Raw genomic sequence first — 119,093 nt, 5'->3', positions numbered from 1 at the left:
TGTTTGTGACCAGAAGGGTACTAACCTGATTTGATAAAGTTGCAAAACGTTGCGCAAAAAATGCGGAAGATAGTGGCCGATTCCAGACGGCCCTCCCCACCCCGAAACGTCGCGTGTCGTCGCGCGGAAAACGCGAAATATCGCGTTTTCTCGCGCGAGTTTTGCGCGACGTCGCGCAAAACTCACATGAGAAAACGCGATATTTCGCGTTTTCCGCGCGACGACACGTGACGTTTCGGGATGGGGAGGGCCGTCTGGAATCGGCCAGTGTCTTCTTGCAAGAGTTTTGCACGATGTTGCACAAAACTCTTGCAAGAAGACGCTATCTTCCGCGTTTTTTGCACAATGTTTCGCAATGTTACGGAAGCAGGTTAGCAGTGTGAAAACGGCCACAGTTCCGTCCCCAAAAGCCTTCCACCACAATTAGCACCCTGTGCGAAAAAATTATTATTTTACTATGCTATGCCTATTTGCACTTGATCATAGGAGATTATAGATTCCAGATTGGATGGTTCACACTGTTTAAGCAAAATGGCGAGAAATCATTTCAGTCTCTGCTCAAACTCGGCAGAAAGCAGCCACTTCATTCTGTTGATCTTGGTTCAGTGAAGCATTGGCAGTGAGTGCGTGTATTGCCCATTCTCAGCCTGTTTTACATCCAGACAGCTGCTTAGAGAAAAACTCACATTACCTAGGGACACAGCCTTTTCAGTATCCCAGCAAAATCAGGTCATATGACACTTTATCTAATAAATAAAATCGTTTCCAAAAAGCCTTTGCATTTCACAAGGATACTTTGGGTGCACAACTTTTGACCTCACTATACACTCTAGCCAAGAAAATGGAGGATTGTTTCTGTTACCATATCTTCCTGGTCTTGGATCACGGCCAGCTGAGCCCCTTCCTCTAAGCAGTCCTCATCGCTCTCATCCCAGGATTTTAAATCCTTTGATGACCAGTAGCAGTTGTCCTGGTGGAGGTCCCAGTGTTGAGGGCAGATCTGGCAAATGAAATTCACTGGGGAATAAATGATAGATTTGTTGTGAATGTTTCTGACTAAGCTCCCACTTCTAATGAAGGAAACTCACAGTCTTCTAGGGTTGCCATGCATCCCACTATGGTGGGAGATCTCCTGTCAATCACTGTTGTTGACTGGAGGAGCAGTGGGAGAGAAATAAAAATAAAAATGCAGCCAGTTTTACCATAGAGTTTCCAGTGATTCCTGGTTGCACCCAGAATTAACATTGTGATGTCACTGATGTTGCGTGTCCCCCTCCACCTGATGTCCCCACCCTCCCAACCTTGCCTCTGGTTGCCAGTTCAAAAGTTACAGTGAATGTATATAAAATCTGTGTACAGTGTTGTAATGATTTTACTAGCAACAAAGCCTGTTGTGGGGGGAAATACTAGCAACAAAGCCCCTTGTGGGGGGAAATACTAGCAACAAAGCCTGTTGTGGGGGGAAATGCAATGGGCTCTAGAAAGGGGAGGGCAGGCAGGCATTCCCTCCTCCTCCATCACTGATCCCAGCTGGATGAAGGTGGGGGGGGCATTGCCACCTGCTCTGTGCTTGATCCCAGCTGAGTGAATGGGGGGCAGTTATTGCAGCCTGCTCTACACCTGATTCCAGGTGGGTGAAGGGGGATGGGCATTGCCACCTGCTCTGCTCCTGATCCTGGCTGAGTGAAGAAGGGAGGGGCATTGCCTTGTACTCTGTGCCTGATTCCAGCTGAGTGAAGTGGAGGGGGGGCATTGCCACCTGCTCCTCACCTGATTCTGGCAGGTTGAACGGGGGGCAGGCATTGTCTCCTACTTGGTACTTGATCCTAGCTGGGTGAAGGTGGGGCGGGTATTGCCTCCTGCTCAGCACCTGATCCAGACTGGGTAAAGGGGGGAAGGCATTGCCTCATGCTCCACTCATGATCCCGGCCGGGGGAAGGGGGTGGGTATTGTCTCCTTCTCCACCCCTGATTTTTGCCAGGTGAAGGTGGGGGACAGGCATTACCACCTGCTCTGCTCCTGATCCCAGCTGGGTGAAGATGGAGAGGGCATTGCCACCTGCTCCCCTCCTGATCCCAGCTGGGTGAAGGCAGTGGATGAGCATTGCCGCCTCTCTGCTCTTGATCCCAGCTGGGTGAAGGTGGAGGGCGGGCATTGCCACCTGTTCTGCTCCCTATCCCAGCTGGGTGAAGACGGGGAGCAGGCATTGCCACCTGCTTCACTCCTGATCCCAGCTGGGTGAAGGCGAGGGCTGGCATTGCCACCTGCTCCATGCCTGATCCCGGCCTGGGCTTTCTGCCGTGGCATGGCCTCTGGAGGTCTGGCTGCCTCATCTCAGCTTCTCTCCACAGCAGTGCCCTCTGGTGGTACACCAAGGTAGGAAGTGAGTTGTCTTGAATATGCTTAGCCTTTTATATAGTAGGATGTAGTTAGGCTTATTCTGGAGTGGAAATTGTCACCTACCCTGAGGAAGGGGGCAGGGGCATGGAAAGCCTGCTAACAGGCCTGAAGAAAATGTCTTGTCCCTTTAACAGATGGTTAATTTATCAAGTGATGTTATTGCCCTCCGTGCCCTGAAAGGCTTCAGCTGCGCATGTAAATGGATAAAACTTATATTCAAGGGAGTGTGTCGACCCTAGCCCTCACTCTAAGGAAATACTTATGAATATGACTATATTGTACGTTCCTCTCCTCATGTGTTTTAAACACAGAAAAACTGCCTAGCTAGGCAGGAAATGGCTGCCGGCTCCCAGCCGGGAGATGGAAAATTACTGGAATATGAGTCACAAGGTGAGACTAGCTTTCAGCCCCGTACCACCAGAGGTGTGCAGAATTGTATGACAACAGGGCCTTCCAGAGGTTCCTGAGTTAATCTCAGCACCCCTTTCCAATTTTCCCTCAACTCTTCTTTCTAGTCAAGGTTTATCAGAGCACTGATAGCCTCACCCACCCTGCCATCACAGGTGATCAATCATCATTGATAACTTTGCCCAGGAAAGCTCAATCAAAGCTTCCCCAGTTCTTTGTCTTGCCCTAGAGACAGCCATCAAGTTACTGTTTTGGAAACAGAAGATGTAATACAGCCCCAGGGTATGTTTCACAGTATAACTAAACTACCCCTCTGCCCCTTGTGTGTCTGTGTGTATGCCCTTTGGACCCATGTGTGTATACCCTCAGACACATGTCTGAGCCCCTCCCCTCTCTTCTTGCCAAGAAATGCTGGACACTAAAGCTACTCCTCTTCTGGACAGGTAACTATAATCCAAAATCTTGAAATCCTCTTTGCTTTTCCAGTCTCCTCTTTGCTTTTCCTAGGAAACTCTGTATGTCTGTGGTGTATGTTCTCATATGATTGCCTTTAATAAAAATACCTTTTTGTTGAACACCCGCTTGGTCATTTCAAGAGTCCTCTGAGGGAAGGAACCTGGCAAAAATTGGTGGAAGGTCCAGAGTCTTACCCCCTCTCACTGCCTCTCCTTGCACACAAATTCCCTCAATTCACAATGAGACTAATTTGGGGAACAGATTAAATGGTGGAAGCCTTGGCCCACACCCAAGCTTCTGAACAAAGAGTTGCCACGTAAGAGCAGCAGCTCATTCAAACCCAACATGCAGCCCAATTCTTTGCTGCCCAAGCTAAAACCCAGTGTGCCACGGTCAGCCACGAGGCATGCTACAAAGAGATAGACTCTTTAAAACAACAGCTAGTTCTCCAGAGAGTCCTAATAGCTTCCATCCACCGCCCCCCCCCCCGAGTCTCTTTCAGACCACCCTGGCTTAATTCCTTACAATCGCCATTTGCACTGGGCCTGGGCTTGTTTTGCCCTACTCAGGGGAGGGGATATGGAGACAACTTGGGCCAAGATGTTCCAGTTCTCTTTGTTTTAGACACAGCAACTCCAATCATCGTCCTGAAGCCAGTGGCCAATTTTGAGGTGTCTAGCTTTAGATTCTTACCATTTAGGCCTGCCATAGACAACAATAGGTTCCAATACAAAAAGTGTGTGTGGAGGGGTAACTGGAGATTGTTCTGACTCCTTTCATGTTTGGCACTTCAACACCCACCATCATTCTGAAGCTGGTGGCCAGTTTTGGGGCATCCTGGATTTCTTTTCTGAGCAGTTACGTGCGTACACAGGCGGACAGACAGACAGCTGGACAAGTGGATGGATTTATTATAGATATGCCAACCACACATGGATGGCTTTTGTTATTATAGACATATTGCTTGTTTCCCTGATTGTTTGAGAACATAAAGACAAATTGGAGCCTTCTAGAGGATTGGCTTGGAACAAACGTAACATTAATAGTGACATCTAAGAGAAAGTGGCAAAAAATAAAGCGCCTTTCTTCTGAAGTTACCGCTGGAATAAACCACGGCTGCTTTGTAGCACTGGTGTAAACACACTCTCTAGGGCTGCCAGTCCCACGATGCGGGCAGGGAATCTCCCACTTCCAGACTCTGCCCCTTGCTGCCACTCTGGGCAAAGGCCCAGAGAGTGGGCCTAGGAGGCAAAAAAACGCCCAGGCCAGAGCACGTACATGAGACGATCACCCAGGTAAGTGCCAGGTTCCCCCCCCCCCCACGCCCAACCCAAGTAACACTAAAACCCTCCCTGCGGAAATCAACTTTGTTCACGAGGAATCGAGCAATAATGCAGCACACAAGAGAAGGCAAAGTCTTATATGCCAAGAATCTGCTATATTTCCCTTGTCAGTGCCTGATTCTAAAGGCCAGCAGGATAAAAATGCAATTTTTGAACTTTACCTGAGGATCTGCGCCGGTTTTGATTGCAGACTCTGCTTTGTAGAAGAGACTGGAAATTGTCTGACGAGGAATTACATTTCACGGGGCATATGCCAGCAGCATTGGTTTTCCCCCTCTCAGCTTTCAGCTGCAAAACTTCCACAAAACAACCACTTTTATCAACAGGAATAAAAAGCTTATTACTTTTCATAGACGTAAAGCATAATGCTGCCGACCTCCAAGTGGAGCTTGGAGACTTTCAAGAATTACAATTTATCTCCAGATTAAGACCATTTGTTCCCTTGGAGAAAGCAGCAGCTTCCGGGGAGCAGGGGGTGGATTCTATGGCATTACATCATGTTGAGGTCCCTTCTCCATAAAACCTGGCATCCCTATGCTTTACCCCCAAATCTCCAGGAATTTCCTAACCTGGAATTGGCAACTCTAGAAAAACTACTTACATTTTCTCACCAGTTATGAGAAGGTCCTTTTTTAAAAAAAAAAAAAAGGGGGGGGGGAGACAAGCTCAGTAGAGTATTTGACAGTTTCCTTGAGAAATATGGCTATCAAGGCTTAATACCCCACAGGAGACTATGTCATATGGTTTGGATGGCCCTGAGACAGGATACTTTAAGCCTTAACCATCAATGTAGGACTCAAGGCAAAACGGCTGTCAGTCTCTGGATGATGAGATACAGTGGACAGATCCCTGGTTCATTGTAGCCAGATACAGGTTCTTGGTTAAATGACTTTTATTCAGAAAAAACTTCTTTCCATATTCAGAGCCAAAGGTCTACTCAGAAGCAAGGTAAGCAACTAAGCAGTTCTAGCAAAAAGTTGACCAGAATGGCTACACAGGAAAAATACATCACTTTTCTATTCCTGTTCTTTCCCCCTCCCAATTCCCAAACAACCTAGTGTTGTTCTTTCTGTGTGAGAACATTATGCATATTTGTGCTAACAGGCTACAAGGAGAGAAGACATATCACAGTCAGGGAGAAAGCTTCAAACTGGTAAACACCCGGCCACCTGGGGACGTGTGAGAACTCACTGGAATGTTAGCAACAAGAACCGGAATTATATCTGGCAATACAAGATGGAGTCACATTTGACAGAACAAAGCATATACTTGACAGCAGAAATACTGGCATGAACAAATGGGTACAGTCAGACATGACAATGGCTTCTTCTTGTACTGAAAAGTAAAAGACTCCTCCTTCAGCTGCAGAAGCCAACCCCTTTCTGGTTCTGTATGACTGGTTCACTTAGGTTACTTTTTAACTGCCTGCAATTATAAACATCAGGGTTAGAAATGTACACTCCTCTGATACTCACCCAAGTCTATCACAGTTACCACCAGGATGATAATCCCAATGAGTGCAACCCACAGAGTGACTAGTTGCCAATGGGGACCCTGGGAAAGATCTGCAGAGGTGACAACCAAATACATTCAGATTATGTTTAAGAAGAAGTTTGTGTCTGCCTCCATACAAATGACTGCAAGTTAAAGACCATTGCAATAAGATGTTTTGGGAAGTCAACTGTTTTCCTTCACAATACTGCCCCCACGTGGTTATTAGTAAAGGTGTATGTAGTTATCAATACAGCAAAAAGTCATCAAAATCCAAAATTGTTCCCTCTGTAAATTAATGACAGACTTTGGCAGTGCAATTCATAAAGCTGTGCACCCCCTGCCTTCATATGGCCGGGATCAGGAACGGAGGAGGTGGCAACGCCCATCCCCTGCCTTCACCCAGCTCGGATCAGGTGCAGAGCAAGAGGCAACGTCCCAAACCCTCCGCCTTCACTTGGCCGGGATCAGGCACGGAGGAAGTGGTAATGCCCCCCCACCTTCACCAAGCCAAGGTGAGGTGAGGAGCAGAGCAGGTGGCCATTCCCATCCCCTTCACCTGACTGGGATGAGGCATGGAGCAGGTGGCAATGCCCGCTTCTGGCTTCACCTGGTCGGGATCAGGAGGGAAGCAGGTGGCAATGCCCGTCTCTCCACCTTCATTCAACTGGGATAAGAAGTGGAGCAGGTGGCAATGTGTGCCCCCCGCCTTCACCCGACTGGGATCACGCGCGGTTCAGGTGGCAATGCCTGCCTCTGCCTTCACCCTGCTGGGATCAGGAGTGGCACAAATGTCAAAGCATGCCCCCCACCTTCACCTGCTTGGGATCAGGTGTGGAGCAGGTGGCAATGCCCGCTTCCCACCTTCAGCTGGACATGATCAGGTGTGGAGCAGGAGGCAGTGCCCACCCTCCACCCCCACCTTAGCCCAGCTGGGATCAGGAGCGGAGCAGGTGGCAATGTCCACCCTTTGCCTTCACCTGGCCGAGATCAGGTGCGGAGGAGGAGGCAATGCCCTCCTGCCCACCTTTCTACAGCCTGTTGTATTTTCCCCCGCAACGGGCTTTGTTGCTAGTTCAATATATATTTCCCTAATGCTATTACTAACAAGGTGGTGTAGCGGTTCCAGTGCTGCACTAAGCTTAGGATGTCCAGGTTCAAATCTTTTTTTCCATGAACCTCACTTGATGGATCCAGCATCAGTTATTGTCTTTCATTCTAATGTAGCTTAGGTTACTGCCCTGAGCTCCTCAAAGGAAGGGATAAAAATGGATTGAGCAAATAAAACTTATACAAATATGGTCACTTATTTTTGCTGTTATTTTTAATTCAGTGATTTTAATTATTATAAATTATCATCTCTATAAAACTGCTTCCTTGCCTTCAGATGGTAGAGAAAAATGACACCCATGGTTACGTTTAATTTTTAAAAAGGAAACCTAATTCCTTAGCACTTTGTTACCATTGTGTCTAATCATACCATATTATACAATGATTGACACTGCAACCCAAAGCACAGTAACACTCTTCTAAGCACACTGGAGTCAACAAGCCTAGAAGGGTGGAAACTCTGCTTATGATCGCTGTATTGGTTTAATTATTCTGCATACTGTTAAAACAAGTCTGTCACCAATAAAGGATACTCTGCTTTACAATTAAGGAACATTCTGTGATTAAGGACATATTAAGTGCATCTGATTCAAGTATCATGATCCTAAATTAGTGTTATTAAGTTCCATAATGAGATGTACTTCCTACTATAGATGCTTAGAATGCATACATCGAAAAGGCATAAGCCAATGTCTGGAGACAATAATCAATACCTCTCATAAAATGTCATCCAATCAATATCCTTTCTGAGAATCATTATCTTTCACATTGATGGGTGAGGTACAAAAACTCAAACTACTATTATCAGAATTTAATTCAATATTTGATCACAAAACATGTATACTTTCCCCAAAATATTTGAGGTCCCTTTTACATTAGTTTACCAAAGTGCCTATTTCAATTCTTGAATTATTTGTGATCTTTAAAAGAAAAATGCAGAAAAAGGCACATTCACATTATTTTACTTTGTTTCCACATATAATCACAGACAATGTTTTAAGTCACCTTTATCCCCCAATGTTCATGTTTTGGAGAGGATGGATTTTGCTCCTGTGTTTTAAAAGTGAGATACTATTTCCTATTCTGCATTTCTCCTCCATCCTCTCCAAAATATGGTGTGCAAGACAGACAGACAGACAGACAGACAGACAGACAGACAGACAGACAGACAGACAGACAGACAGACAGACAGACAGAGATATTAAAAAACACAATCAGTTGGATGTATACCAACATAAAAAATATATCTCAAGCTGCATTCTCCAACTCTTTAGAGTAGTTTTTGGAGTGGTAAGAGATGTATTTCATGTGGAACTCATGGTTCTTTGGGTGTGACTTAAGAAAAGTCTTAACTGTGGTACCTTGTTTCTTAGCCGGAGACGCAGCTTTTGAAGTATTCCTTCTAGCCTGGAACGTCAGAGTAGTGTAGCCTTCTTCATCCTCCATTGCGGTCTCTTGAAAAGAAAAAGGTACAGAAAGCAGTTCGGAGTATCAGCCGGCCAGCCATGAACCACTGGAAGCCAAGGATGAGTAAATGGCCAGGGCTGATGGTCAAATGTCAAATGTTTTTTGTCTTTATAGATGCCAACCACAAGAAGCTAAATGCAGCTAAGGAAATGACAACAATATGAAACAGTTTTAACTCTTGGACAAAGATGGGTAAAAGAAATGAATTTGTGATAGCAGATTTGGATTTTTCAAAATTAGGTTGGATTTGAGGTTCTAGGATATATGTATGTCTGTTTAAATGATGGTACATATTAAGGTTTATCAGTCTCAAAGGGAGGACTGGAATTCCCCGAGAACTGCAAGTGATATCCGGATTATAGAGATCAGTTGCCCTGGAAGAAATGGTAGCTTTGGAGGGTGGACTTCATGGCCCTGCTAGTCCAAAGAAAGATCTAAAAACAAGAACCAAAGCCATGGAACATCTTTTATCAGGACCAACCAAAATGACATAAACCAGTTTGCAAGTGTTCAAGTTCAGTTTGATGTAGACCAATTTGATGTACACCCATTTAGTGTAGTGGTTAAGAGCACGGGACTCTAATCTGGAGAGCCAGGTTTGATTCCCCGCTCCTCCACTTGAAGCCAGCTGGGTGACCTTGGGCTAGTCACAGTTCTCTCAGAGCTCTCTCAGCCCCACCCACCTCACAGGGTGTTTTCTTGTGGGGATAATAAAGGCATACTTTGTAAACCGCTCTGAGTGGGCATTAAATTGTCCTGAAGGGCAGTATATAAATCGAATGTTGTTGCTGCTGCTGCTGCTGCTGCTGCTGCTGTTGTTAACGGGAAGAAGAGGGGAGCAGATGACTCGGGTAATTAACTTAAGACTTGGTCTTGCCAGCATCCTGTGCAAAATACTGTGGAGGTATGTAGATTGAAAAATGGTGCTGGTGTACCCCTGGCAACTCCTCTTCCTCTTGGCTCACTACAAGTTGAGATCCCTTTTCTGAGCAGTCTCTGACCTGCATGTATGATTATCTTCCCACAGGACAGGCATTATTGGTGCGTGCTTGATGCATTAAGCTCTTGGCTCTCAGGGAACACATTTGTTCCCTTGAGGCTAAGGTTGTCGACCTGGAGAAGCTGAGGGAGAGAAAGAGAGGCCTGTGGATGAGACTTTCAGGGGTCTACAAGAACAGTCTCCCCCCTTCTCCTGTGCTCATAGCTGTTCAGTTGTTGAGGACATTGAGAGTTTCGAGGCTGGAGGGTGTCAGGCTGAGGAGCTGGGACATGATCCCTTAGATGATGGACCAATATCCATTTGTACTGAGGATATCCCTCTGGGGTTGGGGGGAGGTGGGCTTTTGGTAGTGGGTGATTCCATTATTAGAAATATAGACAGCGGGGTATGTGACAGGTGTTTTGATCACATGGTGGCTTGCCTACCTGGTGCGAAGGGTTGCGGACTTCATGCACTGATGTTTTCTACGTGGGACACTTAAACCGGCACTTCTGAGTATCTGCACCAATTGGTGCTGAATCAACTTGGGCTTCCTGCATTCTGCACCGTATGAAGCCGAACCAGTTTGGCGTCTGATTGAACTCCATCGGAAGTGGGGAGCACAACGTCCTTCAAGATCTCTGCCTTCCCAGACAACGTGGGTGTCTCAGAAACATGGTTGAACAGAGACAATCAATGGGATACTGCATAAGGAGACTTCCTTCAATTTATGTGGCGCTCCTCCTACTCCCACTGCAGTGCCCCTTATGTGTTGCTCCAGTGGGACTGGTGATCACCTGGACCTCATGAGGAGGGAGTTGCAGTGTAGGCTTGACAGCAAAAATCTCCAACCAGCAAGGTACTCAAAAGGTGGAGTCACACACAGGTGACATCATTATTAAATATAGATGACATTTTTAATCGTCTGGACACATGCGAAAGCAGCACTGGAGAAATTTCTCCAGATCTTCATCAACTTCCACTCACTCCATAACTGTGAAGCAATCCACTTTATCTAGACTTTATCTAGACACCAGTATACACACCACACAATCCATCTTCTACAGTGAAGCTCTAGATTACAGCTGCATCTGTTCCAACCCTTCCGACAGATTCTCACTTGCAGGATCTACAACAGACATTGTTGGAATTACAATACCCATCTGGTAAGGGAACAGATGGACAAAGAAGGGTACCAAAGAATGACCTGCTACAAGATAAGCCCAAACAAAACAACAACAGAACACCACTGGTGGTCACATACAGCTCACAGCTCAAACCCATTCAACCCATCATTAATGATGGCAACCTATGCTGGACATAGGCAGAGTTTGGGGATGGCAGAGTTTGGGGGGAAGGTGAGAGCTCTGCAGAGATATGATGCCATCAAGTCCACTTGCTGAAACGGCCATTTCCTTCAGGGAAATTGATTTCTCTAGTCAGGAGATCAGTTGTAGTTCTAGGAAAACTTCAGGTCCCACCTGGAGGTTGGCAAGCCTGGTAGATGGTTTCATGGATTCTGTGCTAAGCTGCAGCCATATTTAGGGGTGTCATTTGTTCACTTCAGTTGGCAAGCCCTTGCCGAAGCACTCCCTTTCCCCGTCAGTGCTCAAATAAGCAGTGAGAGAAAATGTGGAAGGATGTAGTCAAAGTGCTGACATCTCTTTCAGCTAAAACCATAGACATTGGCAAAATCCTAGAGCATCAGGGATATCGCTTTGGGGTTTTAGTTGGAAGTCATGTTAATGCATCAACAACATCCTTTTATCCCACGCCCTGCCGTCAAAGTCTCCTTGGGGTCCCAGGCATGCACCTGGCACCCCTAGCCGCATTCATTTTGTTTTTCACCACAATGCTATGCTCACGATCAGCCTATGTTTACCAGTTTGGCTGAAGTAATTTTTCGTAACAACGTTTCACAGACAACTATCAGGACAGCTGGGCTACTGAGAGTGAGGAGATTAGAGAAAGAAGATGCCAGACGCCCACAGAGCCATGCAGTTTAATGTTTGGGTTGAGTCTGGGTAGTATGAAGGGGGGGGGGTGCTGGATCTTCTCAGCCCTGCTTTTGGGGTCCTTGGAGGCACCTGGTGGGCCGCTGTGGTGAATAGAATGCTAGAATGCTAAAGCAGATGGGACTTTCATTGATCCAGCAGGACTCTAATTGTCTAGCAGATAACTAAACTGAAAGTAGCAAAAAGTTGTGTGGTAAAACACTTTGACCATGACATTCGCAAGCTTGACCTTGGTTTGCAGTGGAACAAATGAGTCAAATACCTCTGGCAGGCAGTAGGCAAAAAGGCCACAAGTTACTTTTGGCAAGTATTGACAGACTAGCTCCACAGCAGTCTTTTTTTTTGGGTTGGGGTACATCATGTGTGACAGGAGGCTGATTATAGCTTTGTTACAGCACTGTGGCCAGGATCCAGAAGACAGACAGTGTGAAATTCCAGTCAGGTCTCTATTCTCTCATTTTTCTCCTCTTCACCTGAAAAGGAAAATGCATTCATTTCTTCCTGAGGCATGCAGCCATCCCTAAATTCAGGGCAGAACCTAAGAGGAAGCCTGTTGAGATTGGACCAAAGTTCCATCTAGTCCAGCTTTGTGAAACAGAAGCAGCCAGATGCTTCCAGCAACTGGACAGAGTTTGATTTAAATATATATTGTCTTTTTTCCCTCCCTGTAGACTCAAGCTTGTGTTGTCTTCTGTGTGTGTTTAAAAAAATGATTCTTCTCACTACCTCCCCTTGTGGAGAGATGGTGCCAGGGAATAAGTCAGTATCAGTATCTAATTCTCAACATGGCCCATCTGTGGGTACAGATTGCTCAGACTGGAGCCATGAACAGTGCCAGGCTCCACCATCTTGGGAAGCTCTCCCTTCCTCCCGAGTGTCCTCTTGCTCCAGGCAGGCTACTGGGTAGACCTCTGAAGAAGGAAACAGGGAGATTACAACAACCTCTCCCCCCAGAGAGTAGCTTGGCGCCTCTCTATCAAACATGTTTCCAGCGCTGTCTCGTGCTTCCTTCCTCTGGAAGTGTGCATCCCTAAGCCTCAGGAATGCTAGTTGGTAATGATGAAGCAGGAGCCCTGGGTGGGATCCAGCATTACAGAGGGGCTGTTCTCCTCATGGCCTCACAAGGCCATAGCCAGAATGAGGTCAAGTGGGTGCATTGCTCCATCTAGTACAACTGGTTTGCTCACTTCGAGATGTGGCAACCCCACCTACCGAGAAAGGCAAGATTATATGTATTTTTTATTTCATTTATAGCCTGTCTTTCTCTACATGCAGCTTCCATCATTCTCCTCTCATTTTTCCCCTCACAACAACCCTGTAAGGTAGGTTAGGCTGAGAGTGTGTGTGAGACGCGTCCGAAATTACCCAGCAAGCCTGTAGCTTTGAAAGCCACTTGATGGTCGGAATTCAGCCCTTGAAGAAGAGACAATTTGGGTTCTGCTGGGGTTTATTTTTAACTTTGTTTCTAGAGAAGGTGATAAAAAGAGAATAAAATGTTCTTGCGAGGTGTGTCATAGGAAGGGCAGAGGAAGCAGTAGATGTGATGATAAAGTCTTTGTGGTGCAGACCAATAATCTGACAATCCCAGCAACCAGTTTGAACAAGCTTAAAGTTCAATTTCAGATGTATGCAAGCAAATATGAATTAGGACAAGATAAGTGAGATCTCTCCCACTGTTCAGTTTCACCCATAGCAAAGAATTATACAACTGATTGGGTTTTTACACATTTTATTATATCATTAAGATAAATATATTATAGACATAAATTATACAACAAAGACAAAAACAACAGATTCTTGTGAAAGATTCAAAAAAGACAGAGACAGTGTAAAGACTGATGAATACAGGGGTCTCAAGCCAAAGCCTGTCTCACGTGGGGCATATTTTCCACAGGACCTTAATGTGAGAGCCTACAAAGTTGTGAGAAAAATGGGACAACATAGACAGAAAAAGGCAACCTCCGCTTGACAGGACACTTCAACTTTCAGGAAACCTTGTTCATCTTCTTAGACTACTCGAGAATAGTCTTCAGTGCACTATACGCAGTTCCATCACTGACATAAGGCAGGCCTGAGCTTGGACAATACCAGGCCGGGAGACAACCCATGTACCCTTGGAGGCAGATTTCTAGGGTGACTTCAAAGGGTCTGTTCTAAGGGAACCCACAAAGAATGCATGAGATTCCCAAGAATCAGCCTCTGGAAAGCTCGTGCGGAAAATTCTGTCTTTTGCACTTCACGTCATAGACAAAGCCCGGTCTTCTCTATTGTGCCTAGTTGTCCTCATCTAAACACTATATAAAAATCTTCAAATAAATACTATATAAATAATTGAGACTTCAGGTGTACTATTCAGTTACAATTTTGCCATTTGCTCTGACGTGCTCAAGTCTCCATCTACAACATACAGAACAGCTTTCGGCATCCTAACAACATTCTATGCCTCACCAACACGTATCAACACAACACATCTTATCTGTTGTTTTTTTTTAACGAGGTCATTGCCTTACCACACTGTTGAAATACACAGTAACATATGCAGCTTAGTTAAATAAATATAACACTTGCAAGTTTTTTCTTTGAAATAAGATTGCTACAAGACTTCTAGAGGATTTGGTAAACGTCGCTTGGAGCCGGGATTCTCTAGTACGCAAAATAGAAACAGCATCAGATTAAAACAATTCAGGCAGCATCTGCTAACTTCCTGTTGTAAATAGTATTAGAAGCTATTTTACTTAGGTTTGGTAAGTCATATACCTTTAAGCTTCTGCATCCTTGAGAGCCATATGGGAGAGAAAATTCATGCTCTTACAGTTTCTTCCATCTTGATAGCACTGTGATAGCAAAAATTGTGTTGGGCAAAATTCTCCTTTCCTATAACTCCTGGTCACCCTAGTGCTTCCTGGTGGTTGTTTGATAGAAGCTGAGGCACCTGAGTAAAATTAAGGCAAACATCCAGGTTATCAGGATAGGAACCAGGACTCTCTTAGCTACAAGCTGGGACTTCTGGCAGGTGATTTACATGGAATGTACATGCTTAGGTGCTGGAAATAGAAGTAGAGGAATAGCAGCATGCTAAAGTGGCCCCTGTGATTGGCAGGGAATGGGTTGGGTCCATCTAAGTTGCAAGGTATTTCCCTTTGCTCTTCTCCCCCATTCTCTACAGCAGCTGATTTCTCCCACATGGACTAATAACCATGGGAGTCAGGGGACTTCAGTGTAGAGGGGAAAGAGGATGAAATTGCTCTTCCTGCTGCTACCATCAGCAAAGCACTGAGAGAAGCAGAAGTGATTTTGTCCCCTTTGCCTTCCTCTACATAGCCTGCCCAACCCCACATGGTTATTAGTTCACTTGTGTCCTGCCACCTAGAAAAGACAGCTGAAAGAAGAGAAACAAGGGAAAGATCTGTGATCTTTGAAACCACGGATGGACCCAAACTTCATGCAGCTAGGCTGAATACATACTAAACTACACAGCATTCTTCTTTTGGTGGCTAACAAATAAATATCTTCTCACTGTTGCCCTTCAAACCCAGAGAATAACTGGAGTGAGCCAGAGCCGTGGAACACATGCTCAAAGCCTAAATTTAGATATAGCCTAGCCTGGTCTTCAATTGACAAGCAAAGTTTGTGGGTTTAACTATAGGCTGGAAAAATCTTCAGCCTGGGCCAGAAAAAGTTTAAGCCTACTAAATCCTCCATTAACGTTGCTGGGTCCAGATTCAGAGAGGAAAAAAATTTAGGAGTTGCTTTATCTATTATAGCAACTACGAAGAAAGTCACACAACATTCAATGTGAGTTGTCTCAAGATCTGTCACCTGACAGGCATCATCAATGCTGCATTCATTATTGCAAGTAAAGAATGTAAGAGCCCCACTGGATCAGACCAGCGGTCAATCTAAGCCAGCATCCAGTTTCATATGACGACCAACCAGTTGCCATGCAGGGCCAATCAACAGGGTACTGAGGCCAATTTGTTTCCGGTCAGAGGCGTATGAATGTAATTATATCATGTTATGCAGAAATGCAGTGGGTGTAGCTTTTCTTGGCAAGCCACTATTTATTTCTGACATTTGTGCAGGTGTTACAGGCAGAGTCCTTGTCAGGAAATATGCCTTTGCACCTACCTTGGGTCACACTTTTCATTACGCTTCCGTTCTCCAAATTGCCCATCATAATCCATGATTCTTGGTCCGGAGTTATAAATAATGTTCTTTGGTCTCTTTGGAATCTTTGGGAAGAGTCCTTGTCAGGGAAATATGCCTTCGCACCCACCTTGGGTCACACTTTTCATTACGCTTCCGTTCTCCAAATTGCCCATCATAATCCATGATTCTTGGTCCGGAGTTATAAATAATGTTCTTTGGTCTCTTTGGAATCTTTGGGAAGAGTCCTTGTCAGGGAAATATGTTTTTGCACCTACTTTGGGTCACACTTTTCATTACGCTTCCGTTCTCCAAATTGCCCATCATAATCCATGATTCTTGGTCCGGAGTTATAAATAATGTTCTTTGGTCTCTTTGGAATCTTTGGGAAGAGTCCTTGTCAGGGAAATATGCCTTCGCACCCACCTTGGGTCACACTTTTCATTACGCTTCCGTTCTCCAAATTGCCCATCATAATCCATGATTCTTGGTCCGGAGTTATAAATAATGTTCTTTGGTCTCTTTGGAATCTTTGGGAAGAGTCCTTGTCAGGGAAATATGCCTTCGCACCCACCTTGGGTCACACTTTTCATTACGCTTCCGTTCTCCAAATTGCCCATCATAATCCATGATTCTTGGTCCGGAGTTATAAATAATGTTCTTTGGTCTCTTTGGAATCCATTGGTCAGTGCTAGGAGAGAACATCAGGGGGAGGCTTTGTCCTCCATGCACAGTCTGTTGGCCCTGCAGGGAGCTGGTTGGCTACTGTGTGAAACAGGATGCTGGAATTAGATGGGACCATAGGTCTGATCCAGCACGGCGGTTCTTATGTTAGGTAGGGCCACGTCCAATTGACCCTCTGATCTCCTGCACACACTCTGACAACCGCCCCCTTTAGTGTACCCAGCAACACCAGACAAAAGTAGAATCTAAGTTGCATGGATGTTGTGAGCCGCCCTGAGCCCACTTGTGGGGAGGGTGGGGTAGAAATCAAAGAAAATAAATAAACGAATAAATTACTAACCTAAAACCTAAATTTAACAACATCAAACAGGCATAAAACCTAAATTTAACAACATCAAACAGGCATAGGATGCCTGCTGTATTCTGTTTCCCTGTGGTCCTCATCTCCAGCTTTGGGTTAAACTAGATGCGATAGGAGGGTCCCCGTGTGTCTTCCTGTTCACACTGGAAGTCAGTCTGTGTGGTGGGGGAAGGGTTATACATGAGCAAGAACGTGAGAGAGAACACAGTGCAGGGCGAAGGGAACTAGATCCTGCCCTCTCCCTTGCCCTCCTCTGCAGTTTTTTTACTGCATTCAGTACTTTCTTTCAACCCAGTTCTCTTCCAGTATTGGAGAAAACTGCTTACAACAACGGAATGCCACTGCAATCACTCCTACTTTCTACAGTAACTGGAGGGCACGTATATTCATGGGATCTCCAGTCAAGTGCTTCTACTTCCTCCTACTCCTTGGAGGAACCTAAAGATGACAGCTCAAAACATCGGTCTGTGAAATAGCAGAATTTGAGACAACCAGGGCTTATCTCCCAACCTTGCTTGGATATCTGCTACTCTTCCCACAAGTAGGTCTACATGTGAAGGGGGTCCCAACAAGACCTGGAGGAGGAGCAGGAACAAGCAGCTTGTCTCATTTTCTGGTGCAACGAAGGGACATCTCTTTGGGTGGCAACCTTGCCACCTTTTTCCTTTCCACCTCTTATATAGAGGTTCTCAACATGTGGAGGCACTGACACAGTAAGCACTTCAAACTGGGATGCAAACATACCTAACTCTTGTTGGTTTGCACTCTGTAATGCATGCATAGTAATCTCTAGAGCAGGGACAAACAGGGTTCAAAGGGCTTCTTGTGCATTATTTTGCAATCCTGTATGGGGGTGGGGGCTGAGGTTGCTAAAGCAACCAAGTAGGTTCACAGCAGAGGGAAGATTCAATTCCAAGGACTTCCTGATTCACAGCTCAGTTTTGTAGACATTATACTCCCTCAGCAATGTTCTCATAGTCAGAGATCAGAGGAAACGGGGCAAGAAAGGGTTAACACTGGACCCAGGCACCGTACTATCTGGAGCAGGCTGCTGTGACGAGTGGTTGGTCTTTTCCCTGACTCCTGCCTCACTCAGGAGCTGGCTTTGGTCCTCTTCCATGCCAGGTAGGTCATGCATCCTTTTTGCTGGGGTTTGGTTTTCTCTTCCTGGAACAGGCATCTGGCTGACTGCAAAGGAAGTTTTTCTCTAGGGTGCACCTGGTGCTGCTGACCCCAAGAACATCTGTATATGCACACTGGTCGTCTCCTCGCACATGAAACCTGAAATCAGCATTTATTTTATTATTAAATATTCCATTTTTAATTCTATCTTTCCTCAGAGGAGCCAGGGCAGCACATACGGTTCTTTCTCCCCACTTTATCCTCAGAATAACTCTGTAAAGGATGTGTGGAAATACACGTTGTGAACTACCTGGGGATGCTCCAGGGCAGGATTTTATGTTCTCAGTTCATGTGCAGGCTGTTCTTGCTTGGCGCACATGAATGCTGTTTTCACGGGAGCTCTTTTGTGTGATTGCATCTGCAAGTGAGTCCTTTGCTGTGAGAACAAGTATTATTGGCTCCTTTTGACTTGCCAATTTCCATTTTCTTTAAGGTGGGAAAAAGTGTCAAGATCTGCATTTCAATGAATGAATGTGGGGGAAACTGGGATACTTTTAGCAGTTGAGGAGGAACTGATATTGAAAAAGGGAATGTATTCAGATGAAGCAAACTGAAGTGTGACTGTGCGGGAGAGTGCATGGAAAGTTGGAAGGGGGACATATGAAATGAGGTTCACCTGAGCATCCCTAGGTACTTCGTAATGTGTATTTCCACCCAATGTTAGGCTACACAAGACAGAATGACAAGGCCCATGACTGTTCAGGGAACCCCGCGGCTGAGCAGTGATTTGAACATGCGTCCTCCGAGCCTTCACATCCTATACTAGTGTCTATTCTTGACAGATATTATCATCTGTACTACAGTGCCATCTGCAGGGGTGGAGTAAACATTGCAACAAGAATTCATCTGAGCATCTACATGTCGGGGGGGGGGGGATAATGCTCCCCAGGAACTCGGTAGTTTAGAGCAGCAGATTTTTCTGTTTGAACTCAGAACACTTCAGAACTCAGATGCAGTCTAAATGCTATCAAGTTACTGCTTTTTTTATACACAATTAATGGCATGAATAGTTGCTACATGTGTGAGCTGCAGATAATACTGCATGAGAGAATTTTGTAACCTGTACTCTCTTAATGCTATAGAGTCACTCCACTTCTCCTCCCCCCCCCAGGATTCTGGAAAGCCTTATCCTATTAATATCCAGTAGCATCCAATGCCCTCATCTAACACAACAGTTGTCTTATTAAATAGAAACCATTTGGTTTAAGTAGAAAGTCTGTTCACTCTCTGGAGCACAAAGTATCTTTCCCGGAGTGAGAGAAATCTTTGCACTTGTGCTTTCAAACACAGCCCTAGAAAACACAAAAACCTGAGCATCGCCATTTTCTTCAGTGTTTATAATAACATGCCAGACAAAACCACGGCCCATGTGAACATCATGTAAATATTCTTCACATTACCATGGGAGAAATTTGGTATTCAAATTATTACAGCATTTATGGAGATGGATCCCTAGGGCAAAAAGCTGGAGAATCAACAATAGCAAAAAAATATGCAAACTCAATTGTCACATGACAGCATATGGTAAGTGTAATGACACAAAGGCACGGTGGACATATTTCAGTGGCAGGAAAGGTAATATTCCTCGAGCTTATCTAAGTAGAATTACTGTTCATTATATTCTGGGAGTCTATCCTGTCCTACCCATATCCTGTGACCTTCTGGGCTTGATTCATCATACATCATATGACCCACTTCCAGATATCTGAATTATGGAAGCAGGTTGACTAATATATATTGAAACAAATTAGCTTCCAGAAATGGTAATTAGAATTCTCTACAAAATTTGCTGTTGAATTTTCTCCAGATACTGTCTTGGTTTTAGAATATCCATGGCATAAATAAAAATGTAGATGAAAATCTTGTTAAAAGTTATCCTGTTTTCCAACCATTCTGCCGGGATATGAAGACGTGTAAATTAATTGCTACTTGCCATTCAGATATGGTAGATTAACAATCACTCCCCTATAGCTGCAGCTGACCATTTCATGCACCCCTAAGACTGGCCCAGCTTGGGTAACAGCCCTAAAAGTGGAGTCTTTTGACTTTCAGGTCTCTTCAGATAAAAAGCCACCTGGAGACGTGTGGGTAATGTACATTAGCTTCAAAACCTTTTGTTATAAATTACCTTTACAGTAGGCAAAAAAAAATATTGTGCCATTAAGTTACAAGAGTCACTAAGGCAAGTGACATTCAGAGGTAGCTTGGCATTGCCTGTCTCTGTGTAATGACCCTGAACTTTCTTGCTGGTCTCCTATCCAACTACTAACCAGGGCCGACCCTGCTTAGCTTCTGCAATCTGATGAGAATGGGTTAGCCTGGGCCACTCAGGATAGGACACAGTGTGGTTGTTGTGGATTTTCCAGGCTGTATCGCCGTGATCTTGGCATTGTAGTTCCTGACATTTCGCCAGCAGCTGTGGCTGACAACTTCAGAGGTGTAGCACCAAAAGACAGAGATCTCTCAGTGTCACAGTGTCACAGCAGCCACAGCTGCTGGCGAAACATCAGGAACTACAATGCCAAGACCACGGCTATACAGCCCGGAAAATCCACAACAACCATCGTTCTCCGGCCATGAAAGCCTTCGACAATATATTGAACACCTCTACGGGGAGGAAACATTTCAAATGACCCGGAGATTGGAAACACTTCGGAAAAAGAAAGCACATCTACTCTGCTCTTTAACCTTTCTCCTACGCTGCAGGGACATGAAAATAAATGACCTGCCAACATCTTTTCCACACTGTGACACTGAGAGATCTCTGTCTTTTGGTGCTACACCTCTGAAGATGCCAGCCACAGCTGCTGGAGAAACGTCAGGAACTACAATGCCAAGACCACGGCTATACAGCCCAGAAAATCCACAACAACCATTGTTCTCCGGCCATGAAAGCCTTCGACAATATATAGGACACAGTGTGTCAGAGTGTCAAGAAAATTTACTCACTGGTTTTTAAACTCTGTGCCATCCTGCCATTTCCATGCCTGGCCTGTTTGTCTCGAGAGGCCAATCCAATGATGAACGGGGCGGGTCAAGTTCACTAAAAAACTCTAGAAGAAAAAAAAACAAGGAATGATTAATACATCTCTGTCAATCTCTAGAAATGTCTCTACATCAAGGTCTCGAATCTTGTTCAGCCTGTGGGTGTTTTTGGAATTTTGAAAATGAGGAATGAGTGCCATCACCAAATGACCACCAATGGGGCAGTCACAAATTGTTACCACAGGGTGCTGGGACCAATCACAAAACATTGTGCAAGCAAAGCACCTCCTATAATGCAGGCAGCTGTTTCTGGATGGGTGCTCCCTGCAGACACAAAGGCCTTCCGGTTTCTTTAAAGTGCCTCCTGCTCCACTGAGATGGAGGAAAAGCAGGACTGACTCTTTGCTTTAAAGGACTGCTTTGTTGAAGAAGTGCCAAGAAATGCATTGGTAAGAGCCATTTTGGGGGTCGCTGTTGTGTATTCTACCCTTGTGTCCTGTGCACTGACGTCACTCACTGCAAGGCCATACATATTGCTTCCTAAGTCTTGTACACTTATGAAGGTGGAAGGGAGTGAACTAGGAGAAAATTAACTTGATGGCACGTGAACTCATTTACAAAAAACCCTGAATTTATGATCCAATTAACTTTTTTGCGACAATCACATTTTACATGTTTTAGAAACAGAGGGCATCTAATATCTGGCAACCTTGTATTTGAAACTGTAATGTACCCACTCCTGAATGGCTTTTTTTTGCTTTCAAAGACAGGCAGGAAAAGCTGTCCCTGCTGTGCAAGCAGGACTGAGGCATACAAAGACTGCATTCACATGCCCCATTCCTGTGCCCCCCACAGCTGAAACCGCCCCTTCCCCACCTTCTTCTTCATCACATTGGTGCAGGTGCCAACCTGACAACAATCCTGCCAGACCCCCGCAACCCAGTAAACCCCCCCTTCTCACTAACAGCTGAGCCTTGGCTTTTCAAAATCCGTTAGAGGACTAAAGGCGGGAGACTCTCAAGTTGAGTGTCGCCATTTTGAAGATGAAACTAAGCTCTGCCCCCTAAGCTCCGTCAAAGTCTTTCTTTGCTTCAGCTTAAAAAGGAAAGCCCTGGGAACCCCACAAGCTAGAAAGTATTTGTAGGCTCTCAAATAAAGTGGAGGCATACTGTGAGCCAGGGCTTTTTTTCTGGCAAAAGAAGTGGTGGAACTCAGTGGGTTGCCCGCGGAGAAAATGGTCACATGGCTGGTGGCCCCGTCCCGATCTCCAGACAGAGGGGTGTTTAGATTGCCCTCCGTGCCACATGGCGCGGAGCCTTGGAGGGAGAAACAAGGAGCAAAAGACAGGAGCCCATCTTCACTTTTCTAGGGCGAATTGCACCAAAGGGAGGGTAGTTTCAATAGGGAAAAAAGAGTGGAATGTTTATACCCCCTCTCCCCTCCCTGCTCGACTCCTTTCTGAATTGAGTACATCTCCCTAATCACTGAGAAATGATTGATTTCAAGAAACGTTTAAGTAAGGCCTGAGAAGGCGTGGCAGTGGCAGCTCCTGCTCTAGACATTATCCATCTCCCCTTGCCGCCTCCTCCTTCCTGCCCCCACCCACTGTTGCAATTTATAACGCGCATTCTTTGAGCAAGGACTTGTGTAAAGTCCTACGTGGATGACGTAACAGTCATAATAATTAGGGTCCAACTGAAATGCTTTATGACTCATGAAAAAAATGCACTGCCCTGTTTCAGTAATTACTGTGTGGGGTCTGGGAAACAGTACAGAGTGCGGGCAAGAAACCTTGCGCTTATCCTGGGTTGCAACTACTAAAGACTGATGGAATACAATCAACGAACTATACACAATAATAGATATTACTCCATTTCTATTGAAGTGCAAAGTGCGCATACGGTGAATTATATATGCAATATGTTCCAGGTATATCATCTCCCAACAACAATCAATAAATATGTTCAGAATAAATATGGAATAAGAATCTCAAATTGAACAGCACACAATGCTCAACAAATACATAGCAATATCCCTCTATAAATAGTCCTTCCAAACAGTTAATAAATATATATAGAATAAATACAGGATAAGAATCTCAAGAATGTTCAGAATAAATACAATATAAGACTCTTGAATAGAACAGTACTATGCGCTCCAGAAATATTAAATGGTAAGACAAGTTTTGCTTAAAGGCTTGTTCTAGTTGACCTGATGGTAAATCTTGCTGTCTACAGTTATAGTATCATACCCACGGTATGTACAACTATATGCATGTCTAGCTTCTCACATACACACTGGGACAACCATGCAGAAGGGTCACAAGCTGCCTCCTTGTTGTCTACAACCAAGTAAGTGAGATAGTAGGTACAAACTGCATCAGGTATGTTAACATCTTTTGTCCTTGTTTTCCAGGTGCACCGTGACGCAGAAGACTCAAACTGCTATAATACCCTTCCGGACAATCCACACCCCCACAACCGGCTGGGGAGGAAAAGATCAGGATGACGTCTGACAGGTTGCAAGCTTAGATCCTGTTTCGTTCTTCGTCAAGGAAATTGTACCTTCATGTCAACTTAATTCATCATTGTAATCGGTCAGTACTCTCCAACTAGAATGAAACAGGGTCTAAGCTAGCAGCCTGTTGGATGGTTATCCCGATCTCTGTGTAATATTATTGCGTATAGTTTGTTGATTGTATTCCACGGGGGACCATCGGTCTTTAGTCCTAGGCTTATACCTGCGGCAGCCTCGTTTGGTGTTTAGTCACTTATCCTGGGTTGGCCTCATGATGTCAGATTTGATTGGCCATGTGGCACCATGATGTCATCCTGATGAGTAAATGATCCTTGATTGACTTCATGATAGCATGGGGGGAAAACCCTCCTTTTTTTTTGCAATATATGATGCCAAGTCAACAGACCAGGAGTTAGATGGGGTGGAAACTAGATTTGGGGTAGGCTTTTCAAGAACATTTTAGATCCCCTGAAAACCCCTTTTTTCTAGACCAAAAATGTTTCCCCATGACACTTCAGGATGGAGGAGGAACAGCGGCAACAAAATTGTGGTTGTACACACACTTGCTTCAGGTGATCAACCTGTTAGTCATAGATACATACATGTTCCTTACCAGATCCGACTGCGAATCAATCAACGCCAAGGTAGCACCAAATGAGGAACACTTGGTTGCACTGATATTCCAATCCCCTTCTTCTTCAGATTTATAGTAGCATTTTCCATGGTACCCAATCCAGTGGTCTGGGCAGGCAGCATCAGCAGGAGGAGGACACGGTGAACAAGGCTGTGGTTTTCGAGCTGGAGATAAAAAACAGAGCTCAGTTTTAAGACAGCACATGAAGTTCTTCATATAGAGTCTGCCCACTGCTCCATCAAGTTCAATAGTCTGTCCTGTGGCTGTCCGGTGTCTTAGGCACTGAAGCTGCTGAACTGCAACTGATCACAAAGCTCTAGACAATGCATCCACCTGGATTGAATCAAGACATTATCTTCCTGTCTCATTAACAAGGCTGATTTCTCCACACTCACTACCCCGCTGCATACCCCACCGTATTCAATCACGCCTGCCTTTGTCATTCACCGGCTATTATCATTTAGCTTCTCTAATCACTCCACTCTCCAAGATATAAGGACAGATGGATGCACATTCTAGCTGGATCTGAAGGTGAGCTGTGACTCACGAAAGCTTATACTCTGTCACAAATTTTGTTAAGTCTTATAGGTGCTACTGGGCTCTTGCTCTTTTCTACTGCTACAGACTGACTGACACGGCTACCCATCTTGATCTACTAGGCACTGAAAGTCTCTCTCAGCACCTGTGATTGGTTGGTGATGCCTGGGATTACAACTGGGACCTTAACCATGCAAAGTGTGTGCTCTGTCACTAGTTTACTTCCTAGTAACACAAACTCAGAGTCCTCCTCAGTATCTAGGATTCATGACCAATCCTAGTTAAGAATTCCAATTATAGAAAAATAAGTTAACATGAATTCATTCGGGCATCTGCATTCAGACATCAAACTAAATCGTGTTACATTTATGACCATCTTTTGTCTTCAGCTGATACACCATGACAGACAAGGTTGTACAATGGTTATAGTGTTGGACCAGGATCTGGGAGAGCATGGTTCAAATCCCAACTTAGCCTTACTGCGTGACCATAGGTCAATCACTCCCTCTTGGCCTAACCTACCTCACAAGGTTGTTGTGAAAAAAAGGGAATGGAGAACCATGCAGGCTACCCCGGGGAGGAAGGGCAAAATAACAGTTTGATAAACAGAAAGGAGTTTACAAAAGAAAGTGTGTGCAAACTAACACAACACTTCTTGTACTTTTTTTTTTTTGCAGTTTCTCCTCTAAAGCCTCACCTTGCCATAAACCTACTTCTTCCAACGGATTCTTTGCAGGTTTCAACATGGACTTCAAACAGGATATGGATGGGGCGTGTGTGTGGATAATATACGTGCAGTGGCAACAGCTTCAACACAATCTACCCAAAGTAAGCTATTTTCAGTCTAACTTGATTTCCCTGAAAAAGACTTCAGCGTGCTCTCAAATCTTCTGCTACTTCCTTCAGGACATTTCCGTGGAACAAATTTTTATCTGCTGAAGTGTGCAGCATCCTTAATTTGATTTAAAAGAATACTCTAAAAGGCGAAAGGAGAAGGTTCTTCCACACTCACCAGCCAACGCAATGATAATGATGAGCAGAATCGTGACAACGAGAGTGACGGCCAGGGGGTATTTTTTTTCTGTAATGCACTTTGGGATGACAGCTGAAAAACAAGAAGCGTTTGAGAAGACAGCAGTCACGGGAAGGGAAAGTATCAGACCCTGCTTGTAAGACCAAAGTCGGCTCCTCAAGAGGCAAGATGGGCCTCATTTACTCTGGTATTTTAGGGAGTGTTCTGCATCAGCTGTTGTGTTTTTTGTGAGAGGCATTCCACAACACTCCTCATTGCTGTCATAACTTTCACACAATCGTGGTTGTGACTTTGCTTGTGGATTAACCAAATTTTATTGTAGCATAAGCTTTCAAGAGCCACAGCTCTCTTCGTCAGATGCATCTGACAAAGAGAGCTGTGGCTCTCAAAAGCGTATGCTACAATAAAGTTGGTTAGTCTTAAAAGGTGCTAGTGGACTCTTTACCATTTTGCTACTACAGACTAACATGGCTAACTTTCCTGGATCTATGCTTACAGGACCGATTCCAGACAGCCCTCCCCATCCCGAAACGTCGCGCAGAAAACGTGAAATATCGCATTTTCTCGCGAGAGTTTTGCGCGAGAAAACACGACGTTTTGGGATGGGGAGGGCCGTCTGGAATTGGCCCAGATTGTGCCTTATGTTCTTTCCGTAACAAGTGACAATGTGGTAAAGGGAAAGCACCCACAGAGCATTAAGGCACACACAATGCCATCATTAGTATATATCTGGATATAATTTTCCTCAGAAAATTGTTTCTGAGGAAAGAAAGCAGGATTGCATATAATGACAGTCTCTCCTTTCCTTTGTTAATCTCATTCTGAAGAGACCTGAATAACAGAATGAGAGATCTAACAGTTATTTGAATGCAGGCTTTCCCCGGACTCTAGGAGATTAAACCTGAGGCCCTTTGTAATCTCAAAGTCTATCTTTCTGCAGCTTCACAATTCCTAGTCACTGCTTCCTCTAGCTGCTTCTTTAGAAATAGTTTTGTAAACATGTGAACACATGAAATTTCCTTTCAGAGGAACTCAATACTTCTCCTGTAACTGGCAGACATTTTCTGTGACTGAGAATTTTCTAAACAGAGATGCCAGGCACTGAATCTGGGTCTTGATGTGTACAAATCCTCTGTTCTACTATAAGCCTTTCCCTGAAACAAGTTTAGAAATTCAGGAACAAAATTCAATTTGACATGATTTGGAAGAATTCATTTTTCAAGAGAAAAAGCTACACACGTGTGAAACTGCTTCACAAAAAGTCAGACAGCTGGTACATCTAGCATAGTATTATTGCCTCTGAGTCGAGGTGGACCTTCAGGATCTCAGAAAGAGAAAGGTCTTTCCTGTTAACTGAGATTCCTTTGCTACAATTTGCAGGAACTGGACTAGGGACTTTTTGCTTGCAAAGCTCTATAAGCCATGTTTCCGCTTGTTTCTATGCAATGAAATCCAGGATTGCCTAGCTGGTTTCTGGAAGGTCTTCATACAGGTATAAAATTCAGCAGGTACATCCTTTTCTTGCAAGTAGATGAAGTGCTGAGAAACACTTTGTTTTGTGAATTTCTGGATGTCATGCAGCTTTCCAAAGCATGGGACCCTTCCCAGAAAAAAAAAAAGCTGGCATTCCATCTAGAATCTGTAAAATCTTATCAACAGGCCCCCAATGTTACCAGAACTGCTCTTTATTATAATGGGGAATTAGCTGTAGCAGTCTGTAACTATTAATATTAAGCGAGGATCATAACCTATGTTTACGGAGGTCCCGATCCCAGACACTCTAGTGAAAAAGAGGCAGACAAGGAGTAAGGTTCAAACACGTGTATTGAGTGTAGCGTAAGCCTAGCTTGCACAATCATACAGAGAACACACAAGACCTAAGAAATACAGGGTATGAAATACAGAGACGTTCGCATTAGCTGGTTCCCAACGATGATAGGGGAAATACTCACTTATCCTGGAGCGAAGCAGAGACACAGCAGCGAGGGTGGCCCAATGCCAGCACTGGAACCACAGACGGACAGCAAGGAGGTCTGGATAGGGAATGGCCGAGGCCACGGGCAGCAAGGGGGGGGTCTGGATAGGAATGGCCTAAGCACCGAGTGGTCTGAGAGACCAGCTTAAATACCCCAAAACGTACCCTGGGGCTGGTGCTGTACTTGGTGGTTCTCACAGATTAAAACAAAGGGTCTAATGGGCTACTGAATGGCTTGGATGGGCCACTTTGGTAATCAGATTGTGATAAGTGACACCTCAGGAAGAGGGGACAAAAGAGGGAGGGGGAAATCCAAGTGGGCTGAAAGGATGTTCCAGCGGACAGGGCTTGTCCTGATGTCATCAGCTTTGGAATGCGGAGGTTTCTTTGAGATGCATTCTTTAAGTGCTTGGGATGGTCGGCACTTAGTTCCTTCTCCGGGGCGGCTCCTAAGATATGCAGAGCGGGGCGAGGGGCTCTCGCTGCGGACGTGGTGTGCCCGCTTCGCCGAAATGGCTTCCCAAAGCAGTCTCTTCCCAGGGTCTTCTGGCTGCCTGAGAACATGGATGCCGGCTGGGCATAGCTGGGGCTGGATAGCAGGCTGCCCGGTAGCGAGGGCAAGCTCGGCGACCGGCCCGCGGGAGGCTCCAGGCGGGAACTGACCAGGGAGCGCCTAGCCAGGCTCGCTGGAGGTTTCCCCGGCTGGCGCCCGGCTGCTAGCAGCGGCTTGGGCCCATATGAGGCAGGCTTCCATGGAGGCAGGGGGAACAACACTTTAAAACACAGTCCAAGGCAGGGGACAGGCACGGTCCGTGGCAGATGGCAGTGCAGGCACGGGGCACACTTGTAACACAGTCCAAACACGCACTGGGAAATCCAGATATAGGTCAGGGCAGGGCTGCCCAGAAAAAGAGTCGTTTTGTGCAGTTAACCAAACATGGAGTCAGTAAACTACACAGTCTATAGTGGCAGCAAGGTAATTGACACGCAGGCAGGAAACTGACACGTGTACCAGAACACACACGTGCAAAGCAATCTTTGGTGTAGCAGTAAAACAGCAACGCAGGAAACTTTAACACAGTTCATGGCGGGCTTTAAAGCAGGGGAGGGGGCCTACTTGGCAACAATTCCCCCCCTCGGAGACCCCGGGACGTCAGGCGCGCGGGTCTCCGAACTTGACTTCAAAGGCGAGGTGGTCGGCAATGTCCGGTGGTCGAGTTTCGAGCGAAGAAGGAGTGGGAAGGGAAGGAGGGGGAGGCGTCACTCAAAAATTTAGTTTGGAGAACCACCTAACCGAATAAGTGCAATTTAGATCAGCCAATGGGCTGCAGGTCTCTGGGTTCACACCAGGGGGTGTGCTAAGTGCAATTGTCAGAATAAATAGTAATAATTCATAGCAATAGTAATTCATAGTAATAGGCAGCAATGATCAATTCATGCATATAAATAGCAATAATTCATAATTGTGTACATTGATTAATTCATGATTGAAGGTAATTCATACGGAATTCATGATGGGTTAAAAGCACTAAAAACCAGGAGCAATTAATATACATGGATCAATTCATGGATAGTTAAAATCATAAATAGATACATAGGATTAAAAGCAGGGACAATTAAAAGCAATTCATACAGGGTAAAGTGAAATGTACAAGCATGGCATAATTCATCAAGGGTAGAGTAATTCATAAATGGCTAAAATCATAAATACATATATGTGATTAAAAGCAATAGTTCATGAAGTCAAAAGCAGCAAGAATAAAAGCAAGTGCGTGGAAACAATTCATGAGGGGTAAGCGGCGGAAGGGCTCATAGGGGACAGAAAAATAAACTCTGCAATTAAAAGACCAACTCATATAGTCAGATTAAAACCAAATTCATCGAGCTTAAAATCAGAAATAAACTAACCTTTAAAAGGGACCGTTCAGAAGGGGTCCCGGTTAAAACCAAATTCATAAAATAATAAATATGCTAGAATTACCTCGGCGGAGGGAGTCAGGTTAAAAAGGCAATTCAAGGTTAAAATCAAATTCATAGGGATAAAGTTCATGGGCGCACTTGCAATAGATAGAGAGGGGGACTAGTTCGGGGCTAAATTCATGGGAGTTAAAATTCATAAAAGCAATGGGGAGAAATTCATAAGACCATAGAGTAACAAAGATCACAGGCGGCTCAGTCCGCAGTACAGCTGCTGGACTGGGTTGCATATATACAAGAACAAGCAAACTTAGTTCATGTGCTCCAAAGCACACTTCCACCCCCCCTTGCTGTCTGCGACAATCCGCAGAGCAGGGTCGGCAGGCGGCGAGAAGGGCTTCAGGCACACAGTTCTAGTCCTCATGGAGGTGGCGTTGCTGGTGGTCGTCTGGAGACGGGCCGTGGGCTGGGAGGCAGAGAAATATGTCCCCCCCTAGTCCACAAGAGGGCCTCGGAGCGGTGTCCAGCAGCAAAGCGTCCATGTGGGCCGGTGCAGGATTCATACACATAATAAGCATAATCATAGTTCATACCGGCACAAGCAATAGAACAAACACGGGTTAAAGGAGGGCGCCAAGAATAACCATTAGGGCAAGAGGAGGTCTGGATTGTAATGGTCCAGACGGTAGGACAGTTGGAGTTGCTGGAGCTGTCGGCGGCTCCAACAGCCCAAATAAAGTAATGAGGCACATAGTAAAACTTGAAAGGCCAAAATCACAACGATCGGGTGCAGAGCCAAATTGTAAATTCCAGTGGCAGTGGGGCTCCAACCAAAGAGGGTCTCCCACCACGAGTGCTCGCCGGTGGTCTTAATCCGCTGGACAAGATCCAAAATCTCTTTCCCGTTGTGGGACACAACCAAAGCAGTGGTGTCCCCGTCCCTCTGGATGCTCTGGAGGGTGCGGTGGAGCTGCGGGTGGGCCAGGAGCTCGTGGATTAGCTCCAGACCGATGCCAAGGGCGACAGGCTTCACATAACGATAGATGGAGGGTGCCACCAGGATCTCTTCTTGGGTCCAGACCGGTACCGTGTAGGTGAAGTCGCAGGCTGCCACCGAAGACAGGTTGCAAAAGCAGCGGTTGACTCCCGGGATCACGGGCTTCAGCTGGAACGAGTTCAGGACCACAAAATCGCACGCCGTTCGCACGCAGGCACATCCTTTCCCAATGTAGACCACAGCGGAGCTGTTCTCCCGGACGACCTCGAAAGAGCATTCATTGAGGGCGTCGACTTGCGGGGCTACACAGGGGTGATGAGGTGCAAAGGCTTGGTCTTGGCAAATGAAGCCGGTCTGGTCTCGATGCTGGCACCCTTGGAGGCTGACGAGCTGCCATCCGGTCGGGGTGAAGCGGGCCCAATGGTCGGGGTGGCGGGCGTAGAGGACCTCGGTATCGCTGACTTGGAGTCCCAGAGGCACGACTGGGTACACATGGAATGACTCGTGTGCACTGGCCGTTAATAAAAATAATTTAAGCTCCTGGGTGGTCGGTGAGAATGAGGAATTTACGAGAGACCACCAGGATTCAAGCTCCAGTTCAATGGGTGACAATTTGGGCATAATCAATCTTTTAATTTCCAGGGGCAAATGCCCATCCGTGGCTTGCCGAATTAGCCCCATGGCCACAGCCTGGTTTAATTGTTGGGCTTGCATACATGCCATGGCTATTGACATGTTGCGTTCCAAAGACTGTGTCCCTTTGAGCAGCAGAGAAAAATCTCTTTCAATTTGACTCTCCCAGTTAACTAAAATGGAGCTGATCTCGTGTTGCCCATTTGAAATGGAATTTAGGGACTGCACCACCGGTTTACCTAAGTCGGAGATGCTAGTCGTGACATGGGCAAACTTATTAGCGAGAGTCTCAATGTTGACCGAATCCATGATTGCTAAGCCTCCGGCTGCAGGAGCAGTCCAGTCGGCAATGCTTCGTCTGGCACGCGAGAGAGAGGGAGAGGGATCGATCCACAGTTGTAGCCATGCATTCCAACCCTTGCTACCGGCCTCCAGATAGGGAGCGCACTGCGGCAGCCTCTGGGTTACATTTAGCTCAGCTAAGTCTATGCGGATCTCTTTTAAAGACATTTGCGGGCGGACCAGAACTCTCTCTCGAATGTCCGTTTTCAAAACATGGGAGCCCACTATATGCGTGCCGCCTTGGCTTAATTGTTCACTGCTAGCAATCAAAGGGTCAATTTGGATGGCGTGGGTCTCCTGGGTCTGGATCAGCAGGGAATAATTGCCTGGTTCGTGAGTCAAATTTACAAAGAGCAGCCCAAGCCGGTGAAATTTCTCTACTAGGGGCTTGGTTTGGCATTCGGGCGTCTGTTGAACCAGTATCCAATCGGGTGGGCCATGTTTGGCTAGGTCTTCCTCCTTCACAATCCAGGTCAGGTTCTCCCAGCGCTCTATAGCAAAGGAGAGAACTGCACCTGAAGGGGGCGTGATAGTGACTGATGCAGACTCAGTGGTAGTAGTGCCTAGTAGGATGGTCATTCTAAAGGGGTCTCCTGCCTTCCATACTGCGGCCGACACTAAAATAACTTCACAGTATGGTCCGAAAGCCTCAGTAACAAATGGCGAGGTTTCGAAGTTGGCAGGGGTGGTATATTTGTCTACCACCGGGACTGCGGTGGGGGCTGGCCTGATACGGGGAAGGAACATACATGGAATTGGAGCAAGTGGTGAAACTGTATCAGTAGGCGAGTAGCATACCAGTTCTTGGGACATGGTTTTGACTCCCACACATAAAATAACAAGCTCTGGGGGTCGGATCCACTGCTCTTCGCAACTGCGGAAGTTAGTGCGATCCGTAGGGGTGGTCATATTAATCTGCTGCACAACCTTGCAGACCATCATTTCGTTCCCTGCCAGGGTATTGATGCATCTCCAGTGTGGGTAGGGCATTAATTTGTACGGGCGCCCCTCTATTAGGGTGCCTGCCAGTACGAGCAAACACAGAGTAGCCAGGTGCGTCATCTCCTGGCCTTCGTTTCCTTTCTGTAGTGAAAATATCCTGGGGAGACCTGCGGATATAAGTACAGGCTCCCTGAGTTTATTGCAGCAAAAATACATGAGTGAGGTGAAGTAGGGAAAAAGAAAAGGGAGGGCGTTTTTTTCTGCCAGCACTGTCTATTAGGTGGGGCTCGAACGAGAAGTCCCGGAGCACTAAGCGAGCCTTCCAGCTTGTTGCTCTGGGGAACTCCTGTGCGAAGGTTTCTTTCTCAAGCATGTATATTTCAGAGGGTAACGTCTTTACGTCGGGCAAGGGTCGGCTGTGCATTAGGCGGGATTATGCAAACTCGCCCCAGGGGTCCCTGGGTGTCTGGACTATGTGGCCTTCAGGTGCCCCTTGCTCGGTGGCGGGCTGCTTTTATTTTGCGGGCTGAGAGCTATCGGCCCGGCTCGGCCTGGCCTTGCCGTTTTAAAAAGAAAAAAACTAAAGAGCGGTTTCCATTAACTATAAGGGTTGCTGCAGACGGGGGCCCTCGTTTTAATTTTTCAAAAATAGGCCTTCGTCATATGTTTGCAGGACAACCAATTTTTGGGGGGGACTCCCTCGGGAGGCCCCATCTTCTGGTTTAAAAAAAAGGTACACTGGGCAAAAAGAAAAATACACTGAGCAAAAGAAAAATGCACTGAGCCAAAAGAAAAATACACGGAGCAAGAGGCATACGGGTGTGGGGTACTTTTGGGTTGCCCTCACTTGGAAGGCCTGGCAGGGCTTAATAAAACTTCAATATGCCTCCCCCCCTTCTTTTCCCTTGTGCGGTACGGGCAAGGGAAAAGATTACGTGGGGCGGGCGGCTGCTGGCGGAAAGGGCCGAAGTGGAGCCGAGGGCGCTCGGCAGCGTTTATCGAAAAGCGGCGGAGGTGGCCGAGATCTGCCGGCGCCACTGGGTCTGGGTTATTCGGGGGTCATCTTGGCGCGGGGGATCCTGGCTATGTAAATGAGGCATGCTGCCCTTTGTGCGTGGCGAACGCACCTCAATAACACATTCCAGGGGTAACATATTTACAAAATACTGGCGGGTCTTTTACTTTTGCACTAAAGCGTACTAAGTGGTGGCGCCGTATAGCAACTCACCATGACGAATATGGACATTAGTAAAAGAGGGATGTTGGGCTATTTGGGGATCCTCTTCCAGGGGAGGCACGGCCCTCAAAGCCAAAGCCGACCATCATGCGAAAGCGTGGGTCTGGCAGGTGAGACCCCGAATCTACGTAGATGCGGGATCTTCACCAGCACGGCGGGTGAAATGTTTTCAAATACAGAGATCACCTTTATTGGTGTGTCTCCAATATTGGAAATGCATTCACTCTTGGGCTAAAGCCTCTCCAACCACTTTCACACAGCAACTCTCTTTTGCCTGTGCAATTTTTTCCCGAACATGCGGCTTACAATCCAATTAAGAATCACTCTCGGTGGTGGTCCTATTTGGCTTTGGTTGCCGTGTCTTTCCCTAAGGGTCCCAACTGTGGGGCCCGCCTAATGAGGTCAAAGAATAGAATTGGAAAAACTTTTAACATTTACACCGATATCTACATATTCTACTATTTCTTTTATTCTAAAGCTACAAAGGTCTGGTCTAAGGGGACACACGGTATCTCTGGCCCAGGGTGGAGGGATATCTGGCGAATCACTGGGCAGAGGGGGGCTGGACTGGTGGAGGTTCCCCCAGGGTCGTACACAGGAGGGGCGGTTTGCAGCGGCTTCCCTTTCCATTCTTTTAACTGGGAGGCATGAAAGTATTTTAGCCACGTTCCTCCTGTCCTTCTCTGGATGGCTACCTGATAGACAGCTGGGGAGACTCTTTTTGTGATAGGGACTGGGCCTTGCCACTTGGCTGCTAGTGAGTGCGCCTTTTGCGAAAACTTCCTGTACAGAACGAGCTGTCCTTCTTCCCACTGCCTGGGGTTCCTGACCCATCCCAATTTGCGGTCCATATCCTTCTGAGCTGTGCCCAACTTCTGGGCCACTTGCATGTGGACGGCGTGTATGGATGAGAGCAGGTCCTGGACCCAAGCATCATTAATCACTACAGGCTGCATGTCGGAAGGGAGCTGCGTATCTAGCCAGAAGGCTTCCGGAAGTTGCATTCTTCGCCCTGTCATTACCATATGGGGTGTGAGCCCGTGAACTGCGGTAGTGCCTCTAATGGCCATTAGGATTATGGGGAGTTTTTCATCCCAGTCTCTCCCGGAGGAGCGAACCATCTTGCGGAGAGCCTCCTTGAGGGTCCGGTTGGTTCTTTCTATGGCGCCTGAAGCTTGAGGGTGGCCGGCTATGTGGAACCGTTGCTGGATGCCTAGTGCTTTACAAAGCTCCTGTGTAACTTCTCCGATAAAGTGTGAGCCTAAATCGGAGTCCATGACTCGCACAATGCCCCATCTTGAAAAGACATTGTTGAACAGTAGTTTGGCTGTGGTGGCTGCATTGTTGCGCTTGCACGGAAACGCTTCGACCCATTTGCTAAAGGGGTCTATGACAGTGAGGCAGTAGCGATTGCCACGAGCAGTGGGGGGAAGGGGGCCGATAAAGTCAATCTGTATGCGAGCCCAGGGTCCATCAATTCTCTGATGCTGGAGGGGAGCTCTAGGTCCGGTGGGGTCTGCATTAACCATAGCGCAGGACAGACAGTTGTCTACCCATTGCGCTACTTCGGTGCGCATGCCAGGCCACCAACCAACCTCTTTTACCCTTTCCAGAGTCAGATCCTTGCCTCGGTGTCCCTGCTCGTGGACAAACTGAATTAAGTCAGCCCTAACTTCCAATGGTACTACCCAATGGCGTTCGCCGGCTGCATCTACTGCCCAAACTATGCCTTCCTCTTCTCTGATCATGAGTCTTCCTGTCTGATCCCTTCCTGCGGTTAGGAGGTCAGTTATTTCTGGGTCAGATCGCTGCAGTTGTGCTAGGTCTAGTGTTTCTGCGGTTCCCTGAGCTTGGCTGCGGGCTTGTGCCCGAGTGGTGACAGGGCGGAGGGGACAATCGGTGGCTAGTTCCGGTGGGGGAGCACTTTCAGTGGCGGCTGCCTTGGCTGCAAGGTCTGCCTGGTCATTCCAATAAGCGGTCTCTGAGTTCGTCTTCTGGTGTCCCTTGACATGGGTCACCTGCGTTGGGCCTGAGCGAGACTGGAGGAGTGCTGCTACTTGCTGCCATAGCTGTAGGTGGGCTACGGGTTTCCCATCGCTAGCTCTCCACCCCTGATTCTGCCACACCGGGAGCCAGACCGTGGCGGCTTTGGCCGTCCAATCCGAGTCTGTGTAAATGGCAAGTGGGCTTTCTGGGGGCTCAAACTCAAGCACTGCCAGAAGCGCTTGCACCTCAGCCGCTTGGCTGGAATGGGGGCGGGCTGGACCTTTGAGAGTATGGGCGTCGCTCACTCGCACGGCGCCGTAGCCTGTCCGAGGGGAGCCTCCAACGTGAAAGGAGGAGCCGTCACAGAACCAGCATATGAAGCCGTTCTGTCGGGCTTCCTCTAGCGGGACTCCCCAAGTGACTGGCCAGACAACCTGTGGTGGCGGGTCCAGGGGGCACTCGTGCTCGGTCCCGGTCACCAATAGGCCATAGGGGGCTGGTGGCTCAGTGGTTTCCTTTTTGAATTCTACTCCGCGGTTGACCAGGGCCAGGGTCCACTGGGCTATGCGGGCGTTTGAGACTTGTCCGTCTTGTATTTTTCCCGACAGGATATATTTGAGAGGCGTGTGAGTGGTTTGAACTATTGTACGTGAACCTCCTATGATAAATTCCCAATGGGTCAGACTCCAAACTAGAGCAAGGCAAGTCTTTTCGCATGGGCTGAACTTGGTCTCTACTGCGGTTAGGTTGCGAGAGGCATAGGCTACTACTCTAGCGGTTCCTGCTTGCTGCTGGGTGAGCGTGGCTCCTATGCTCTTGTCTGATACTGCTAACTGGATAAAGAAGGGCTGGGTAACATCTGGATGGGCTAGGGCCGGGGCTGCGGCCAGACTGCGCTTTAGCTCGGCTAAGGCTGTCTGTTGCTCCGGTCCCCACTCCCAGGGAGTGTTCTTCTTGAGGAGGGCGTAAAGGGGGCGAGCTTTGTCTGCAAAGGACTCGATGAAGTCTCGGGAAAAGTTAAAGGTTCCTAGAAGGGCTCTGAGGGAGGGGTCCTCCATTCGCTGGGCATCCGGGGTGCGACCCTCGGGTCCCAGGGTCAGACCCAGGTACTTGACGCTGGTCTGAACCAATTGGGCCTTTTCCCTGCTTGCCTTGAACCCAGTCTCGCGGAGGAGTTCCAGGACTTCCCTGGTGATTTGGCGGGCTAATTCTTCCGTGGGGGCGTGGACCAAAATGTCATCCACGTAGCTCAGTACGTGGGGCCTCGAGGAGGGTTGGAGGCGTTCCCACATCTGAACTACATGAGCATGACAAATGCTGGGGCTGGAGTGGAATCCCTGGGGGGTCCGCTTGAATGCGTATTGCTGGCCGCGGAAAGTGAACGCGAACTTGTACCAGCAAGACTCATGCAACCGGATGGAGTGGAAAGCATTGGCCAGGTCTATGACCGAGTAGAACCGGGACCCAGCGGCAATGGCCGTTAGGATCTCATTATACTTGGCCACAACCGGGGCAACTGGAGGGGTGGTGGCATTCAGGGCACGGAAGTCGACCGTCATTCTCCAGGTCACTCCATCTGCTTTTAGAACTGGCCACAATGGGGCGTTGCAGATGGACTGCATCGGGAGTATGACGTCCCACTCAAGGAGTCCTTCTATAGTCTTGGCTATCCCTGCCTCAGCTTCTGCTGGGTACTTGTACTGTCTTTGGGGAGGGGGGTCCTTTCCTTCAATCAGGACGCAGGCGCCCTTCACTATCCCACACTCGGCCTTGTCTGTCACCCACACTTCGGGAAAGTCCTGAGCCCAGGGGTCTCCTGTGATGGGGGCGAGAGGAAGGGGGGCCTTGAGGGCTGCGCATCGATGGACCGCATTAACAAAGTCTGGGCCTCCCGGGATGCGCCACAGGAGCCCGTTCGCTAAGTCAATGGTCAGTCCCTCGGCACGGAAGAATGGCATGCCCAAAAGTCCATCGTCCTCTCCCCGGTTTGCGCACGCCGAAATCCGGGTGGCCAGGTTCCCAACGGAGAGGGGGATATCCTGCCAGACCGGGGATTCCTGCGTGCCGCCCCCAAAACCGGCGAGCTGCATGGTAGTGGGGGTCTGGGTGCCCTTTGTGACTAAGGTGGGCCGGAGTATATTAAGTGAAGCTCCGGTATCTATGAGGAGGGTGGCAGGCTTCTTCTTTTCCCCGGGAGTCCCGATCCCTGCCTTCACTGTCGGTCTCCCCCATGTGTCCGGCTTTAGTTTGGCAACTATGCCCACGGAGGGAGACTGGGACTCGGGGCAACCCTATTCTGATCCTGCACACTGGTCGGTGGAAGCGGCGCTTCCTCTAAAGGGGTTGTTGGGGCTCGGTCGTTCCCGGACCGCAGCTATCGGGGGACTCGAGAAGGGAGGGTCTGGCGGTAACGGGGGCGCCGACGGAGGTACTGGGGGCTGCTGCTGGTCTTCCCACTCCATGATCGCCTTCATTAGAACGGACGTGGGCTTTCCGTCGAAGAGCTCCATGTTCGCTCCAATGTTTTTGAGGCGCATCCACAGTTCCCAACGGAGGGAGTCCCTGGACTGGGGCGTGCTGCCGCGGTCCCGGTAGCCCTCGTGGTCGCCCTGCGATGCTCCCCAAGCGTTAGACTGATCTGGAGGCGGGTAGACCTGATGATTGTACGGGTGTGATGCTCGCGAGTGAGAAGGGGCTAGGGGCGCCTCCTGTAATCGGGGCTCGTGGGGTCCCTGCTGGGAGGAGGAACTGTAACTCGGGGTGGGCGCAAAGGAAACTCCCGGGCGGTAGTCCCTTGGTCCTCTTCCCCGGTTAAAGCTACTGCTCCTTCCCCTCAGGATCCCTCCCCTTGCCTCCGGGTACGGGCTGCGTCCCTGCGGTCGGTATTGAGAGTGGGGGCCATGATTGGCATAGGTGACTGCACTTATCGGCTCGCTCTCCTTTCTACGAGAGGCCGGGGGCTTCACATGGCGGATGGCGCCGGTCTCTCGCAACAGGCCAGCAATGCTCCTGATGCGGGATTCCAGCTCTCCCCATGTAATGCTCCCGGGCTCGACTCCTGCTAGGGCTAGGCGAGTGGTGCTGTTGAGTCCATCTATGACTGCCCTCCTGAATTCTAAGTCGTCGAAGTCCGGCATGTCGCTCAAATCTAAATCTACCTCGTCTGCTAGTTCGGCTAGGAGCTGTTTCCTGGCTAAATATGCCTCTGGATCCTCTCCGGGTTTTTGAGACTCTGCAATATACAGGGCTTTTAAACTCTTGGTGGGCCACAGGAAGGCGCACAACTCTTTCATGGCACCATACTGACTGCGAGTGGCTAGTCTCCTGTTAGAAATGTATGCATTAAGAGAGGTGACTATTTCGGGGCTGGCACAATGGCGAGCCAGCTGAGCTACATCGGAGCCACTGGCGGAGGGTTGGGACATGGTCACGTGAGCAAACCATTGTATAGCTGAGTCTCGGTTCAGGGGTCCCATTCGATCCGCTATGGCTTGGAGCTCATCGGGCCTCCAATTGCGGGTCTCCTTAACTATTCGGTCTGTCTTCCTGCCATCCTCGTCTGTGGAGACAATTTCTTTGGTAGCTATCGGATGGAGGGGCTGTGGAGCTTCCTCGGGCTGGGGCGAAGGAGGTGACCAGTGGTCGGTACTACCTTCGGGGAGGGCCAAGAGGGCTGCGGGATGCACGGCGGAAATTACGGCCTGCTGCATTCCCAGGTGCTGTTTTAGGGCCTCTAGCTCCCTCTTACAAGCGGAGTGGTCTGCTGCAGCTATCTTAGCGACTTTCTGCTCTGCCATGAACTGGGCAGCATGGGTTAATTTTGCAATTTTCTCTTGTCCTTCAATTACTGCGTGCTCAGCCATATCGGCACGAGCGGTGGCTACTTCAGCCTTGTGCTGGGCGTCCTGGAGGGCAGCGGCTAGTCCCTGCTTCTCCAGCATGAAGTTAACGCGTTCTGAACGCCACTCGGCTGCTTTTTCCTCATGTTCCTTCTTTTCTCTCCTTAGCTTTTCGATCTCCTGTTCCTGTTCTTCCTGAGCTATCTGTAGCTTATTAATTAGGGACACGCTGTCCTGTAGGGCGGTGAAAAGTGCCCAAGCTCCATACCTATCCTTCTTACTTGACCTGGGTTTCTCCTTCTCGCAAAAATCCTGGAAGGCGCTTCTAACTATTTGGAGCGGGTCAGGTCCCTTGAAGGAACCGGCTTCCCAGGGGCAATCTCCCTTCTTAACTAGCCACTTCTCCAGGCGGGGCACGGTGGGGGCTGCCCGGTACATTTTACTTCGTTTTTAGTTTAAGGCTGATCTCGGGGGAGGTTAAAGAGTGGATCAGCGACAACAGGGGTGGGGCGATTAAAGCTGCTCAAGGGTTTTAACAACTTCTTCCTCTCTATGTCCCTTTTGGGAGGTTTATCCTTCCCTCAGGTCCTCAAGGGTTTTTACCAGGGGGTTTTAAGGTTCTACTTTTAGGTTCACAAGGGGATTTTTAAGGGTCCTACACTCGGTTCTTCTCCACCGGGGAGAAGGAAAATTCCTATTCCCGTTTCAAGCTTGCTTACAAGCCACGGGACCAGGAAAAGTTTACTGGCTCAGAAGGTGCTCTCAAGCTCTCTAAGCCCAAGAACCAAAAACGCTCAGTGCTTCCAAGCCTCTGCCTAGAAGCCAAAGCTCAGGGGTCTCCCAAGCCTATACTCGGAAAACCAAAGCTCAGGGGTCTCCCAAGCCTATACTCGGAAAACCAAAGCTCAGGGGTCTCCCAAGCCTATACTCGGAAAACCAAAGCTCAGGGGTCTCCCAAGCCTATGCGCTCAGAAAACCAAAAAGTGTTCCCAAGCCTCTGCTCGGAAACTGCAACTAAGGGGTCTCCTAAGCCTCTGCTCAGAAGCCAAAATGCTCTCAAGCTCTCTGCCCAAGAACTAAACTCAAAGTGTCCCCAGGCCTCACGCTCAGAGACAAACGATTAAACTGTCTCCAAGCCTCGACCAAAAGACTGAAAGCGCTCAAGGACTGCCTCTGCACGTCCCCAAGCAGAATTGCTCAGGAGTAACACTTACTGTACTCCCAAGCGGAAAAAGCGCTCAAGAGTTCTACCAACTCTCAAGCGAAAGTGTGCCCAAGAGTCCCACTGACTCCCAAGCGGAAAAGCGCCCACGAGTCTGACCTAAAACTCGCAAGCGGAAAAGCGCCCAAGAGTCTACCTTAAAACTCTTAAGCACGGTGCGGCCGGCTGCCGCGGGGCTTCAGGAACCTGGCTTTAGATTCCCAAAGCTATACTGACTGAACGAACGGACTATCGATCCCTTCACGTTTCCTCCGGAGCGGGGATTGAAGCCTAAGTGCTGGCAGGAACGGGGGTTTGGACGGACTTAGGAGAGACGGGGGAGGGCGGAAAAGAGTTTTATATGTGCTGCTTCAGGATGCGTATATATATAAATCTATAGAGCCTACTTCTGGGATCCCACCCACATAGACGCGTTTAGGCGGCCCGGAAGGTGGCCAGGAACTTCACCAGTTCAGAGGTCCTCACCCACAGTACACCGGTTATAACGGCTGGAGGGCCTCGCGGTGCACCACAAAAGGCAAGTAGTCCAAAGCTGGCTGAAGGAGGAAATGGGGGAAAAGCCAACCCACAAGATAGAAATGCTCACTAGAGCCACACACAATCACACTTTTAAATTTCCTGAGCTAAATTGCGCTCTTTACACTGAGGTCTGGAAAATTTTCCTCTAAGTCAGTTTGCCGAAGACACGCGTGTCGACTCACGTGTATTCACACGAACTGGGTTATGCCCGCATTCTCCACCAGTAAACTGTTACCAGAACTGCTCTTTATTATAATGGGGAATTAGCTGTAGCAGTCTGTAACTATTAATATTAAGCGAGGATCATAACCTATGTTTACGGAGGTCCCGATCCCAGACACTCTAGTGAAAAAGAGGCAGACAAGGAGTAAGGTTCAAACACGTGTATTGAGTGTAGCGTAAGCCTAGCTTGCACAATCATACAGAGAACACACAAGACCTAAGAAATACAGGGTATGAAATACAGAGACGTTCGCATTAGCTGGTTCCCAACGATGATAGGGGAAATACTCACTTATCCTGGAGCGAAGCAGAGACACAGCAGCGAGGGTGGCCCAATGCCAGCACTGGAACCACAGACGGACAGCAAGGAGGTCTGGATAGGGAATGGCCGAGGCCACGGGCAGCAAGGGGGGGGTCTGGATAGGAATGGCCTAAGCACCGAGTGGTCTGAGAGACCAGCTTAAATACCCCAAAACGTACCCTGGGGCTGGTGCTGTACTTGGTGGTTCTCACAGATTAAAACAAAGGGTCTAATGGGCTACTGAATGGCTTGGATGGGCCACTTTGGTAATCAGATTGTGATAAGTGACACCTCAGGAAGAGGGGACAAAAGAGGGAGGGGGAAATCCAAGTGGGCTGAAAGGATGTTCCAGCGGACAGGGCTTGTCCTGATGTCATCAGCTTTGGAATGCGGAGGTTTCTTTGAGATGCATTCTTTAAGTGCTTGGGATGGTCGGCACTTAGTTCCTTCTCCGGGGCGGCTCCTAAGATATGCAGAGCGGGGCGAGGGGCTCTCGCTGCGGACGTGGTGTGCCCGCTTCGCCAAAATGGCTTCCCAAAGCAGTCTCTTCCCAGGGTCTTCTGGCTGCCTGAGAACATGGATGCCGGCTGGGCATAGCTGGGGCTGGATAGCAGGCTGCCCGGTAGCGAGGGCAAGCTCGGCGACCGGCCCGCGGGAGGCTCCAGGCGGGAACTGACCAGGGAGCGCCTAGCCAGGCTCGCTGGAGGTTTCCCCGGCTGGCGCCCGGCTGCTAGCAGCGGCTTGGGCCCATATGAGGCAGGCTTCCATGGAGGCAGGGGGAACAACACTTTAAAACACAGTCCAAGGCAGGGGACAGGCACGGTCCGTGGCAGATGGCAGTGCAGGCACGGGGCACACTTGTAACACAGTCCAAACACGCACTGGGAAGTCCAGATATAGGTCAGGGCAGGGCTGCCCAGAAAAAGAGTCGTTTTGTGCAGTTAACCAAACATGGAGTCAGTAAACTACACAGTCTATAGTGGCAGCAAGGTAATTGACACGCAGGCAGGAAACTGACACGTGTACCAGAACACACACGTGCAAAGCAATCTTTGGTGTAGCAGTAAAACAGCAACGCAGGAAACTTTAACACAGTTCATGGCGGGCTTTAAAGCAGGGGAGGGGGCCTACTTGGCAACACCAATGGCTCTAAGCACGGCTCCGATAGCCCATGATGTAATTCTATTCCTTAAATTAAGTGGGTGTGGCATTTTTGGAGGAAGGTAAAGGCAACAAAAAATCATTATTTTTACCCCCATGTTCTGATTGCCCGGCTCCAGTTGTCTCTGCATGCTGGACCATCAGTTCTGAGTCTACATTTTCTCTTGATTTCTCTGTCCAAAAGTAAAAATGGCTGAGAATTATTATGCCTAGCCCAGATCCTGAAGTTTATTTTAATTTTTTTATTTATTTAAATTTTTCAAATAAGCAATAAATAGAAAAGTATAAAGAAACAAGAAGAGAAAAAGAAGAAATTTGGGGTGGGGGGAGAAGAAAGATAAATGTATCCATAATAGTCTGCTTACAATACTCAGTATATCATTAAACATTCTTAGTAACTAAATTATACTATTAATAGTGAGACATTTAAGTCCTTTTACATTCTTGGCAAGTTCAAATCTTTATGCTTATTTTTAATCCAATTGTAAAACGGTATCCAGGGTCCAGCAACCAGATCTTAAAGTGTAAAGTGTGCACCGCCATGCAATATGACCTACAGACATTTCTTCAGGATGGAGGGTGCTGTTGCCATCAACTCTCCATCTGGGTCAGACTTTCTCTTTCCCCTTTCATCTTAGCTCTGTGACCAGCTCATCTCTGCCATTTGTATGGGGCCTATGACACACCGTTAGCCCATTTTCAGTACAAAAAGAGAGAACTATGAGAACGGAGGGAATATCAGGCAAGCCCCATGGGAAACACAACTCTTTTTCAGGAGGATACTGTTAGAGGCAGAATTTTCCTTTGGAGCCTCTCAAGCACGGAGGCTGTGATTCTGCGTCACTTGAAGATCTGTGACCAACCAATGGGGAAGTTAGCTTTGAAGCTGGCCCTGGAAGCCCTGGGCCTTAGTTACCACAGCAGATGGGGCAGCAAAGGATACTATCACAAGCAGGAGATGATTTTTTTCTTTTTATTACTGATGTTTACCTGGGCACTTAGCAGAATTGCTAAGTAGGGCAGAATGTATATTGTGTTTTGGAGAGGTGTCAATGGATATGAGATGTCCAGGGAACACGTTAGCTCCTTTCTGATGATCAAGTTACAGTGTCTCTACGTGAGACATCTGACATGTGAAGAACACGTATTAGGAGATGCAATGTTAGCTGGGAAGGGTAGTTTCAAAAGACAGAGCTGGTGGCGGGGCAAAGGTTTTGCTATAGACTGGAGCTGTGTGAAGGGGCTGTGACATGCCAGAAGGGAAACTTCAGCCCATTAAAGCCTCTCCAGGTCCAAGCCAGACTCTGGAAGGCAGTTCCAGCCCAATTCCATTCCTCACTGCCCTCTGGTTGCTCTCCCATACAGTTTTGGACTGGAAAGTGAAATTGACAGTGCCTTTAGGGAGGCGAAGATTAAATTAACAAACCCTCTGAGGAATGATCTATGCCTGCTCTGTTTTTAAAACTACGCTTCCAGGCTAACACTGCATCTCCCTACACTTAACGAACACACACCGAGGCATCTTGTGCCGAGAGACTCTGAATCTGTCCTGATCTCATACCGAACGGAGTTTGATTTATACGGAACTAAGTCATCAAATGTATTTAATTTTGCTGTCCACTAAAACTTTCTGGAATAGGAACAGTTGATTCCAGGAATATACAGAGCCAATGAGTAGTTACCCTTCAGGATCCCCCCCACAACACACAAATATGCTTCTCTCCACTGACCTGGGCCGTCTTCTGCCATTCTCTGACCAGAGAGCAACAGGCCTCAACCTGTATAGAAACAAAGAAAGTCCATATTACTTATCACATGCAAAAAATCCCTGTGAATTCTTATTGTAGAGAAGAGGCTGTTCTCTTAGACCATAGTAAGATCATAATTCACTTTATTGGAGCATGATAGTGCCTTCTGCTGACTCAGACCATCTATTTATCACCAGAGCTCTTTCACATCACCCAATACCTGATTCCTTTAACTGGAAAGGCCAGGGACTGAACCTGGACGCTTCTGCATGCCAAGGAGTTGCTCCGCTCCCGAGTCGTGGTCCCCTCCCTCCTTGTGTACATTTCAAAAGCAGTCCCACAGAAAAGAGAAAAAAAGGAAAGCCATGGTATGTATGCCAAAGTGCTTGCATGCCTACGGGTTCTTTAAATCATAGCCTTTGTGCATTAATGCCAACTAAGTGAATACTTTTTCATGTGCCTTTACAGAGCACATTCTCACACTGCCTCCATCACTGAGGGTATGGCAGAGGAGTCATTATCTCTCGAACCATGCTTCTCTTGTTCGACAAACAGTCTTCTTTTGTGTGCCTGCAGAAAATTTAGGCTTGGTCTACATAATCTGAATGATCTTCCAAGCGGCTTTTGTGGTAGAAGCAGCTGTTGAACTGAAGTTAGAAAACGATTTCACTTTCAAATGAGTAGGTGGAAAATGCAAAACTCCCAAATGAAGAATGTTTATGTCTTTTCCTATTAAGTTGCTTTCTGTCTGGCCACATCCATGCCCTGTGGGACCTATTACAGTTCCACAGGGCGTGTAAGATGGAGATGTTCCACAAGGCTTATGGCTGAGGTCAGCAACTGTTGCCACCACATCAAGCATAAGGCAGCTTCTGTCCCCTTATGGAGGACAGAAATATTTATTTCCTACTATTTTAATGGGTTTCACCCTGACTGATTGACTTGTTATAATTGTTAGTGCATTAAATTATGTATATTTCCTCCATTCCTAAAAGAGGTGATCAATGGAGTTTTAAAGGACCAGCGGATTCCAGATACCTGGAATGAAGCGAATATATCATTGATCCCCAAAGAGGGCCAAGACTTGACTAATGTGAAAAACTACAGACCTATATCGCTACTTAACAATGACTATAAAATCTTTGCGAAGATACTGGCGGAGAGACTGAAGGGGTGGCTTACGGAAGTTATTGAGGAGGAACAAGCAGGCTTCTTGCCAGACAGACAAATCAGAGACAATTTAAGGACAGTGATCAATGCTATTGAATATTATGACAAGCGTTGTGACAAAGAGGTTGGTTTCTTCTTTGTTGATGCTGAAAAGGCGTTTGATAATTTAAACTGGGACTTTATGTTTGCCACTATGGAAAAGCTACAATTGGGAGAAAGATTCATTAGAGCAATTAAGGAAATTTACAGAGACCAGACTGCAGCAATTGTGGTGAATGATGAAGCGACTAAGAAATTGATTATAAGTAAAGGAACAAGACAAGGTTGCCCGTTGTCTCCACTGCTGTTCATTTTGGTATTGGAGATCCTGATGATACAAATACGACAAGATGAAAAAATTCGAGGAATTAAAATAAAGGACTATTCATATAAGGTCAGAGCATTTGCGGATGATATAATGTTAATTGTAGAAGACCCATTGGAGAACATGCCAAAAGTGATAGATAAGATTAAGGAGTTCGGAGACTTGGCAGGTTTTTATATTAATAAAAAGAAGTCAAAGATACTATGCAAAAATATGACTAAGCAGAAACAACAATTGTTAACGGAAATAACGGATTGTGAAGTAACAAGTAAGGTGAAATATTTGGGAATCGAACTGACTGCTAAGAATATAGACTTATTTAAAAACAACTATGAAAAACTATGGACTCAGATAGAGAGAGATTTGATTAAATGGAACAGACTAAATTTGTCATGGTTGGGAAGGATTGCAGCAGTTAAGATGAATGTGTTACCAAGAGTAATGTTTTTGCTACAGACAATACCAATCATCAGTGACTCTAAGCAATTTGAGAAATGGCAGAGGAAAATTTCAGACTTTGTATGGGCAGGCAAGAAGCCTCGAGTGAAAATGAAAGTTTTACAAGATGCAAAGGAAAGAGGCGGAATGCAACTGCCCGATCTAAGACTTTACCATGACGCAATTTGCTTGGTGTGGTTGAAGGAGTGGATGACGCTAAAGAATAAGAAATTACTAGCCCTAGAGGGATATAAAAAAATATTTGGATGGCACGCATACTTATGGCATGACAAAGTAAAGGCGAACTCGATGTTCCTGCATCACTATATACGGAGAAGTTTATATATAATCTGGAAGAAGTATAGAATCTATCTGGAAGAAGGAACCCCTTTGTGGGTAGTTCCATATGAGGTGATAGATCCGAGAGCTGTTGATAATGAGCAACAATGTCTAACTTATAAAGAAATAACTAGAACTGAAGAATCTAAACTCAGAATAAAGACTCAGGAGGAACTATCACCTTATTATGATTGGTTCCAGTATAGACAGATTAGAGATTTATACAACTTGGACTCTGTAAAGGGAGGTATACGAACAGAAAACTCGGAACTAGAGCAGACCCTTCTTAAAGAGGATAAGAAAAGAATATCTAAGGTATACCAAGCACTGCTGAAATGGTATACTGAGGATGAAATAGTTAAAGGACAAATGGTGAAATGGGCCATAAACTTCAACAAAGAAATAACAATGGAGGCATGGGAATACTTGTGGAAGACTACAATGAAGACAACGACATGCACTAGTATTAAAGAGAACATTTACAAAATGATTTACCGTTGGTACATGACACCAAAGAAGATTGCGCTAGGGAATTCGAACACTTCTAATAAATGCTGGAAATGCAGGAAGCATGAGGGCTCCCTCTACCACATGTGGTGGACGTGTGAGGTAGCTAGGCAGTACTGGGGGGAAATAATAAGAGAAATGAGTGAGATTTTACAATTTCAAATCAATAAGAACCCAGAACTCCTGCTACTAAACTTGGGAATGGAGGGAATTCCAGCCCATCATAGGACGTTGATATTTTACATGACGGCAGCAGCTAGACTTTTGTATGCGCAAAAATGGAAAATACAAGAAGTGCCAACCATTGAAGATTGGATCCACAAATTGCTGTATATGGCAGAAATGGACAAAATGACAAGAAAATTGAGAAACCTGGACTCAGGACAGTTTAACACAGACTGGGAGAAGCTGAAACAATATTTGGAGAAGAAATGGGAGGTGGGAGGAGAACTGTGGCAGTTTGAGAACTACTGAAGTACAATAAAATGTAGAGGGGGGTGACTTTACCGGGGAGGAGAAGAGGTAAAAGAGAATCTCTAAGCAGTTATGATATTAGATTGATATATATAGAATAATAAATAGAATATTGATAGAAAATAATTAATCATAAGGGTTAATTATAAGGATTGATTAACTAATAATATTTTCTTTTTGATTCCGTACAGTGTACCAAACTGAATATGTTTATTTGAAGTTGTATATGAGTCAAATTGATTGATATCATATATAGATTTATGACTGAAGGGGAATAGAAATACTAATGTAAACAAATATAACTAAAATAGAAAGAAGAAGATAGAATGAATAACATATAGAGTACAAGTTAAACTGGCTGATTTATATGAATGTATGGTTTACATAGTTTATGATATATAGAAATATTTGAAAGTGAAATAATGAAAAATGGGATAAATTGTTTATCCATTATGGAAAAAGGGACTCATAGTCAGGGTACAGAGTATTAAAAATAGTTAAAGGAGTATTGCTTAGAATAAAGGGAGAATATATATTTGTTAGATAGAGGAATATATAAAGAGTAAGGGAAAAGGGATAAAGGGTTGGAAAACTGTTGGAAGTCAACAAAATGGGGGGGGGAAAGGGAGGGGGTTAGAAATTGGGGAATGGGAATATTGACTGTAATGTGTAAACATTTGATCCTAACCCAATAAAAAAAATTTTCAAAAAAAAAAAATTATGTATATTTCCTTAAAATTGTATTAGAAATGTTGTACAGCTCCCTGAGGCCAATTAAGGGAGAGGGTGGTTTAGAAATCTAATTAAATAAATAAATAGTTTATGAGCAGGATTTGGCAAGAAACGCAGTTGCATCAGTACTGGATATCATATATAGAAGTTCTATAGTTCTTTTTCTCCTGTTGAGGCAATTTATTTTTACAATATATAGCTTCCAGAATCAGGCTTTTAAGTTTGAATGCAGACCAGAAATGGTCCTTTGTTTATTATGCTTTCTTTGCTTTATCTTTGAATATTGTTGTGCAGTCTATGATGACCGAGGAAGACAATTGTCCAAACATGTTTGTCTTTTCCCCTATCTTTTGGGAATAAAGGGGTATTGTGTACTTATCTGTAGATGTATACTATTTTTACTATTCCTGTTTTTGAACTAGATATGTCCAGGGGCGGCGCAAGGGTTTGCCACGGTCGCGGCCGGCCGGCCCGTGATGACGCGTGACGTCATCATGGGAGCACATGCGCTGCCGCCGGCCCGATTGCTGCAGCGGGTGGCCTCCAAGCTCTCCCGCTTGGTTGCCTGCGCCGCCGCAGATGCCTGCCCGCGGTGGCTGCGCCTGGCCGGGGGCTTGTGCTGGCGGCGGCAGTGGTGCGGGGTGGGAGGGATAGGAGGCTGGTGCTTTGTGGCGCGCACTCCCGCCCGCCGCGCCTCCTCCGGCGCTCCCTCCAGCACCCCGCGCCTGCAGCCACCGCCTACCTGGCCTCAATAGGCACACCGGCCCTGGATATGTCTCCTACAGAAGAAAATTCTGTTAGTTCAGGAATAGATTTTAAGTGTTTTACATTTACAGTTTTGCAGTTTTTTAGTCATATAGGTATTATTTCAATACAATTCTTTATCTTTTGGTCTTGATTTTGGTTGTGGTTGCTTCCCTTTTTTACTTGCTTGTTCACAGCAATTGCCCCTTCCCCTCCCTCTGTAGGAATTTTTCCTTCTAAGATGACCCAGGCACACTTTGTAGTTGAGACATTATTGTGTGGAAGACAGGCACTAATCGAAGAGGTGCCGATATGGGCAACTGGCCATGTCCTACAATTTTTCAATTCCATTACCTTTACTCAGGGCTTTTTTTCAGCGGGAACGTGGTGGAACGGAGTTCCGGAACCTCTTGAAAATAGTCACATGGCTGGTGGCCCCGCCCCCTGATCTCCAGACAGAGGGGAGTTGAGATTGCCCTCCGTGCTGCTAAGCGGCGCGGAGGGCAATCTAAACTCCCCTTTGTCTGGAGATCAGGGGGCGGGGCCACCAGCCACGTGACCATTTTCTCCGAGGGCAACCCACTGAGTTCCACCACCTCTTTTCCCAGAAAAAAAGCCCTGCCTTTACTAATTAGAGTTAGCAAGGATACCACAAAAATAAAATGCTGACATTTCAAATTTTCCACACTAGGCTTAACTCTGAGTAAGGATGCCATCTCCCCCAGGGGGTGGGAGATCCAGCCCCAGAGGGTGCCGCCTAACAGCACCCTAGCAGCTGGCAGAATTCTTTTAAGCCATTGTTGACGCACTCCCTTGCCCCCAGTCTCCCACTGGTTGCCAGGCCAGGCCTGGCAACTCTAACTCTGAAGAATTGAATCCGAAAAATGTGTAGGTGGGGAGAAATAAACAAAAGAATCATACAGCGCTGAGCAAGATTCTTCTTTCCCTTTCTTTTAAAGTTCAGTATTATCCTATGCAAAGCTATTATCCTATGCAAAGCTAAACTAATTAGTTCCAACCTGTTGCTTCCAGCTCGCTCAGCAATTTTAAAATTTTAAAAACAGCTGTTTAAACTCAGCAGTTTGGAGCAAGATCATTCAATTTTCTACTGTAGATGAAAAGGCTGCTTTAGTGCTAACTGGAAAATATGGTGAAGTGCGATAAAGATGTAGGCAGGAAGACAGTTAAGTGTGGTAACATTTATCACTGGGAACCTTTTAATGTTGGTAAAACACTGATAATCAGAAAATGGTAGATTATCCCTCCATCTATTAGCCTATTTTTAAATACTTTACCACTTATAAAAGTGTTAATATACTCAGGGGACAAAATGCACCTAAGCATACCTGTTCTCATTACGCATGAAAAGCAAAGCGGTATGTTTACATATCATATCAGCTATCACGTAAACTGCTAGATTCTGGACCAGTGCCTTGAAGCTCAGGTCAAGTGACTAGGCAGAACAAGCTGAAGCGGATTCCTGACAAGGCGGAGCCCATGTTGGTCAGGAAGGCTGATTTTCATGATTTTGTGAATTTCTTACCATGAAGGGAACAGCCGCCTCCCTTCCTCCTAATTGACTGGGACATTCAATTAACCATACAACAGGGTAAGGATAACAGAAATTTGAAGAGAAGGAGAAATCTGATACAGGGCTGTAAAACAAATGGGGAAACAAAGTATAAGCAGATTGATATGACATATCTCTCAGAAATATTTACTAACAGCACAACCCTATTACCTGTGTAAGACAGCGCTCCTGAATAATTTGGCTTTAAAGAGTTTGCCAAAAGCCAGGATAGTGGGAGCTTTCCTGAAGTTAGAACTCATACAGCTCCACAATATTTTTACTATGGCTTGTAACTCCTGATTTACAGGCACAAAAAGCCTTTTTTCAACCCTGAAGAGATTGGTTAACTCATATTCCCTCTTCTAAATATTACTCATGGATTAGTGAGTCAGCATGTGATTATTTCTCAAAAGCCCTGACCTCTCTTGCTGACTCATTGGCTGTACACAAGGATGGGTGATTATTATAAACTATTAAGCCACAGCTTATTAGGAGGTCTCTCAGATGGAACACAGAGCTACCACTATCTTTTTGCTAGACAGTCAGAGGCATGCCCCTTTCTTTCTTTCTCTTTCTCTCTCTCTCTCTGGCCCTTCCATGCTCTAGAACACTGGCTCTACCTCTTCTAATCATGTGACTTCTTACCACATGGGTAGTTCGGTGGGGTCCAGGCGTGTTGTTGTCTAAAGTCCTGAGCCTGTCAAGACTAAGGACCATTGCTATAGACTTACTAGGAAGTCAGTTCTACTAAATGAATGGGATTTACTTCTGAGTAAATGGCATTCGATTGGTGAGTATATGGGCCTGTGTTACAGGCTGTGTATCATGTACATATTGCAGCAGCAAAAACTCCCTCTGTGTGGAAAGAGTGGGGGGGGGGTGACAGTTGTGTACTGGAGAAAAATGTAACAACTTAATGGAGCATTATTTGCGTAGATGCTATGAAAAGCTTTAGCAGCCCATTGCTACACATTAAAACACTTAAGTCACCGTAGTTACTGTTTGACCTCTGTGTTGATAACATTACTAATGTTAGTAACTGTTGTTATAAAATATACAACTGAAAATAAGCACAATAAATGTTCGTTTACCGCTTTTTTTTTGGCAATTCAATCTTGAATGTACCCAAGAACAGTCGTTAACCTTTACTTTGAATCCCATCCTCCCCCATCCCTGCCAATAACAATCTGAACTGGTTCCCTGGAGTCTGTTTCCCAACTAGCAATAATTGTCTTACAACCAGCCTGCTTGTGTAAGGCGCTATAAGCTTCCAAAGCTTCTGAAAGCAACAGGGCTTGAGAGATTAAAATGTACAAAATGACTGTTGGGACTTAGGAATGGCAACTGGACCATCTTTCCCTGAGGTCTGAAATAAAGAGTGTTTGAACTGAACAACATTGTCTGAGGAGCTCAGTGGATTGAGACATGGCTGGTGTGAGAGAAATATTTTATATGTGATGTTTATAAGTGATGTCACTAGAAGGATCATATCATCCCAAATTTGTCCATCTCTTTCTGATAGAAAAACAAGTATGTCTAGAGTTAGTTAACTGTCAATTATGCAACCAATCTAGACTTAAGCAGGGAATAATGGCTATTATGAGTAGAGCAGAGCTAACATGATAAAAAGTTCTCATTTCCCCCTCCTATAGCGCCCCCCAAAATACTGCCTTTGGGGTTCAAGGGAACCCCAGACACAGTACTGGACTCAATGAGAGCTGTACCAGGCGAGGGAATTAGATAAACCCCCCTTCAAGATATTGTACGTTTCCTTCCTCTGTGGAGACTGCATCTTGGTTTATATGACTTGGGGCGCAAATTAGTGGCTGCATCAGAACGTCCTGAGGTTTTTCTTTGTGTTGCACCTTGTAATGTGCTTTCCGTTTCTTTTAGCCTTAAGATAATCACTGTTATCCTTGTAGTTTACAGTTACACCTAATAAACTGTCAGAGAGTGTGAGGAAAACCTGTAAGGGAAAGGATGGATTGACTAGTGCCGTTGTGGAAGACTGAGTCATCACGGAATCAAAAGCATGGCTACAATAATAACATTCGATTTATATACTGCCCTTCAGGACAAACTTAATGCCCACTCAGAGCAGTTTACAACGTTATAAAGTATGTTATTATTATCCCCACAATAAATCACCCTGTGAAGTAGGTGGGGCTGGGAGAGCTCCTAGAAGCTGTGACTGACCCAAGGTCAGCCAGCTGGCCTCAAGTGGAGGACTGGGGAATCAAACATGGTTCTCCAGATTAGAGTCCTGCACTCTTAAGTTAACCACTATACCAAACTGGCTCTCCAGAAGGTGATACAAGAGAAATCTTTGCTCCACCCAGCTTTTCCCAAGGCCCCTGTGAAAGAAACCACCTGCAATCTGGACAAGAAAGAAAGCCCAACAATAATTTTTGTTTCACTTTCATCCTCTCAAACAGAAAGAAGAGGGAATTCCATATATGTGTAATAATTACCGAATGTATCTGTTTTTCTTTTCATCACAGGCTTTACTCATCAGAAAATAAAGCTAGGTATTTCAAAAACTGGCCACCAACTTCAGAATGGTACTGGGACTTGCAGTGTCAAAAATGAAGGGAATTGGAATGTCCTGTCCCAACTTATTTCCAGAAAACTTTCTGCTATTTCGACTGGAAGAGATGGTTTACTCACAAGAATCTAGGAAGGTGGAGGCAACATAGACAGGAAAGGTGAAGAATATCCCCTCCTTTACAAAACAAACTTCTCTGAGCTACACTTCAAAAACACCCATCCTTTCTCTGTAACCATGCACCTCCTTAATCCACATTTGTCCCCGCAAGCACAACCTCAGCTACACGGAGGAAGAAGAAATAACATTACTAATTCTGTAGCAGCTGGCAATTAGGAGAAAACACTTGATAGCTGCCTAGCAACTGCTGATGTGTTCTGCCATTGCTTCCACATTAGGGCAGAATGGCATATTCCCAGAAACAGGGCCCCCTCATGATAGCCCCTTCTCAAATTCCCCTCCTCCTCCTGTGTAATGCAATAAAGATTGTCCTCTCATATCTATTTCTTTTTCTCGTGCCTTGTGTGTGTTCCCATGTCACGTAACATAAAGAATTCAGGAAATGGGGTTTTACTCCAGGTGTCATAGGACTGCCAATTCTAAGAGCAACACCTTAATGCTCTTAATCTATAGCTCTTTGAGCTTCTGGGTTGCATCTCTCCTGTCCATGGTAATTTAGTGAAGTGCAGTTAGCCCTAAGGTGATCCTTCCCAATGAATTATTAAAGCCACCAGTATGTGGAAAAGAAGAGGGCTAACATTTGAGATGCCCCCCGCCCCAACATCTCTATAGACCCTGTGATCTGCAAGCTCCTAAAAGGTGTTGCTGTATTTGGTGGAGCTTTGTTTATAGTGTGTGTGAGTATTATGTGCCATCAAATAACTTCTGACTTATGGCAACTCTATGACTGAAAGACCTCCAGTATGTCCTATTATTAACATCCTTGCTCAGGTCTTGCAAACTGAAGGCTGTGACTTCTTTTACTGAGTCAAGCCATTGCATTTTGGGACTTCCTCTTTTTCTACTGCCTTCCATTTTTCCAAGCATTATTGTTTTTCCCAGTGAGTCATCTTTTCATGATGTCACCAGTGTGTGATAACTTCACTTTCATCATTTTAGCTTCCAGGGAGAATTCAGGCTTGATTTGATCTAGAACCCACTTATTTATCTTTCCAGCCACCCATGGTAACTGTAAAACTCTCCTCCAGCATCAATGGATTCCTGTATCTCAGCAAGTGTGTGTCAATTAGAAAGTGAGATCAATTTTCATGGTAAACCGCTTCGAAGGCCAAACTGACTTAAAAGTGCTGTATATATGCATCATATAAATAGTACCAATCAATGCGGCAGTGATACACTAGTGTTCTTACAGGGGAACATAAAAAGCTGCCTTGTATTAGGTTAGACCAGTTGCTTCAACTAGCTCAGTACTGCCTGCTTGGACCAGTTCTGCAGGCAGGAATTATTCCCAGCACCTACTGCCCAAGCTCCTTTTAGGTCACCATTTATAGAACATGGGACATTCTGCATGTAAAACCTCTTAATTATGGCTCCTCCCCTAAAGCCCTTTAACACCTTAAGTACAATAACCTTTTAGTATATCCTGAACATGTGATTTTGTAGCTTTAAACATTCTGCTCAGAGCATCTGCCAAGGCTCTTCTCTGTGTCCTCCCATGTCCAGAAGTGAAGTTCTTGGTTGTTGGAGAAGGGGTCTTTTTTGAAGTGGCCCTTCATCTATGGTTTACTCACATTCTAGTGATGCCTGAACTTATTTTCAGAAATTGAGATAATTATTTTTACTTACCAGTTGGGTTATTATTTATTTAGTTAGGTTTTATCGTATTTGTAATCCTCCTTGAGCTTCATTATAGTCTACCTTTCTCACTGAAGCTGGATTATAAATATGATAAGAAGGAACTATTCAGTCAATCAAGAAAAGAATGACCAAAAAATGATTTACAAAATTTGAATTTAACCACAAGGATTCCAAGTAAAACAGAATGTATTGGGGCTGTGCATATTACAGGCTATTCAGTTAATCAGCTAGTGGAATATTTTATTAAGTTGTTTGGCTGATATTGTGAAGGCTTTTCTCTCCTCCCTGCCCTCCATAAAAATAAAATATTTTGCTTTATTGGTTTTAGCAGTTGGAGGATTTTCCTGCTACTAGGGAGCTGAGAGATTTTACCTCCTTTCATCCCCTGGGAAGGTCAAAGAAGCATTTCCTGAAGCCTACAGAAAGAATCCTCTCTCTCCTTTTAGACTTCCAAATCTCTATTCCTCCATCACCACCTGGCATAAAGTCTTAAGGGGCCAGTCAGTCCTTTGTCTGCAGCCAGGGCCAGTATCTGCATCACAAAAGGTCTTGCAGGTGTAGCTGGAGAGCAATAGACTTGCCCTCCCCATTCTTGCCTGTTCTCAGCTAAGAGAAACTTTTAAAATTAGCAGCAAGGATTTTGAAACAGTCCAAATCTCCAAAGTAAAAAGCAATTCTCCACACCCAGCAACAATTCAAATAAGGCAGGCCAAAAAAAAATCCATGAAGGCAAGTAAGAAGGTCATTACACAGCTGATTGTTTACAGGTGCAACTCTGTTTTGATAACTGTATCCAGGTGACTGCTCTCTCCCCTGCCTTGTAATGTAATTATATACTGTTTCAGATGTAGTTCCTTTTAAACTTTGCCATGGCTGTGATGGAACATATAGAAGGGTGCATATATATATATGCCACAGATCCAGTCCCAGCTTGGGTATCAAGAAGTTCTTCTTCCAGGAAACAACCTGCCCACATACTTATCATTGCTCAGCCCTGCCTCAAGCCTGCACGTGACAAGATGAAAGCCTTGGTGGGCTAGATAACAACTGGCACCAGCTACATCGTCTGCAAAACATTTTGCTATAGGCAGTAAAGTGAAACGCCTCTACAAAGAAGCCTTTAGGCCTCTAACTATGCATAGAATTTATCAGCTGTTGAAAACACCCATTCAGGCAGGGAAAAACTTCCCCCACATCTTGTGATTTTAATACCCGATAGATTTCTGAGCTGCATTCCCTGGCTATCGCTTCCATTCAACTCAGGGAAATTGTTCTTATAATCAGGGGACCCTCAGGGCTACAAGACATAATATACACAAGACAAACTATATCCTTCTGATGTTACCTTGCATAGAATTTTTAGAATACTACATTCTATTTTTCTGAAGAAACCCTCTACCCTTCATAAGGGTATTATGGTCCATCATCCTTAAAACCCTTTACAGGATACCTGAGTAAAGGGGGAGGGTAATAGGTTTACTACTACCCTATGTGCCTATGCGAAGGAAACTCACCATACAAACAAAGCATCAAGGGAAAGTGATTCTTAAATGTTATGGGGCTGAGTCCTCACAATTGCAAAGCTGCAGCAAGATTTAATTGTAATTATTAATTACATTATTTTTAGTCCACCTTTCTCACTGAGACTCAAGGCAGGTTACACAGTGTAAGTCAATATGATCAACAGCTGGGGCAGTCCATATACAATACAACAGGGGATGGGGTTGCAGATGCTTGAAAACAAGCAGAAATCTGAATACAGAGCTGAAATAAACATAAGCAATTTAACATATATTAAATGATGAGAAAACTTTACCAAAGCATTTCCCTGAATCATTTCTTACAGCACAGCTGTGTTATCTGTGTAAAAAAGCCCTCCTGAATAATTAAGTTTTGCATAGTTTGCAGAAAGGGAGAAGAGTGGGAGCTTTCCTCTTCTCTTCTGGCAGGCCATTCAGTACAGCGGGGGCCACCACAGAGAATGTAGTGTATGGGCAGTTTACCCAATTGCAGAGTGGTACCTGCAGAAGGCGCTGTTCAGATGAGTAAAGCTGCTGTGGTAGGGCACAGAGAAAGAGGCGGTCCAATAGAAATTTTTGTATTTATGATATTTATAGTCCGCCTTTCTCATTGAGACTCAAGGTGGATTACACGGTATGAGATTAGTACAATCAGTAACAAGTACATTTCAATACACCATCAAGGACAGTTCCATAAACAATGCCATAGGGTAAACAGATACAAGTTTAAAAGACATAGTATTAGCAAGAATCCAAAACAAGATAGAAAAAATACTGAAGCAGAACATAACGAATTCTAGGACTAACATTAGACAACATGGAGCACAGATGGTACATAAAGGACTACATATTTAAAGCAGCAGATAATATGTAAGGCAATATAGGGATGAAGTCTATGATCCCTAACTCATTAGCTGAGCACCTGAGACCTCATCCCTACAATACAGCCCTCCCATTCGAGTAAAAAGCCTTTTTGAATAGTTCGGTTTTGCATCGTTTAGGAAAAGCCGGGAGAGTGGGGACTCTTCTGACTTCCTCAGGCAGGTCATTCCACAGGATAGGCGCCACCACAGAGAAAGCCCGTGTACAGGCTGCTGCTGACTTCACCCGTGTGACTTCACCAAGGCCATGAAGGGCTTTGTATGTGACAGCCAAAACACTGAGCTGAGCCTGGTAACTAAGAGGTAGCCACTGGAGCGGCTGCACAAAGGGAGCCATAGCTCCTGAAAATAAAGCGGCATGCTGTACTGACTGGGGTCTCCAAGCTGGCTTTGCGGGAAGACCTACATATACATTGTCTCAAATACATTTGTGATCACTTTGGCGATATGTTTTACCGATTCTGCTAGAACCTCAATTTGTTTTACATTTTCTGCAGCTTTGCTTTAACCCGCTCACCCACCCACTCTCTTGCAAACCCCTTTGCCTTATACCGTGTCATCTTAAGAACAGTTAGCTTCAATGGCCTTAATGAAAATACACCATTCGCTTCAATGGCCTTAACTCGGTTTACAAGCTGCTACTACTGCTGCAAAGATCCAAGGAACGAGCCCGGCTTCCTCTCCGGCAGATCACCTAACAACCCCGAGGCGTAAAGGCACAGCCTCCCCATCTTCGCCGTTCTCTTCCAATCTCGTTGTTTCCACATTCCCGCTAAATGAGAAACCTACAAGCAAGGAAGGCTCCGCAAAGTACGCATTTTAAAATGATAACTCTGTCACCCGCACTACAGTCTCTACGATTTTGCTGCGAAAGCGAGCCGACCTCGGAGCCACGCTGGGACGGACACACGCACACCCGCCACGATCCATTTGGAGGAAAAAATGTTCTGCGCCAAGGCCAGAAATGCTCCCCCAAGCCCCTGACCCCCCCCCTTACCATGCCTCAGTCACGCCGACGCCCAAGACCCTTCCTTCGCAGCACTCAGCGGGCAAACAGGCGAGCCGCTCCAAACACACCTCGTCAACCCCATCGGCCCTCCGTCCTCACTCGTTCTGGTTCTAATTCGCTTTTCTTTCGATTCTGCTGAATAGTTTGCTTGGTGATTAGTAGCTCCGGTTTAGGAAATGCCTGGAAGTTTGGGGAGGGACTTCAGCAGGGTACAATGCCGTAGACTTAGACTCCACCCTCCAATGCAGCCATCTTATCCAGGAGAATTGATCTTTGTTGCCTGGAAATCAAACGTAATTCCAGGAGATCTCCAGCCCCCACCTGGAGGCTGCAACTAAACACAAAGCCCCCCCCCCCCAGTATACAGTCACCAAATGCTAATTATTTTTAGCCACTCCATCTTCTGATTGTTTCTCTTTTGATCCCATTTTGCCTTTTGAGGGTACGTTTTAAAATGTTGCGCACGTACACGGTGTTTATTTCTTTACTAACATGTTTCTCCTGCCTTTCTCGCTGGTCAAGGGCTACCCTGGCTGCTTCCAGCTTGACCGCACCTCGGAGTCGCAGCTAATTTTCTTCAGCCCCCTCCCGCAGGCCTCTAGAAGTTGGGGGGGGGGGCAGCGTGACCGGCTGTTATGAAAATACAAGTCAAATGGATGAACTATGCGATACGCAGCCTGTGATGTAGGGAGGGAGGGTCGGTTGGAATTGCTGAATAACAGGTGGTGGGACAGATTTCTTTCAAGGAAACCTGGTTTCTAGAATTAAAAAAAATCTATCTTAGCTTGACACTGTTAGTTTTAAAATCATGTGATTTTGCAGTTTTTCTTAAATAAATTCAGCCAGATGCACTGGAGTTAAGTATTCTCCAGGGTGGGCCCAACCCAGATAGTACAGCACATCAGGTAATAGAGAGAAAGAAGTAACTTTGCCCTTTCGTTCTTCAGATTATTACTTTTTTAATTGGCTACAGCCCCAAGTAAAATGAAAAGGAACTAATTTTTTCCACATTATGGCTGTTTCAAACAGAGGTTTCAAAACGTATTGTTATGTTACTGTTTCTTGTACATCCTGACTGTACAACATATGTTAGTATTTAGAAGAGAAAGACTTCTCTGTAAATGGACTTCTGTAACCCAAAAATTGGGGTAGTTAACCTCCAGGCAGTGACTAGAAATCTGGAATTACAACAGATCTCCACGCAATAGAGATCAGTTCCCCTGAAGAAAATAGCTACTTTGGAATGTGAATTCTGTGGCACCTGCCCTGCTGAGGTGAGGTCCCTTCCTTCCCAACCACTGCTCTCCTCAGACTCTGTCCCCAAAATCGGCACTGATTTCTGAGTTTGGAGCTGGCAAACCTAACAGCAGCCATGCTGGATTGGACACGTTGCCCACCTAGGCATCTTAATGGCTTTGTTTTTTATGGTTATGTTTTAATGTCTCGTCTTAGTTGTAAGCCACCTCGAGCAGGTCTCTGGAGAGGTGGCATATAAACTTTCTAAATAAAGAGATAGCTCAAGAGCCTGTTTCTTACAGTGAGTAATCAGGTGTTCCTGGAAAACCAAGCCTGGTGGATCTAGAGTAGGGCTGCCAACTAGCCTGGAGAAAAACGTTTTATCCCTTTAACCAAGTGCCAATGAAGGTGAAACTTTTCATGGCATGGAGATAAATAACATCACCTGATAAACTGCATCCCATTATGAAAGAGAGAGGACATTTTTTTCTAAAGACAGTTGGCAACCCTAGAATAGAGTTTGGAGGCCAAAAATTCCCTCTTTTGTGAAATCCTAGGAACCAGTATTCAAAGATTTACGGCCTCCAAACATGGAAAGTCCATTTAGTCACCATAATGAGTAGCCATTGACGAACCTCTCCTTTGTGAATTTGTCTAATCCCTCTTTTAAAGCCAACAAAACTATTGTCCACTGCCACATCTCATGGCAGCGAATTCCACACATTGATTTCCTCTTTACCTGATTTTTTTTTGTCTGTCCTGATTTTACCACCCAGCCAATTCATTTGGTGTCCACAAGGTCTAGTATTATGTGAAAGGGAGAAAATCTTTTACCCATCCAGTCTATAATTTTATGTCCCTTTGCCAATCGTCTTATCTCTAATTTTTAAAAAATGCCTTAGTGCCTATCTTCAAATGAATGTGCTCCCACCATCATTTTGCTTACTCTTTACTGCCCCTTTTCCAGGGCTGCAGTACCCTTTCAGATGCTACAGTAATACCACCTGTCTTGTTTTCAATTCCTTCCCTTATAATCCCCAATACAGAATTTGGTTTCACTGCTGCCATACACCAAGATAGCAATTTCACCAGTCTGTTCACTATGACTTCATTCCTGGACAGTCGTAGCCACCTTTGACCCCATCAATACATGTTGTGTGTGCGTGCGTGCTCGCGCACATGCACGCACACGTGTTTTTGCCCTTGCGGCCGGAGAGCGCGAGGGGGCAGTGCTTCAGGCTCCTCCGCCCAGCAGCCACCCCAATCGGGTCGGGGGCCCACAGTTTGAGGCTGCTCCACCTGGCAGCCACCCTGATCGGGGCGCTGCACTCAGGGAGTGTGAGTGGGCGGCGCTCCAGGCTCCACCGCCTGGCAGCCACCCCGTTTGGGTCACTGCGGGCAGGAGGCACACAGGGGCCGGCGGTTTGAGGCTCCTCCGCCTGGCAGCGACCCCAATCGGGGCACTGGGGGCGGGAGGTGCATGGGGGGGGCAACAGTTCGAGGCTCCTCCATCCAGCAGTCACCCCGATCAAGCTGCTGCAGCACAGAGCGACTCCCCTCCATATCCCCGCTAGGGGCGCACTTCCGCACCTGCTTAGTGGAATCAATGTGAGTCGTTGGAAACCCGCTAACACAATTATGTTATAGGATACTGATGCACTGAAAGGAGTGCAAGAAAAATCACACTGCTCTGTGGGACTCAGCTGATAGGTATGTGTGTAGGAGGCTATGATTTGTGGGAAGGTAACCACCATTGGGGGGCAGGAGCTGCAGTGGGAGAAACCATGGCTACCCAATGCCCAGGGTCCAATAAAAACCCACAGCCAGCCCTGTGGGATGTGATGGCAGTGTAGCTTAAGATAAGTGTTGATATTTGTTTTTATTTATTTATATCATATTTGTATTTTGTCCTTCCCGCGAGCAGCTGCTTAGCCTAATTGTGTTTGGTGGTGGAGAGTGCCTTCAAGTTATAGCTGACTTATGGCAACTCCTTGTGGAGTTTTCATGGGAAGAGACTAACAGGTGGTTTGCCATTGCCTGCCTCTGCAACCCTGGTCTTCATTGGAGGTTTGCCATCTGATTACTATCTAAGGCTGATCCTACTTAGTTTCTGAGATATGATGTGATCAGGCTCACCTGGGCTATCAGTTTAGGGAATATATAAAATATACTAGAGGGTAGTCTTGTACTTTAACTAGTGATGGTATTCCTCTCCCATCACTCCTTCTGAAAGCAAACTTGAGCAGTTCCGCATCTGGCATGACCTTGTTCACTGAGCCCCTTAGCTGTCAACATTCTGCCCTCCCCGCTAAGCAGTTGCTCAGCCTCCCCACGAGCAGTTGCTTAGCCTGTTTCCTAGTTGTTTATTCACCTTCCCTGCAAATCCTTTACAGGCTTTCAGCTTGTCCCTAAGTTTAACATTCAGCAGGAGCAGTTATTGACATCACTTTGGAGCCAGTGTGGTGTAAGAGGTCAGGAAAGCTCCCATTCTCCTGGCTTTCCAGAAACTATGTAAAACCAAATGATTCAAGAGGGTTTTCTCAGGTAGGGGGGGCTGTGCTGTGAGGATTTCAGAGAGATGCATTAGATAGAGACCATAGGATTTACTACTATGTACTATCTGTTGCTGTAAGTATGAGCCTATTGAGTAGTTTCTGCATTGTTTAATAGGTTTAAAATTGCTCATGCTCTGTTTCTGCTCTCTCAGATTTCTGCTTGTTTTCAAATCTTTGAAAATTTGAATGTGTATACCCTATTGCATTGTTTATTGAATGTACCCGCTGTTGATTGTACTGACTTACACTGCGTAATCCACCATGAGTATCAGTGAGAAAGGCAGACATGAATGAATGAATGAATGAATGAATGAATGAATGAATGAATGAATGAATGAATGAATGAGAATCCCCCTCAGCCAATCTCGAGCCATCATTCTCGGTATAACTTACCTGATAGGTTTGTAGTGAGGATCAAATGGAGAAAGAGTAGGCTAAAAAGACAGATCTCTGATGAAATTCTCACAACATGGAGACTCGAAAGCCACCAGTCTGCTGTGTGTCATCCAAAAACTAAACAATATTTTGATTATTTTATAGCATATGGAAATACGTTAAGACACTCAAATGAGTACAGATTTTTTCTGACAAATCCAGTGAAGATCTTGGCTGCATTTTTCATGATTGATCTTATTCCCTTTCAAAGTACCACAGTCGTCCTTCTCAGAGGGCCAGTCTGGATACCTGGAATAAAGGATAAACCATTGTTAATATATGATCAGTTCTGACTGAGAATTCAGCACTGTGGGATTTTGCACAATTAAAGTTCACATGCTAGCAACCTGGAGAAAAAAGTCCTGACCCTTTAACAGAGCCTTCATGAGATGCTATTTACCTCAGAGACATGAAAGCTTCAACTGCCCATTCCACACATCAAACTTCTGTTAAAGGGGCAAAGGAAAGCTAAGGGAGAATGGTTTAGCCCTCTCTCCTCAAACTAAGGATCATAGAATCATAGGGTTGGAAGGGACCTCTAGGGCCATCTAGTCCAACTCCCTGCACAATGCAGGAACTTCAGAACTACCCCCCCCCCCGACTGCCCCCGTGACCCTGTTACTGGAACTGCTCTGTTAATAGGATGGGGAGTTAGCTTAGCAGTCCAGAACTAAAACAGCGCGGATCTAGCCAGCTATACCAAGGTCCATTTTCAGAAATCCCCGTGACAAAGAGGCAGACTACAGATGTTCAATCAATAACGTGTATTTTCTAATTGTGTGACATATGCCTGAAATTACACACACATCCAAGATTACATACAAGATCTAAGAAATACAGAGTATGAAAATTAGAGACCTGAGCAGGAACCCCACGATGACAAGGGCATACTCACAAGCAGTAGGCATGTCAGAGGTGACATGATCCAGCGCCCGCACTGGAATCACGGAGAGACAGCAAGGAAGTGGGATGGGGCTGGCACGCGCGCACCCTCAGGTTTGAGGGGCTAGCTTATATACTTTCAAAGCACCCAGGGGCTGGCGCCCCTGTCAGTGGTTCTCACGACTTAAATCAAAGGGTTTGAGCCCATCGGGACAGCCTTGATTGGACCATGTTTGAAGTCTGATTAATTTATAAATGACACTTTTGGGGAGAGGGGAGGGGAGGAGGAAGGGGAACCGGGCCGTTTGCTCGTTCCCAGGCTCATCCCAGTGCCTTCAAGTCCGGAGTGCAAAGGTTGCTTTGATGTGCGCTTGTTGATTGCCCTGGCTGACTGATGATCAATCTCCATTCTGGATAGGTGTTAAGAAATGCGGAGGAGAGTGGGATTCTCTTGCAGCGTACGTGATCTGCTCGTTCCTTCGCAATGGCTTCCCAAAGCAGGCTGTTCCCCTCGGCTTCTTGGCTGTTGGCTAGGGCTTACCAGCAGATTGTCTGGCAGTGAGGGCAGTCAGCCCACGGGAGGCTCCCGGCAGGAGCTGGCCAGGGAGCGCCTGGCCACCCTCGCAGAAGGTTTCCCCTGGCTGGCATCTGGCTGCTGGCAGCGTAGCTGGAGCCCAGAGTGAGGCAAGCTCTCATGGCAGGCAAGGGAGCAGCGTTTAAGACACAGTCCATGGTTGGCAACAGGGCAGCATCACACAGGAGAGTCCAGATATAAGCTTGAGCAGGGCAGTGCCACGTAAGAGTTTTGAGAGCAATTGTCCAGGAACTGTCAGTCTGTTGCAGCATCAGATATGAAACTGACACGTGTATTAGAGGAACACAGGCACTGCAGTCTTTTAGTGTAGAACTCAGACCCAGTTCGTGGCTGGCCTCTGGAGGGAGGGGGGCTGCTCGGTAACAATTCCCCCCCTCGGGGACCACCCGACTCAGGAGGGTCGGTCCCCGAACATGTCTTCACTGTTGGGCAAGAGTGGCACCTCTGGTGGTTGAGCATCCAGGGGGTGGGGGAGGGAAGGGGGGAGGAAGGGGAGGTGTCATTCGCAAATTTGGTATGGAGAACCACGCAGCCAGATTACAAAATTTAGATCAGCCAATGGGCTGCACATCTCTGTGTCCAGCTCAGGAAAACTACCTATATATGTATGTATAAATACGCGTATATATATAGATACATATACACACATATATCCAAGATGCAACCGTTAGCACAAGCAGGAATACACAATTTCATAATATGCAAGATAACTCATATGCACATACTTAAGGGCAGAGATACTTCACAGAATGATCAGTGGTTATAAAAACACAAGGCAATTCATTCAGGTAAAAGCGGGAAGCAGATCATACATGGTTTGAAACAATTCATATCTCATTTCCGGGTGAGGGGTACATAGCAACTCATAAGCCCAGACACAGGTGTAAAGCAATTCATGAATGCATAGTAATTCATGGGTACAGAGCAATTCATAAAAGAGCAATTCGTAAACACAAAACAACTATCATGGTTCATAACAACAATGGTAATAAAACACGCAAGGGATGGACGGAGAGCACCAAGACCTGGAAGACCAACATAACAACAATTGGGTGCATGGTCAGATTGGATATTCCCATAGCGGTGGGGCTCCAGCTGAGGAGGGCTGAACCTTAATATTCAGTATTACATTAATAATTAAAGGTAGTAACCAATAAGCAGTAATCAATTATAGCGGGTTAATAAGCAATGAGCGACCAGTAGGAATCAGCAGGCATAGTATACACCATCAGTAGGCCATAGTCAACATGCAATCAATAATAACGGGTAGATGCAAGCATACAGTATTCACAGAGGCACAGTTTACAGTATAGCTGTCAAACTGGGTTACGCATATATATACAGAAACAAGCTCATTCAGCCTATGAATACATGAAACAAGAACACACTTCCACTCCGCTGTCACTTCGCAGTGCAGGATCAAGGAGGAGCTCTAGGCACACAGCTTCTGGTCAATTGGCTGGGTCTTCACTTGGTGGAGCTTGGAGGTGGATGGAGTCATTTCCATTCCCTGTAGTCTGAGCATGCAGTAGCTAGGCTGGTAGGGGTGAGGCGCCCTAATAAAAGAGACCTCCCCCCCTAGTGCCCAAGGGGGCTATACATCAGAGCGGCTTAAGGTAGGAGCTGCTGGGTGGGCAGACAACCTCATTGAGCATCATCACAGGCATCTTACATTCATATAAATCATGCATGCTTTTATACACATAGTACTAGTAAGCCATAACAATATGTATACACATACAGGGTGAAATGCAGTGAGGTAACACAGGCATTAAGGCAGCATAATCAATGCGAGAGTCCAATGGAAATCCAATAGTGTCAGTGAAAAGCAAACAATCAGAATGAATGGCAGTGCTCCACAAAAACATACAAGCATAGAATAAATGAGGGCATTATGTCAAAATAGCACATATAAAAAGCAACTGATAAAAATAAAGCATATCAAAATTAATTCAACCAGTATAGTGGCTTCCCCTGCGTGAGAGTTGACAGGTGAGAGGCATAGCAATGAAGGTGACAGAGAAATACACAAAGATTTCTAGGCAACCCTTAAAGCAATGTAACAGCAAAGCATTGACCATGAACATGGATGCAAATAGTTAAAGCAAAGAAAATGCAACAATATGATGCACAAAGACCAAAAGCACTAAGTGAATGGGATACTATGAATTAACCCTAGGCATTAAAGGCATAGGAATATGGTTGGTGAAGGGCAAGGAATCCAATCAAATGGCAGTGCCCTATGTAAACATACAAGCATCATCATAACTAGTGAGTCAGAATAGAACAAATGAAAAGGTAAATAACACCAATTCAATAATATAAGGGGAAAACCAAATATAAAATTAGCTTAACACTTCATGAACTTACTGCAAAAAGCAGGTCAAAATTAAGAAGGCAAATAACAATTCAATAATGTAAGGAAAAACCAAAGATAAAAATTAGCTTAACACCCAATGAACTTAATGCAAAAAGCAGATCAAAATTAATTTGAACAGTAAGCATAGATCAATGAGCTCAGTTCAGGAATACATTCAATCAAATAAGTAACCGAATGAGGGGCAAAAGAAATGCAACTAGGTACACAAGGTAGGAAGGAAAGTGTTTACCACCCCCCCTTGTATCAGAAAGGGCATTGGACAGAATAAGCGGCAATGTCCCCAAAAAGCATTAAGAAGGCCGTCAAAAACAAAAATGGAATGACACACATGTCCTTTAGCAAAAAAAAAGAGAAAAAAAAAATGAGGGGTCCCCTTGGAAGAGAGTGCTGCCCTTCCATGGAGCTGGTGCTGGCCTTTGAATCAAATCAGCCAGAAAAACGGAGGCAGCCTCTGGCCAGCGAAGGAGTCTCAAATTCTGCTCCTTTGGCTGCTCCGTAGGTAGGTTTCCAAAAGGGGTTGCTGAAGGGTCTCCTGTCTGCTTCCTCAAAAATCACAAGAACACTAACAGCATTTGGAAAAGGAAAACATAGCAAAAAAAGGGAAAAGGGGGAGGGGGAGGGGAAGAACTTCTTGCTGCTGAGCAGGTCAGCATCAAGATAAATTGTACAGTAGTAAAGAGGACACTGGCTGCCGGGTGTTTCAAAGCGTTAATTCTCTATATCTTTATTCCAAACAGTTCTCAGAAATATCTCTAAACCTCTTTGCACATACCAAATGATCCTACCTCTACATATTACTTCCTATTAGACCAACTGAAATATACAGCTTGCCTTCATCTTTCCTTCTGCCTTAATAATTATTCTTTACACACACCATCTAGCTCCTACTTAACATCCAATATTAACATTTCACCCAACAATCCAGTCCATTTATTAGACATATAACAAAAGGGGATACATATATATATATATATATGCCAGTACTGAGTTGGCTTAAGCAAACAAAAGAATGGGGTGGGTGCAGCTGTCAGCTATTCAAAGGCACCACCCTTCCTGCAAGGTAGGCTATTGGTTAATTCAACCGGGCATATGGCAGTTTATTAAAGAAAGATCCGTCCTACGGGAAAAATTTTGTCTTGCAGCATGTAATCAACAATAATGCAATGATGATGTAATAATTTTGGGTTTATGCCTTTAACCAAGATTGTCTGGGCTTCTGAAAACAATGGATTGGGTTGTGGGAGAGGCTATTTCTCCCCCCCTTGTTTTCAGAAGGCCAGTGACTTCCATAAAGTGGGGTACAACAAAGTGCCTCTGAAAGCAGAGGTTCATAAACATATTTAGGGAGAGAGAGAGAGAGAGAGAGAGAGAGCCTTACAATTAAAAAAAGGATGGGGTTGTGGGGACCCGAATTTACATTCCATCCTGGAGACTTTCTACTACTCTTGGGTCCTTTCTATTCCAAGTTCTAAGAGGAAACCAATGAACACTTTTATTTAGGCTGATCTCAGCCTGGGGGCATTACTACATTCATGACTGCTCCTGGCACTGGAGGTTCCACCTTTTCACTAAACTTTGGGCTTAAGTATTTTAAAATGGGGAAACCGATGCACAAATGTCTCTGAATCAGTACAAATACTATTAAACCACAGATGCACCACACAATCTTTTCTTCAGAGTTGCTGGTTCGGGAAAGCTGGGACCAAGCTAGCTGACCTCAGTGATTTTTAACGCCGTTTTGGGTCTCCTAAGGGGGCTGCATTTGCGCTCCCATTTGACTGGTTTGCAGGGCCCAGTCACGGTGGGTTCTGCATAGCTTGGCTGGGTGCGTTCTATGGGAGCCAAGGCAATTGCTTGGGGAATGGTTTTTTTTTTTTTTAAGCTCTGCACATGCTCAGAGGCTGGGCCAAATTTCTAGTTCCATGGTAGGGAAGCACAGTCTCTTCTACTGCTCTCAGCATTAGACTGGAGGGGCTTCAAAAGTCCTATCCTATCCTCTGGAGTATTATTACACATAGTACTATACACCAGGAGTTTTATTACACATCATGCCAGTGAGTGTTTTTTTTTCTTCAAACTGGCCATTTACAAAGCTTTCTATTTCTTGAGGGAGTTTCTAAGTTTTCTGTCAGTTCCTTCTTCCCTTATTAAGAATTTCTATCTCTTCTCCTTTCAGGTTTGGGTAAATTTAGCTTCCCGGACCATGGAGACCCAGGTCGGGTGGTTGAGACAAATAGGCGCAGAGAGGGTTAACACAGGCTTCCCGCTTTAAGGTGGGATGGCAGATTTTGACTCTCTTAAGGAGGTCTGCGGATGACAGATTATGCCTCTCTTAAGGAGGTCTTGAGGAGGACAGAAGTGAGCCACGTCTCCTAAGTTCTGCCCATAAAAATCTCTTAGGGTCCTGGTCAAAAGACTCTGTTCTACTTCTGCTGAGTTTCTGGCTCTCTTTTGGCAGTATTTGGCCAAGGCATCAAGAGGCAAGCAGGTCAGGAGGGAGCGTCTCGGCAAGTCACTGGAATGAGTAGAGGCGATCAACTCTCTAAGCAAACCAAGTTGACTCCCCAGAGCTCTCATCCTAACACAATCTGAGCAGCCAGAAATTCAGCTACCTGTCTTCCCTTAATTGTCATTTTTGGGAAGATACTATATCATGGATGGCCTTTGTGGTAGCACGGGCCATTTCTCGTTTGGAGGCTAGATTTCCTTTCTCCAAAACTAAATCACTTTTCTCTAACTTAAACTATCATCCTTTTTACTCAATATCCACAACACATTTATCCTATCTCAGGTGTCATTTTAACATTCCAAGTCAGAGTTTTACCAGAAAAATCAGTCCTAGACAACACAACAAATAAGCCTTTTGCCTGCATCCACTAGGTCTGAGTTCCCTTGCTGGGGGACCTAGCGAAAGAGGGGGCCAGGATGAATTCTTAGCAGAAGGACTGTTTCACCTATCCGCAATCAAATTCAACCTACAAATGCACACACTATCACACCGAGCAACTTCCCCGGCCCCTGAACTGGTCAGAAGTCGAGAGTGGAGGGAGTAAATTGGACCATAACTCAAGTATGGTGTATGTCTCGCACACAGAACCCAGCCACATCTGCTCCTGCTGTCTCCCGGTACCAAGGGTTAACACCAGGTTACAGACTGTCCTGCGCTGTCTGCCAGACCACCACCCAGCCTGGAAATGCCCACAAAATACAATCCTCCTGAAGATGCTCAGAGTCCCTTGAGAAGCAAGGGGCCCTTCTTACACACAATTTGCACACCCACACATAAACAGGGGGAACAGATTGCAGCTGCTATCCCTGCCGGATGGCAAGAAGTCACTTCCTACCATTCCTCATGCACACAAATACAAGCTTCCTTACACAAAATTCTTTCTTTCTTTTACCTTTTGCACTAGATATTATAAAATCTAGGGTGTCTGAGTTTCTTCAAGGAATTCTACAATCCATTAGATGTTCAGCTCTAGAGGGGAAACTGTTTTCTTTCCAAGCTCAGCAGCGGAGGGGGGGGGGTGTCTGCTGGCTGGCAAGGGATGCTTACTTTGAGGGCTGATCTGGGGAGGTTAGCATTTCTCCCGGCTTGGAAGAGCCTGTCTTCCTCATCATCCGAATTGGGTTTCTCCTTTCCACAAAAATCCTGGAAAGCATCTCTAGCTATTTGGACAGGATTCCCAAGGGTGTTTTCCTTTCTTTACCACCCACTTCTCCAAGTGGGGTACTCTGGTGTTAGTACGGTACATTTTTATTATTATTATTTTATTTTTATTTTTATTTTGCACACTGATGCAATGCCCATGGGGGGGGGGGTCCTTTAAGCCAGTCCTCTCCAGGGGCTTTTACAAGTCCTCAAGGATTCTTAAAGGGGCATACACAGGATTACACCGTCCTCTCCAGGGACTTATTTTTTTTCGGAGCTCCTCTCCTCTTAGTCCTCAAGGACTTTTAAAAGGGTTTCCAAAGGGGGTGAGGGTTTCCTTGCTTTCAACTCCTATTCTCGTGTGGGCTCAGTTACAAGCCACGAGACCAGGAAAAAGGCGCTCCCAGGTTCTCTAAACCCAAGAACTCAAAAGATCCCCAGGCCTCCTGCCCAGAGACAGACTGTTAAAGCTGTCTCCAAGCCAAGACCAAAAGACCAAAGCGCGCACGGGGCGGCTGCTTGCCGCAAACAAAAGGGCTCAAGGACTGTTTCTGTGAGTCCCCAAGCAAAAAAAACGCTCAGGAGTAAACTTTCTTTACTCCCAAGCAAGAAGTGCCCGAGAGTCTTACTTAAAACTCAAGCACAGTGCTTCAGGAACCTAGCTGTAGATTCCCAAAGCAAGTTAAACAAACGAACTATCAACCTCTTCACGTTTCCTCCGGAGAGGAGGTTGAAGTCTAAGTGCTGGGGGGGAGCGGGGATTTGGACGGGCTGAGGAGGGAAGGGGGACGGGAGAGAGTTTTATATGTGTTGCTTATGAAAACTGGAGCCTACTTCTGTAATCCCACCCACATAGACGCGTTTAGGTGGCCCGGGAAGTGGCCAGGGAACTTCACCAGCACAGAGTTTCTTGCCCACAGTTAAAATAAGGCAATCTGTCCGTAACTGGCTGAAGGAGGAAAAGGGGACAAGCCAACCCACGCATATAGATGCTCGCTAGAGCCAAACGCATTCACACATTTAATTCCCTAAGCTAGGTTGCTCTCTTTGCACGGAGTTCCGAAAAGTTTTCCTCTACGTCAGTTTGCCGAAAACAAATGTGTCGACTCATCTGGATTCAGACAAACCGGGCTGCCCACGCATTCTCCACCATTAATCTGTTACTGGAACTGCTCTGTTAATAGGATGGGGAGTTAGCTTAGCAGTCCAGAACTAAAACAGCGCGGATCTAGCCAGCTATACCAAGGTCCATTTTCAGAAATCCCCGTGACAAAGAGGCAGACTACAGATGTTCAATCAATAACGTGTATTTTCTAATTGTGTGACATATGCCTGAAATTACACACACATCCAAGATTACATACAAGATCTAAGAAATACAGAGTATGAAAATTAGAGACCTGAGCAGGAACCCCACGATGACAAGGGCATACTCACAAGCAGTAGGCATGTCAGAGGTGACATGATCCAGCGCCCGCACTGGAATCACGGAGAGACAGCAAGGAAGTGGGATGGGGCTGGCACGCGCGCACCCTCAGGTTTGAGGGGCTAGCTTATATACTTTCAAAGCACCCAGGGGCTGGCGCCCCTGTCAGTGGTTCTCACGACTTAAATCAAAGAAATTGAGCCCATCGGGACTGCCTTGATTGGACCATGTTTGAAGTCTGATTAATTTATAAATGACACTTTTGGGGAGAGGGGAGGGGAGGAGGAAGGGGAACCGGGCCGTTTGCTCGTTCCCAGGCTCATCCCAGTGCCTTCAAGTCCGGAGTGCAAAGGTTGCTTTGATGTGCGCTTGTTGATTGCCCTGGCTGACTGATGATCAATCTCCATTCTGGATAGGTGTTAAGAAATGCGGAGGAGAGTGGGATTCTCTTGCAGCGTACGTGATCTGCTCGTTCCTTCGCAATGGCTTCCCAAAGCAGGCTGTTCCCCTCGGCTTCTTGGCTGTTGGCTAGGGCTTACCAGCAGATTGTCTGGCAGTGAGGGCAGTCAGCCCAAGGGAGGATCCCGGCAGGAGCTGGCCAGGGAGCGCCTGGCCACCCTCGCGGAAGGTTTCCCCTGGCTGGCGTCTGGCTGCTGGCAGCGTAGCTAGAGCCCAGAGTGAGGCAAGCTCTCATGGCAGGCAAGGGAGCAGCGTTTAAGACACAGTCCATGGTTGGCAACAGGGCAGCATCACACAGGAGAGTCCAGATATAAGCTTGAGCAGGGCAGTGTCACGTAAGAGTTCTGAGAGCAATTGTCCAGGAACTGTCAGTCTGTTTCAGCATCAGACATGAAACTGACACGTGTATTAGAGGCACACATGCACGGCAATCTTTTGGTGTAGAGCTCAGACCCAGTTCATGGCTGGCCTCTGGAGGGAGGGGGGGCTGCTCGGTAACAACCCCTGCTCCATGCCCAAAAGATGGCAAAACACCACAGGAAAATTGCTTCCTGACCCCAAGGTGGTGATTGGCATTACCCTGGGCATGCAAGAAGGGCCACGAGAAACAATCACTGATGCAACCCCTTCTGCCCTTCCCCTCACAATCTGCCCAGGTTCACAGAATCAACATTGCTGTCAGATGGCCATCTAGCCTCTGCTTAAAAACACCTCCAAAGAAGGAGAGCCCACCACCTCCCGAGGAAGCCTGTTCCACTGAGGTACCACTCTAATTGTCAGGAAGTGCTTTCTAATGTTTAGCCAAAAGCTCTTTTGATTTAATTTCAATCCTCTGGTTCTGGTCTGAGCTTCTGGGGCAGTGGAAAACAACTCTGCACCATCCTCTACATGGCAGCCCTTTAAATACTTGAAGATAGTTATCATATCCCCTCCCAGTCGTCTCCTCTCCAGTCTAAACATACTGAGCTCCTTTAATGTTTCCTCAAAGGACTTGGTCTCCAGACCCCTCACCATTTTCATTGCCCTCCTCTGGACATGTTCCAGCTTGCCTATATCCTTCTTAAATTGTTGTGCCACAAACTGAACACAGCTGAGTGGAGCGATACCAGCACTTGTTGTGATCTGGACACTATGCTTCTGTTGATACAGCCCACAACCGCATCTGCCTTTTTAGCTACCATATCACACTGCTGACTCATGTTCAGTGTATGATCTACTAAGACACCTAGATCCTTTTTGCATATACTACTGCCAAGTCAAATCTCCCCCATCTTATAATTATACTTTTGATTTTTCCTTCCTAAATGCAGAACTTTGCATTTATCTCTGTTGAAATTCATTTTGTTTTAGCCCAGATTTCCAGCCTGTCAAGATCACCCTGTATCCTCGCTCTGGCTTCGTCTGTATTCCCTACCCCTCCCAATTTAGTATCATCTGCAAATTTAATAAGCATTCCCTCCATTCCTTCATCCAAATCATTTATAAAAAATTTGAACAGAATTGGTTCCAGGACTGATCCTTGAGGAACTCCACTTGTCACTCTTCTCCAAGAGAATGAAGAACCATTAACTAGCACTCATTGGGTGTGATCTGTCAACCAGTTGGAGATCGACCTAATAGAAATAGGATCCAAACCACATTTTACCAACTTGTCAACAAGGATATTATGTGGAACCTTATGTGGATCAGTGAAGGGGGGCGGACTACCAAGGAAGACGGCAGAGGAAGGTAATGGCAAGCTACCTCTGCTTCTCAATTGCCTTGAAAGCCCTTTGCTGGGGTCACCACAAGTCCCTTGTGATTTGATTGCACATATGTACATAAAGGAGTAAGAAATTTATTCTCCAGGTTGTTGGCAACCACACAAGAAACGGGGAAGTATACATGTGGCCATTCAAGTATGTACCTCCAGCTCTGGGTCTTTGGGGACCTGAATCTTGAACCAGTGTGTTATAGCAGTTAGAGCATTGGACTAGGCTCTGGGAGAACCTAGTTCCAATCCTCACTTTGCCCTGGAAGCTCACTGGTTGGTGACTTTCAGGCCAATCATACGCTATCAGCCTAACCTACTTCACAGGGTCGTTGAGAGGATAATATAAGCTCTGAAGCCCAAATCGGTGATTTTTAATGAACTGGGCTTCAGTGCAACCTGCGGCTCCTCCATGATACCAGAAAATGACATTGTTTTCCAATGTGACAGGGGAGTGTAAGAGTGTGTGCTTCTCGTCCCCCCACACTGGCCAGGTGTGTGGGGGCGGCAGGGCTGGCAAGCTTAATCCTACTCACAGTCTGATCCTATGCATATTATTGATTTATTTCTTTACAATATTTTTAGTCCGCCTTTCTCACTGAGACTCAAGGGAGATTACACCGTGTAAAACAATGCAATCAATATGATGAGAGATCCAATAAGCATTACAATAAGAGTAGGATTAGATAGGAAGAGCCCCGTTACACAGTGGTAAGCTGCAGCACTGCAGCCCAAGCTCTGCTCACGACGGGAGTTCGATCCTGGCGGAAGCCAGGTTCAAATAGCTGACTCAAGGTTGATCCTTCCGAGGTCGGTAAAATGAGTACCCAGTTTCCTGGGGGTAAAGTGTAGATGACTGGGGAAGGCAATGGCAAACCACCCTGTAACAAAAGTCTGCCAAGAAAATATTGTGATGCGACGCTCCCCCCCCCCCCAGGTCAGTAATGAGTCGGTGGTTGCACAGGGGACTAACTTTACCTAGGATTAGACAAATTTGAAACAGCAAAAAACGATTTGATGTGATATGTCAAACAGTGCAGAAAATGCTATTACAAAGGTCGAAAGCAATGTAGTAAGAGCAGGATAAAATGCAGAGAAAATACCTAACATGTGGCAATATAGTTCACAGTCCTGTTCCCTTTATAATAGCACCTTCCTGAACCATTCTGTTACAGAATAGCCCAATTACTTTTATAAAACTGCCCCGTTGCACCATTCTGTTTCATATATGTTGCAGAATGACAGAAGTGGGGGAGCCTTCCTGACTGCCTTACGCATTCCACAAGGGTGTCCACAAGAGAATTTGCATGTGTGGGGGCAGTTGTTGACCTTACCTGTCTGCACAATGGCACCTTTAGTGGGCTTGAGGGGGTGATTTGGCCCTGTGTTAAACTTGTGAATTGTTTTTTTTTTAATAAATATTTTTTTTTTAACAAACACTGAGTATTCTTTATATGGCTAGATCCTGAAGCAATCTTAGCTAGTCACGATGTTTGTGAGTCAAAGGGTACCAAAAAACTTCACTTTGCATTTTATCCAATTTTAGGTGGCATTTTATTTTCTTAACAGACTCTTGAGCCTGCTTCTTCCCATGGCCTTTTGACAGCTATGCTCTGGGTCTGAAAGCAATGTGGTCATCATGCTGTCTCACCATTCCAATCTGCAATGAAAGCTGGTATAGTGTAGTGGTCAGTCTAGGATATGATGGTTCCAGGTTTGAATCCCCACTCTGCCATGGAAGTTTGCTGGGTGACCTTGGGCCTGTCACACACACTTAATGCAGCCTACCCCACAGGGTCATTGTGAGGATAAAATGGAGGAGATGTAAGCTGCTTTGGGTCTCTGCTGGGGAGAAAGGCAGAGTATAAGGAGGAGGTGTCAGACTCCTTAGGCTGGAGGGAATTCCTACAGCCTAATGTAAGATACATGCTACTGAGGGAAATGAACTCAAAAGATGAGAAATAAAATAGATTACCCAGCACAATTTAGGTCTAAACCTGAACACTTATTTATTCATTCAGAAAGATTACTTCAAGGGATTCACTTATGTTCAGCACATATGATCAACTTTGATAACTCAGATGGGTTGGGTGTTAATGTTAAGGAAAAATGTCTATCAAGGTACTCTGCGTTCGGATTACATTTCCCAACTGCCACCACCTACAAGTAACTAAGAGCGGAACTACAAGTGACAAAAGGCAGGGGTTGGACACTTGTCTGCTTCCCTCAAGTTTTGATGGGAAATGTAGGCAGCTTGGCGGAATGTTGGACAAGTGACAGTTGAAAAGTCCATTGGACAGCAGTCAGAGAGTCAAGCTGCAAGACCAGGACGCCTACATTTCCCATCAAAACTTGAGGGAAGCTGACAAGTGTCCAACCTGTGTCAGGCGTCACTTGTAGTTCTGCTCTAAGACACCAAAATAGTGATCCATAAAGAATAATGAGCTTTATTAGCAATAAAACCCAGATGCAATGCCATGTTCTGACATATGCAAAAAGATCAGTCACAGCAGAGAATCTTATATACCTTTCAAAGTTAATTGTTTACAAAGGTTAACACAGGGTTTATACAAATAATTCTTTGGAAATGCTGCCTTCGGAAATTATGGCACCTGATGGGTCTGGATGACAAGGCAGTAAATTCTTCCCGATATAAACATGTCAAAAACTACGGCGCCTTACTTCTTACACTGCGCAAGAACCTCCCTGAGAGACAGTTTTCCAAGGCTATTTCTTGATTAAAGGTAAAGGTAGTCCCCTGTGCACGCACCGAGTCATTACTGACCCATGGGGGGATGTCGCATCATGACGTTTTCTCAGCAGACTTTTTACGGGGTGGTTTGCCATTGCCTTCCCCAGTCATCTACACTTTATCTCCAGGAAACTGGGTACTCATTTTACCAACCTCGGAAGGATGGAAGGCTGAGTCAACCTTGAGCTGGCTCCTGAACCCAGCTTCCACCAGGATCGAACTCAGGTCATGAGCAGAGCTTGGGCTGCAGTACTGCAGCTTACCACTCTGCGCCATGGAGCCGAAAAGGAAAACGAATGTTGACGTTCCTGTGATTACTATAAGGTTGCTATGACTTTTAATCTTATGACTTCTAATTTAAAGAAAGAATGTTCCCTGTATGAAGGATTCTAGCTTCTGTATAAAAAGGCCTACTTCAATAGAGCTCATATTTGTGTAAAAGGTTACAAAAATTCCCTAACAGTTAACAAGTCCTAGAGCAACAAGGATGAGATTTGGGTTGCTTCTGTATGGAGGTTTCGCTCCAGTTTGACATCCAAACTGGAGCAGGTTTTTGGTAATGCCCCTAAAATGTCATCCTTCCCATTGTCCACTTTCTGGACTTTGGAAAGATAACGGGGGGTGGGGAGGAGATAACAGTGAAGGTGCATGATTTTGAATCTCTGTTGTGCTGCTTGGAAATGATTAAGTGAGCAGTAGTAAGATTGTTCTCAGGAATTTAGATTGAACTGTGTCCAGCTTCTTTAAATTTGAGGTGACATTTATTGGGGCTCCATGGGTAAGCTGAGAGAGGGATTTAGCCTTGAATAGTCTGAGGGCCGCAGTCAGGCATTTACCTCCTTTATACCAATAAAATTTTTGAATTGCCCCTGAGCTTCTTTTGGCATCGAAGATGACAGAATTTATATTAGCCGTTCTTTGGCTATTAGCCTGGAAAAAGACACCCAAGTACTTGAAATATGAAACTTGTTCGATAGGAATGGAATTTAAAGACCAGTGATAAATTTTTGGGGTCTTGTTTTTTGGAAAGGCCATAACTTTTGTTTTGGAATAGTTGACCTCTAAGTTGTTTTGTTGGCAGTACTGGGCAAAAGAGCCCATAGCTCTCCTAAGACCAACTGGAGTCCTTGAGAGCAGAACAGCATCGTCAGCATAAAGAAGCACCCCTATGTGTTTGTCGCCTAACCTAGGGGGGTGGAACTCAGGTCTATTTATGTGTGTAACCAAGTCATTGATGTAAAAATTGAAAAGGAGGGGAGCAAGAAGGCATCCTTGTTTGACCCCCCTGTTGGTTCTGATGGAGTCTGTAAGGTGACTTTGGGAGGTGCACTTGACCCTTATGGATGTATGATTGTACAGAGCCTGAATGAGAAATAGTAAACGTTTGACAATGCTTGTGGACCTTAGTTTATCCCATAATATAGCTCTTGAAACTGAATCAAAAGCTGATTTCAGGTCCAGAAAGGCAGCAAAGAGTGACACACTTGAGTTGGAAGAGTATTTTGCAATCAGATGGTCTAGCAACATACACTGATCTAAGGTGGAGTGACCCTCCCTGAAACCAGCCTGTTCTTCTGCTAAATAAGGTTCGTCTTCCAGCCAATCTCTAAATTTCCATAAAAGATGTCTTGCATAGAGTTTGCTAACTATACTAAGCAAACTGATTGGCCTATAGTTATTCGGGTCATCTTTGTTACCTTTTTTGTACAAAGGGATTATGACAGCAACCCCCCAGTCCTTCGGGATTTTCCCAGATTGATCCATTTGAGTGAATAGTGAGGCCAAGACAGGAGCCCACCATACTGCATTCTGTTTTATCAGCTCTGGGGGGATTAGATCTATGCCAGGGGCCTTCCCGGACTTCAAAGTACGGATAAGCTGTAACACCTCCTTGGGCTTCACTGGAGGCCAAGATGGTAGGCTATTCAAATCATCAGAAATAGATTTTTTGGTAATTGTGTCCCCATATAGGCTTTTATAGTAGTTCTCCCAAGTGCCAGGTAAGATGGAGTTATTTATTACAGTTGGAGGACTGCCTGGGAGATCTGAAACCAGTCTCCAAAATAAGGCTGAGTTCTTCTCCTTTACTGCCTTTCTGAGTTCTTCCCAGGCTGAATGGATCGCTTCCTGTTTCTTCCTCCTAATAAGGGACTTGTACTGGGCTTTTTGCCATTTCAGGGCCAGCAGGGATACTGCCTCTGAATTGGCCCTATATCTGGCGTAATTCATATTGAGGGATTTCTTTGCATTTATGCACTCTTTATCAAACCAAGATCTATGGTTGTCTGGTCCAGGTCTTGGGGGCCCAGCTCTGGAAGATTGCAAAACCCTTTGGAGCTCCTCCAGGATCAGTTCGTATTCTCCAAGGCAGGGATCTATATTATCTGCTGCCACTAGTCTGTAAGAAATGGCTTTTGCATGTCTATTTTCAGCACAAGGGGAAGATGATCGCTGTCACAGAATGGAGCCACCTCAAAAGACTCTATGTATTGGACCATATCTTCAGACGCCATAATATAGTCGATAGTGCTCATCCTAACGCCTGACCAGTATGTGAACTCAGCGGGGTCGTCATTTGGGAGGGCCCCATTCAGTACAAAGAGATTTGTTCTGCTTATTATTTGATTTAACAGTTGACCTGCAAAATTAACCTTTGAGTCCTTTGAGAGCTTTTTTAAAAGTAGAGCTGTGCCATTAACTTTGGGTGGGCCGTGGCTGCTCTCATTATGTGAGCTATGATGCTCAGAACCAACCCGAGCATTGAAATCACCTCCCACAATAACGTGAGCTGCAGGATAAGTCGATATTAAATGCTGTAATTAAGATTCAAACCCAAGCGGAATTGCCTGGGTTTGCGCTTTGTTCTAGCAGGGGGCAAGTAGACATTAACAATTAGCAAGTACATATCCTGAAACTGAAGTAGCAGAGCCATCGCGAACTGCTCATAATGTGGGAGCTCCACTATCGTTGTTTTCAATGAGGTGGAGATTAAAATGCAGAGCCCACCTTTGGCTCTCCCATGTGGGAGAGCCTCAGCTGGTAAAACAAATGGTTTATAGCCATTCAGTGAGAGCTCCTCCGTACACCAAGTTTCCTGCCCAAAGAATATATCAGATTTGCGAATAAAATCAATTGCACTGCCCCCCCTCATTCTACAGATTAAGTGAGCAAAATTTTACATTGCTTGAAGTGGCAAACTACTGTGACAGACTACCTGGGGGTAGAGATGGCTATCCCCTACTAGGGGCGGGGGATCCCCAGCCCTCAGCTGGTGCCCTCCACCATTGTTCACCTGGCTGGGGTGGGAAAGATGTGGGAGGCTGGCTGGAGCATGCACCAAATGGTGTGTGCACACTCTGCAGGCTCCCAGTGATGTCAGTTACAGTTTAAACCAGAAGTGCTGAGATCTCAGAGAAAACACTTATGTTTGGGGCTGATTCCTAAAGAAGACCTTGTTGCTTCCAGTTTAAACCAGAAGTGACATCATCAGGAGCATTTTGAGTATGCACGTGAAAGAAAAAACCACTGACCAAGGAGAGAGTCACGGTAAAGAACCCAAGTAAGAAGCAATAGCCGTGACCAACTAACTAAGGATGAATGAAAATCCACTTCAAAGCAATTATGCAAAAGTTACTTTTATAATAAAGTTAATAGAATATGAAATAAACTCTTCAGTGGTAAAGAGCTGGCCCAATTTGCTAACAAGTACCATGTGGGAGCAAGTCACAGCCAACACTTGGAAATTCAGTGCTCGTACACCCCACAAAGTCACCTTAAGTAACCACAGAGTATAGGCACAAAAATGACATAAAACAGTAGCTATGCAAGCTTACATATCAAAATGCATATACAGCATTTTACATGGCATAAACCAAGTGACTGACCAATGAATATAAATATTTGAAAATTCATTCAGGTGTAACTGCAACGGGTTAGCTAGCGAGGACTCCCGTTTCAGGCATCCCCTTCTTCCTGGCAGTTACAGAACATCAAGGAAAGTCACAGCCACAATTCATGCACACTGGCAGCTCGCTCAATGGCGAAGGCATAATTGCTTTGAAGTGGATTTTCATTCATCCTTAGTTAGTTGGTCACGGCTACTGCATGAAAGAAAAGAAGCAGGGCACCCCCTGCTCCCCCTGGGTTCAGGATAGGGGGACTGGGCAACCCTGCCTTGGGGTCACACTGCATGGAGTACTCACTGTGTCAGGTTCAGTGGAGAGCCATTTACCCAGACCCACTCATGCCTTGGCAGCAGAAAATGAAGTCCAATCCATACAGCAGCATTTGTATTTTTCTGGATGAATTCCTGTGAAATGCAAATTAGCATAGAACTGTGATTTCTTTATTCTTCAATATTCTTATGAGGGGGGAAAACCCAGACTGGAGGCCACAGCTTAACTGCCCATTGATTTGGCTGAGAAAGGGACAGCCATAGCAGACATTTAAAATGAGAACAGGAAAGAAAGGGATACACTGAGAAATAATCAGTCCCAAATCCATCATGCACATTTTGATCAGATTTTGTCACTTGAGTTATAGACGTTTATCCCCATGGCCCCTTTATCTCCATGCTACATCTATTGTCACAGTGGTATATTGCTTTAATGATATTCTTATGCAGAATGGTGGCCAAGGCGTGGGGTGGTGGCGGCCACTTCTGGAGGATTGAGGCAGAGGAAATGTGGAGGCCCCGTTGTTGCTGCACTTTATCTGTAGCTGCACTAGCAATTGTGAGGAAGACTGTGGAGTCTGAACTTGCTGAGACTGAGAGAGAAAGAGACCTTGGGGTCATAGTTAGCACTTGTAGGCCTCCCACTATGGCTCTGCTCTGGGATAGCTAGCTGTAGGAATCCTTTGTCTAAAACAGTGAAACTGAGAGCAGAACCACAAGTGACAAAAGGCACAGATTGGACACTTGTCTGCTTCCTTCAAGTTTTGAGGGGAAATGTAGGCAGCTTGGCGGAATGTTGGACAAGTGACAGTTGAAAAGTCCATTGGACAGCAGTCGGAGAGCCAAGCTGCAAGACCAGGACGCCTACATTTCCCATCAAAACTTGAGGGAAGCTGACAAGTGTCCAATCTGTGCCTTTTGTCACTTGTAGTTCCGCACTCACTTAGTAGTTTGGCACTTAGTAGAGCCCTATATGGCTCTTTGATATGCATAAGAATATCACTAAAGCAATATACCACTGTATACCACTGGCTCTTTGATAGGCCACCTCTGGCTCTTCTGAGCACCATTACCTAATACAGCATCCACCTAGTGTTGCCAGGTCCCCCTTCTCAGTTGGGAGGAGGTGTGGGGATAGTGAAAACTTGTTGCCACACAGCATCACTTCCTGCACGACCTAGAAGTGACAGTGTCATGCTGTAAGTGGTGTCATCAGCAAGGGACAATGGTGCACACATAACTACTACGCCAGCCTGCCTCTTCCCGCCGATTACTAGGTGATTGGCAGGCAGAGGCCTAAAGTGCTGGGAGATTGTCTGCCATAAGTGGGCACTGGGCGTGCCTACACCCACCCTTTGTTTCAGAAAAGTGGGCAAAGGAGCAGAAAAGCTGCAAGTCTCGCTGAAGTGCAGGCCGCATGCTAGAGATGGAAGAAGATGTGGCTTTTGGTTGATGGTAATTGTGAAGGTGGCTCTCTGTGACCCATGGAGGGAATAGTACCACTTTTCTAAAACCATTTCTTTTTACCTTCTCTGCTTCCAGTTCAGATCCGTCTAGTAGCTGAGACCGCTTTGCTTCACAGTCTTTATTGCTTTTCTCCCAGGACTGAGTTGTGCTAGAAATCCAGTAGCACTTATCCTTGTTCAGCTTCCACATCAAGGGACACAGTCTGCAACGTCCATTCTCTAAGAGAGAAAATGACTTATTTTATTTGCATTTATATCCCTCAGTGTCTAGAAAATTCAAAATCCTTTCCCAGAGTCGTATTAGAGATATATGAAATCCCTTAAATATCAAGTCTGATGAAGATCTGTTGAGGGCACTGTGAAGGAAAGTGCCCCCCCATAAATAATTAAATGTGAATGCCTCCTTTCCCCCCTTTTATTCACTGTAACTTGCATCTAGAAATGTTCCTTATCTATGGGATTGTAATTCTCATGTGCACTAGCGCAAAATGGTGCAAAATGTCACATACACGCCCAGACCCAGAGGAAGTAGCAGTGAATGTGGTGGAAGCAGGTGGGGACAGCATCCTCGTGCCCCATTTGTGCACCTCTTGCTCCTGTCAACACTCTGTGACTCTCCCCTTTCCCCTTCATTGCATTGGCACACACATGCCAACACAAAGACAATTACAGTGAGACCCCACATTTCAGCAGCTGCTCTTTTCCCTTCCCAGCTGAGGATGTAAAGCTGCATCCTGGCTTAGCTAGAAAATGATAAAAATGCCTGTTGAAAGGAGGGGATGAGAAATGTGAATCATAGCTCTGCTATTTTGAATGTGGAGCTTAATTCTACCCCTCCCCCCCATTTTGGCTCTGGACAGAGCTTCCGTGTGGATGCTCCATCCGCAGCAGCCACCCCACATTTCTCTGTTTAAATTGAATCAAAGCAGGTTTATGTTTGATCCAATTTAAAAAGACAAGTTAGGGAGCTGCTCAAGTCATGCTTGGATTTTGTGGTAGGTGACAGGAAGAGCCCAACCTGTGCCAAACAAGCTGTAGTCTGCCTGAAGCCCTTTAGGACACAACACATGGCGATAGGCTTGCTAGTCCCCTGGTCAGGAATGGCAATCTCCTGCCCCTCAGATCCTCCAAGAAGCAGTGGGGGAAGGAATTGGAGGACTGGGGATGTGCCACAAGATTGGAGAAGAGCGAATGTTATCCCAATCTTTAAGAAAGGGAGGAAGGATGACCTGGGAAACTACAGGCCGGTCAGTCTGACTTCTGTTGCTGGGAAGATATTAGAACAGATTTTAAAGGGATCAGTCTGTAAGCATCTGAAGGACCACTTAGTGATCCGGGGAAGTCAGCATGGTTTTGTTCCTAACAGATCTTGCCAGACCAACCTGGTTTCCTTCTTTGATCGAGTGACCAGCTTTACTGGATCGGGGGAACTCTGTTGACTGGATTTCAGTAAAGCTTTTGATAAGGTCCCCCATGACATTCTGATGGGCAAACTGGAAGACTGTGGAGTAGACTATAGGACAGTTCGGTGGATAGGGAACTGGTTGGAGGACCGCACTCAAAGAGTGGTGGTCAACGGCATTTCATCAGATTGGAGGGAGGTGTCCAGTGGGGTGCCGCAGGGCTCGGTTTTGGGCCCAGTACTTTTCAATATTTTTATCAATGATCTGGATGAAGGAGTGGAAGGGCTGCTCATTAAATTTGCTGATGATACCAAATTGGGAGTGGTAGCAAACACCCAAGAAGATAGAATTAAAATTCAACAAGACATGAATACTCTGGAGAAGTGGGCAGCTGTGAATAGGATGCAATTCAACAAAGACAAGTGCACAGTATTACATCTGGGCCACAAAAATGGGAAGCACAAATACTGGATGGGGGATACACTTCTGGGCAGTAGTATGTGTGAAAGAGATCTTGGGGTAAGAATGGACTGTAAACTTAATATGAGCAGTCAGTGTGATGCGGTGGCAAAAAAGGCTAATTCAATCCTGGGTTGTATCAAAGGGGCCATAGCGTCGAAATTGCAGGAGGTCATAGCCCCTCTCTATACTGCCTTGGTCAGGCCACACCTGGAGTATTGTGTGCAGTTCTGGAGGCCTCACTTCAAAAAGGATGTGGACAAAATCGAGAAGGTGCAGAGGAGAGCGACAAGAATGATCAGGGGTCTGGAGACTGAGCCCTACGAGGAAAGGCTGAGGGCCTTGGGAATGTTTAGTTTGGAGAAGAGGAGGTTGAGGGGGGACATGATTGCTCTCTTTAAATATTTGAAAGGCTGTCATTTGGAGGAGGGCAAAGAGCTGTTCCAATTGGCAGCAGAGGGTAGGACGCGAAGCAATGGGCTAAAACTACAAGTGGAACTACAAGTGACAAAAGGCACAGATTGGACACTTGTCAGCTTCCCTCAAGTTTTGATGGGAAATGTAGGCAGCTTGGCGGAATGTTGGACAAGTGACAGTTGAAAAGTCCATTGGACAGCAGTCGGAGAGCCAAGCTGCAAGACTAGGATGCCTACATTTCCCATCAAAACTTGAGGGAAGCTGACAAGTGTCCAATCTGTGCCTTTTGTCACTTGTAGTTCCGCTCTACATGCACAAAGGTACCGGCTGGATATTAGGAAAAACTTTTTCACGGTCAGAGTAGTTCAAAAGTGGAATCAGCTGCCTAGGGAGGTGTTGAGCTCCCCTTCATTGGCAGTTTTCAAGAAGAGGCTGGATGAATACTTGTCAGAGATGCTTTAGGCTGATCCTGCACTGGGCAGGGGGTTGGACTAGATGGTCTGTATGGCCCCTTCCAACTCTATGATTCTATGATTCTATGAATTAGAAAAGCCTCAGTGGCATCATGTGAGCTGTTACATCATTTCTGGTGAAAACCTGGAGGTGAAGGAAGGTAGCTCTAGGAATTGCTGGAATTCTGTTCTAAAACCATAGAGATTTTAGCAATTCCTACAGCTACCCTCTATCACTGTTGGGTTTCATGATAGTGCATGCACTATCACAGCGTCCATGTCTCTGCTGCCAAACCTCCTAGTTGCCAGGAAGGACGGTGATGATAACAACAACAGTGTGCTTATATACTGCCCTTCTGGATAGATTAGTGCCACACTCAGAGTGGTGAACAATTCAGTGTTATTATTATGCCTACAATACAGCAGGGGAGCTGGGGCTGAGGAGTGGCTTACCCAAGGCCACCTGCAGAGCTCGTGGCAATAACAGAAGTTGAACTAACAAGAGTGGTGATTTGGAGCCCAGCCATTTAACTACTACGCTATATCAGCATGCAGTGTTACATAGGTCCCTATGAGATAAGCCTAATAAGGCCTCTGATAGCCAGAAACTATACCCCCCCCCCTTTGATTTTCACACAGAGATAATTTATCTAGCAGGAGAGCTAGAAATTCCCAGAAATCTGGTCACATATTTAGGGGAGAAGAAGAGATTTATTCACAATAGCACTTCTCCTGATTCCACTCATCCCGTAAGTGTAGGTATGTGTATCCTACTACATAATTCCCTAAACGGGTTTCCAACGACGCACAGGTATCCAGAGTGCAGGCGGCGTGAGTGCATCCCCAGCAGGGATTACAGAGAGTCACTCCCGGCTGCGCTCTATTTCCAGCCCGGCCCTGCGACAATGAGGCCGGAGCAGCCACTTCCGGAACAGGCGCACGAGGCTTCCTTGTGCTACCCCCTCCCACTCTGGTCAGCGGCTGCACCCAGAGCCAAAGCTGGGCACCCCCTCAGAGGCTCCCGGCAGAGGCAGTGCAGCTCTCTCCCACGCAGAGGCCAGCTCAGGGGCTCGAAGGCACGCGGAGAAGCGGCCCGAGGTAGCCCCTGACCTCGGAGGAGGTGGGCACGAGAGAAGCTGCCAGTGCCGTGTCCCAGCGGCCGGCCAGTCAGGCAGGCGCCTGACTTGGGCTGCTGCCTCCAGGCCACTCAAAGCAAGCAGACGCCGCATGGCCCTTTCTCTCTCTCTGAGCGGAACTACAAGTGACAAAAGGCACAGGTTGGACACTTGTCAGCTTCCCTCACGTTTTGATGGGAAATGTAGGCAGCTTGGCGGAATGTTGGACAAGTGACAGTTGAAAAGTCCATTGGACTGCAGTCAGAGAGCCAAGCTGCAAGACTAGGATGCCTACATTTCCCATCAAAACTTGAGGGAAGCTGACAAGTGTCCAACCTGTGCCTTTTGTCACTCGCAGTTCCGTTCTCTATCTCTCTCTCTGTATTTTGCGTGCGCGCGCACCCTCGCCAGTCCCACTGTTGTCCTGGCAGCGACTCCCCCAGCAGAGTCTGGCAGAGCGCAGAGAGAGCCTGGCCTGCCAAAGGACAGCGCGGCCCGGTGGGCAGGCAGGCAGGCTGGGGGCTCCTCCTGCGCTAGGGGCAGCCAGCCAAGTGAGCTGTGGTGAGGGAGAGCCCAGCTGGGGTCCCGTGAGGCTGTGCTCCCCCCCCCACTTGGCTGGGCTTCCAGAGGCAGCAAGCTTCTGGGTTGCCAGTTCCAGGTGGGGACATTTTGGGGGATGGGGGTGGTGGTGCCTGGAGGGGGTGGTCATGGAGTCCAATCTCCAAAGCAGCCTTCTACTCCAGGGGAAGGGATCTCTGTCAGCTGGAGACCAGTTGTAACTCCAGGAGATCGCCAGCCGTCACCTTTAGGTTGGAAAGTAGGGTTGTCAGCTTCAGGGGCTGAAATGGGTGGCTGCTGAGCGCACAAGCTCACATGGGTGCCTGGCACCGCCCCCCAGTACTTTCCCTGTGGTTGCCCAATCCAGCCCCATCAGGCGCTGGGGAAGGGGCAATACATGCCCAGCTGCCATGCCCTCCCCCTGCCCTGATCGGGGTGCTGGTGAGGTGGCAATACCCAGCCCAGCCATCCTGCCTCCCCCCTCCATTGAGCACTGGGGAGGGGGCACTGCCACGCCTGGCCACCCTGCCCTCCCCAACCAGATCGAGGCACAGCAAAGGCAGCAATGCCTGCTCTGCCCTTTCTAGAGCCTGTTGTATTTCCCCCACACAACGGGCTTTGCTACTAGTTTTATATATAGCTAAATGTAGGATTTGGTGGGAAGGCTACATGGTATAGACTGATCTTGTCAGATTTTGGAAGCTAAGCAAGTCAGGACTTGGATGAAAGACTACCAAGGAAGTCTTTCAAACAAGAATAAAAGAACATGAAAGACACTGCAGACTTGGACAACCTGAAAAATCAGCAGTGGCTGAACATAGCCTAACTCAAACAGGACACAGCATCTTATTCCAGGACACTAAAATACTGGACAACACGTCCAACTACTTTGTCAGATTGCACAGGGAAGCCATTGAAATTCACAAGCATAAGCAAAACTTCAACAGGAAAGAAGAGACTTTAAGAATGAATAGAGCATGGTTTCCAGTTCTGAAAAACACCAGGCTAACAAAAGACTCTACAACCCACAATAGCCCTGCAGAGAAGATTAGCATATCAAGCACTAATCCATATGCAAAAGAACCTCCTCAGAATACAGTGAAGCATTAGCACTCCATTAGCATTCCACACCCTGGGAAACCCTTACAGGATGACACAACCCAACCCACCTTTCTGAGTACATATAAATCACCTGCAAACATCTCCTCCACACTGTGACACTTTCGGTGCTACACCTCTGAAGATGCCAGCCACAGCTGCTGGCAAAACGTCAGGAACTCCAATGCCAAGACCACGGCAATACAGCCCGGAAAATCCACAACAACCAAGTTTCAGTAAGTTTGTCTTAAATACCAGGTTTTTTCCTTCCCTTTCTGTAATACACACTTGTCAGCTTTCTCAGCAGGGGAGATGTTACTTCCACTTTTTTCTGCACTGTTTCTGCTAGTACAAACAATAGACAAGGTCTTTAAAGACTTCTAATAAACTATAAAAATTGCTTTGTGACCAGCCAATTCTAGATATGAACACTAGATGTCACAAGAGGCTGAGGAACAGAAGTTTTGGTCTGTTATTGGGAAATTATATCAGAAGTAGAATAAGGACACCAGGAAGTAGAACAAGGGCAGCAATTTAGGATGCAGGAAACTGAAAAAGATAAGTTCACCTGTTGATGTTGAATTGACACACAAATCCTCTTTTAGTCTAGATTTGAAATCCGCTAATATTCTGTCTCCTTCACCTCCAATGTGACCATATTGATAGCTGCTGATGCGCTCTGAGGGAGATATGGATTCCCAGACTGGTTCTTTGTTCTTATTCCTACCTATAAGTTGGGGAAATAGTTTTTAGGAAAATAGTTTTTATTTATAATAATACCATTCTACAAGAAAAACTATAAAATACAGAATTACACAGTTTTACAAAATCTTCCAAATTTTCAAAAACTTCAAGGTACTTTTAAGAACTTGAAATACTTTATATTACATTAGATTACATTAGATTACATTAGATTTCTTTCAACAAATTTCAATAACAATTACTAGTACAATAAGTATAACTACAACATACTTATACCTATACTAAAGCTATTAATACATATACAATTACTATTACTATTACTATTTCACTATTACACTTACACTTAGTATTATTTATTATTATTTAGTATTATTATTTAGTAGTATTATTTATGCCATCAACATTCAGGCATAAATAAACTATATACCTATAAGTTGGGAGGAAAAAACAGATTTAGGCTATATAGAAATGACTCATAACTTTTATGTTGCAAATAGAATTTCACACACACACACACACACACACACACACACACACACAAATCATAGTCCCTATAAGGGGCAGAACTGGAGAGACTTCTACAGGGACTCTCCTGGGGTTTCATACAGTGCCTAGAAGCCCTTGCTGCATCTGTCCCTGTTCACTGATGAAGAGTTGCAAGGAATAGGGTCTTTTCTGTGTTGGCACCAGTTATGGAGCTTTTTCCTGCCACTGTCCACTTAGTGCCTTTGTAGGATGCACTCAAATCTGCCCCAAAGAGTAGTAAGCAGAAGTTCTCAGAACACCTGAGTGACAGATATGAAACACTAGATATAGCATAGCCATAGGATAGAAGGAACATAACTGTAGAAGAATTTAGCTTTAATACACCTGTGTATTGGCCTAACTCTCTGTAACAGACACAAGAAAGAGGCCCTTTGTCTTCATCTCTCTAGCCTTACATTTCGGCCTGGGTTGGCTGTAAAGCCGAAAGCGCATTCTAGAGATACAAAACAACTTGCCCATCCTGCCTGGTCTCTGCCAAGTCACAAGAGATACGTTCAAACCTTGATAACAGAGTACTAGCTCTAGCTAAACTCTCTTCATTGTGTGCTTGGGAAAGATGAATAGCCAAGGATATGCTACATACTGGGGTACTTGTTTATGCTGATGGTAACAGATCGAAGACTAACAATGGATTCTTGTAGTGAGCTCCTCTTCACTGGCAGTTTTCAAGAAGAGGCTGGATGAATATTTATCAGGGATGCTTTAGGCTCATCCTGCATTGGGCAGAGGGTTGGACTAGAAGGTCTGTACGGTCCCTTCCAACTCTCTGATTCTGTGTGAAATGAAACTGAAATATTAAGGCTGTCTAGAAGACACCAAAGACTTTTGCTATTCTGCCGTAATAAATTCTTTGATGGAGACAAAATGAGGTCCCCCCCTCCCCAGTGTAAACTGCAAAACCAAGAGTGGAAAGACCACAACCAGAGGACTAGAGGGAACCATGACTCAATTTACAAAACCCAACTTCAGGATTTATACATACTATCAATCAAGAATATAAAGTGTTTAAGTGCATCAATAAGTATCATAAAGTACATACAATCCAAGAACATTCCATAAGTTCAGTACAGAAGAAAAACAGTCAATAAATACAATAAATATGTGCAGAATAGTCAGATAAATATCATACCAAGAATAATCGCCGCAACTGTAGCTCAGCGCAAAAGCGGGCAATGTAAAGGTAAAGCATAAACTTTGGCCACAGAGGCCTTCACATATAGTTTGTTGGCAAACAACCCACTGAAAAAAAATTAAAGTCTACTGTTAACCTTCAGCTCTGGGACTGGGAGCCCCACCTAAATTCTGTAAAATTAAAAGTGAAATGACAGATAAAGGTTACTTGCAAATTTTGGAGTACTATGGAAGACCACCAAGGAAGGCCAAAGTTGCTACACAGAGGCAGGCAGTGGCAAACCCCCTCTGAACACCTTGAAAAACCCTATGGGACTGCCATAAATTGGCTGTGACTTGATAGCACCGCACATGGCTTCCACACGCGGAAGTTTGCAAATGGTGCCAAGTCAGAGATGGTTAAATTTAAAATTAATCCTGAAATTACTCTTCTGGTCTTAGGTCTGGAGTTTGGTTCCTCGTCACATAAACTATTAAAATCAATTCTTAGGTTGCTATCAAACGCAACAGCAGCATTCGTCAGAAGAAAAACAGGAGCTGCACCCCTCAAAGTGAAAAAAAACCCCAGCCTGTTTAACTGATAGACTCTGAGTCAAAGTGCAAAACAAAACAAAAAAAGCCTCTCTCTTGTAGCAATTAAAGATGGTTTCTTTACTTCAAATGCTGAGCCACAAAAATTAATATATGTTATATGATCTGTAGCTATGTTTTTTTCATTCACATGATTTTCTAATAATAATCCAAATGTGACTTTAATCCCCATTTTATTGTACTGTTGGTCTGTATGTATTGTAGTGATCTATTGCATTATTTAGAACTGTGTAATCCACTTTGATTCTTAGCGAGAATGGCGGACTATAAGAATGTGTGCATGTGTGTGTTATGTGCCACCAAATTGCCTCCGACCTATAGCGACCCTATAGAATGAAAGATCTCCAAAATGTGCTATCACTAACAGACTATAAATGAAGTAAGTAAATAAAAGGGAATAGTGTTCATGACCTACTTATGCAGAGTGAACAAATTTTTGTTTCTAACTTGCTACAATATGTTATGCTAAGTTTAAAATATCAACATGAGCTTAAATTGTGTCTAGAGGATCTAATTTAGGTGATAAGAAGAGATTCTAGAGGCAAATTGCTGTCAGGGCCAATGGAATATTTCCATCAATATTGCAAATTTTAATCTCTGATTAAGCAGCCAAAAAGGTCAGGCCAAACCACAGGTATACACAGTTGTGTGTAACCACCTGGAACTGGTTTCTAAAAGGAAAGCGGTCATGGTGTTTGTGTGTTATGTGCCGTCAAGTTGCCTCTGACCTATGGCAATCCTATGAATGACAGACCTCCAAAATGTCCTATCATTAACAGACTTGCTCAGATCCTGCAAACTGGAGGATGTGGCTTCCTTTATTGAGTCAAGCCATCTCATTTTGGGTCTTCCTCTTTTCCTACTGCCTTCCACTTTTCCTAGCATTATTGACTTTTCCAGAGAAGTCTTCTCATGATGTGACCAAAGTACAATAGCCTCAGTTTTGTCATTTTAGCTTCTAGAGAAAATACAGGCTAGATTTGATCTAGTACCCACTTATTTGTCTTTTGGCTTTCCATGGTATCCACAAAGCTCTCCTCCAGCACCACATTTCAAATGAATCAATTTTCAGCGTTCGCATCCATACATAGTAATGGGGAATACCATAGTTTGGATTATCTTGATCTGGGTTCCTTTTTATGTGTAGGACAGTTAGAGAACAGGCTACTTTACACCTTCCCCCTTGAGATGTTTTCCCACTAAAAAGACTTCAAGTGTTTTCCTTCCACAGGGAAAAAGATTCACATTCCTTTAGCATTTCCCTCCTGGAGAGAAAAAAAATCCGGAAGCTGTCTTTGAATAGAAAAACACTCAAGGCAAAGGGTAAAGCAGCCACTCCTCCCTCCAGCAATCCTATAATAAATAAATAAATAAATAAATAAATAAATAAATAAATAAATAAAGAAAGAAAGAAAGAAAGAAAGAAAGAAAGAAAGAAAGAAAGAAAGAAAGAAAGAAAGAAAGAAAGAAAGAAAAAGAAAGAAAAGGAAAAAGAAAAAAAAGAAAAAAAAAACGAACGAACGAACGAACTTCCTAAATGGCCTGATCAGGACTGAATATGTTCCAGACAGAACAGAATGTAGAGAACAATTGAGAATCAGCAAAAGGGAAAGAAAGGGAAGAGAAAGCCCCTGATGGTTTACAGATCCCGTCAGGAAAGGTTGGGAGACTTCCAAATTGTTCCTCCCTCCTGCAATCCCCATTCCCCAAGCTTGTTAATTTACTCACCCCAAACTCCCATCGCTATCACTGCTGCCACCAGTATGATGTTTCCAGCCAATCCAGACCACATCACAATCCGTTGCCAGCGTGGGCAAGGTCGGGGATCTGCAAGAATCCAATGGAAAAGCTGAGTCTGCTATTCAAAGCTACAGAGCAATTACCTAAGAGCCATTTGAGCCCTTCTGTGCCAGCGATCGTCAACAGGTATCCTGCCACATCCACTTGAAGCATTGAACATTGTGCTTGTATGATATAATGGACTAGGAGACCAAAGTTCAAATCCTGTTTATCAGGATCAGATGGTTCTGGAGAGAGGTTTGGACCAGGCTGCTAGCCTATCATCTGACAGGGTCTCTTTATGTCATTTCAGAAATAAAATGGGCATTAGCCTTGATGAAGGAATGAAACCTCCATGTTTGAGTGCAGTGTATCCCTCAATATTCGTTGCAGAAACAGTGGGAGGCTTTGGACACTGTATTGCTGCTGGTGGCCCTCCTGGGCATTTGGTTGGCTATATGGGAGGGAGGATGCTGGATTAGATAGATAGATGCTTTGCCATGGAAGCTTATTGGGTGACCTTGGGCCCACCATTACCTTTCAGCCTGTCCTACCTCACAGGATTGTTGTGAAGGTAGAATGAAGAACTGTGTATGCTGCTCTGAGCTTCTGCGATGACAGGCAAGATTAAAATGTACTAAGTAAATACATGTGGACTTGTACCTATCGCTTCCTCGGTATGTCTAAAGCATGGCTGGAATTGACGAAACTCGCAGGAAAAATGACTTTCTCCTTCATTCACTGGCCCCCCATAGATTTTTGAAAAAATCTCTAAAATGAACGTGACTTACCTGAATCTTGAGCTGAAACCAAGTTTCTTGAGGATGATGCCTGCACGGGTAAGCTGACATCTGCATAGACTATTTCTTCCTCCATGGCAAATGCTACTATGGATAGAGGGACTCCATGCAAGTGAGAATCTCTCTCTCTCTACCCGAAGTCAACTCACGGAAGTGCTGCTGATCACAAAGTCCTGGTAATGTATCACCTCAAATTCATGTGTTGAGCTAAAGGCCATCCCTCCTGCCCTGAGCACAGCTGTGGTTGCCTTTATCTCTCCACAAAGGAAGAGAAAACAACAAAAAACAGCCTTTGTGGGTGTGCAGTGTACTGCAGCTTGTCAGGACAGAGAGCTGCATCTGAAGCCGAAAGAGAAGCAAAAGGCATGGCCAAATATCTATTATTTTTTTATCCCACCTTTCTTCCACAGAACTTGGGATGGTGTACATGGCTATCTCCTATCCTATTTTATTATGACAATCACACCTCGTAAATTTGTATGGGGGTGACCTGCCCAAGGTGACCTTCATGGCAGAATAGGATTTTACATCAGGGTCTCCCCAGTCTTGAGTGGCTGTCCTTCATATTCTTCTGGATCATGACCAGTAAGGTTGACAGACTTAGGTAATATTTGGAAGGGGGCAGGGGATGTTCAGAAGGTTTTCAAAGAGTACATCATTTTCGAGGTTCACAACCAAAATTATGATTCCAATCCAGTTAAACTTTAAAAAACCAACAATTTTCAGGGTATAAGCTTTTCAGACATCAAAGGAAGCTTTGACTCTTGAAAGTTTATACTATGAAAATTTTGTTGGTCTTTAAGGTTCCGCTAGATTCAAATGTTGCTGTTCTACAGCAGACTAACATAGCTACCCACTTGAAACCAACATTAAATATCCTTCTCAACACAACATCTCACAACCCAGCTTCTATTAAGTGGCTTCTGAAGCTGAGGGTTAAAAAAAAACACAACCTTTGTAATCTCTTTATTGATCACATTATGTTATAAATTTTCTGAACCAACCTACACAAAGCAGTAGCCCTGCATTCCATTTGCCGAGCCACTTCCAAAGCTCAGCAAAGTTTTAAAAAGTTTCCATTTTCAACACAGCAAAGATAGTTGATGTGGTGGATAGGAGGGGGGTGTAAAGGTCAAGTATTCATGTAGAATTTAATATGATTTTTTTTAGCAGGACTTCAATATTCTTGTTGATTAGTTTGTATGCCTGACATTCTTTGTGAGAAGTTTGGTCATAATTATTCCTTTTTTGTGTTTGCTTATTTTTGTTTTACATGGAAAACTTCTAATCAAATTATTAGTTAGAGAAGAAAAAAAGAATGATGCATGTGTGGGAGAAGCTGCCATAGGGTTACTTGCCGCCTCACGTGAACTAAGGATCTCTTCATTCTGCAGAATTTTTTTTAAAAAAAAAAACATCATTCTCCCACATCAAGTTTCCTAGAATTACTGGCTGGCTCTTTCAAAGCTCCTTTTTGGAAACATCATGAGTCTATGTTTTCAGAGGCCTAGAGTGCAGGCCATCCTGTCAGATGGCACATAGGGAAATAGGTGATTCTTTAGAAGGTTGATTTAGAAAGCTGGCATGATTTCGGAATAGGGAAGTCAGGAGAAGGAAGAGGCCCACTCCGTTCTTTTGATGATAACTGGAAAAGCAGAAGTGGACATACAACTCACCAGGTTTTTTGCTACGGTATCTTCCATACTACGTGCCGTAAGGAAACTGCTAGAGTGGCTATGAGAAAGAAACCCATTAAATTATTCAAGGCTCCAGTGACCCTACTTACAGAGGAGGTTGCCTGCTGTATCTCTGTACGGTCTGCTGTTCTGAACATACCGCTTTCCAAAGACTCCGCTTGGCAGAGATTATTATGCCCTGTTTTTCTGCATCAGCAGAGACAGAGAGCATTTATAATGCAATCCTAAGCAGAGTTACATGCTTCTCCATTGAAGAAGGATGTTTGAAATAGTTTTCTGCTCTTAAATGAAGGCTTTGCATCTCACGGCCAAAAATGGGGGAAAGTATTTATTTATTTGTGTATGTATTCATGCATTTATTCATTTAAACATTTTTCACCTATCCTTACTAGTAATTCAATCAATCAAATCCTCATCATTACAACACTTAACAGACTTTGAAACAAAACTGCTTTGGGAGATTTTCTGAAGCTCAGAAAGAAATGTGTTCTGCTCACTTTCTTGGGTGTAACGCTGGCAAAACGGCTGAAACGGCCCATCAGCAGGTGGCAACAAGACCAAACAGTTCTGTGCGAGGGCATCAAATCATGAAGGAAACACCAGCATCTTCAATTGAGCCCCAAAACAAATAGGCCTGCCAGAAGCCTCCAACCCTACCTACACTTACCCACCTCAGGTTGGCGCATGGAAGTATGGCTGCTGGATCCCGTTCCATGGTGGGGGATCCTCTGCCTCCTAGTCTCCCATCTTCCGCCACTAATCACATGGCTGGCAGGGGGGAGAAACATGAGCAGAGACAGGCTGGCGCACACTGCACACAAGTTCTGCAGGCCCAATGATGTCACTTCCAGTTTAAACCAGAAGCTATGATGTCTCAGGTGGTCCAAATCCAGAATCAGCCCAAAAACATAGTGAAAATACTATGTTATGGGCCTGCTGAGACAATGTACCTTCTCGTTTAAACTGGAAGTGATGTCATGGGACCCACTGAGCCTGAGTGCAGTGTGCTCCAGCCTGCCTCCGCTTACTTGGAGGGGAAGATGAGCATCCTCCCTTCGCTTTTCAGGTAAGGGGGACTGGCAACCATACACAGAATTAATATAAATCCAGACTAAAGACACAGTTTCCCCTGAAGGAAATGACAGCTTCTCAGGGCAGACTCTATGGTATATCACAGAATCTAGGAGAAACAGAAATCCTAGAGTGATATCACATCCCCATTAAGCTCCCACCCTTGCCAAACTCTGCCTTCCCTAGATACTACTCCCAAATCTTCAGGAATTTCTCAAACAAGAGTTGTTAACCATACCCTACTCCACCCCATTGTTGCAATTCTTCACAGTCAGTAAAGACAGGAGCTTCGTGAGCTGTACTTTCCAATATGCCAACTATAGTCTTCAGGCTGTCACCTGCTGGCTGTTCCCCAACTTAGGGTGGTGCACTTGGAATCAACCAGAGTCTGGCATTTTCTCTCATGGCTCCCGCACTGTGGAATGGGCTTCCTGAAGAGGGGAAAGGAGGTGAGCCCCTCCATTGGAAATCTTCAGACAGCGCTGCAAGTTTTGTTTATTTATCAGGGCTTTTGATGAGGTGTAAAGAACAGCAGGCATCTTTGGGGCAGGAGCAAAGTATGTGGGTTTTTAAAATGTTAAAATTTGGTTTCAATTTGCAATTTATTATTTGTAAGCCTCTTTATGTCCAGAGGAAAAACGGTATAAATATTTAAATAAAGAAAATACATTCTGCATGATGGATCACTTTGCAAGCCTGTATCATGAGGAATAAACAAAGCCTTGGGGAAGAAAACAATAATGTAATACTTTTATTTTTTACGTGTGTGCCTGTTAAGTGGCAGGTGATTTATGGGCCACCCGTCAATGGGTCGGGGCAAGCAAAGAGCAGAGATGGTTTGCTATTGCTCTTCTCTGACTTTTATATTAGGACCAATTAAAGGTAGAATTGAAAGCTTGCTCGTTAGGTAACAATGTTTTAGGCAGCCCTAAAGTGTCTATCGGTTTTGAATTTTTGCCCTATGGCTGTCTATCATTTCATCCCTAACAAGTCAGTGATCAACTGAAGCTTTTTGTGGCAGAGGTAAATAACATTAAGTAACACCCCACTTACCCTCTGTCAAAAAGGCAGGTCAGGTTTTCCTCCTGCTCAGGGGCCACACTCTTTCCCGGTAAGGCAGTCTCCTCCCAGTATATTCAGTTCCATGGGGGTTATAGGATACTTGAGAGCGTGGGGTGCCAGCTGCAGGTTGGGAAATTCCTGGAGTTTTGGGGGGAGAGTGCAGCCTGAAGAGAATGGGGCTTGGAGAGAGGAGGGACCCCAGTGGGTATAATGACATAAAGTTCACTCTCCAACGCAGCCATTTTCTCCATGGGAACTGATCTCTGTTACCTGGAGTTCAGTTATAATTCTGAGAGATCTCCAACCACCACCTGGCAGTTGACTTCGGGATGTTTTGTGAGATCAAAGCTCCAGGATTCTTCCGCTTGGCAGTGGAGTTATTGCAAGGAAGAATGGAGCATACTGCCTTATGAAAACATAAACACACAGGTGTTTATTTTCATAAAGTACTATGAGAGCAGCAGCAACTGGTTACTGTCTGTGATACTGAAATAAATTTTTCTTGCCATGTCTGGGTCAGACTGCTAGTTTTTGTGTCTAAAGGACACGTAAGCTTCATGCTTGGAGTCCTGTTGCCATAAACTGGGGAGAAGGGCCGTTTCCGGATGGCTTACCTTCTGCGGCTCCATGCCGCAACGTCGCGGCTCATCCTGGGGCAAATGCGAAATATCGCGCAAGTTTTGTGTGACGTTGCGCAAAACTTGTGCGAGAAAACGCGATATTTCGCGTTTTCCCCAGCACAAGCCGTGACGTTGCAGCATGGAGTAGCTTCAGGTAAGCCATGTGGAAACGGCCAAGGTTGACATGAAGAGTGAAGAAAATTAATATGCTGCAGTGACTTCAGAGAGCTGTGGGCCCATAGGCTCCTCTGAGAGTATGGAGGAAAAAGAACTATATGAGACTGAAAACATTGTGTTGTGTGTGCATTTTAGCAATTCAGATTGTCTGCTGGGTTTTGGCTGCCCCAGCTGTGAAGTGAAACGATTCTTCAGAGTAAAAAAGAAACAATGTGCTTACTGCAGGATCAGTTCCCTTATTTGCTAGGAGCTATACTGAGGCTGGACTTTGGAAATAATCCAGCAAAGTTAAGTAGATTTAAGGAGCATTGCCAAATACTTAATTTAATTTATTCGAATTATATTCCGCCCTCCCCACACAAGCAGGCTCAGGGCAGATTACAATTTACTTGGAGAGAAACATCTTCTGCATAGAGGTAATGGGATTTTTTTTTAACCAAAGGGAGTTATTTACCTCTGTAGAGCCTCTATTAAAGGGGTAGGGCAGTTTTTCTCCAGGCCTGTTCTCCGAGGGCAACCCACTGAGTTTCACCACCTCTTTCCCCAGAAAAAAAGCCCTGATCCTCTCTATACACAAAGCTGAGGTGCCAGACAGTAAAAAGAGTCCTTGAAGTCATCCAGTGTGGCAGGGCAAGAGTTTAGTCAAAGAGGTTGCAAACTCACTAGTTCGTGGAATAGTGTCACCAGCAGATACACGAGGCATCATCGTGGAAACATTTTGAAATAACCACACTTCTTGCAACAGACACAGGAATCAGGATCTGGGACTGTTGTGGCCTTTGTATCAGACAACATGACTTTGCAATTTCGAAACAGCATAATGTGCCAAGTTGTGTGAGTTCCAAGTTGTACAAGGTTTCTTGGGCTTACATGGGTCCTCTGGCCCCTCCTCCTCTTTCACTAGATTTCAGATTTGCTGCCCTGGAAATTTCAGTTCCTTTTGCTGGGAACTATGCAAACCCCAAGTCCTCCCTAATATAGAATAGCACAGGAAGCATCTGCCAAAGCAAAGGGTCCTTCCCCAACCCTTAATACGCTTGGGACAAATGGAAGTAATTCATCAATAAGATTTCCTTGTTGATATTTACAAGAGAATTCGCCCTTAAATACTATCGTTTGGATCCACTGGAGATTTCTGTCTGGAGCATGATTTCTCCACCTCCACCTTCTGTCTGCAGCCCAAAATAACCACCAAGATGCTACTGGAGAAAAAAAGGACCCCTTAGGAATAGTATGGGAGAGGAGTCCGAGGTCTGCAGTGGGAGGGAGCAGTCAGCAAAAATCCCCTTTCCATGCACAAAAATTCCCTGTAGAATCCAACCCTAGCTATGGAATTAGTATGTGTGAATTCTGCCTTTCTTCCAAGGAGTTTAGGGCTGCATACATGATTGTCCCTTTCTCATTTTATAGCCACAACAATCCTGTGACACAGGTTAGGCTGTGAGAGAGTGACTAGCTCAAGGTCTGCCAGCGAGTTTTATGGCAGAGTAGGGATTTGAACCCGGGTCTCGCAGATATTAGCAGGATGCTCTAACCTCTATAATAACAGCAAGAATAAGAGAAGGTTTAGAGGATATTCTTTAAGAATACACAGGGCTTTTTTTCTGGGAAAAGAGGTGGTGGAACTCCATGGGTTGCCCTCAGAGAAAATGGTCACATGGCTGGTGGCCCCGCCCCCTGGTCTCCAGACAGAGGGGAGTTTAGATTGCCCTCCGCGCCGCATGGTGTGGAGGGAAATCTCAACTTCCCTCTGTCTGGAGATCAGGGGGCGGGGCCACCAGCCATGTGACCATTTTCAAGAGGTTCCGGAACTCCATTCCACCATGTTCCTTCTGAAAAAAGCCCTGAGAATACACATTATGCATATTGTGAAATATGGGGTTGATTATTTATTGTAAGCACTTGGCACTTTAAAATTTCTGCACAGATTTTGAAGTTATATTTAAACAAATTAATATTCAGTATACCTTTTTTATGGTATTCTTGAAGATCTGTATATGATCTATACCTCCAGTTGTGGGGAACTTCCTCATTTATTCAGCCCCACCTGGAGTTTGGCAACCTTCATTCCAGGAAGGGCAGAAAACCAATTTTTACTGGTCCAAAAGAGTGGCTAAGGTGTTTTAGGGGAGATGCAGATGTTGGAATTTGCAGCTGCCAGTGCTGTAGAACGACAACACAAAACCTTTTCAACTGCGTTTTTGTGAGAGTCTATAGATTATTACATACATTATAAGTAAACAGCCCTTGTTTTCCCAGGAGAAAGAAGGAGATATATGAGGAGGAAGACTTATTGTGCTGGAGAAAGATTCTAGATCAGTTGAGCAGTAGGACAGAACCCATTATATATCTTATTAAATTAGGCATTAATTTATGTTTAATCAGGTTCTCCAAGTTTCCTTGAAGTTTCTATTTTTATTTGGGGTCTTTTATTTTCTTTTTAGTGAGAACAAAAACAACTGACAGATTTAGAACAACATTGACAACTGAACAATAAATCACAGTGCCTTTGGCAATGAATATATTTATCCAAACTTTTGTCAATTCCAAAACATAAGAAACATTACATTTTGTCTATTGATTTTCTCATCCACTTCCAATCGATGATGTAAATCATGTCCCAAAATCTTGCGTGCCATCATTTCTACACTATCATTCCAGACAACCTGCTCAAGGTGGCTCAGGTCACAAAGTAAAAGCAGTACAATAAAGTTATAAAAACAGCATCAACATCATGAATATTAAAACAAGTCAGTAAAGCTATCCAATAAAAGCAGCACAAAACTACAGTCCAAAATGATATCCGTAAAATAGTCCTCAAGCCAGAAGAAGACAATAAAAACAGCTTTAAAAGGTGGACACACTCATTTTAAAAGCCTAGATACAAAGAACTGTCTTGGCCTGGTGCCTAAAGGACAGTAAAATAGACATGGGCCAGCTTGAAAAAAGCTGGTTGTTGTGGGTTTTCCGGGCTGTATTGCCGTGGTCTTGACATTGTAGTTCCTGACGTTTCGCCAGCAGCTGTGGCTGGCATCTTCAGAGGTGTAGCACCAAAAGACAGAGATCTCTCAGTGTCACAGCTGCTGGCGAAACGTCACAGTCAGGAAACGTCCTGACTGTGACACTGAGAGATCCCTGTCTTTTGGTGCTACACCTCTGAAGATGCCAGCCACAGCTGCTGGCGAAACGTCAGGAACTACAATGTCAAGACCACGGCAATACAGCCCGGAAAACCCACAACAACCAACGTTCTCCGGCCGTGAAAGCCTTCGACAATACATTGAAAAAAGCTGCTGTAGCACAGTGGTTAAGCGGTTCGGCTGCAAATCAGCACTCTACTGGTTCAAATCCCACTACTGCCATGAGCTCAGTAGGTGGCCTTGGGTAAGCCACTCCTCTCAGCCCCAGCTCCCCAGCTGAATTGTGGGGATAATAATTGTTGGAATATATGTGTGTTGCAAGGTCTGAGATTCAGTCATTATGGGGTTAATGTGTTTACCTACCATGCTATTGTTTAGATTGACCTGGAAAGGGAAACTGGCACAAAGCCAATAATCTGCAAGCCCGGGAAACTTGAGAGTGTTTGTAAACTGTTATTGGTCAACAGGTCAGGTGACTGTCCTTTCAGGGTCAAGAAGAAGGAGGAAGAAGAAGATTCTCCACTTCCATTATCCCAGCTCTTTGTTGTAAACAGTAGTGAGAAAATGTAGCTCCAGGTGTTTGTTGTTTTGTAGGCAACCTGTGACCCTTTTCCCTTTAGACGTAAATGTTTTTTAAAAAGCTAAACTCGTGTGCTGACTCTCTATTGATTCAAGATCCATTGCACCTATGATTTAAAGCTATTTTTAACCTTTTTTTCCCAACAATAATAACACTAACTTGTTCACCACTCTGGGTGAGCAGGGCCGGCACCACCATTGAGGTGGTGAGGCATACACCGTAGGCACTGGAGTGCCAGAGGGGGCATGGGAGGGGGTGCTGAGGGTGGAGACGTGCACCACAGAGCTGGCGTGCCTGGCCCACAGCTGCTGCAGCTGGCCAGCCCCGCACTGCCACCGCCGCCTCACGTCCCTGGCCGGGCACAGCAGCCACAGGCCAGGCACTGCAGGCGACCGGGGTGGCATGTGGAGTGTGGGTAGCCTCCGTGCGCCACCCCAGCCACCCTCCAGCCAATGGGCCCAGCTTTGCTGCATCATGACGTCATCACGTGGTGACGTCATCACGCAGTCCAGATGCGCGTGCACCTAGGGGTGGCCGCGGGCGCCAGAAACGCTGGCGCCGGCGGTGTGGGTGAGACACTAATCTGTCTAGAAGAGCAATATATAAGTGCAGTTATTATTATTATTATTGAACTCATCTGAAAGATCAAAATCCACATCACCAGACACATCACCTTATCTCTTTCATCACTGAATTGCTAAGGAGCTCATTGGTCAAAGGAATGAGTGCTGTATGTGTTACATGCCGTCAAGTTGCCTCTGACCTATGGCAGAATTCTAGAAAGAGCTTTAACTTTGATTCTACTGAATATATAACTGGCTGTGACCATTCAGATTCTGCATACAGTTCTCTCACTGCCCAGTCTTAACTTCTATCACTCTCAGCTCCACAAAGCTACATGCCTCTTTCACATTATTGGATCTGACTGTCACTTGGTACCTCCCAGCATCTTTTGCTTCTACATTCCAGATGATCAGCGAAGCATCCATCATGGCTGACGTCCTCCACAGGTGGGCTGGCATTACTTCTAAAAAGAGATGACATTCCTGCTTCCACCACAGCTGTGATCTGCTGTTTGGGCTACATGTCCTCCTGTCATATTTCAGAATGAAGTCATCTGGCGTTCCTTGGGTGTGGTGCCAGAGGATCTCGATGAACTCCCAGTCAGGTTTTGGGACTTGAATGCTGATGGGAATGATGGCTGTTTGGTTTACCACAGCATTTAGGGGGCTCTTCGGAATCTCTATGCAGATTTCAGAGGGAACAGCTTGTTAGAGAAGGAAGCAGGACAATAAAGCAGAAATTAAATTGTGCTTGGATTCAGAATATGGAAAATTCTCAATGTTTAAATTTGAAATAATTATAATTATTGTTTTAAATATTTATATTCTGCCTTATCTTCTTAGACTCAAGGTGATCCTATGAATGAAAGACCTCCAAAACATCCTATCATTAACAGACTTGTTCAGATCTTGCACTGGAGGACCATGGCTTCTTTTATTGAGTCAAGCCATCTTGTTTATATTCTGTCTTATCTTTTTAGACTCAAGGTGACTAATAAAGCAACAGCAGGTTGCAAACATAAAAAAAGATATAGCAGCCTGTCAAGGTTAAACAACATACAGGATTAAAAACCACTACCAAATCTGCCCAAACCAGTTTACCCTCTACTAAACGCCCTTTGCAATTTCAAATTTTTAAAAATTGGACTTTGAAAGAAAATTTTTAATAACCATTGAGACTAGCTAAAATGTGAAGGGAAAATAGTAAATGTCAACATATATTAAACAGTATTATTGTACAATCTGAGTGGCAAGACGTTTCAGGAGTCCTGCGCTAGCTGGGTTTGATTTCCTTTGGATGGAGAACACCAGAGATTTATAGGCTCTCCCCTTCCATGGCAGACCTCTGATTCCCCCTTCATGCTGCTTCTGGATGTCTCCTGTCATCCAGGAACATTTTGGAAGGCTGCTGTGCATGGGACAGGTGAGAAAATCATGCTCTGCTTATGGAAATCCATCAACTGATATTTTCAGCAGGATCCAAGCCAAAGCATTTCTCTAGCAGCTTGTGAGAATTTCATCTGGTACAACTTGTGAGAATGTCCATATAATCTAGGTTTGATCCACTCCCACTCAAAAGTTCTGTTTGCTTATATCTGCGAAGGGGAATTTTGCTCATTTACAGGGAAGAGGGTGTCATCCATATGCTGAAATTCCCAGGCTCTCTGCCCGAGACAATTAAAATTTTAAAACAGCATTCAAAATGTTTATAGAATCCATTTAAAAACATATAAACATACAAACACAGTACAAATGGGGGGGCAATAAGAGTTAGTGGGGGCACTTCAACCAACAAAACAAAGCAGAAGACAGCAGCAGAGGGAGACACACGAATCTCCCTGGGGAGGGAATTCTGAAGTTTTGGTGCCACAACTCAGAAGGCCCTTTCTTAGGTTGCCACCCATCTAGCTTCAGATGTCAGAGACACTCAAAGAAAGGCCTCCAAAGATGATTGGAGCAGAGTAGTAGGTTCATATGGGAGAAGATGGTCCTTACAGTACATGGACTCCAAACCATATAGGCCTTTTAAATGTCAACGTGAAATATCAACAGGATCCTAACTTTTCACACAGTACCTCAATACATCTCTACTGTTTCTAGGCAGATATTTTATTAACTCAGTTGATTTGTATGTTTTTATTTGTGGTCCAAGAAAAAGCATGATAAAGAGTCCAAGGTTTGATTGTAGGTGCAACTAGTCAGCATTCTGTGTTCTGCAACGACTACCCAGATGCTTCTGGGACTGTCTCAAGGAAGGCATGAAAGCAACAACCCTCACCTATAATATGTCCCATGTATCAGAAATTCTGAGGTTTCCTGCCTCTAAACATGGAAGTCCCATTGAATCTGAACAATCTTTTTTAAATTAAAAGATCTAGGCCATCACTACATCTTTTGACAGTGAATTCTGCTGTGGAAGGTGCGCAAAACTGTGTTCATCCACTTGATACTCACACAGACAGAGCTGAACTTACGTGCACACGAGGCCCCATTCGAGATGCATGAATTGTACTTTGGGAGGGTGGAAAGACTACCCAGGAGGCTGCGGTTTTCTGAGAGATGTAAGTGTGCAGGGAGAAGCACAGGATGTACGACAATAGGCATCATTCGAGAAGAACCCGGCAGCATTTGAGGGTAACCCTGGAAAACTGTGAAGACATTATGGGTTAGAAAATAGACAAACAAGGGTGACGGGAATACCAATAGTTACGGGATCGGGCGAATGTGAAAAATTCCTTTCCTAGAAAAAGAATGTTGATGGTAGAGTAATGGGAAATGCAATTTTAGAAAGCAGTCTTATAATGTGTTATAGAATATGTTAAAGGGAAAGTCTCTAAAATTTCCCCCAGGAAAGACTATTGAAATTCATTGGAAATTTGTACTATATGTTTTTGAATTCAAGCAGGAGATTTTTAAAATATTAAAATAGTTCTTTACTCCACTTTTTGGCTTTTCCTTTGTCTTCTTGTCTGATGTTTGGTGTATTCTTATATCCCTTCTGTTGAATACTGACTATTGTGTTATAGGAACAGCATGCACAATTTGAGATATTTCTATATTAACAAAAATTATCTGCAAGATCCAAGAAAAAAATTAGGGCTGGGGTAATCAAATGGCAAAAATTTATTTCAGCACCATCTTTGGGTCTATATCATCCCTGAATCCTAGAGATTATTAAATACCTATTCAACCAATGAATAAATTAGGAGCCCAATAGCACTGTAAAAAATAACATTTATTACAGCATGAGCTTTTGTGAACCAGAGCTGGCTTCCTCAGATGAATTTTAGAGGGAGATCATTTTACGAATATTTATAAGGAAATTTGTGGGGGCAGTGAATTTCATGGTCTAGAGAAAGTCTTAAATATTTCAGGGTTGCCAACTTCAGGTTGGGAAATTCCTGGAGATTAGGGGGGTGGAGCTTGGGGAGGGTGGGGTTTGGAGAGGGTATAACGCTATAGAATTCACTCTCCAAGGCAGCCAGGGAAACAGATTTGTGTAATCTAAAGATCAGCTGTAATGTTGAGAAATTTCGAGGCTTCACCCAGAGGTTGGCAACTTGACTTTCATGTACAGATCTCTTGTGAGGGAATGGAACAAATTAGGTTGTTATACACAATTCATTATGAGAGAGGTCAGCGGTTCCAGTCGCTCTCTCATGGGGTGCAGATAAAGAGAATTGTAATTAGGTAGGATAACCAACAACTGCCTGAAGCATAACAAAAGTAACTGACACTGGTAAAGTGTTATGATAGGATTCAACATGTAAGAACAATCAGTTTCTAATACATGGGTGTTGTTCAGTTTTTAGAACCTATAGTAAGGAAATCTAAGTCTTTGTTTAAGCCAGGATGAGAGGTTGTGTTTAATTTCTTGATGAGTTCTAATTTAGCACTTTTGTGTTGTGTTGAAGTTTTTTGTAGAACAGTGATTTCAGATCTGCAACAATATATCCAGGAATTTGACAAGAAATTGCTGTTGCAATTTCTTGTCAAATTTGTGTTCACTGATGTTCTCATGTAGGGACTGATAGAACAGCAATTGATTGTTTGTTGTGTGAAAAATGCTGCTATACATGTAAAGGCCCTTAAAATTAGAAGGGAAAAAAAGCAGGAAAAAATTACCTTTAAGACTGAACAAGATCAAAATAACGATCAAAGCAACCACTCCTATCAATGAGATGCCAAGACCAATTTTCCAAAGGCGAAGATTTGAAGAAAAACCTGCGGGATTGAAATTCATGGTCAAATTCTCCACCACTGGGTACATAATGGTTATGGGTTCTAGTACAAAGGCCACTGAGGCAAAGACAAACCTAATAACATCAGTGTTCTGTACAAAATATATGGCCCAACCAGTCAAGTGAAATCCTTAAAGAGAAACAGACTTCCCTGTGTACAGTTGACACCAGCTATGGTTGCTAACTTCTGGCTGGAACCTGGACATCTCTGGATCTTCAGAGTAGACTACAGAGATCAATTCCTCAGGAGAAAATTGCTGTTTTGGAGGGTGGGCTGTATGGCACTATACCCTATTGAGGTGCCTCCACTCTCCAGATCGATACCCTATTGTATTGTTTATTAAATGTCCCAGCTGTCAATGATATTCTTATACTGTGTAATCCACTTTGAGTCTCAGTGAGGAAGGCAAACTATAAATAATATAAATAAACATCCCACCCTCCTCAGGGTCCACTTCCCAGTGTCCAAGAATTTCACAAACTAGAGTTGACAACCCCAACACCAGTGTTAAAGTCTGTTTCGTAAACTTGTGCTCATGTTTGAAGTAACTAAAGATGTCTGGACGTTTTAATGAGCAGCAATGTGAACTCTTATGGGGTACCTCTTTGGGAATGGGGATATCCTACTGAGTGATCCCCAATGGTTGTATGTATACAGGGGTCATGTTGTATAAAAAGAGCTGGAGGAACACATTGTCAAGGAGTTCCAGACCCCTGGGGCCCAGCCCAGTTCAGGGGAAGGGACACAGGCTGCCTGGAAGGTCCTGTTGCAAATAGCAAACCAAGTAAGCTGCCACCAGCTCCCCAGTCTATCCCTAGGCTAAGGAGTTAGGGAGCAAAGCTCCAGAGCCTATTAGGGAATTTAGCCAAAGCAAAGTCTACCTTGCAAGGATAAACTTACAGGCAGAGTTCACAGCAAAAGAATAGTTGTTTGGTAGGTGGATCTCAAGCACACATAGGGTGAGTTCAACAAAGGTTTTATAGCAGTGAGGCTTCAGAGTCTTTTTTTTTTTTTTGAAAATTTTTTTATTGGGTTAGAATCCGTTATTTTTACATTACATTCAATTTTCCCCAAATTTTTCATTTCTAACCCCCTCCCTTTCCCCCCCTTTTGTTGACTTCCAACAGCTTTCCCACCCTTTGTCCCTTTTCCCTTACTTCTATTAAATTCCTCTATCTAAAACAGATATACATTCTCCATTATATTAAGCAGTACATCCTTAACTACTTTTCTTGTTATATACCCAAACTGTAAATCTTTGTTTCCATCTTGGATAAACAATTTATCCCATTTTCCAGTTTTAAATATTTCTATATATCATAAACCTATATATCATAAACCATAAAAATCTTACATTTTAATCAAACAATTTGACTTATTCTCTATATATTACTCATTCTATCTTTTTATGGTAATTCTATATAGCTCATCACATAGTCAATCAATTTGACTCTTCTGTACATTCAGTTTGGTGCATTATATAAATCTTATCAAAGAAAGAAAATATTGTTGGTTACTCAATCCTTATATTTAAACCTTATCATTAATTATTTTCTATCAATAGTCTATCTATTAACCTATATATATCTATATATATATCAATCTGTTAATCTAACTGCTTATAAATTCACATTTATCTCTTCCTCCCCCGGTAAAGTCACCCCCCTCTATTATACTTTTCTTATACTTCAGTAGTTCTCAAACTGCCACAGTTTTCCTCCCACCTCCCATTTCTTCTCCAGATATTGTTTCAGCTTCTCCCAATCTGTGTTAAACTGCCCTGAGTCCAGATTTCTCAGTTTTCTTGTCATCTTGTCCATCTCTGCCATATACAGCAATTTGTAGATCCAATCTTCGATAGTTGGCACTTCTCGTACTTTCCATTTTTGCGCATACAAAAGTCTAGCTGCTGCTGTCATATAAAATATTAACGTCCTATGATGGGCTGGAATTCCCTCCATTCCCAAGTTTAGTAGCAGGAGTTCTGGGTTCTTATTTATTTGAAATTGTAAAATTTCACTCATTTCTCTTATTATTTCCCCCCAGTACTGCCTGGCTACCTCACATGACCACCACATATGATAGAGGGAGCCCTCATGCTTCTTACATTTCCAGCATTTATTAGAAGTGTTCAAATTCCCTAGCGCAATCTTCTTTGGTGTCATGTACCAACGATAGATCATTTTGTAAATGTTCTCTTTAATATTAGTACATGTCGTTGTCTTCATTGTAGTTTTCCACAAGTATTCCCATGCCTCCATTGTTATTTCTTTATTAAAATTTATAGCCCATTTCACCATCTGTGTTTTAACTGTCTCGTCCTCGGTATACCATTTCAACAATACTTGGTATACCTTGGATATTCTTTTCTTGTCTTCTTTAAGAAGGGTCTGCTCTAGTTCCGAGTTCTCTGTTCGTATACCCCCCTTTACAGAGTCCGAGTTATATAAGTCTCTGATCTGTCTATACTGGAACCAGTCGTAATTAGGTGATAGTTCCTCTTGCGTCTTTATTCTAAGTTTAGATGCTTCAGTTTTAGTTATTTCTTTATACGTTAAACATTGTTGTTCATTATCAACAGCTCTCGGATCTATCACCTCATATGGAACCACCCACAAGGGAGTTCCTTCTTGTAAGTAAATTCTGTACTTCTTCCAGATTATATATAAACTTCTCCGTACAAAATGGTGCAGGAACATCGAGTTGACCTTTACTTTGTCATGCCATAGGTATGCGTGCCATCCAAATATTTTTTTATATCCCTCTAGGGCTAATAGTTTCTTGTTCTTTAATGTCATCCACTCTTTCAACCAAACTAGGCAGATTGCATCATGGTAAAGTCTCAGATTGGGCAGTTGCATTCCGCCTCTCTCCTTTGCATCTTGTAATACTTTTACTTTCACTCGAGGCTTCTTGCCTGCCCAAACAAAATCTGATATTTTCCTCTGCCATTTTTCAAATTGTTTAGAGTCTCTGATGATTGGTATTGTCTGTAGCAAAAACATTACTCTTGGTAACACATTCATCTTAACTGCTGCAATCCTGCCCAACCATGACAAATTCAGTCTATTCCATTTAATCAAGTCTCTCTCTATCTGAGTCCATAGTTTTTCATAGTTGATTTTGAATAAATCTATATTCTTTGCAGTCAGTTCAACTCCCAAATATTTCACTTTGCTTGTTACTTCACAATCCGTTGTTTCCGTTAGCAATTGTTGTTTCTGCTTAGTCATATTTTTACATAATATCTTTGACTTCTTTTTGTTGATATAAAAACCTGCCAAGTCTCCAAACTCCTTGATCTTATCTATCACTTTTGGCATGTTCTCCAATGGGTCCTCTACAATTAACATTATGTCGTCCGCAAATGCTCTGACCTTATATGAATAGTCCTTTATTTTTATTCCACAAATTTCCTCATCTTGTCGTATTTGTATCATCAGAATCTCCAATACTAAAATAAACAACAGTGGAGACAACGGGCAACCTTGTCTTGTTCCTTTACTAATCGTCAGTTTCTTAGTCACTTCATCATTCACCACAATTGCTGCAGTCTGGTCTCTATAAATTTCCTTGATTGCTCTGATGAATCTTTCTCCCAATTGTAGCTTTTCCATAGTGGCAAACATAAAGTCCCAGTTTAAATTGTCAAACGCCTTTTCAGCGTCAACAAAGAAGAAACCAACCTCTTTATCACAACGCTTGTCATAATATTCAATAGCATTGATCACTGTCCTTAAGTTATCTCTTATTTGTCTGTCTGGCAAAAAGCCTGCTTGTTCCTCTTCTATAACTTCCGAGAGCCATCCCTTCAGTCTCTCCGCCAGTATCTTCGCAAAAACTTTGTAGTCATTATTAAGTAGCGATATAGGTCTATAATTTTTCACGTTGGTCAAGTCTTGGCCCTCTTTTGGGATCAATGATATGTTCGCTTCTCTCCAAGTATCTGGAATCCTTTGATCCCTAAAAACTCCATTCATCACCTCTTTTAGGAATGGTGCCAGTTCATTAGCCATTGTCTTATAAAATTTAGCCGTAAGTCCATCTGGCCCTGGCGCCTTTCCTAGATTTGCGGATTGTATTGCCTTGCTTATTTCCTCGTCAGTTACTTCACTATTCAGTTTATTTCTCCAAGCTTCCGAGATTTCTGGAAGTTTGGTTCTCTCCAAATATGTCGCTATTGATTCTTTATTTACTTCTTTCTTATTGTACAGCTTAGCGAAAATTTATAAAAGGCTCTACTAATGGTAGTCTGCTCCAGATACGTTTTGTTGTCTTCACAAATTTTGTTTATTATTTTCTTTTCCCTTCTCTTCTTCAATTGCCATGCCAGGTACTTCCCAGGTTTATTGGCACCCTCAAACGCTTTTTGATTCAGTCTTTTAAGATTCCACTTCAATTCTTTATTACTCATTGCTGTTAGCTGCTCTTGCAGTATTTTAATTTCCTGGTATAATTTCTTTTTCCCTGGTCTCTTTTTTAGCTGTATTTCTTTGGCTTTTATTTTCTCCTCAATCTCTTGTCTTTTCTCCTCTTTCTTCTTTCTTGCTCTACCATTTAAGTCCATTAGTATGCCCCTTATAACCGCCTTATAAGCATCCCAAACTTTATTGGTTGGTACTTCTTTATTCACATTATATTGTATAAAAAACTTTGTCTCTCTTCTCAATATTTCCATATTCTCTCTTTCCTGTAACAAGTCCTCATTTATTCTCCATGCTTTCCTTTTTCTCCTTTTTCCTAGTTTCCACATAATTGGATTGTGATCTGAGCCTACCATCGGCATTATTTCTACCTCCTTAGTCCATAACGCTAAGTCTTTTGAGGCCCAGATCATGTCAATTCTTGATAATGTAGAGTGCCTTGCAGAATAAAAAGTAAACTGTCTACTTTTAGGATATTCTCTCCTCCATACATCTTCGAGAGTCTCTTGTTGAATCAACTCAAAAAAGAGCTTTGGCAATAGTCCTCTTTTCTTTTGTGCCGTTGTAGTCTTTTTATCTAGTTCCAAGTCTGTCACTCCATTGAAGTCTCCAGCAAGAATTATCTGGTCATATGAAAGATCGTCTAAATGCTTCCTCAAGTCCTCAAAGAAGCTTTCTTTTGCACCGTTAGGTGCATAAAGTCCGACTACCAACACTCTCTTTAAATTCCAAATACATTCCACTGCTACAAATCTGGCTTCCACATCTCTCATAACAAATTTTGGCTGTAGCTCCTCTTTTATGTACAACACCACTCCTCTTTTTTTCTTGTTGGAGGCCGCTACAAATTCTTTGCCCAATTTTCCAGATTTTAAATATTTTACATCCTGCTTTCTAATATGGGTCTCTTGCAAACAGACAATATCACATTTTTGTTTTAGTAGCCAGTGAAAAATATTTTTCCTCTTATTCGGTGAGTTTAGTCCATTTACATTCCAAGATATTACTTTACATTCCATGCTCATAGTCTTGTTGGTAAGTCTTTTTCATTGTCCTTAATAAATCGCTCCATCTCTCGATCAGATCTGATACGTTTTTTGACCCCTCCAAACTCAAAGGACACTCCTTCTGGTAACTCCCATCTGTACCTGATTTTCATGTCCTTCAAGATCTGAATTAGCACTTTATATTTTTTCCGGTCCAATAGCACTGACCTAGGTAGTTCCTTCATTATAATGATCGTCTTGCCATCAATCTCCAATGGATCTTGAAACTGTTTTGTCACAATCTTCTCTTTCATATTTCGTGTCGTAAACTGCACAATCACATCTCTTGGTAGTTTCCTCTGGGTTGCAATTCTCGAGTTCACACGATATGCCACATCTAGGATAGCCACAACTTCCTCCTCCTCCTTCCCCAGGTATTCAGCTAACACCTCAGTCATCTGTTCTTGCGCTGACTTTCCTTCCACTTCTGGCAAGCCACGAAAACGTAGCTGCTTCTCCATCTGTTTAGTTTCTGCAACTGATATTCTCCCCTTCACCAGTCTCATCTCTGTTTGTTGCGTGTCTGCTAAATTCTCCATCGCGTCTTCTACTGTTTTAACTCTCTGCTGCGTTCCTTGTAGTTCACTTTGTATTGTTTCCATACCTTTTTTCACTTCTGACAGCTCCGATTTTACTGTCTGTGTAACCTCTTTAACCTCTTTAATCAATTCCAATTTCGTGTCCTTAAGTTCTTTTTTTTTTTTTTGAAAAATTTTTATTGGGTTAGAATCCATTATTTCCACATTTACATTCAATTTTCCCCAATTTTTTCATCTCTAACCCCCTCCCTTTCCCCCCCCCCTTTTTGTTGACTTCCAACAGCTTTCCAACCCTTTGTCCCCTTTCCCTTACTTTTATTAGCTTCCTCTATCTAAAACAAATATATATTCTCCATTATTCTAAGCAGTACATCCTTAACTATTTTTAACATTATATGCCCAAACTGTAAGCCTTTGTTTCCATCTTAGATAAACAATTTATCCCAATTTTTCAATTTCAGGTATTTCTATATATCATAAACCATATAGATCATACATTCGTTTATATCAAACAATTTGACTTATTCTCTATATATATTACTCATTCTATCTTTTTATAATAGTTCTATATATCTCTCCTCACGTAGTCAATCAATTTGACCCATCTATATCTTCAGACATTCAGTTTGGTACAAAACTTGTCAGAAAAAAAAAGAAAATATTGTTAGTTAATCGCTCCTTATATTTAGTCCTTATAATTAATTATTTTCTCTATGTTCTGTTTGTTAACCTATATATATCTATATATATGTCAATCTATTAATCTGACTGCTTATTAATTCACATTTATCTCTTCTCCCCCCGGTAAAGTCTCCCCCCTCTACTTCAATACTTCAGTAGTTCTCAAACTGCCACAGTTTTCCTCCCACCTCCCATTTCTTCTCCAGGTATTGTTTCAGCTTCTCCCAGTCTGTGTTGAACTGCCCTGAGTCCAGATCTCTCAATTTTCTTGTCATCTTGTCCATTTCAGCCATATACAGCAATTTGTAAGTCCAATCTTCAATAGTTGGCACTTCTTGTACTTTCCATTTTTGCGCATACAAAAGTCTAGCTGCTGCTGTCATATAAAATATCAACGTCCTGTGTTGGGCTGGAATTCCCTCCATTCCCAAGTTCAGTAGCAGGAGTTCTGGGTTCTTATTAATTTGAAATTGTAAAATTTCACTCATTTCTCTTATTATTTCCCCCCAGTACTGCCTGGCTACCTCACACGACCACCACATATGATAGAGGGAGCCCTCATGCTTCTTACATTTCCAGCATTTATTAGAAGTATTCGAATTCCCTAGCGCAATCTTCTTTGGTGTCATGTACCAACGATAGATCATTTTATAAATGTTCTCTTTGATATTAATACATGTCGTTGTCTTCATTGTAGTTTTCCACAAGTATTCCCATGCCTCCATTGTTATTTCTTTATTAAAGTTTATAGCCCATTTCACCATTTGTGTTTTAACTATCTCATCCTCGGTATACCACTTCAACAGTACTTGGTATACCTTGGATATTCTTTTCTTATCTTCTTTAAGAAGGGTCTGCTCTAGTTCCGAATTCTCTATTCGTATACCTCCCTTTACAGAGTCCGAATTATATAAGTCTCTGATCTGTCTATACTGGAACCAATCGTAGTTAGGTGATAGTTCCTCTTGTGTCTTTATTCTAAGTTTGGATGCTTCAGTTTTAGTTATTTCTTTATACGTTAAACATTGTTGTTCATTATCAACAGCTCTCGGGTCTATCACCTCATATGGAACCACCCACAAAGGGGTTCCTTCTTGTAGATAAATTCTGTACTTCTTCCAGATTATGTATAGACTTCTCCGAACAAAGTGATGCAGGAACATCGAGTTGACCTTTACTTTGTCATGCCATAAATATGCGTGCCATCCAAATATTTTTTTATATCCCTCTAGGGCTAATAGTTTCTTGTTCTTTAATGTCATCCATTCTTTCAACCAAACTAGGCAGATTGCATCATGATAAAGTCTCAGATTGGGCAGTTGCATTCCGCCTCTTTCCTTTGCATCTTGTAAAACTTTCACTTTCACTCGAGGCTTCTTGCCTGCCCAAACAAAATCTGATATTTTCCTCTGCCATTTTTCAAATTGTTTGGAGTCTCTGATGATTGGTATTGTCTGTAGCAAAAACATTACTCTTGGTAACACATTCATCTTAACTGCTGCAATCCTGCCCAACCATGACAAATTCAATCTATTCCATTTAATCAAGTCTCTCTCTATCTGAGTCCATAGTTTTTCATAATTGTTTTTGAATAGATCTATGTTCTTTGCAGTTAATTCGACTCCCAAATATTTCACTTTACTTGTTACTTCACAATCCGTTGTTTCCATTAACAATTGTTGTTTCTGCTTAGTCATATTTTTGCATAATATCTTTGATTTCTTTTTGTTAATGAAGAAACCTGCCAAGTCTCCAAACTCCTTGATCTTATCTATCACTCTTGGCATGTTCTCCAATGGGTCCTCTACAATTAACATTATGTCATCCGCAAATGCTCTGACCTTGTATGAATAGTCCTTTATTTTTATTCCACGAATTTCATCATCTTGACGTATTTGTATCATCAGAATCTCCAATACTAAAATGAACAACAATGGAGATAACGGGCAACCTTGTCTTGTTCCTTTACTTATCGTCAATTTCTTGGTCAATTCATCATTCACCACAATTGCTGCAGTCTGGTCTCTATAAATTTCCTTAATTGCTCTGATGAATCTTTCTCCCAATTGTAGCTTTTCCATAGTGGCAAACATAAAGTCCCAGTTTAAATTGTCAAACGCTTTTTCAGCGTCAACAAAGAAGAAACCAACCTCTTTGTCACAACGCTTGTCATAATATTCAATAGCATTGATCACTGTCCTTAAGTTGTCTCTTATTTGTCTGTCTGGCAAAAAGCCTGCTTGTTCCTCCTCTATGACTTCCGAGAGCCACCCCTTCAATCTCTCCGCCAATATCTTCGCAAAAATTTTGTAGTCATTGTTGAGTAGCGATATAGGTCTATAATTTTTCACATTAGTCAGGTCTTGGCCCTCTTTTGGGATCAATGATATATTCGCTTCACTCCAAGTTTCTGGAATCCTTTGATCCCTTAAAACCCCATTCATCACCTCTTTTAGGAATGGTGCCAGTTCATTAGCCATTGTCTTATAGAATTTAGCCGTAAGTCCATCTGGCCCTGGCGCCTTTCCTAGATTTGCAGATTGTATTGCCTTACTTATTTCCTCGTCAGTTACTTCACTATTCAACTTATTTCTCCAAGCTTCCGAGATTTCTGGAAGTTTGGTTTTCTCCAAATATGACGCTATTGATTCTTTGTTTACTTCTTTTTTATTATACAGCTTAGCGTAAAATTTATAAAAGGCTCTACTAATGGTAGCCTGCTCCAAATACGTTTTGTTATCTTCGCAAATTTTATTTATTATCTTCTTTTCCCTTTTCTTCTTCAATTGCCATGCCAGGTACTTCCCAGGTTTATTAGCACCCTCAAACGCTTTTTGATTCAGTCTTTTGAGATTCCACTCCAATTCTTTATTGCTCATTGCTGTTAGCTGTTCTTGAAGTATTTTAATTTCCTGGTATACCTTCTTTTTCCCTGGTCTCTTTTTTAGCTGTATTTCTTTGGCTTTTATTTTCTCCTCAATCTCTTGTCTTTTCTCCTCTTTCTTCTTTCTTGCTCTACCATTTAAGTCCATTAGTATGCCCCTTACAACCGCCTTGTAAGCATCCCAAACTTTATTGGTTGGTACTTCTTTATTCACGTTGTATTGTATAAAAAACTTTGTCTCTCTTCTCAGTATTTCCATATTCTCTCTTTCCTGTAACAAGTCCTCATTTATTCTCCATGCTTTCCTTTTTCTCTTTTTTCCAAATTTCCACATAATTGGGTTGTGATCTGAGCCTACCATAGGCATTATTTCTACCTCCTTAGTCCATAATGCTAAGTCTTTTGAGGCCCAGATCATATCAATTCTTGATAATGTAGAATGCCTTGCAGAATAAAAGGTAAACTGTCTGCTTTTAGGATATTCTCTCCTCCATACATCTTCAAGAGTCTCTTGTTGAATCAACTCAAAAAAAAGCTTTGGTAATAGTCCTCTTTTCTTTTGTGCCGTTGTAGTCTTTTTGTCTAGTTCCAAGTCTGTCACTCCATTGAAGTCTCCAGCAAGAATTATCTGGTCGTATGCAAGATCGTCTAAATGCTTCCTTAAATCCTCAAAGAAGCTTTCTTTTGCACCGTTAGGTGCATAAAGTCCGACTACCAACACTCTCTTTAAATTCCAAATACATTCCACTGCTACAAATCTAGCTTCCACATCTCTCATAACAAATTTTGGCTGTAGCTCCTCTTTTATGTACAACACCACTCCTCTTTTTTTCTTGTTGGAGGCCGCTACATATTCTTTGCCCAATTTTCCAGATTTTAAATATTTTACATCCTGCTTTCTGATATGGGTCTCTTGCAAACAAACAATGTCACATTTTTGTTTTAGTAGCCAGTGAAAAGTATTTTTCCTCTTATTCGGTGAGTTTAGTCCATTTACATTCCAAGATAATACTTTACACTCCATACTCATGATCTTGTTGGTAAGTCTTTTTCATTGTCCTTAATAAATCGCTCCATCTCTCGCTCAGATCTGATGCGTTTTTTGGCCCCTCCAAACTCAAAGGACACTCCTTCCGGTAACTCCCATCTGTACCTGATTTTCATGTCCTTCAAAATCTGAATTAGCACTTTATATTTTTTCCGGTCCAGTAACACTGATCTGGGCAGTTCCTTCATTATAATAATCGTCTTGCCATCAATCTCCAATGGATCTTGAAACTGTTTTGTCACAATCCTCTCTTTCATATTTCGTGTTGTAAACTGCACAATCACATCTCTTGGTAGTTTCCTCTGGGTTGCTATTCTCGAATTCACACGGTATGCCACATCTAGGATAGCCACAACTTCCTCCTCCTCCTTCCCCAGGTACTCAGCCAACACCTCAGTCATCTGTTCTTGCGCTGACTTTCCTTCCACTTCTGGCAAGCCACGAAAACGTAGCTGCTTCTCCATATATTTAGTTTCTGCAACTGACATTCTCCCCTTCACCAATCTCATCTCTGTTTGTTGCGTGTCTGCTAAATTCTCCATCGCGTCTTCTACTGTTTTAACTCTCTGCTGCGTTCCTTGTAATTCATTTCGTATTGTTTCCATACCTTTTTTCACTTCTGACAGCTCCGATTTTACTGTCTGTGTAACCTCTTTAACCTCTTTTATCAGCTCCAATTTCGTGTCCTTAAGTTCTTTAATCATATCTAAAAGTTTTTTGTCCAGGTTTTTATCCAGGTTTTCTATTGCCGATTGCCACTCTTTTTTTGACATCGTGGGGCTTGCTTTAGCTCGCTCCCACGAATCCGCTCTCTTCCTTAACTCCGTGGCGTAAAATTTAACGTTTTTCTATTTTAAATGTCCCGGTCTTCTTATAGAAATTAAGTTTTAAAGAGTCCAAAATGACGGGCGTCTTTTCTCTATGGTTTCTCTATGATTTTGTAATCCAAGATGGCCTACTTCCTCTTCCGCTGAAGCCGCGACCCTTCCCCTTTCAAAAATGGCGATTCCCTACTTCCTGCCCTCCAGCAAGGGCCGCTTCTCTCCAGCCACTCTATTGTTATTACGCACTTCCTGTCTCCCGTCTTCCCACAGCAGATCTCGCGATGGTGTCTTTTTCTCACAGCTCCAAAGCCACAGGTATTCAAAACAATAGTCCCATTTCTTTAATAACTTCTTTAAACTTAGTCTCTTTTTAAATTCGATTCCTGCCGAGTCTTCCCCTCCTTTTCACTAGTCTGTTGCAGTTTAAAAATCTACTTTTTTTCCTCTCTGTTTTTATCAATCTGTCCCGTCTCAGAAGATAATGATCTTTACCTTCTCTTCACTTTTCTCGGGTTGTAATCGCTGTTTCGATTTTAAGTTCTCCTCTCAGCTTCTTCCCCCAATCGATGCTTGGGTATGTAGGTCTTATGCCAGCCGAATTGGCCCCAAAACTGCCGCAGAGATTATAGCCGACCCGTCGCAAGGTGGGACCTCAAGGATCGGGGGGAGACTCGTTGTGTAAAGCCCCCCCTCGTCCGAGATCTAGCTCACCCTAGGGTCTTGAGCGTTCTTTGCCTGCTCCCCGCCTGAGAGCAGTCGGCCGCGGGCTATTTTCACCCCGC

General features: G+C 44.6%; 2 protein-coding genes across 8 annotated transcripts; both read right to left on the bottom strand.

Moving 5' to 3' along the window:
* Nucleotides 1-13,381: 13,381 nt before the first annotated feature.
* LOC129328158 (C-type lectin domain family 2 member D-like) lies at nt 13,382-59,075 on the bottom strand. Of its 7 annotated transcripts, none has more exons than XR_008596859.1 (9): nt 58,889-59,075; nt 51,101-51,212; nt 44,772-44,819; nt 43,134-43,214; nt 25,728-25,820; nt 24,158-24,342; nt 20,992-21,095; nt 14,427-18,141; nt 13,382-14,312 (listed from the first exon to the last, which is right to left on the bottom strand). XR_008596859.1 is itself a non-coding variant. In XM_054976990.1 (8 exons), the coding sequence occupies exons 3-8, from the start codon at nt 44,788-44,790 to the stop codon at nt 17,991-17,993; spliced, it is 633 nt and encodes a 210-aa protein (XP_054832965.1). In that variant the 5' UTR covers nt 44,791-44,819; nt 51,101-51,212; nt 58,889-59,075; the 3' UTR covers nt 13,382-17,990. The 7 variants fall into 7 exon arrangements, 5 of the variants coding, with proteins under 5 accessions (XP_054832965.1, XP_054832969.1, XP_054832968.1 ...); XR_008596858.1 differs by having other exon boundaries at nt 13,382-14,601; nt 15,798-18,141; XM_054976990.1 differs by having other exon boundaries at nt 13,382-18,141.
* A 4,179-nt stretch (nt 59,076-63,254) lies between these two features.
* On the bottom strand, nt 63,255-93,789 carry LOC129327719 (killer cell lectin-like receptor subfamily B member 1B allele C). The gene is made up of 6 exons (XM_054976473.1): nt 93,705-93,789; nt 92,863-92,961; nt 88,733-88,891; nt 82,724-82,881; nt 81,225-81,331; nt 63,255-63,375 (listed from the first exon to the last, which is right to left on the bottom strand). The coding sequence occupies exons 1-6, from the start codon at nt 93,787-93,789 to the stop codon at nt 63,255-63,257; spliced, it is 729 nt and encodes a 242-aa protein (XP_054832448.1).
* Nucleotides 93,790-119,093: the final 25,304 nt, after the last annotated feature.

The sequence above is a fragment of the Eublepharis macularius genome, chromosome 4 (genome assembly GCF_028583425.1).
Source record: "Eublepharis macularius isolate TG4126 chromosome 4, MPM_Emac_v1.0, whole genome shotgun sequence".
NCBI classification, from domain to species: domain Eukaryota; kingdom Metazoa; phylum Chordata; class Lepidosauria; order Squamata; family Eublepharidae; genus Eublepharis; species Eublepharis macularius.
This window is presented reverse-complemented; position numbering and strand designations above follow the sequence as displayed.

What these genes read in the sequence shown, in the direction of transcription:
- LOC129327719 (XM_054976473.1), bottom strand. Translation starts at nt 93,789, where the DNA reads ATGGAGGAAGAAATAGTCTATGCAGATGTCAGCTTACCCGTGCAGGCA. An exon ending in GGTTTCAGCTCAAGATTCAG is followed by an intron (nt 92,962 to 93,704) that starts GTAAGTCACGTT and finishes GGATTCTTGCAG; the next exon opens with ATCCCCGACCTTGCCCACGC. An exon ending in CTGAACTGGAAGCAGAGAAG is followed by an intron (nt 81,332 to 82,723) that starts GTAAAAAGAAAT and finishes TGCATTTCACAG; the next exon opens with GAATTCATCCAGAAAAATAC.
- LOC129328158 (XM_054976990.1), bottom strand. An exon ending in CGGGCAATCAGAACATGGGG is followed by an intron (nt 25,821 to 43,133) that starts GTAAAAATAATG and finishes CTTGTTTTTCAG; the next exon opens with CTGTCATCCCAAAGTGCATT. An exon ending in CATTATCATTGCGTTGGCTG is followed by an intron (nt 24,343 to 25,727) that starts GTGAGTGTGGAA and finishes TTTTATCTCCAG; the next exon opens with CTCGAAAACCACAGCCTTGT.